This window comes from Lepidochelys olivacea, assembly GCF_965140295.1.
Source record: "Lepidochelys olivacea isolate rLepOli2 genome assembly, chromosome: 2".
Lineage (NCBI taxonomy): Eukaryota > Metazoa > Chordata > Testudines > Cheloniidae > Lepidochelys > Lepidochelys olivacea.
The window spans coordinates 207,994,215-208,134,964 of NC_140412.1; the positions used below are offsets into that span (position 1 = coordinate 207,994,215).

At 41.0% G+C, this 140,750-nt stretch overlaps 7 protein-coding genes and 2 long non-coding RNA genes across 19 annotated transcripts; 7 read left to right on the forward strand and 2 right to left on the reverse strand.

The window, feature by feature from the left end:
* Positions 1–4,275: 4,275 nt before the first annotated feature.
* On the forward strand, positions 4,276–8,811 carry HOXA7 (homeobox A7). Of its 2 annotated transcripts, XM_084618980.1 has the most exons (3): positions 4,276–4,498; positions 5,578–6,162; positions 7,096–8,811. In XM_084618980.1, exons 2-3 carry the CDS (start codon positions 5,787–5,789, stop codon positions 7,377–7,379), a joined length of 660 nt encoding a protein of 219 aa, XP_084475106.1. In that variant the 5' UTR covers positions 4,276–4,498; positions 5,578–5,786; the 3' UTR covers positions 7,380–8,811. The 2 variants fall into 2 exon arrangements, with proteins under 2 accessions (XP_084475106.1, XP_084475107.1); XM_084618981.1 differs by lacking the exon at positions 4,276–4,498 and having other exon boundaries at positions 5,507–6,162.
* Positions 8,812–8,892: 81 nt separating this feature from the next.
* On the forward strand, positions 8,893–16,182 carry HOXA6 (homeobox A6). Of its 2 annotated transcripts, none has more exons than XM_084618978.1 (3): positions 8,893–10,020; positions 14,445–14,700; positions 15,811–16,182. In XM_084618978.1, the coding sequence occupies exons 1-3, from the start codon at positions 9,829–9,831 to the stop codon at positions 16,068–16,070; spliced, it is 708 nt and encodes a 235-aa protein (XP_084475104.1). In that variant the 5' UTR covers positions 8,893–9,828; the 3' UTR covers positions 16,071–16,182. The 2 variants fall into 2 exon arrangements, with proteins under 2 accessions (XP_084475104.1, XP_084475105.1); XM_084618979.1 differs by lacking the exon at positions 8,893–10,020 and adding an exon at positions 10,639–10,737.
* HOXA3 (homeobox A3) lies at positions 9,882–52,961 on the forward strand. 7 transcript variants are annotated; one of them, XM_084618964.1, is made up of 6 exons: positions 9,885–10,020; positions 21,216–21,319; positions 34,831–35,014; positions 39,001–39,081; positions 50,087–50,684; positions 52,117–52,961. In XM_084618964.1, exons 5-6 carry the CDS (start codon positions 50,225–50,227, stop codon positions 52,884–52,886), a joined length of 1,230 nt encoding a protein of 409 aa, XP_084475090.1. In that variant the 5' UTR covers positions 9,885–10,020; positions 21,216–21,319; positions 34,831–35,014; positions 39,001–39,081; positions 50,087–50,224; the 3' UTR covers positions 52,887–52,961. The 7 variants fall into 7 exon arrangements, with proteins under 7 accessions (XP_084475088.1, XP_084475090.1, XP_084475087.1 ...); XM_084618961.1 differs by having other exon boundaries at positions 50,108–50,684; XM_084618962.1 differs by lacking the exon at positions 21,216–21,319 and having other exon boundaries at positions 9,882–10,020; positions 50,108–50,684.
* HOXA5 (homeobox A5) lies at positions 17,511–20,301 on the forward strand. The gene is made up of 2 exons (XM_084618976.1): positions 17,511–18,569; positions 19,340–20,301. The coding sequence occupies exons 1-2, from the start codon at positions 18,008–18,010 to the stop codon at positions 19,588–19,590; spliced, it is 813 nt and encodes a 270-aa protein (XP_084475102.1). The 5' UTR covers positions 17,511–18,007; the 3' UTR covers positions 19,591–20,301.
* HOXA4 (homeobox A4) lies at positions 31,329–34,740 on the forward strand. The gene is made up of 2 exons (XM_084618982.1): positions 31,329–31,898; positions 32,304–34,740. The coding sequence occupies exons 1-2, from the start codon at positions 31,346–31,348 to the stop codon at positions 32,630–32,632; spliced, it is 882 nt and encodes a 293-aa protein (XP_084475108.1). The 5' UTR covers positions 31,329–31,345; the 3' UTR covers positions 32,633–34,740.
* LOC311515721 lies at positions 44,105–47,102 on the reverse strand. Its single transcript, XR_014710208.1, has 2 exons — positions 46,962–47,102; positions 44,105–45,590 (listed from the first exon to the last, which is right to left on the reverse strand). It is a non-coding gene; the product is annotated as an uncharacterized lncRNA (long non-coding RNA).
* A 775-nt stretch (positions 52,962–53,736) lies between the features above and the next one.
* Positions 53,737–60,213, forward strand: HOXA2 (homeobox A2). Of its 3 annotated transcripts, none has more exons than XM_084618970.1 (3): positions 53,737–54,549; positions 57,254–58,495; positions 59,030–60,213. In XM_084618970.1, the coding sequence occupies exons 2-3, from the start codon at positions 58,114–58,116 to the stop codon at positions 59,767–59,769; spliced, it is 1,122 nt and encodes a 373-aa protein (XP_084475096.1). In that variant the 5' UTR covers positions 53,737–54,549; positions 57,254–58,113; the 3' UTR covers positions 59,770–60,213. The 3 variants fall into 3 exon arrangements, with proteins under 3 accessions (XP_084475096.1, XP_084475098.1, XP_084475097.1); XM_084618972.1 differs by having other exon boundaries at positions 53,737–54,179; XM_084618971.1 differs by lacking the exon at positions 53,737–54,549 and having other exon boundaries at positions 57,226–58,495.
* A 124-nt stretch (positions 60,214–60,337) lies between these two features.
* Positions 60,338–64,346, reverse strand: LOC311515722. Its single transcript, XR_014710209.1, has 2 exons — positions 64,143–64,346; positions 60,338–60,669 (listed from the first exon to the last, which is right to left on the reverse strand). It is a non-coding gene; the product is annotated as an uncharacterized lncRNA (long non-coding RNA).
* A 29-nt stretch (positions 64,347–64,375) lies between these two features.
* On the forward strand, positions 64,376–67,050 carry HOXA1 (homeobox A1). The gene is made up of 2 exons (XM_084618974.1): positions 64,376–65,225; positions 65,631–67,050. Exons 1-2 carry the CDS (start codon positions 64,586–64,588, stop codon positions 65,984–65,986), a joined length of 996 nt encoding a protein of 331 aa, XP_084475100.1. The 5' UTR covers positions 64,376–64,585; the 3' UTR covers positions 65,987–67,050.
* Positions 67,051–140,750: the final 73,700 nt, after the last annotated feature.

Sequence of the window (140,750 nt, forward strand, 5' to 3'; positions counted from 1 at the left end):
CAGGAAACCCTTGAAATATTATGGGGTGCATGCTTTGGACTTAACGTATTTTAATAAAGTTTTTTTTAAAAGAACGAGACCGAAATTGTCAAGACTTTTTAGAGGGACAACAATGTAAATAGATTACACATCTTAATTTTAGTTGGCACAGTAAATTACCCCATTATAAAATGGGCATAGCTGAACTGGCTGCAAAAGGTTTGAGAAACGCTCGCTTTGCCAATATATTATTTTTAAATCCCCTTCCATATGTAATGTAATGTGCAAAATATGTCATTTAAAAAGCTTTGCAATCCGTTATTTTTCTTCTTCTTTATTTGCATCTGCAAATTTTCCTCTGAAGTGGCTTATGACACCTAAAATAAGTACGTTGCATTTTACTATCTCTAAGGGGAAAAGTTTACAGACAAGAAATTATAGTATTATTTATAAGTCTACTTTGGTCGTTGTTTTAGTCCAACTGAGAAAATGTACCTCGCAACAGGCTAGTTCAGCAAAGCCAAATACATTAAAGAAGGTTTATTAAAGAAAGTTTATTTCAGGTGAAAGTTATTTTTTTCCAGCTGAGCAACAAAACCAAATAGCAAAGATTGTGAGCTAGCTAAAGTTATCCCTGCTGTAGGCCGACATCTTACCGCCAAGAGAAGGAATCTTCCAAAATACGATCCAGAATACACGTCTGCTCAAGACCAGGCAAACCATATTTGTAAATATGTAGAACAAATGCTTTGTGAGTGTATCATTTTAAAGGCAAAAGTAGCCAGAACATTTATAGTCACAATTCTTGGCAGAAGATGTTGCTAGGAAAATTCAGAGCCATACAGTGCAATAAAAGAAAATGACTGCTGTAACCGTTTATGGGGTGTAAAACGCTGCAGGGTTAAAGACAAAATTTAGGGCGCTCGCAAGAAGCTTACAGAAGTGCAAAAGTGTGGTAGGAAAATCTTTCAGCCTCACTTCTTCTTCTTCTTCTTCTTTTAAAGAAATCTCTGATAAGTTTTGATGGGTTATAATTAGTAAAGGGGAAATAGTTTTGTTGCACACTCACACAGAAAAAAAGACCCTAATTGATCCCTGTTCCAGTGTTTTGGGATGTTCGGGACGCCCTCTGTTGTTGCAGACAGAGGAAACTTCAAAGAATCAGCATTAAGAGTGTGTAATAAATGACGGGTCTGCAAACTGTCTGGAATTCGGCTCTTAATGGGTTTACAACTGTCCAGCCACAATTAAGATTTTCTACCAAAGCCTTTTCATTTGTTTTGTCTGGCTGTTTTAGATAAAACGGGGGTGCGGAAATAACTACCTTTTATTAGCTTTCCTCGTCTGAAATCTAAGCTGGAAGGCGAACGTTTATCTGTAATGTATTTGTGACCGGAACATTTTGTATAATTGCTACTTTTTGCCGGGCAGATTATTGAAGTATTCGCTGTCGGAGACGTAAACTGTTAGCAAACTGAAATGTTCTTGCATCATTTATTATTTGCAATGTCCTAAATAGAACAGCAGATGGCAGTATTATTCCATGAAAACATTTACAAACCCGCCATGAAGCATACTGCGAGATCACTTGAAAGCTCCTAAAATGTCGACTTTACAGGAGAATAACTGGATCGGAAACAACTGATCTGATGTTAACCAAGGTCAACAGTTCTTACTCTGGGCTTATTGTGAATGATGCATCATTGAAAAATAATATAGTTAGTATTAGGCTTGCTGTGTTGCCTATCTTAACCGCAGTAATTGAAAAGGTAAAGTTTCAGTCTCCGATTTTATCAGATGATTTATTTATTTTTAATTATCAAAGCATTAAAGCATTTCTAATTAGTTAACATAAACCTCTGACGCCTTTATACACTATTCAATTCCCTTTTCACCTTTCCTTTTTTCAAAAATATTAGACATTTTATCATTAACCCATTAATGTACAAGCAAAGTATTCCGATTTCATTCACGGCTCGTAAGAACTTTAATATTTAGGAGAAGCGGGGATTTAAAAAGTACGAACATAATGATTCGAATGTCATTTAGCTTTCTGTGAAGGGTGGAGGTGTTTTTCATACTCAAGTCCATAATGCGATTTCACAAGACGTGGGCTTTGTACGGGGAACGAACAAAGAGTCAAACTAATTCCCCAATGGAACTCTCCTTGCTGACCGTACAACCTAACCGCCTTCATTAAAGAAGAGGCAAGGTTGCAAACTTTAATTTGAACATTATTTACTGGCAACTGAAATTCTTCAACAGCTGTCTTTGATACAGATAAAACACTGCTTGGGTTCCTAGCAATTTCAACTCTGTGGGACCCGTTTAATTATATCATACTGACGCTAACAGTCTGAGGAGATGTGTCTTCAAATTAATTCTTAAATTCTCCATGCCTCTTCTTTTTGTTTCCCTGGTTAATTTTAGTATTTATCCGTTTTGGTTTTGTTGACTGCGTTGTTCCTCGCTAACTGCTTTCAGAGAGCAGTTTAGTGGAATTAGGTTATCTTTTGTCAAATCAGTCGTGGAAACGAGAGAAAAACTAACCGAAAGAAAAATAAAGAAAGGGACCCTCTACACATGATCGAAAATATTAGTTTTATATCTTTCAAGTTAAGGAAAACGAAGAAAATGAACCGCCCCCTAGGAGTCACCTTACTTAACTGGTTTTATATATTTCATTAATATTTATTTAAATTAAAGGCAATTTCTTGAAACCAATTCTCAGAATGAGCAAGGGATGTGAGGGTTATGTTATTTTTTCCGCATCACTTTCAGTATATTAGTATTTTTAGGGTAAAATATGATTGAAATAGAACAATCACTTTCTCAGGTTTCTAATAAGCCTATTCACATCGAATGTCTGCATAGATTCGTATTTTAAAATAATGATTTGATTATTTGTCTTGAGCAGTAAAATTATACTGAAATGAACATGTGCTTATGCATTTAAAAGTAAGTAATAATTTGGCGCGGTATGTCCCATTACCATATTGGATAAATTATAGTGGTAACATGTTTTGAAACAACAGAGTAGTGTCCAGGGTCACCGTTGCATCAGAATATTGCTTAACACACAACCGATAATCGTGCCGTGCTCCCAGGTTGCGTATAACTTCTGCGCACCATTTTATCACTACCTTTTCCATTCTGGGAAAAGCTCAGAATGTCATAAGACATAGTCCGGCTCTTTACTAGTAAAAAAGAAAAAAATTCTAAGGTCTTTTTAAAACATAGGATGATATTCTGATAGCTGAAAGCTTGCGATTTACTTGTCCAAGATTTTTTCTTGAATGTAATAATTCATTAAAGTGGAAAGTTGCAGTTTCAGAAATATGCTAAAGCACTATCCAGTGCTGTGTAGAATGCAGAAGATTGCCATGTTTTAGAGTCTATTCCAGAGGTAGTATTTTAAGGAGCCTTTTGTCGAATAGGTGCGGGGAAAGCACTTTCCTGGGACTCCTGGTGTGTCTTATTCAGTGCGAACTTCGTGTGAAATATTAATATTGTTTACAAGAGGTGACATTAGAAAGATGAAAGGAAAATAATCAAAGGTGGTGGTATCTATGTTTAATATCCTGATTACTTTTAAATATGTTTTAAGAAGCGAGACACACTTAAATGTTCTTTTTAAGGCTCCTCTATAAAATCCTGTCTTGCTTTATCAATACCCAAGTCTAGACATTGGTTATGTTTGCTGTTTCTTTCTTCTTGCATCTTGGTATGTTGTCACCAGAGGAGCAATTTATTGGTCTAATGCCGTCTAATTCAGCCTCTTTGATCTTCTTAGTAGTCTTCTTGGTTGCTTCACATTCGTTTAACTTCTTGGGCCTTTATTTCTTTCCAAAAAGTCTGTTGGGATTGTAATTCTTCGTTTTTTGTAACTAGCTGTAATGAGGAGTAAGATTTCTGAAACAAAATAAAGAGGAAGCTGTTTATTCAGATGCTGGCTTTAGATTGCTAATAGTAACCTGGTTTGTACATGTTTAGCTGTTGACAAATATCTAGAGGTAGTCACAACGTTTGCATACTCTTAACAACAAATATCTAAATGACTTCACTTTAGTCAATTTCACTTGTTTTTCTCCTTACCCTACGTGGGATTGTTGCAATATTCGCACGTAAACAGTCCTCAAGCGTTCTTTTTTCCTTAGGTTTTCAAAACGTGACCTCTAGGGTCCGTGCGAAATATCGCCAAGAACAATTTTAACTGGTGAGAAGTTCTTTGTACACAGGGCATTAAACTCTATAATTTAAAGGAGAATTTCCGGGGCAATTCCATTGTGCTTCTTCCAGTTTATGATGTGCAATATAGCAGGGCAGTAAAAGCTGTCTTTACCAGGACTCCCTGTCTGAGAGAAGGAAACCCATTTTATGATCCGTTTAAAGGAAGGGTACGGTGCAGCATCCTCAATGGAAAGTCATTCTTATTGTTGGAAAGCGGAGTGTTTAGAAAATGAGGAACGTTACCCGTGATCTAAATGTAACTTTGCTGTCTCCGTCTTCGGATGGTAAGGTAGGTACATTGAAAGGCAAAGAAGGCATTAAACAATTAGTTAAGATCTGAAGCCCTACATGTGTGACTCCAGGACTTATCGGTTTTTAAAAGGTGTTCAGACGAGAGGTGTCCTCTTTTTGCGGGAAAGTGGAATTATTCTGCTATTAGACGTAATGAATCCGTCAGGAATACAATCGTAACAATACAGATTTAGCAACGGAGTATTATAAATATAAAGCGTGATCGATATATTAATTCACCTTTGAAATCGGAAGAGATGAACTAAATTTCACACACGAGGTTCGGTAATATATGCGTGTCATCATTATAAGAGCCCAGGAGTATCAATATTCTTTCAGAATTGTTATCCAGCACTCGCTTCCTCCTTTGAGACATGCTGGTTTGCAAAAGAGTTAAAAGCGGATTTCTGGAGCAACCCCATCCTGATCCATCTTGCCGAAAGCGATTAGCAGAATGTAAAATCTCAATATCTCAACACATCTGTTAGAAAAGCAGGAAACGCAATATATACTTATTTTCACTGCAGAAAAATAATGCATGCGTGAGTAACAAAATTATTTAAACTTGTGTGTGTGTGTGTGTGTGTGTGAGAGAGAGAGAGAGAGAGAGAGAGAGAGAGATAGTTTCAGTTTACTGCGGAGTCTTTTTAATGTGCAAGATGTGCTTCCCCCCCAACACTAAATATTGATCAGCTGAGCACTGTAGCTTTTATTAAATGGAAAAGCCCCCTACGCATATTATAATATAGTCCAATGTTATGCGATCTCGACTTGGATTTAAAAAAAAAACAGAAAGAAGAAGAAAAAAGACAGAAAATGAGGAGTAAACTGAGAGGCAGGGAGCAATACGTGTGCAGCCATACCTAATCCGATACAGCTCTAGAATAGAGAGATCTGCATCGCACAACGTGCGGTTTAAGTTTCATAATAGAACCAAATAAAACTCTGTTTATTTTACTTACTATACTTTATAGGGATCTTACAAAATATCATCTACCATGTGGCACCCTTAACCAAAAGCTCCCTTGTCTTTAATTTGTTAGACATATATTTGATCCTCTTCCCCTTCCATTATAGGATACTGTGAGACACCCTGATCCATACCACCTGTGATGCAGGAGGAGATTGGAGGATGGGGTCATATGACTGGTCACGTGCTGGAGGCAGCTCAGTCCAAAAGAAAATGGGGTTTGGTGTAAATCTGGGGGTGTAATGTTATCATATATCACGCTACCTCGTAAAACCGACACTGAAGCCTACCGGACAACAAATCACAGGTCAAAATTATGAGTTCTTCGTATTATGTGAACGCTCTTTTTAGCAAATATACGACGGGGGCTTCTCTTTTCCAAAATGCAGAGCCTACTTCTTGCTCCTTTGCAACCAACTCTCAGAGAAGCGGCTATGGACCAGGGGCTAGTGCTTTCACCTCCTCCATGCCTGGCTTGTACAATGTGAACAGTACCATATATCAAAACCCGTTCTCTTCCGGATACAGCCTGGGCTCAGATGCCTACAACCTGCATTGTTCCTCTTTTGATCAGAACATTCCCGTTCTCTGCAATGATCTAACCAAATCCAGCTGTGAGAAAGCGGAGGAAAGCAACCTGCACAGCCAGGCTGAGGCTAATTTCCGGATATACCCCTGGATGAGGTCTTCAGGTATGGGGAATGGAGAGGGCAAAGCTATGGCAGCCAGGCAAATGTGTAGCCGAAATTACTGTCAGCACAGCCTTTATGGTTTTAATTATAGCAGAGGCGCCATTGCGTAGAAAGCCCATGGCATTGTATGTAAATGAGTATCATAAAACTTTTTATTGCTCAATTAATGGGTTCTATCCTCGTAAATTTATTTAAGTCAATTTGCTATGGAATTTTAGTATTGCGTTTATTTGTGCGGTTTGATATAGAAATATGGAGAGCTGGCTATGTACTCTGGGACCCCACACGGGTAAGTGTTCCCCACCCCCACCCCACCCCAACAAAATGTACAAAAATCATATGTGGTGGAAAACGCAGAGGAAAGAGAAAAAGAGGGGCGCTAAAGAAGGGAGGAGAGACTATTTCAGGGCGCAGGGGTGCTCTAGCTCACTGTTAGTGTGAAATGTGTCATCTGCCTTTCCTGGGGATCAGGGTCTGTACACATGTGTAAAAAGGAAAGGGACCCGGAAAATGTGAGCTCCGTTCTTGAGTCTAATGCTAGTATGTGTCTATAATCTGTTAAAAAGCCCCTGGAATGAATGAATAAATAAATAAATGGAAGTTCCAGACCCTGCTTTTCTTCTCTTTGTGAAACACTAAAGTCTGGAGGACGCTTGAGAAACAGAGCCGAGTGTAAAGTTCATCCTTTAGGAAGCAAAATGTTTTTTGTTTGTAATGTTTTCTTTCCACTTTGGTATATTTCAGAGAACTTTAATTTGCCATGTTGGAACTGGGCATGCTGTCTGAGAGAAATGCCTTTGTTAGGGGCGGAGGGAATAAAGGAAGAGGATTTACTCCAGTTGCTTGGATGGCTGTTTGTAAATTCCAACTTTCCATCGAACTGATTATTTTCAGGTTTCTGGCTAACTTCTGTGCCTGTTTGCCTGCTTTCAGGTCCAGATAGGAAGCGAGGTCGGCAGACGTACACCCGCTACCAGACCCTGGAGCTGGAGAAAGAATTCCACTTTAACCGCTATCTGACTCGCAGGCGGAGAATAGAGATCGCTCATGCTCTGTGCCTAACTGAAAGGCAGATCAAAATCTGGTTCCAAAACAGGAGGATGAAATGGAAGAAAGAACATAAAGAAGAGAGCTCCAGCACCCCAGCGACCAACGAGAACACGTCAGCAACAGCGTCTGTGGAGAAAGTGGAAGAAGAGGAGGAAGAAGACGAGTAAAGCTCCCATTTGATGAAGCAATCTCTAGTATTATGTATGCACGTGACAGTTGTAAAAGCTCTCGTTGAAAAGACTCACTGTTTTATTTTAAAAATTCTGTTCCCTTTCATGAACATCTTGAAACCGAGTATTTTCAAACATTAAAAGGTCCCCTGACTTGTCTTCCAGTCCCCACCTCCCCAAACCGCGCACATGTCCTGTCCAACCTATTTGGAATCTCTCATAAGATCATCCAAATAATTTTATTTTCGTTTGCCCAAACCTTGGTGTGTTTTGTATGGGTACATTTGCGTGAGAGAACTGCTACTTGCACATGCAGAAAAACGTTAATTTCCAGCATAACTACCTGACTCAATTAGTCCCAATCAGTTGTTAAGGGGTAAGTGCATTAGGGTCACATAAAAAACTACCTAATTTAGAATCAATAGTTCTGCACTTCCTGTTTCCTTTTATTTAAAAAGATCACAACAAACAGGCAATATTAAACAGGAAGTGAAAAAAAACCTGTAAAAATAATGAAACAGAAACCACTACATCCTACAACAATTATTTGTACTACCTATTTCCAGACTACCTATTTCTTGCTCCGCCTACCTATCTTCTAAGCTATACTGTATTTTATTAATCAAAAGAAGATAACATACTAATGTGAATTGCAGAATGCTTTTAGAAACTTAAGTGTAGTCCTTTGAAAAGCACGCATCAATGGCTTTGGTATATAATTTGGTACCGAAAACGCTGAATATATTTAAATTGAAAAATAATATATTTATTCCAAAGCAATTATAAATGAAACCATATGCTGCAATATATCTTTCTTCTCAATCCTTTACTATTCCGCGTGAAGAAGAAAACACATACTAATATTGTACAAAGCGCTTTAATATCTTCTGTTAGCTCCTACCTTTTGAAGTACATTGTTACAGGCCGTTTTGTTTTCTAGGCTCATCCTACTTAATATAGCGGAAAATGTTCTTTAAAAAGTGAATTAAGACGACCATGTTAGCACCTCTCAAAAATCTTTTTGTCCTGGTTTCAGAATGTGTTAATATGTAATACCGTGAATTTTCCTACAATAGCAAATACTGTATATTTAAACGAAATTTTTGTCATTTATATTGTCTTGAAATCATTTGTAAGATCAGGTCATAAACTGGGAAGTCTGTAATTAAATTGGTAACTTTGTAGCATGATGTATTGTTAAGAACTCTGTATAAATCCTTAATGAAAGTTTGGCTAAAGTTTATTCATAAATTGTATGTTACAATGTGTTTCGATGTGTTCATTGTGAACATTTGGATATGCCGTGTAAGTATTGGCAGTGGAGGAAAAAATGTATGTGAAGCTCTCTTTGGAAGTGATACCGTGTTCAAATATCTCCCACGATAAATGTGTTTTATGTTACACAGGAAATAAATATGCTTGTTGACAATGAATTGTGTTTCTTTATTAGGGAACAGTTCAAAAGAAGCATAAAATTTACACGGCCAAATAAAGAAATGAGATCAAACATATCATTTTTATCCGCAATCAAAACCAAAAATTCATAGGCGATGAATTGTTAGGAATCAGTCAATTTCTCTATCTAGATTTTTCACCTGAGTTGATAAATTAAGCAGAGATCATTCCTTAAACAAGACGCTCCTATGTGCTTCAGTGAAATCTTAAAATCACAGTAGACATGAAACCTAACTATATGCAGGCGGAAATCCGCGTTAGCAGAATGATATTTGATTATAGACGCAAACTGCACTGCAAAAGTTCAAAATGTTGAAGACAGGTGTGTGTCTGCGTGTCAGTCCTATTAGGGCAATAGAAAAAATGTAAAATCAAAACAAATAACCGAACCGAACCGCCTATACTTAAAAATATTCTCCCTGCCCATTATTACAACTGGTAAAGCAGATACCGTATTTTAATATGGAATTTAAAAAGATCATGCATGAAATTCTCTTTAGAGGGCAAGAAAAAAAATATACCTATAATAATACTTTCATCTGCAGAGTAGTTCCCTAGCTCTGCTGTGTTCAGTTGCTGGTAAATGTACTAATTGCAATTTTAATAAAATTAGAACAAACTCTAGGTCTTTTAAAACTCCAGGGCTGCCTCTCTGGTAAGATGGCGCCTCTCTAAGACCTGCCTCTTCTTAGTGATGAGGAAAAGGCCATAAATCCGTTGTTGTTTATGAAAATTTACAACTTTGCAATACAACTTTATGAGTTGCTCGGTTTTTCCATTGGTCGCTGTCGGTCATGTGGATGGTAACCGTGAACATGAACTTTTTTATAATTTCCCTTGCGAGAATAGAGCTGCATTCTTTTGCTCAGCTCTGTCCTGCTTCGGATCTCTCTGGCTTTCAATCCCCCATTTCATTTGTTCTTTGTAAGGCAATAGTGAACAAAGTGTATGGAGGTTCAGCATAAGCAGCCGCCTAGAACACAGATCCTGGATGGCAATTTCCAATTCCTCCGCTGGAAGGTGTGGCATATTGGATTCAAAGCACTGGAGTGGCAGATTTTCAACTTGCAACCTGGCTAATTTCCTGCTTCTTCTGGCACCAAAAGGAGGGCGATTCGTCTCCTGTGCAGCCAAAGCGACAGCTGTCAAAGTAGCAGGGGCTCCTGCGAGCCAGAACCTAAAGGTGAGAAACGTATGTAACACTACCATAAGCAGGGTAACATTATTTTAATACCCATATATACTTATATGGGACCGATATATATATATATATATAGAGAGAGAGAGAGACATGAATTGATACCAACTGAAGGATTACCAATAAAATATTTAGCTTATTTATATTTAACCAGTGCATACAAAAATTCAAGCGTTTGTTATTAGCAAGGCTGAGGTGTAATTTTAATAAAGGTATTTTTTAAAAGATTTGCTATCACATTCAGATTTGTATTATTATTATTTTGTAATTCAGATTTATAAAATCATACCGAGTTTCTTTGCCCAACAAAATGTATTCATTTTGTTTTCCAGCATTAGCAAATGCATTTGTGTTAATTGCAACTTAGATTTTTTTTTTTTTAAAAAATACACTTACAATTTCAGAAAGAGACCAATCGGCATAATATCTTCTCATTCCATAAAATTTCCAGGCGAGAGAAAGGATATTTCTGTAACAGCAGAATAGAGGAAATATGTGTATAGGTTGCTTTATCAAATGAATCATTGTATACAGTTTAACCGTGTCAAGTCATGTGTTGATCGGAGCTTGAACAATATTACAGACATTTTTCTAAATACGTAGTTTATGGATGAATGGCATCTAAGGCTCGACTTTAAGCAATCAATCCTACATCAGATCCTGAAATGAAGCTTTTTCGATGTCAATTGAAGAAAATAAGAGGTACTCTGTCAATTTAGTTATGATTTTGAAAAACTGGAACACGGTGTGTGTGTGTGTTGGGGGGGGGGGGGAAGAGGAAACAGATCTGGACCCGGACTATTTTAGTCAGGTATTGACATCATAAAGTGTCTTTCACCAAGCTGGCGTTGCTTCCTATATTTGTGTTCTGGAAACCGCGGCATTGGTTCAGGGTTCTGCTCCTGCAATATCTTGATATTCATTACAGTAATTAAGAATGAGCTGTGAGTACTTTAGATGTTAACACCGGTGTTGTTTGTGTTCTCCGGGCTGATAAAGAATTACATTTGCATTGCATTGCAGTATCTGCTTGACTGCAACTGCAGTGAGTGTCGGATTATTTATGGCGGAGCGAGAGACTCTCAGTGCTGCCACTGTGTGGTGGAAACAAGGCGATCCAAAGGCAGCAGCAAGTAAAAGGCTAATTGTCTGCAATCCTCTTGGAGAAATCCTAAAAATTCGGCCTACTTAGGGAAACCATTCAAACTCCACCACGCAAGGGCTATTTCTACGCCGGGGGGGGGGGGATTTTTGTTTTTTAAAAAAACTTTGATGTGTGTAGAATGTAAAATGTCCCAGTGTGACTTGGTTTGATGGGATAAGATTGAGGTTGCCCAGTGAGGTTACTATTAGGAGTTCAATCTAAACAATGGTTTGGATTGCAAGAACTGTTTGGACTATAGGCTATTAGTTAAAGGTTGTTTTCTATTGCGCCTCTGCACATGAGAAGGATTTGTGAGTGGATTTAGATGGTATGTAAAGGGGGGTGGGTTAAGCTCAAGAGGGTAACTGCCCTGCACCTGTACTCCAGCGTTGTTCGAGTGATGGAGTCTGTTGACAGAAAGAAAGAAAGAAAGAAAGAAAGAAAGAAAGAAAGAAAGAAAGAAAGAAAGAAAGAAAGAAAGAAAGAAAGAACAACCCGCGTCTTGTTTAAGCGCGAATCCCATTTTTTTCAACTGTGTGCTGACATTTTTCCATAATTAAGAAATTAATGGGAGGTGCAGGACTGCTTACTTTGTCGCAGTTGCAGAAGTGCAGTGGTGAGCTTTTCCATATTCACTTTTAGAAGATAAATGTTCATATAAAGCTGCCATTCAACCTATCTGGCTGGGAACGCTCACGGTAAAAGCTTTATGGTGGCAGGGTTTTTTTATTTTTGGTTTTTGAATGTAACTGAAACCACGATTGCCATGAAAATTGTTTCGCTGTTACTGCAACATACCCTAACCAAAACAAATGGGTATTTTCATTTATTTTGCGGTGTAGTGCGGCGGAAGCAACTGGGAAATGTTTTCATTTGTTATGCTGAGACATTAGAGATTTTGACTTTGTCTAGAACAAGAGCCGCCGATTAACATCCCTGGGCAAATCATTTTCCTCCCATCCCTTTAAAAAAAGATAATATCAATCTGAGACCGACATAATAAAACTTAAATATTTATAACCCGCTAATTTTTCGCGATGAATCCAGTGCGTCTTCAAAAAAAAGACCTCTGACCACAACTTTTTAAAAGAAGTAAGGGCGTTGGATTTTTGTATTCACCGAGTCTTAATTTTCATGGCACGTTTCCGGTCTAGCTTCTGCTGAAAAATTTCACATATTTAAAAACCTCATTTGTATTCAGAATTTCCCCCAGCACATCCGATGAAGTGAGCTGTAGCTCAGGAAAGCTTATGCTCAAATAAATTTGTTAGTCTCTACGGTGCCACAAGTCCTCTTGTTCTCCCTCCCCCCCACACACACACATAGTGCAAATTCTTCAGGGTAGGGATTCTTCTGAGTAGCTACACATAATGTTCAGCTGTTCCCTCGATGCATATAGTTTTAGTCTAGCAGATGTGTATATAGATTAAAGTCGGAGAAGAGAATGGGGGAAAAAATAAAAATGGAAGGTAATCAACATCTCAGTGTGAAAGTCCAACTGAGAACGTTAACAATACCAACTATTGTGGAGAGATGTTTTAACTCACTACTGTTTTATAGGTACCGTAATCATCCTCCGGAAATGAGACACGGAACCTTCCAACAACAACAAAACTCACGTTTCCAAAACTAGTTTAGGTGCTATAGGAAACAGAGTTAGTACAAACTCCAGCGGGTTTAAAAATCGGCTGTTCAGTCTGTTGTCATAGTCACGTATTATGAGTAAACAGGGCTTGGAATGAATAATCTCCTTGTTATTTTTAGGAACTGCTGGAGTCGGCTGAATTAAAAGCCTTTCTGTGCATTTCACCAGCACTTCTACTGCTTCTGCCCTGGGCCAAGACTTATATGTCCGCCAAGTTGAACAGTATACGTTAAGATGTTTGTTAAAACATCAGTGGGTAATTAAATGATTAGAAACAACAGCGAAACCGGTTTGCCTCTGCATACACGTTAGGATGGCTATTTTCATTAGGAATAATTCTACCACTACAGTGTTAAAATCGTCGTTTCAGATACAGCAAAATACCCTTTTCGAATGTAAAGAAAACAAACACGGGTAACTTTATCTGACTACATCTTGTCTGGGAGCTCTGGAAACCTGTTCCAACCTCTGCCAGTGACTCCTTTTGAAACACGTATCTAAATAAATAAATAAACCTAGGAGGCCACCATTTCCTGTCCGATCCATAATCTCCACTTTCATTATCTGAAGATTCCCCTCAATAAATGCACGAGATTCCCTTCAATAAACAACGGAGAATATGGCTCAATCCGAACACAAAGGCTGGATTCTGAACTGGGGCGAAGATGCTTGGTGCTCAAGCTCGGGAGGGAAATATTATTTGGGGGCTTTCAGTATATTTAGTTTAATAAAATCATTTTCTTTGCACTGTGTTAAGAAAACAGATATTTGTTTACAAAGTCGGCCAGCTCAGATGCCATCGCTGATTCATTCCCCTTCCACGGATTTTAATTGCTCCAAAGTTTTCAGTTCTAACGTCAATCATCCTCTACCTTTCCCATAGGAATATAGAAAGGACGGGGGTAGTCCAACCCCCCGGGGTGGGGAGCGAGGGGGAGGGGGGTTCGCCGTGTGATGATTTGCATATCTTCCAGAGTGAAGATCCTAACTTTGGAGAGCTGCCCCTTTTTCACCAGCTGCCACAGGGCACTGCCTCTGGGGCGCTAGCGGCCGCCGCTTGCCGCACTCTTTTAAGCTTTGCAGTTTGTTTGTTTTTTACAGTACCACTCCCTACCCATTCCCCTCCCCCCTAACATGTCCCACCTCCCACGTTCCCTTAGCCACGTTAAGGGTGGTGTGTGTGTGTGCGTGTTGCCATCCATCTGTCGGGTGTGCGAGCTCGGGGTTGTTTGTAACTTTGCTGGCTCGGTCGCTGCGGGTCCCAGGGGAGCGGGCTCCACGTTGCGCTCCCATTGGCCGCCGAGCCGTCAGCTGGTGCTATTTGCTGCTGTCGCTTTTGGCGCTCGGCCATCCAGAAACAAACCAGTTCGATGACTACTAATAGTTATAGCCAGATGTACTAATACACAACAAATCACAGTCCTGGAGAGGGGAGAGCAAATGAGTTCCTATTTTGTGAATCCCACTTTCCCTGGGAGCCTGCCTAATGGCCAGGACTCTTTCCTCGGGCAAATCCCCCTTTATCCAGCTGGCTATGATGCTCTGAGGCATTTCCCAGCTTCTTATGGGGCAACAAGCCTGCAGGACAAGACCTACACCTCACCTTGTTTTTACCAACAGTCCAACACGGTCATTGCTTGCAATCGGGCATCCTATGAGTATGGAGCCTCGTGTTTTTATTCTGAGAAGGACATAAGTAGCGCCTCTCCCTCCGGCAGTGGCAAGCAGAGGGGACACGGTGACTATCTGCACTTTTCTCCTGATCAACCATACAAATCCGACAGTGTGCAAAGCAAAATTTTAAATGAGGAAGGCAGCGACCGGAAGTACACGAGCCCTGTTTATCCCTGGATGCAGCGGATGAACTCCTGCGCTGGTAAGTCGTTTGAATGCAATAAAGAGAGAGAGTGAGAGAAAAGTTTCTTTGAGAAAGACTTTCAGAAAGGGCGTCCAAACTGTCGGAGAGCAATGACTCCTGCGAGGTAATGTGTAACACGAAACCTTTCCAGGTTATTCCAGCCCTGGCATATTGGCAGCCTTAAAGCAGTTTAGGAAAAATCTGCTCCAAACTTGGCTGACTTGGTGCAGTTCCTTAGTAATAACTGAAAAATAGGCATTCACAAATTACTAATAACCATCCCTCCCCGAAGAAACCTCTTCTTCGCTCCTTCAGTGTCAAAGACTGATGTAAGTAACATGCCCCCTGTACTGCCTACCCCCATTTATTTGTAGGACCCTCCCAAGCCCATTAGTATACAAATATTGGTTATTGAAAGCACGTTTTCGGACAATGTGTGCACATTTACAAATCACCTTGAATTTTGTCTCACATAAAGTGAAGTTTACACAACAGGACAGTTTGGGATGGGAGCAAATGGCACTTGTTTTGAATAAGCACATTGCCTTGTTTACTTCAACTGTTTCAAAAAATAAAATCTTCCGTCACCTTCCACCTAATTTTCTCTCAAAAGATGGGATTATGATTTATATTTATTTGAAAAGTTTAACTTTTAAAGACATTTTTTTATTTTGAAGAGCCCTTTTGCATTTGAGTGCACCATATTCAGGAGCAAATGCCAGGGGCTGTTCTAGGAACTTTAGTTGCTTCTGTGAGCTTTAACTATGACCATACTTAATTACAGTTCTGCTATAGTCATAGTAACTATGATAGTTGTATACATACTCACACATATTTGTATATCTCTCACACATACGTATATATAAACGTTTTAAATATTTCTCGTTCATTGGGTAAATGCTTGTCCCAATAAATATCTGTATATCAGAATTATACCTTCAAATATGATAATGATGCTCTTCTTCATTTAGAAATGTTTAATCAGGAAAACTTCTGAAAATCAGAGTAGACACACACCCCTGATGTGATTGTCTCTGCAAGAGGAGGCACAATGCAACTGACCATTATTTCTTAACTTGAGATCATTGGGCCTTGTTCAATGCCATAATTTTGTCTTTACTTTTACAGGTACAGTGTATGGAACACATGGGAGACGGGGGAGGCAAACTTACACCAGATACCAAACTCTAGAGTTAGAAAAGGAGTTTCATTTTAACAGATATTTAACCAGAAGACGACGGATTGAGATTGCAAACGCTCTCTGCCTTACTGAACGACAAATTAAAATATGGTTTCAAAACAGGCGAATGAAATGGAAAAAGGAAAACAAACTCCTACATTCCACACAGCCCAGCAGCGAAGAAACAGAGGAAAAGTCAGGGGAGTAGAATACTCCTGAATAAAAGTTACCAGGCCTTTTCCTTTTTAGCGTTTTTTTTTTCTTGTGTTCCTTCAGCTACTAAAATCCTATAGGTTTTTCACAGTCTGTTGACTCCCAAAGGCTTGATTAAAATATATACATTTGCAATCAACTGTGAATTTATTTTAAAATAGAAGTATTTGATTTAGAGCTATGTAGTGTATATGGTCACCTTTTCAAAGCCTAGATAACCTTGCTTAAAGTAATTCAGAAAAAAAAAACCAGATTATAATTATAAATGTTTTAAAGTGAGTATCGATGTCTGTATGAATGTCTCTGATACCACCGTATGGCTGTAGGCAACAGATAAGTGAGTAGATTTTTGTAATTGGAAACGTTCATATTGTGGAATGACGCCTGATTTAGAAAATCCTGATTTGATGTCTTTACTAACCCAGGCGTCTTGTTCTACTGTGTTTGGGATTTTAGGGCCTCTAGAAAAAAATGTTTTACACGTGTATACGAGATTTAATTAACACAGAGAAGGTAACGGCATTTTAAAAAAAGTCGATTTACAAATCCTGACTATTAACTTCCATTAAAATCGAGGACGAATCGCAGAGAGATTTTAAAATGCCCAGAGCTGATTCCTCTAAATTGAACAAAATCTGCGCTGGTATTAAAGAAAAAACTATGAGTTAAACTTTACAACGGGGAAATAAAAGGTTTTGAGGCGGGCAGATTTCTGCGGCTCCTGATGTGGCACTGATAGTAAAGAAGGTTTTCGCTGAGCAACGAGAGGGTTTTAATCATGCAGCAAGATTGTGGGAGTTTCAAAAAATTAAAAATCAATGGTCTGTCATGTTAAATCGTGCCTCTTTTTTCTATCTTTATTTGCTTTCGAAATTCCTAGCACAGAAGACTAAATAGATAATAGAAACTAGCTTCTAAAATTATTCCAAGTAGAGTTCTCTTTCACTGACTAAAATACTTGCAGTGAAAAATATTTACTAATAGATACGTATACGTATGTGTGAATATGTGTACAGTACGCACAAAGACCCCTTTATTCGGAAGGAAAAGCTATTTGGGTTACCGGTCTGAATAGTCCCAAATCGCGAAAATATTAATGTCAAATGACCGCCCCAACATTGTATTTATCTGAAAAAAAAGCCGCCGACCATAAAACTATATAGAATTTGACTCCACTTGGAAAACTACTATACAATATTTATTTTTAATGGGTACCTGCCATTTAAAATCGTCAGTACAGCTTTTCTTAAGCGACTGCAACACAGGACTGTAATTGTTGCCAGTGTGTGAGGATTTATATTTTTCAATAGGTTTAAATATGCATCACCCTAAAAAGAGGTCGAAGTTGTTTCTGTATTTAAAAATCTATAGCAGAACAGAAGAGGAAGGAATTAAAGAATAAAAGAAAGCTATTGAAAATAAAAGCAAATGTTTTCCTCAAACTCCTGTATTATTCCTGGTTTTGTGGTCTGCAGCCGATAGCCCGTTACAATTGGTACATACTAATGGAACTGTGAGAGAAATGCAATAATTTTGCTATAATGGGCTGTAACCTCGAGTCGACCCCAGCCCTGCGGACCCTGGCTGGAAGCGTGAAGATCTAACTAGTCTCCAGAGGGTGGCGCAAGAGTCCGACTGACAATCAGGAGCTGGAAGCGGGAGCGCGCCTTGGGCGCGCGCGCCAACCCTCCAGCATCCACCCAGCTCCCCCATTAGTGCACGAGTTTACCTCTAGAGGTCATCAGGCAGGATTTACGACTGGACAACAAAAGCACGTGATTTGAAGTCGTACCCCATATTTGGGTGCCTACGTAGGAGGGAACCAAGTACATGTCCCAGTCATTTCCATAATTCATCATAAATTGTGCAAGGGTGCTATAGACGCACAAAACGACCAAGAGCCACAAATCAAGCACACATATCAAAAAACAAATGAGCTCTTATTTTGTAAACTCATTTTGCGGTCGCTATCCAAATGGCCCGGACTACCAGTTACATAATTATGGAGATCATAGTTCCGTGAGCGAGCAATACAGGGATTCAGCGAGCATGCATTCCAGCAGGTACGGGTACGGCTACAATGGCATGGATCTCAGCGTTGGGCGCTCAGCTTCCAACCACTTTGGTGCCAATGAAAGATCTCGCAATTACCCAGCCACTACCACCTCTGCATCGACAGAGCCCAGGTATAACCAACCTGCAACGTCTTCACATTCGCCTCCACCTGACCCTCTGCCCTGTACCGCCGTGGCCACTTCGCCTGTCAGCGAGAGTCATCACGGGGTGAAAAACTCCATAGCTAACTCTACCAGCACTTCGTCCAATTCCAGCAGCAGCACTCACATAAGCAGAGAGGGGGTTGGCACGTCGTCTGGCACTGAGGATGACACCCCAGCAAGCAGCGACCAGGCAAGTGCCCAGAATGACCAAAGCACAGCTCAGCCTTCACAGCCCCAGATCTACCCCTGGATGCGAAAACTGCACATAAGTCATGGTAAAGCATACCCTGCTTTTCTTTAAAGAGGCTTTAATGTAAGATGCGTGGTGGCTGGGTGGATGAGAGTGTGTAGCCTGATCAGACCCCTGTGCTTGCACGGTGGGGAACGACAGTTTCGTAGGCACGTTAAAAATGTAAATGTAGCAACCCTAACTCAACAAAGTCTACACAACTCGGGGAGCAGAGCTATATCTGAAGTGGGAAAATGTGAATAGTGCTTGTTACGGTGTGTAATTTATTATGAGGACTGTCCAGTGGAACAGCGTAGCTAATATATATTTATAAAGAGTTTAGCAAAATAGTGAGAATGGGAGATTTCACTGGTAGGAAGTCAGAAAAAAAAAAAAAAACTAAGGGTGAGGACCGGGGGGTATGGGAAGGCTATGTGGTTGCCTTCTGCTCTATAATTAAAAACAACAAACAAAAAAACCTGCCATGCCCCTTCTCATTATGAAACAGGAATGATATTGTTAGTTACAAAGCATTCTAAAACTAAATCTTGTGACAGATCTGAATGTCCATGCTTTGCTTGCCTATCTCTGAAATCCCACCTAGCCTCAGATCCACAATGCACTCATCAGCTTAGCTCAGGATTTCTGTTGGTTTACTCTTCTAAAAATGTCTACAGAAAAGGTGGTACTTGTTGAGCATTTATCAAAAACAAAAACAGGACCAAGAATAACGGTACTACTGATGCTCTGGGCTGCTTTATAAAATACAGGAGCAGGTCGCTGGGAGAGACTAAATCATTCACTTTTCTGTTACAGACAACATAGGGGGACCAGAAGGAAAAAGGGCTCGGACTGCTTATACCCGATATCAGACCCTGGAGCTGGAAAAAGAATTTCACTTCAATAGATACCTGACCCGCAGAAGAAGGATTGAAATAGCACATGCTCTTTGCCTCTCAGAGAGACAAATAAAGATCTGGTTCCAAAACAGGAGAATGAAATGGAAAAAGGATAATAAGCTGAAAAGCATGAGCATGGCAGCTGCAGGAGGGGCTTTTCGTCCTTAAGAAATTGATCAATTAAAAAGTACTGAGCAGTATTAGTTGACCCTGCGCATAATGTCAGTACTAAGTTGACTTTCTAAAACTTCCTTGTGTTACTTCTGTGAAGAAACCTTGTTCTTGTCGCCCTAATTCATCTTTTAATCATGAGCCTGTTTCTTACCATTATATCGCGTGTATAAGTAGATCTGCTTCCCATACATTTCTTTGTCTTGAATGGCTTTGTCTTGAAAATTTAGATGTTTTAACTTATTTATATGAAGCGAGCTGTGTTACTTGAAGTAACTGTAAAAAAGAGAGAGAATTCCCCTCCTTTAGTACAAATGTTATGTGTTGCACTCAATTTGCTTAACTGTGCATGTGTGTTTAAGTGTTAATAACTGTATAGCTCCAAGCTGTTAAAATATTTTTATTCAAACTACCTATATAATTCTTGTGTAATTAATTCTGTTGTAGAGGTGAAATGATGAAATACAACTGAACTTGTCCTACGTGTAGTGAATAGTGAATCTGTGACGAAAACTGTGATTCCAAGCAGTATGTCCTTGCTGTGCCTTTGTATGACTCTTTGCACGAACTCCTAGAAGTGGCTCTTATTAAGCGCAGCATCAGTAATGTATGTTTTTTGTGAACAAAGTTACAAATATAGTCAAAGTCTGGCTGTTTGAGCAAACTGTGATCAGCTTTCTTTCTTTCTTTTTTTTTTTTTTGCTTTTTTTTTGTATTTGTTTTTTAAAAAAACTGACTGGAAACAAACAGACAAAAATAAATAAATAAACTTTCTATTGTAAGTTTTCGTGATCTGATTTTGAAGCTGTACTTCCTGATCTGGTGCTTTTTTTTTCTTAAATAGTGCAGATTTTTGTAATATTTTACCTGGATAGGACCTTATGCTACATTTTGCAAATGATACAAGTGCAATTATCCGACACCAATCCTTTTAATTGAAAGTTTGACCATAAGTTCCTCCTTAATGGTTTCTCGTTAGGTGGAAAGCTGCATTGCAGAACCACAATCAACACTCTCTGTGGGTGAATAAACTGGTAGCTGGTTGGTGATTGTTGAAAAACATGTGCTTTGTTAAAATACACTCCCAACCCCAGAGCGTGTTTACCTTGCTATATAATTACTCGTGAGGTTTAATTAAGCATATTTGCAGGACAGCCACATCAGAGATCTTTGCGTCCATAAACAACACCCTATAGCCACCTTCCCGCTTTTCACCCTTTACAGATATTTGTTTTTTCGCTACAATTAGTTTTCTATAAATGTAATGTTACTTACCCCATCAGAGCTTGAATGGTTAACTCTTCTGAGCTTCTAAGAGCAACTAGAGATTTGCACATTTACAGACTGGTTACACTGATGCCTTCCCTTAAAAGTTATAAAACAGTAAACTTTATAAGCCCCAGTTCCGGCTATATGACATTTGGGTGCCAAATGAATAGGGTTTTGTCTATGAATTAGATCGTAAAATCATCCATAGCACAGACAGATAGGCTCACTGGCTATAAAAAGTCACGTGGTGCCATTAAAGTAAGTTTTATGGTTTTGGGGAGTTGACATCCAACATTATATACCACATAACATATAATCTCGCTGACGCTGGACTTCATTTGACTCTTTTGCAGGCTACGTGTGCCTCCTGGTCATTCAAATTGTCAGTTTTAGGTACAGAAGTATCCAAATCACAAGTTCTCAGTATTCTATGAAAAATGGCTCCTTACAAGTCAAGGTAAGTTTTATGCACAAGTTCCTTAAAGTTTATTTGTACAGTGGCGAACTGGACTCTCTCTGGCTCGATCCTTTCAGGACTGTCACATTGAATACAAAAATGCAGAATAATCTAGTAAGGATACAGGTTGCGCTAAAAAGTTTTCCCCTCTCTGATTCTAAAGTTCAGCAGCTAGCTCGATATTTTAACAATCAAATCAAAGTAAACCACAACAAGCGTCTTTGGCAGAGATGGATTCTGAGGCCTAACTTTAATTACTTTGACTACTGCAAAAGATAATTACTTCCTTTGCTCCATAGACTTTCCAGTTTAGAAAGGTTTTGTTTAGCAAAGAGTAGATACTGCAGCGATTTTTTAAAAAGGGAATTACATGGATTGATATTATTTGAGAAGTGCCTTATAGAGGCATGGTAACTTGTAGGTGTGCCGATGTGGTAGTAATCTTTGGATTGGAAAATATTTTGCACACCAAAGCAAGCATTAAAATGGCATAGATTGAATGTTCCTGTTTAGGATTCCTCTTTACTGCTCTGTGTTGTATAGATAGCTATATTTATATGACTGTATCCATATGTGTATACGTGGTATGTGCGGGCACTCATAACCACTTACAACTTTGTTATACCTTTTTCCAGAGACAGTATACATTTTTTGTATTTCCGCTGTTTTTTTCTAAGGGAACACATTGACTGTAACTTGTAACGTTAATACAAGCTACTGCAAGTCACAATGCTGCAAATTATGAAATACAGACCAGGTTATAGACAATTGTAAATAACCCGTCTCTATATAGCTACAAATATTACTGGCTGGCAATTGTGAGGTAGGCCCCAGCTGCGTGTTTACTTCAACATTCTTTTTATTTAAGTAGACTATTCTCACCAGAGTGTGATTACTCAGCAGTAAACTTTATGGCCGGATTTAACTTTAGTCTTTGAATTTTCAGGGCTGAATGAAAGGGCGAAAGGAACTTTCACTTTCTCTCTGTCTCTCTCCTTCTTTGTAGAACTAGAGCCAGATCCTGAAAATCCTTACTCATAAGATCATTGCTTAGGTGAGTAGTCTCACTGAACCTATTAGGACTATTGGGGTGATGACTACTCAGTTGAGTAAAGGTTTGAAGGATTAGGCCCACAGGATTTAAATACAAATTTTGACAACTATCTAATCTATCTATCTATCTATCTATTTCATAACTAAGGTTTGGTCATTGTCGAGTACACCAGACTCAACAGAGTTCTTTAAAACTGCAGTGCAATGATATTGTTTTTCCTGACACGCCATAAATTCGAGATTAAAAAAGAACTGAGTTGTTTGTCACTAGATGATTTCTGGCTTTATTTTGTTAGATTCCTTTCTCTTTGAGTATTGTTAATTTTCTTAATATACGCTAGCTGAAACTATTATCAAAATGGCAGAAAGGTGTTAGAAGTTCAGGAGAATTATGAAGATTATTATTTGCACCTTTATAACATAATACCTCTGCAAGGTCTAAGAATGAAATAGAAAATTCATTCTAGCTTTTTTAAAAATTTTTCAAATAATCAAGCCTATACATTGATAAAACACTATCATATAGTCAAGGTTAACTCCTCGAGCTACTCCAAAAGATATGGTAGGTTTACAAACTTTTAATATTTTGAGTTAATTCCCAACATAAGATTAAAAAGTTTGAGATACTTTTGTGTTTTAGTATCTTTCTATGAACACTAAATAAAGTTATTTGCATATCATTGCTATAATAAAATAGAAAAAAGGTAGACTTTAAAAGTGCATTCTTTATTGCACTTTACAGCCAAAGTACAAACTAGAATAATTCCCATAACAAACAGCTGGCAGTTTCATGTTACACGAATATAACAGATTCAGTATCAGGAACACAGCAAAGTTATATTTCATAGTAATACATGTAATTATATGTCATAATACCCAGGCAGTGTTTAATGGGAAAAAATCAAACTTAGAGCTAGTTTCAAAGTTTTGACTTCTTTCATATCTTGGTTGTTTTCTGAATAAAAAGCCCTTATTTCTGCTATTTCATAGATTAAAACTAAAGATAATAGTTTGAATATCTTAGTTTCTTAGCTCCATTGTGAGAATTGGCACAAAGTTCAAGGCAAATATACTTAAATTCTATTTTAAGGGACCTTAATGTCATCTGAGCTTGTGAATTATCAGTGAAGGAAGTAAAATAATTTGCTACCAACGTGAACTTCTTTGAATTTTAGTTTCTCAAGCATGCTATATATAAGATACAGTGTGGATGTGTTTGGGTATTGTGAAAATATCCCAATATTTGCAGATATATAAACACACACATTGTGCAAGGAACTACGAGACACACTCTTGAGACACAAAATAAAGTTGATTGAAAAATTACTACAACTTTAAAGTATTTCTAGTCTTGAATCACCCTTTCAAAGTTATGACAGCTTGAATCCTCTTAAAACAGAATTGCATTAAGATTTTATAATCCAGACCGGAACGGAAAACTCAATACCTTCAAAACGCAAAACTCTAAAACCTTTCCCAGAACCTGTCTTCAGAGGGGAAGGGGCTGGTTCCTTCATAGAGAATGATTATTTGGAATCAAGATTTAGTTCTTTTCTGTGCATATTATTTTTCTATGGTATTTTTGGACTCAGTGCACCTGAGTTTGTTTTACAGAAATCATCGTAAGTGGTGGTCTACTTGGTATTAAAATATAATTTACTAACTCATTTGAAAGAAATACGTGAGTGTAGTGTGTCGTGTCCAAGCATAAGGCTAATTAAAGTTTAGGCAACCCGTTTGTGCATATACCTAGTAATTTATAAGTCTTAACTTTCACTAAACTATAAGTATAACATGTCTTGTGAAAGTCAAATAATTTTAGGTTGGTAGATTTGTCTGAGCCTTGCACAAGTAGTAATTATTAAACATAGCGAAATTACTATTCTCCCATTTCCTTACATTTAGTAAGGGTGTGTCTGTAGAAGGGTGAGAACACAAATGTTTTCTGTTTGCTCTATGGGAAATTGACTATAACAGATTCATATGGGCTGATCATAATTTTCGATTTCCAATCGTGCGTCCTGAAGGAATGTATTTTCCCCTCACAGCTAATACAGATATAATAAATTAAATACATAATTAAATAAACCTTCTGACCAAGCTAAGAAATCTCTTTCCCCCTTACCTTTTTCTCTCTTTTAAGCTTCAGATAGGCACAATTCAGTGTTAGAGTTTTTATGAACAGTACAAAGCTATGACTCCTACAGTAGCCTGCTTATATTTGAAAGTATTCTCCTTTATAAATGAAAGCATCCTCACTAATATTTCGGAGGAAAACAAACACTCATGAACCATCTTAGTCATATGTATATATAGCTGCATATGTACATATGACATGCAGAATGTGCAAGATTTGCAAAGGTTTCCTTTTATAGTGCACATACGGAATCTGTCCTATAGCCAAAAAATGTCTTTTCAATAATAATATTTGTTATGAAGGTTATTGGGTAATTATTGCAATTTTGTGAAACAGTCCTTGCTTGAGGTGAAGTCTGTCTCTGGATAACAAATGGCAGCCCTTGCAGTTCACTGCCAGGTTAAGTAAATGCAGAAAAGATAAATCTGCACACCCTAGGAATCACCAGCAGAGCTCGCTTTAGACCAAGTTCACAGTCAACTCGTTTGCCTAGACAAGGCTTCACAAACAATTAGAGTTTCTTTATTTTTAAATAAAGGCGAAATGACTAAGTGCTTATCAACATACAGCTACATCTTTCCCCCAGTGCTATACAGTACATTCTTTCCGACTCCATGTCCAGAACTTACCAGACTTTCACCTGCAATTGTAACCATATAGCGTCTTTCAGTTAATCTAGTCCCTCCAACGCTGGCGAAAGAGTTTGCAAACTGATTTAACAGCACTTTACAATCGTGAGAGATTTTTTAAAAAAATCCAGTTTTCTCAAAACAAACAAACAACAACAAAAACCCCAACAACAACACAAAAAAAACCCCCACACTTAAAAAGCAGGGGGGAAAACATCAGAACCATTGAAACAAACAGTCCAAGTCCCTTGCTCCTAAAAGAAGCTGCATAGCTTTTGTATATCTTTGTGGTTAGGGCGTTACAACTGCAGGTCAAAAAGTTGAGGGTCAAAAGTTTACGTTTTGCACCACTCTTAGTCATTCGCCCAGACAGAGTTTGATGTCAATGTTATAGTCGAGATCTTGACTATCAGCACAAAAGATAAAATAGCTTTGAGTTAAGCGTGTATCACAGTATGGACTCCAGGTGAACTCTAGTGGTTGAATGACCTCAATTACCAAGGAAAGGATAGAAAATTCCTCTTTTCAGGAGTAATACATGTTGTATTTCATTTTGAATTGTCAGCCACATTTGAGTCTGAATATCTCCGGCTCAGATGCACCAGGTAAACATGCATGTTACTCTGGAACACCAAAACGCGTTCCTAGCTGTATTCTTAAATATCCTGGTCAAGTAACAAAATGTTTCACACTCCTTAATATAATAATCTCCTTAAGAGGTTTAATGCAAAGACTTTTCACTTTTCAAAATGTCAAGAAGATAAGACATGTAATCCATCTATTAACATGTGTGGCGATCCTAGCAGCGTCTTCTTTTTACTATAATTTCTGTAGTAAGCACTAAACTGTACTTAAGAAGGACATATGGTAGGTTATATTTTTAGTCCGAGGGTGAAAATCTAAAATTCAGAATTATGGGGCGATTTGTGATACTAACAGAGATTATTCTGCAAAAAAACCTGACGGCGCTATACAGTTCCATAATTTCCAGGGCTATCAAAGCTTTCTGGAATTACTCTCAGACAGAAATTGATAGTTAAACAAGTATCCGTATTTTTAAGCTGAATTTCTTTGGGTAAAGAGCAGTTTCCAAATTGTTGAGAATTTTTCTTGTCTTTAAGACTGTGACAGTGTTGAAGATTTAGCTCTGAAGTTAATTAAGTATGTCAATAAAAAGCAACACACAGTATTACAAAAAGAAATTGGGAAGGTAATTATAAACCAAATACACAGTGTAGCACATAAATACAGGTCGAAATGATATTGAAGCAGTGCTTTGTTTAGGAGGGAAAGTTTATCCAAAATATTCAGATGTAAAAGGTCTGGGGAATGGGGGAGAGGTTATAATGAGGAAGTCAGCTGGGAAAAAGTACCTCATCTATATCCATGTTTAGCTGAATTAAGAACAAACAGGCATGGATTGTACGATATTCCTAGTTATCTGGATACAAATGAATTATTTGTCAGTGATACTGGTGGATCATTGCAGAAAGCAGGAGTTGTAAATAAATTGTGAGCTGTTTGATTTCAAATCATTGAGAGATATTATTGGAGATTATGCCTACACCGCTTGTATATGACAGCAGTGTGGAAATATATAAATATCATTACACACTGTGTACACATTGCTCATCAAATACTGATGTTGCCAACTTGTAATAAGATAATCAGATTGCATATTTTGGGTTAAAAAACGTTTCCCCCACTTGAGATATTATATATTACCTTGTACTGTTAGATCATTTGTTTGTTGAAAAAAGGAAAGTCTTGGTAGTAACCTGAAATATATAACCATTTATATATATATATTGTTAACAAATGGTGGGCAGATTGTTTCCAATAATAACAAGTCTTTGATACTCCCTGACCGAAAAGCTGTTACTATAACTAAATTACACAAAATAAAGGAACTGAAATCTAGTTTCTTACTTACCAAAACAATTATTTTGATGCAAATCCGTGTATTCAACATAATTGAAAATAAAAATATCAACGAGAATATTTTTAGAGTTCAACTGCAACGTCAATAAATATTGACTTATCTCAATTATTGTTTAAAAGATTCCTTTTTTAAAAGGGAAACAGAGCAGTTATTAATTTGAGATGAACGATTCCTTGCCTTTGTACGTTCATTCTTTGAATGCAGCACACACTGGTCTCTGGTGTAGAATGTCTGGTCAAAAGACCATTCATTTAAAATTCTAACACACATCACATTTTGTGTGTGTTTATTTAACCATGCCGGTATAGAGCAAGCAAATCACTCCAAACATCCAGTTGTTAGAACATATACAGTGCCAGTGAAGTAATCGCTTTATAAAATAATGAACTTGGGGGCAAAAATTCAACCATTGCCCCAATCTTGACTATTTAAAGCAACCGTTTAGCATGTTAGTTTCATAGCTAACAAATGTTAAACTGAGTAGCTGTCTTGTGGGCTTTATGATTCCCAGAGAAGAAAGAAGAGATACAGTTGATACATTCCATAACGTTTACATTTTCCCGCTATTTTTTTTTTTAATTTTCCCTTAGAAGTAGTGACCTGGGCAAAGCACCCTGCTATCTAAAAGACACTGTTATAGACCTTTTAGAAAAACTAAGTCCAAGGCCGAGGTGAACTTCAGGTCACCGCGTCTAACAAATATGAAAATGTCGGCTGGTGAAGGGCACGCCTTGTTGTTTAACAAAGACTGTCAATGTGTAAGATTAATAAGAAACAAAATGCACACGGTGTCACTTTTCGGTCACTTTGAAACTTGGGACAGGGTTGCATTCAAGAGGGAAAGCTGGGGCTAAATGTATTCAAAATGGTTCAAATCAGATTCAAGCCAGGCTGCTCGAGAGTCTTTCTCTCTGTCCACCCTCTCTGGTGTATGGACACGTTAAAAAGTGTACTTGAATTATTATTTTTTAAGTCTTGTTGTAAAACTATTTTATCCGCGCGCATGGAAGTCAGCAGATATGCTTGTATGTTTCACGAGAACTCTGTTAGACTGTTTGGGTAGGCATGAGATTGGAGCTTGTTGGTGCATGAAGATTAGATATCGCACTATCAACTTCGTTTCAGTGAATTCCCAATCGCGTCTATCGCAAGATTAAGCTGGTAAACTTCTGGTCATATGTTAATTGTTGAAGCGAGTGATATATGGTCTGATTTTTTAAATTAAAAATAAAGGTTTTTTGTTTTATTTTTGATTTGTTTGTTTGTTTGTTTTTAAAGCTGGGATGGTGCTACAAGTTGGGTAACGGGAAATATCCGAGGATGGTTCTGAGATTGTTTATTACATCCATAAATCTTGCAGTAAAATGTCGAAATGGCCGTGTGTAAGATAACACTTGGTGGTCTTGGCTGGGTTCTTGTTTATGATAACAAACCACAAAGACAAGGAACAGGCCTTTGGAGATCCTGCATAAGCACATCTTCACAGGCTGCTAGAACCACAGGAAAAACAGGCTTCATCTGAGCAGCTGAGGTCATCTTGTAGATTTACAATCGCGTGCAAAATTGTATTATTTTCTGTTTCACTGAGAAACACAGCTACACAGTAGAAAGAAGTACAGTTGAACAAGTATCCTTTGAAGTGTAATCACGGTAAATATTATTAATCAGAACCTGGGAAGCTCTCCGAATACAACACTCAGCATACAGAATAAGGTACCAGCTTTCTTTGTATTTTACTTGAGGTTTTGAAGTACGGTAGTTACTGCAGTATTCTGGACATGATAATTAAGGAGCTCCCTTATATTAGGAGGATAATATTTAGTGTAACCCAGTTTAAAGCAATTATGCGCGCCTAGGTATATTTGTATCTGTGTATGAATGTACAGCTGTGCGCCGAAAACAACGTACTGTTGGTCTCTAACAATCTCATCTTCTTGCCACACTGTACGGTTAGCTTTATTGTTTTAATAGATATTTGGATTTTGCAGAAAAATAGTCTCCAAACAATCTAGTCCTTCCTGTGTATACAACAATTTGTTGTGATGAATAGTTGTGGATGTTAGATGCGTATGGGGTTTGTGTAACCATATTTTCTTCTACATATAAAGTAAATAGAGAAAGGTATCTTTCACATCACTTAAAAAGTTGCACAGACGTTCAGTAGGAAATGAGTAAGTAAATGTGCTTTAACTCTGCAAATTAGACATTAGATATTAGCAAAAATGAGTAATTGTTTATGTAAGTATCACAGTATGTTGGAAATGTTCAAACATACACCAGATGATCTGCAATATATGTGTATTTATATGTGTATAATATAAATTAATGCAGTATACGTGTGTAAGTATCTAATTAGACCTAACATATATTAAATTATAATTTTATATTTATATACTGTTATCTATAAAACTGCAAAAGACAACAATCTGAATTCAAGCCATGATAGCTACTATGAGGAAAAAGATCTAAATTGTACCAAAATTTTAGCTTTCTATATTCAGTTAGATGCATTTTCCTATTCTCGAAGGTGAGACTATCCATTCAGGAACAATGCTCCTGAAGAGGCTGGGAAATATTTGTATTCGATTTTCTATAAACCAACCAACCAAAAAAAATATAAAATAAATTCTAAAAAGTTCAGTATTAACTCCAAACACACAACAGCAGATGGGATTAATAAGAAATTTATTATTTTAAAATAATAGTGTAATTAGTTTAACTATCAAATTTCAATTACCTACGGTCAGGCGGTTGCCTCTTTTCCTTCCTGAGCTGCAAATATTGTTAGCAGACTAATTTTTAGCAATTTAGAAGTCATAGAGTTTTTTCTGCATTCTAATTTCAGTATTGTAGGCTACTTTGTGAAAGATGTCAGTGAATTCTCCTATATTAAAAACCCCAACCCAAATCAAACCAAACCAAACCCAAAACAAACAAAAACCCGAATCGTAAATTTGTAGTTTGGGAAATGCTCTCACTCGGAAAGAAATATTCCCAGTTAGTCCTTTCATTTTATTGGAATTTCTTTCTTTCTTTCTTTCTTTCTTTCTTTCTTTCTTTCTTTCTTTCTTTCTTTCTTTCTTTCTTTCTTTCTTTCTTTCTTTCTTTCTTTCTTTCTCGTTAATGGCACATAGCACCACTAACTAATCTATTTGGCCCTTTCTCCCCTTTTATATCAACTTCCGAATCTAGTTATATGTTATCACACCTCTCAATCTACAAAGGGATAAAAAATTCTCAAATAACTAAATTATCATACAATAACAAAGTTTAAAAGCTCTGGGGACAGATCATAGAGAAACAAATACTGATTTGCAATTAGTTGGCCTCTATTTCACAGGATCTAGCAGTCTCATTTCCACCTTGATATATAATGTATGCTCAATCCTAAATCAAGTGATTTTGAAACGGAGAGTTGTACACTATTGTCATTGTATTTAATGTATTGTGCAATGTCAATTTCTTTTCCTGCATACTACATTTTAGTTTCTCGTTGATTTCTGATCCTCCCCCCATCTTTCCTCCCCTCTCCTTCTTCTTCTCCCTCCCTCCCCCCCAAAAAAAATGCTAGAGGAAAGACAATGTTTGTGCCCAGGACGAATGTGCGACTGGTAACGCCGAATTTAGGTCTCTCTCTCCGTTCCACAGGGAAGAGGGGGAAATAATTGGCCACAATAAGCAGCAATCACAGTAGCAAAGCTCAGACTCGCGTGGCTTTGAGCAAAATCTTGTTCTCCTGTTTTAAGAGTCCGAGGCCACCCGGGTGAGAGGTATCTGGTGTAACGGCGGGTTTAGGGGAGGTGGTTGGTGCCATGGATACTGGGATGCGCCTCGGGTTTCGCTCCCCTTTCTGGCTGCGCATGTTTTCACCACTGCTGGGACCTCTCTCCCCAAGTGGGTAGGAGACGCTTTGGGCTGCTGCTACGGCTGCCGCCCTGGGCTCCTCCGGCACTCACCATCTTTCCATTTCCTGATCCGGGGTCCGCAAACAGCGCAGCAATTGGCCCTGCCGGTCAGGTGGTGATGAGTGTGTGTGTGTGTGTGTGTGTTTGTGTGTGTGTTGTCTGCGCTCGGGTTGGGGGGGGGGGGGAGAGGCCCAAACTTTGGCAGCCGGCACTTGACAGCGGCGAGCGGAGGAGGGGGAGGGAGGGAGGGAGGGGGGGGAGGGAGGAAGGGCGGGGGAGGGGGGGAGGGGGCGGGGCCTCGGCGAGCCCAGAAAAACGACAACGCGAGAAAAATTAGTATTTTTGCACTTCAACAAATTAATGACCATGAGTTCGTTTTTGATAAACTCCAACTACATCGAGCCCAAATTCCCGCCCTGCGAGGAGTATTCGCAGCACAGCAGCGCCAGCAGCGCCTACCACCACCACCACCAGCAGCCGCCGCCGCCGCACCTGCCCCAGCACCCGGCGCACCCGGGCCAGTCTCTCCCCGACTACTACCCGCGGCCCAGCAGAGACCCTGGGTACCAGCCACCGCCGCCGCCTCCGCCTCCTCCCGAGGCGCTCTACCCCGCGCAGCCGCCCGGCTACCCCGAGGCGCCCTACAGCTACAGCAGCGCCCGCGCCAGCCCGGGCCGGGAGCAGCCACCCCCGGGGGCCTCCCCTCCTCCGCCACCGAAGGGGCACCGCGTCCAGCCCCAGCCCCTGCTCCAAAGCCACGTCCTGCAGCCCCCGCGCCACTGCGAAGCCGCCCCCGCCGCAGGGGCCGGGGCCAGCCCAGGGTGCCCCCTCCTGCCTGACAAGAGCCTGCCCGGCCTCAAAGGCAAAGAGCCCGTGGTGTACCCCTGGATGAAGAAGATCCATGTGAGCACTGGTGAGTGGGACTGCCGGGGAGGAGGGCGAGGGGGAGGAGGGGAGGACGCTGAAGGTGCTGCAGGTTGGGTTGGGTTTTTATGTGTGCGCGTTTCCTAATGCAAACGTGAGAAACCTTTTGTATCCGGGGTCCTTTATCGAGAGATTTACGAGACGCCAAACCGTTAGGGCAGTAATTATAGCCCCCATAAATTTAATTGCCCTGCCAGTGGCTCTGGGCCATGTGCCTTTGAAGCTTTTCTTCCACCCAAATGCCCATCACCATTTTTTATTGCGCTTCAATTGTTTCCTATTGTCAATAGCCTGTGAAACATTGTCTTGCAGTTATGTCTCTGATTTGAACCTGGTGTCAAGTTATTATATAATGATTCTGTTCAATTGCTTTTTTTTGTGTGTGTGTGTTCAGTCAATCCCAATTACACTGGAGGCGAACCCAAGCGGTCTCGAACTGCCTACACCAGACAACAAGTCTTAGAGCTGGAGAAGGAGTTCCACTTTAACCGTTACCTGACCAGGAGGCGACGCATTGAGATAGCACATACACTTTGTCTCTCGGAGCGCCAGGTCAAGATTTGGTTTCAGAACAGGAGGATGAAATGGAAGAAAGATCACAAACTGCCTAACACTAAGATGCGCTCCTCAAACCCCTCTACTGCTAGTCAGCAAGCCAAAGCACAGACACAGGGCCACCACCATCAACTCGATGGGTCAACACCCAACTCATCAGCCCTATAATTATTTTTATATTTGTTTTTTCAGTTGCCTATTTTTGTTGTTGACCATTTGGACCAAAACAACTGTACACAGAATCAGAAGAAACGTGCCCTGTACAGGGTACATGTTGAAACCAAAACCTGGACAAATTGTCAACATTGTACAGAGATAATGGTTCCATTCCCTTCATTCTTTTGTATTTATGAAAATATGCTGTACCTTCAGTGTGACAGAGTGCTGGATGCTGTAATGGATGAATTCTGTACCCAAGAAGGACTCTTTTGTACATAACACTTTAAAAATAAAATACAGTTAAAATAATAACTCGTGAGACACTTGTGTAAGACATTGACTTGAGTTGTGTTGTTTCGTGCAATGTTCGTGGATTTTCCAGTATATGCAGACAGAAGAAACCAAATTTTATGTCATGGAGAGTTTATGAAAACTGTCCCATTACAGTCTGACAGGCAATGTTTAATGTAACAAGAGTTATTTAATTGTTTTTAAGAGTAGCCACTGCGGTAGTTGTGATATAATCGTTCCCCCATGTCTCCTATTGCATTTATTTAAAAATATTAAAGGCTGTTGCTGTCTTCATATCTGGCACGTCTAACTGTTTCGGTTTGTGTACAATTTGTGAATTTTGGTGTGATGTATATATTGCCAATACTGGTAATAAAGAATACTCTGTACAAAAAAAATTAAAGGCTTCAAACACAAGTTCATGTAATGCTGTTTCCTAAACGTTATGCTTTGCTGATATAACTACAATTATTTAAAAATAACAGCTTATCACATTGTTTTAACTGTAATGAATCTTGTCAATACAGTTGTTTGCCTTCAAATTTAAAGAGATGCTGTTAGTTGCCTGCCTTCACAAAACATAGAGCCTGCTTGAACAAGTATATGTATTATTTATTGCCTAGATGAGCTGTGTCCTGTAGCAACCTTGCCAGAGGTTCAGTCTGTCTATTCATCTATATGTATATGGCTATTCCCACCCTATGCACAGAGAAATAGAGCTTTCACACTCAGTCAATGAACTGAAATGAACTAATTTACTGTAATAGAACTAAGACAGCTAACCATGATACACTTTAAAATATCTGGCCAGTCATTATTTATTCGTTCACTTGGTATTTATTGTGACTTGTCAATTCACTATGAAGAATTAAGGGGAACTGTATGGGTGACAAAAGTTTCTTTATTTCAAAGGCATCTATTTTTAAAAGTATTTGGTGTAAACAGAATTTAAATGAAATCTGGTACAACCCAGAGGTTTAATCTGGTAAATGTGTTCAGAATGATTCTGGAAAACAGTATTCAGGTGTTTCAAACTCATACTAACCTTCTCATTGTCAACGATGTTGAGAAATATACCAAAGGTGGAATTATTACAATAAAATGTATACCATTTATAAGGATTTTCATATCACTTTGTCGAGAGTATCATTGACATTGAAACCTATTAACTGAGCAGAAGAACTTGTAAGCGGAAACTCTATCACTGTTTTTCTGCCAGAAAAAGATTAAGGGCCACATTTTATTCGCCATACTCATGAAAGTATGTCCAGGTACTAAACTGGAGTCGACGAGTCTTCTCACGTGAGTAAGGCGAGAAAGATTTAGTTCCTTTATTTACATATATCACAATTCACTCAGTAAGAAAGCACGTTGGCACAACAATATTGTGAGCATCACTGCCTGTCCTAGGGACACATACCATTTCAATGAAAAATTTAACATGTCACTGGAAAAGTATATTCAGCATCAAAGCTATGGCAGTTGTAAATACATTTAGCAAACAGGGTTGTCTTCACATTGAACAACTAACCACCCTGAAAAGTATGTTTCCGTTACCATGCTGCTGTTTACTAAATCCTAAAACGTTTTCCATGTTAGCTGCCTCAATAAAAAAGAAACGGAATATATCTGAAGGTGGGGTAACTGCTGGTATCTCTCACTCTCTGCAACGTACAGCTCTTTGTTTTGTTTGTTGTGTGGAACATTTCCCTCCAATTTATTTTAAAACCAAATGAGCAGAAATTATCAAAAGCCCAAATCAAATATTTTAATTGAGAATAATTTATTACTGAAGACTATGCTTATAAACCTATTTTCCCTTCGTAAAACTACATGAAACCACGCGCTGAAAATAGCAATTTTACTGAGTATCATTAATCACCTCCTACAATAAATACTTCTTTGTAATTCAACAGCCGTTCTGAAAGGCATTCTCTTGGAAAAAGTCTGTGAAGACGCAAAGGATTTTCCTGGAAAAAAAAAAGTGGTCATGTGTAAAGACACAGCATCTTGGCTGTCTGCTAAAAAAATGTATACTGCCTTGTTGGAGAATCAGCCCCGGTCTGCAAAATATCACATGGCAGATTATCATCATTTAAGGTAAATTTTCATTTGTACCCCACCCCCTTTTTAAAGCTGCATAGTGTTTGATATGTGAGTGTTACTATGCTTCTCGTGTGATATAATCAGTGTTACAATCACTTAGAAAATTAAATCGCAGAGTTTAAACTCTGGCATTGTCCAGCCTTTGCTAGGGCAACCAGAAGAGTTCACTGAAAGGACAAATTTTCTATCCCATTAATTGTTTTTTTAGAGAAGCAGACTGACCCTTCAAACCCTTGACCTTTAAAGACAGTATCCTTTTAAATCCAGCTCTTGGACCTAAATGTCTCTCTTTGGCTTGCTGTCTCTCTCTCTCTCACACACATATTTATCTGCTCTCGCCACAAAGGAAAGCGGCACAAAATGCTAAAGGTGGAAGTTTGTCAATATTTCAAATAAAGACAAAATCAGGTCTGAGTCACTTTAATTGTCACAGTTAGAGCCAAGCCGTTAACCCCCGCCCCTTCCCACCAAGAAAAATGGTAGTTTTTCAAGGTCTCCCTTCCAGTTTCTACTTCAATCTCTGATATACCTGGTGTTTTATTACAAAAGGAACTCATCTGTGACAAGCAGCTCGCAGTATTTAATAACTATACCCATTCTCCATTGAACGTTTAGCCAGGGCTCTGACATTTTTTGGTATACTCTGAGCCCTATGGACTGCTTCTTGGGTTTTGTAAATGGGTGGGGGATGGGTGGGGGAGGAAGGAAGGTGGAGGTCTTGACAAGCTTGTCAGAGACTCCATCTTTCTTCTCCCCTTCCTAGCCCGAGCCTCCATTCCAAGCCAGAAGTCTGATCATGGGCCCGATCCTGAAATCCCTTACTCACGAGTCACGCCAAGAGCGCTTACTCGTTCCAGAAGACCCATTGAAACCAACAGACTACGGGTGCCAGAAAGCTTGGCAGCATCTCTGCGTTAGCATCTCTACTTTAAGACACTCCGTGATTTTATTCCATGACAGCCATTACATGAATCAACTTGAAGAGTAATAAACAAAAAGATTGGGGGTTCATTCTGTGATTTTTGGAAGCAGATATACCCGGATTTCTCTTTTGTATTCATTCTCCACCCTATTGCAGACTTTGTGAGATTGTTGAAAACAGTACTCCAATACATCTACAATTATATGTATCCTTTTAGATGTATTGCTGTTGTATGAGAAATATGATATCCGATACTATATCACTGATAGAACGCAGAGTATTGAGAGCTTGAGTCTTATTCTTGTTTTAACCCTAGTTACTGCACTAGAAGGTGTTACATTTACTCCATTGTAGACACCCTGGGACGGATTGTAACATAGTGCATACTACTTTACACCAATGTAATTCCATTGAGTTCACTAAAGTCACTAATGTAAGCAAGACCTGAATGAGGCCCACTGGTTCAAATGAATGCTTGGGTTAATATCTCTGAAGCCAAAGGAATTATGCCAGGCATTCATTTAGCCCACTAACTGTGTATTTCCTAAATACAGAAAGGAAACCTCTCCTTTAACTCTTTATTATACTTTCCCTCGAGATGTGCAAATGGCAGGGCAAAAGAATTCTTCACAGACCTCCTATACCACATGAATGTTGATAAACTGTGATGAACCAATTCTTTGTCAGTTTTAAAGGCATCAAAAGGGCAAATATACTTGGTATCAGTATTGTCATCATATTATCATGTGCAATAACTGTTAGAAGAGGGATGGACTATAATTATGCATGTTAACACAGTCTGCTGTAGACAATAAAAATCCGGAATCAAATGGCTAATTTAAGGTCTGTGGAACTGCCTGATCTTACAATAGCAGACAAGCACATGTTATTAATGTTCAAATGATCTCCCAAGAAACTGAAAAGCTGTCAAAAACAGAGATAATGGGACCTAAATAAGCAAAACAGAAACCCTGCACTAGTAGATAAAGGTGTTGCGTCTTTTCTTGTGTAGATATTGAAATTTTAATCTTTAAGGTCACGTGACTCATTAAATAATTAATGCAGATAGTCAGGAATGGATCTGTGGCCGTCAGGTCTCACTAGGAGTGATTCTCTCTGAAGTGAAACTCAACTTCCTATCTGAGTTTTTTAAAAAGCCCCGATTTGTCTTGAAAGAGTCTAAACTTCTTAAGAAAGCAGTAGGGACTATGTTGGTAAGTATTTAGTGTTTACTGTATTTATAGCTTGATGACTATAATTGTTTGTGCTAACTTTGTTGAAGTCTGCTGAGTATTTACTTAGCAAGTTTAATATTTAGAAATGTTAAATCTTTGTTTTAGCTGCTTTGTGGTCACATTATGGCTTTTGTGATTAAGTGTTACCGAGTCAAACACATTTGATAATGTTCTAATTCACACTGTGGAAGGCTGGATACCACAGTGCAGGAAGACTGCTTTGTTCAATTTCCCTGGCATTAATAAATCACCAGCTTCTAATGCAGGGCCAAAAAGCAATGGAAAGGCAGCAAGCATTGTAAAGGAAAAGTCATGGGCAAATTTCTCTATGACTCATTAGTCTGAACGATTTATGTACGAAGTTAAAGTGCCGCAATGAATATTAGAATTCGGGATAACAACAAATTAAAAAAAAAGTCATAGCGTTTGTAAAGTGCTTTATTGCTACTTAGCAACTCTTTCAAGAAGAAGTATAGTTTAAAGGACTGTGGCAGTATAAAATATCGTGGTGTAATTTAATAGCTTCAAAATAAATAGCAGAAAGTCGTTGGCACCATTTTCAGATGCACAGTCCATATTTTAAAGGAGGGGGGTAAATCCAATCAAGACATTCGGATCAATATTTATTGTAGTTGATAACATGATTATTGATTATGGATCAAAATGGTTAAAGAATGAGTTTTAACATCAAATAGAACCACTCCATGCCCTCACTGTATTTTTTGGAATGATGTGAATATCAGAGCTAAGAAAACAGCAGGCAACCGAATTCAAGCTGGAGATAGCTATCTGAAAAAATTAAGTTTCAATGTGTTTATATATTTTATCAGTGAGAGCTCCAAATTTATGAAAGGGAAATAAACAGCCCAGTAAGCTATTATTGCATAATTTTCTATAGACTGTAATTCTACACCAAATTTCAAATTATTATAGTAATTATGGAACTACTAAATTAGCAAAGCAAAATCTCTTCTCCAAAAGTTCTCCCAAGACAGACTTAATATTTTCCAAGGCTCGGATGACACCCTTCTAATAAATCGTGCTGGTTAACTATTAGCATTTACATTTACTGGCAATCTTAAGACACAATGCATAGGATTTTATTAAGAATAATGAATGCATGGGGTACGTTATTATATCTGATAAATACCTTAGTAAATGTAATCCAAAAATATTTGAAGAGTATGAATATTGGCTTCTTGGGGTCTGAATATTATAAGACCGACAAAAAATTACAATATCTAAGTGCTAAATGTTTCTGCTTCCTCTTCTTCTTTTTCCACAACAGCTTTTAGTAAAGAGTTGAAGGGTTCGATCCAGCTCTCATTGAAGTCAACGGCAGAACTCTCATAGAATTTAATGGGAATAGATTCGGGCTGGAATCCTTAAGTACTTGAATAAAAATCCTAGTATACCATGTCCTACATTTAAACTGGAACCACTTTCTTGATTTATTCAACAGAGAACATCGCTAGTTGTGTTTAATGTCTGCTGTTGATTAAATGATCCTAAGCAAAGGTTTCCCAGAGGAAAATAAAGCATACATTCATGTAACAAGAGTTTGGAATGACAATATTTCCAAACACTTGGAGACAGAAGGCATAGCAGTCTACCACAAAAGGCGTGTTCAGATACCAGTGTTCTTTATTGTTGTATAAAATAATCTTTTACACATTACACCAATCAATGGATTCCCTTCAGTAGTTTTATAGACATCCACGACTTTAGTCTTTTAAAAGAATTAAGCAAACCCAATATTTTTGTATGAATAAATATCTTCCTTTCTGATTCTCATTCAGGCTTTGCTTGTTGCTTATTTACAGAACTCCAGTGCACCGAAAAAGACGATTTACTGAGCGATAACAGCAGGAAACAATTCAGTCCACTGTTAGAAGTTTTAGGAGGTAAGGACTTCGGAAAATAAAATCTGTCGTGGGATAGTTTTGTGTAGAGTTCATATTTCCTAGTGCTTGCATATGTGGGGGAAAATGCTGTTACAATGAGATTTTTATTGTGATAAATATTTAACCGAGTTGGAATTTTCCGGATTGAATCCATTCATCTTCTATGGCTGGTGAATGCGAGTGTCTCGACAGACAAAGAAATATACGGAACAGAATTAATAGCAGTCCTCACAGAGGCATTTGAAACAGGAAAGATGCAAAGTAATTTAAAGAGTGAAAGAAGTTGGCAATTTCTTTGGCATTCTTAGTTCCGTCCAAAATCGAAGTCCCAAAGCAAGAGACAGGTAGTTGAAGCAATTTTAGTGTTGGGTGGCTTTCGTAGTTTTTTTGTTTGGTTCCCTTGAGTAGTTTTGCAATGACTCCTGTGTGATTTGGAATTAGGAACATAAAAATAAATGTTCTGATTTTAGAAACTCTGGCTTTTGCTTCAGAAAATACACCAGAGGAGCATCGGTTTTATGTGTTTTATATATTTTGGACTTCTCTGCATTGTGTGCATGTTTCTTTCATGATTCAATTGTTTTTTAAACAAATACATGTAATGCTCTTCATAGTGACAATATTATTTTGGCAATGGTAGCAGAGGATTATATAGAACTGTTTCAAATTCTTGCCAGATTTACCTGCTTATTTTTTTATGCTGATACATAATTAGTGTAGTTTACTACCTTTTAAAGGCTGCCATAAATTATAGGGCTACAAGGGCTGCTTGTGTTGATTTAATAGCCTGTTGAAATCCTTCCTACAAAGAGACACGGCAAATATCCATTCATTCCCATTTTAAGAAAAGGAAAAGAAAGCATTATTTAATAGAATAATAATTTTATCCCGCATGCCCCACATATATACCTTTGTCCAGAAATAATTGTGATTTGTAAATTAACCATATATTCACAAGTTCCACTCGATCTCAATAAAAATGTCTTTAAATAGGTTGTATCGTTTTTAAATGCATTCTTTCTTCTAACCTGAAAAGGAATTGTCAAAATTCAGTTGAACTAACTTCATCAGTAACAAACACATATGTATCGGTAAACAACTTTGCCCTGTCGATTTCAACTGGGAGAGAAGGGAAATAAAAAGTCTACCGGTATATCAAATAGTGTTTTCATTTCTTCATTCACATAAGGGGATAGTCTTACCTTTTAACTAGTGACATAAGCATAACAATGAAAGGTAGACAGAGAGCAAGAATATTTCAAAATCTACTTATGTAGCCACTTAAAAGGACTATTAATACTAATATTTGCATTCAAATCCGTCACAAAGGGACTCTCTTTATTAGCACACATTTTAAAACAGCTGTTTGTTGATATTGCTGCTTGGAATCTCAACGCAAAGCCATGTGCACAAAGCATAAAAAAATCAATAGTAAATCTTCTGAGAAAAGTAAGGTTTTCAGCTCTTAAAACAAACTTTTCAGGGCTCCACATCATGGAGGTAATAAAACAATGTTGAGTCTCCAGGAACAAAGCAATATGTTGGATGGCAAGGCAAATCAAACCTCTGCTACTTTCAAATCCATTTGAATTTGTGTTTGAAAACTCAGAATCTTGATACTTGACCAAAGAAAATGAATTCCAGAACCGGTGAGAGGGAATTATTTTCAGCTGCGGTCCAGGACCAGGTAAAGTTAGAAAGTCTCCCCATTCTTCTAAAGCACATCCTGAAGAAGTAATTCATACATCAAGAAGTTACTTTTCTTAATAATTAATTAGTTTATCCACGACATACAATATGTTAATTGTTAAACTGTAGTTTTAACATTAGCTTGATCATTAATACTAATAAAGATGTTCATAGAAATAGGTTTTTTAAGCCTATAGCCATAGCTAGCGTTAAGGCATTTAAGTTTAAGCTGTACCTCTGACTTATGATTGTGATTTATTGCTTTTGTAGTTTCTATTTGCTCAGGACTGCAAGTTCTAAAGCTATCTTTCTGCTTTTGACGCAAAGCAGTCGATAACTTTTTACAACAGATCCAAGGAAGACTTGCTGTGCTTTTTCAGCATCTGCTCCATTATCCATTAATTCCAGTTGCATTGTTGCAGAAGAACTTTTTTATGTGTTTCTTTTATGGAATCTAAAATCACTTTATTTAAAGTAGCCTTGAATCCATCCCTAGTAAATTTCACTCTTGGTTTAAATGTAGTACTCTGCTATACAGCTAAAAATAGCGTTAGAGTTCTGGAGTTGCATTTGCTATGTGTGTCTAAGATGCTATATTTTCCAGAATTTTTTAAATTCAAGGTTCTTAGTGAGGATAATATATAAATGTTCTACTGCTATCAAAGTCACTTCCATTAGAAAAATTGCAAATTCTTCTTCTGTTTTAATGTGACGCTGACTTTGTTGGAATGTCTACTAGTCTATACTATTACTGATGGGTTTAAATTCCAATAACCGTTTATGTTCCACTTTACAATCAAATCGAGATTATTATATACAGTTTGACCATAAAGTCTGTAGAAGATAACATTAATCTTTTTATACAATCTTATTATCGTCAATAAAGTATTGGTGAAGTGATAAAAGAATATAAAAAGTAAGCTAAAAGTTTTCTGTAAAAATGCTAGAGTGGGGAAAGGTTTGAGGCAAATGATATATTGTAAAATGCACAATGGTGGTAAGAAATTCAGAGTGTAAAAGTCACCACAGTGGCACAGTAGCACAATACAAGTGTGAAATATGTTATTTATCCCAACTATCTTTATAAGAGCTCTTTGAACTTGTGATTTCTTGTGTCTGTGGTCGGATTGTGTAAATACGAAAAACTAAGTCTTAGAGGGAAGACTTCATTCAGATTAGAAACTTGGTCATTTCTTAGGTTAACTCAGGGGACGTATATGAGGGCTGTTCCTTTTTTTCTGGACAGTTAGATCATTTTGTTTCTAAATTTTTCATCTTTAGAAGCCTATAATTTTGTGCATCACTCAAATAGTTGTATAGGAAATGCGTAAGCGCAGGTTTAACAGGAAGGTCCCAGAAGATTTTGCAAAATTCAGATCGTCCACTCTGAAGCCAGGCGCATTCTTCATAGGGTGTTACAACGACAAAAATCAACCACATTATTAGAGGAGATTCTTTTTGCCTTTGTCAGGTAATTGCAGGTCTTTTTAGTTTCTACAGCTGCCCTGTTGTAAAGTGTGGGTGTTAAGCAAGCGCTATACAATAGCAATATAGAGAAGCCTGTAGGGAAGACTGGTAATCAGAGTAGTCATTCGCAAAAAGAAAAGGAGTACTTGTGGCACCTTAGAGACTAACCAAGTCATTAAGGAGTTCCTTATTGAAATAATAGTATCAAGGTTTGACTTTATTATTGGATTGCAAAACACGCCATCATTAAGCATAGATCAGCGTGGCGGTTTTGTTTGGGAAATGCCAGTTAATTAGGTTTAGTATAAAAGTTCATTGTAATCACATAATATGAAAATAATTCCTCTTACCTTGCATGTGATTTTGTGTAAAGAAATATTAAGTGTGGGGGAAAAAATAATCTCCGGTTCCTGATTTTTTTCTTTAAATTCTTCTTAATGTATTTGGTTAAGGCTTTAAAAATCAGAGGACTGCGCTTAGAAACCTTGTTCCTTCAGTGATTCCCTATTTCAAATAAAAGGATTTAAGTTGACGTATGACCACGTGAGCACATAATACAGCGCATTATTGTGGCATTTGGAGTGGAGACCCGGGCTGGCTTCGTCTGTGATTACGCTTTTCCAGTTTCTGTTCAGAGCAAGCACTGCTTTCTATTATTTTTTCCCTCCCTCTCCCTTGCAAGAGCTTTCCATTTCGGTTGCAGCTTTCGTTCCTTATGGAAGGGTTATTGTCGAGCTGATAGGACGGAATGCTTCGTTAAAAAGGATGGATTTTATTTTAAGGTATTTCCGTTGATTGTTCATTTATGTGGTGAGTTATTGCTGGTGGAGGCAAAGGTCAGTAGAAAAGGCTTAAGGGTGTGCGTGGATCCGAATCAAGCTTCGTTTCTCCCTTTGTTTCAATTTGCTGCCGAAAATATTCAAGTCTCTCTTCGCAGCAAAGAAACCAGAGAGTTTCTTATTTCCCCCCCTAGAGATTCTGTTTTTCTTTTATAGGGATCTCCCTCCGTTAAATCTCTTTTAAAGCTACATTACTGTTGTCTTTTATGATCAAGTGGAGACTGGGAGGATCTTATTTTTCCTGAAATATATACATATCTGTGTATACAAGAGTATTTCAGGAGATTGAGAAACACCCCTGGAATGGAGTCGGGGTTCGATTTGTGGCTGTCGTTATTGTTGTTTTGTTTTCTGTGTGCTTCTTTTGCTGATTCCGGCTCCGAAAATCGATGAGTATGCAATTGTGCTGCCATTTTATTTATGATGCTTAGTGGTACTTTGTTTACCATGCGAGCAGGGCTGGATTAGCTCTCTACCGTATTGAGGTTAACAATTCCAATTGAGAAGGGATTGCCTTTGTTTCCTTAGTGAAACCAAACCTGGATTTAGCTAAGAATTATCTGGCTGTGAACAAATGTCCATCCACCGATTCTAACAATAAATCAGCCTCTGGAAATTTGTTTTACTCTGAATGGGGGATCTGGAAAGCGAGGGGGGGGGGAGGGGACAATCTCCTTTCTGTAAGGATTTACATGATCACTAAATTTCCTATCTCTACCACTATGTCATAACCTGCTCTATATAACTACATATATCCTGTAGAGTGATATGTACCTCAAATAACCCAAAAAATGAAGGGATTCTTTGTGTTCTACAAGGGGACAAATGTTATATAAAATTACATCCACCAGTGAGTTCCAGCTTTGGGAAAGGTCAGAGTGCTGAGTTTTGATTTATGTTTCCAGTGAGTTGGGGCAGCGTGCTCGCCTAGATGCGGCTGTGTCATTTTGTCCCAAATTACTGGGCAGTTGTAATTACTCAATTTATGAGCGGGTCATGGAAAAAATCGAACTATTAGAGACAAAACGTTCTTTACTGAAATACAAAGGCAGAGTTTAATTTAGAACGACTCCCTGCCATTTCTGCACGGTCCCAGAAAGCGGAAATGTAGAATTTGGGTTTAGCTGCCAACAGATACACTCTGAGCAGAACTGACCCAAAGAAATGCCAATTCCCCCACACATAATGAAGCATGTTCCTCTTTATTAGACATAGTGTTTTTCTTACGCAATTAAAGGAGGGGTATTTCATTCCCAACAGTGTGTTTAAAGCTAAAGCAGGTCAAACCATATTTTAAACGGGCCGAAACGCGTCGTGAAAATAAAATGTAAGCTTTAATTGCAGCCTTATTGCTTGTCATCGTTTCTGATGATTTACGACTCAGTTCTGGTGCATTTTTGACCCAGTTAAAACAATCATAAATAAAAAAAGTCCCAATATAAAACGTGGAAGACTAAGAACAGTTGTGTAGATGGATATTTCGAAAGCCTTTCTGCTTGTGTAAATAATCAGAGTGTTGAGTAAATACAAAATGAAGTGTCAATTGCGATTTTATGGTGTTCGATAACACAAACGGTAATGCAGATTAAACAGGCTTCTCGCCAATATTTGATAATGCACTCATTTTCTAAGGCAACTCACATCCTTGCTCATCTGTGTAATTACTTGGATGTACATTTTATCAGTAACTTCTTCAATTCTCTCCTTTCCCCGATTTGAATAGGTAGAATATTTTTTCCCCTAAAATATGCCGAAATTATAAATCCTTTATAATCTTAGGCGTTTCTGCCAGAACGGATCAAATCAAGATTTATATTAACTATTTTACACCGAGACTGACAACATTTCCGTGAGTGGAGAGAACTCCGATACAATGTAAACTCTCCAGAAATACACCACATTTCAAATCTCAAATATTTAACCAAAATATAGAGGAAATTCTTCCCTCAAATTAAACCCTTGCAGTCCCATTGGCTTCTGTGGGGTATTAGGGAAAGACGGAATTTCGGCCCTCTGTTAGTGAAAGATACATCTTTGTATAACATGCAGTGCAAATATGTGCATTATTATATGTTACATCAAATTCAAATCCAGTCATACAAAGAAAAATCACCTGCTCACCTTAAAATTACATCTTTGAGTAGCGAGAAAGACAGGACCTGTCTAGAGTTATTGCAAAGTAACTTTCTATTCTTATGCAGTAAAATGTATCAAGGAAAACTATATCGCAGAAACTCAATAAACCATTTAATTTCTTGAATTAAAATACCTTGACAATGCCCACGATTTAGAACAAAGAATCTTCCCCTTATTCCTCCCCCTTCCAAAACAAAATACATATTTCAGTCCAAACTTTAAACGCGCTAATATTAAAACATCAAATATTCCCGGAGTATCCTGAAGAGCTCCCCAAATCGTCACCGTTTCCTGAGTCCGGAGGTTTCCCCTCTTTGCTCTAGGAGGGTTCTGTAGGGATTCTGTAGGGGTTTCTTTGATTGCATCTTGCTATGTTAGCTGGAAACAGGGAGAAAGACAAATCAGCAGTTTCAGAAAAAAAGTGTGGGGTTGATTATTGACTAAAGAAGCTTTTCTTCAAATGCAACATTCAAGGGGCTGTTTGAAGCAAAATGCATACGAGTGAATTTTTGCCTCTTCTCCCCTCCTACGCTGCCCGACTTCCCCTTTCATGTTGTGCCATCGCAATATGCCATAAGGAGCAAGTGTTTTCTGTTTTAGTGCTCTGTTTACAGCTTTGGTGCATGAAGCCATAAATCTTGTATAGCCATAAATGACAAAAACCATTGGTATGCATAAGAGGCCACCCTGGCCTTATAGTGCTTTTTATTTGTCGTTTGCTTTGTTTTTGCTTTAAGGTGACACTGTGCTCCCTTGCGGTTTTAAGCATACTATTTATATTTTAACACCTTAATTAACGAAGAAACGACAAATTTACACCTTGTAATTATTCTAAATCGCCACTTAATGTGTTTCACCCAAACCGGCTCCTTTATGCGGGATTATAGTCTTAAACTTGATTCTAACTGTAATGTCCCCGAAAGGAATTCCATGGTTGTTGCTGACGCTTGTATATTTCTGTTGTCAAATTTGGGTTATTTTATTTTATTTTATTTTTTAAAAAAGCACTGAAGCTCAAAACATAAGCCCCTCAGATACACCTCAGCAATCTGTACAGATAGGTGTGCCAACACAGGCGTAGTGTGTGTGTCAAATGTTTGTGTGTGAATACGTGAAACTATACACACGCACATATGGGTGGATATCTCTATAGGTATATCTATGTGTATGTATGCGTAGATCCATATCTGCACATAGGTGAATATGTCAGTATGTGCATATATGTGTGGATATCTGCGTGGGTGTATGCGCATGTGTACATCTCTACTTGCGTGTGTGTATACTCACGCATGCATGTTTAATTACTAACTATAATTAGTTCATTTGCTCCACTAAAAGCATTGCCCAGAGCACAGATCTGATAGGAGTTGCTTGGATGAAAGACATAAACTACAGATTATTAATTGTTATTGTTATTGTTATTATTGCGAATATTACTGACTAGGTCTCCCATAACTTTCAGCATCGAGGAGCTCGTGTAGAGAATATTCCATATCTACCAAAAACCGATTCACACAAAAAACTGGTCAGAGTGACCCTTTGTGAGCGCCGTTTGTCTTCATTAGCATAATTTTCCTGGACTTTAGTGACGCCTCGGTGCGGGGGGAGCTTCACTCCTTCACTCCCCTTTCTCCTCTCACTCCTTCATTCCTTCTCTGCAACCCCCACCCTGCCCCGGACTTCCCGAGGCGGCTGCGTTTCCCCCCCCCACCAGGCGTCCTTTGCGTGTAATATTCATAAGAAACATACCCATTTTCTGTGGCACTACATGAGGGAAGCCCTGAGACTTGATAGCTCTTATCTTTGGGCCCCGCTTTCTGCCCTAGGGGCTGAGCAGGGAGAGGGAGGGGGTCCGAGCCGAACCAGCGAGTCCTGAGCAGTGAGCGCTCCTCCAGTCTTGGCTGGTGGGTTCCTTGTGCAGATGACTTGAGCCGGTGCCCATCCCGGAGCCGAAGGGACTTGGCTGGGGGAAAGTTCTGCTCCCTGGGTTGTGTGTCGCCGAGCCTCCAAAGAGCATGCTGGCTTCCGCCTCAGTCGTCAGAAGTTAAGGTAAGCAGGCCACAAATACGCTGCTATCAGTTGTGAATGGCGGAGTTTATGTCCCAGTGATTTATGACCATAGACTTAAATCTCGGTTCAAGAAGAGTTCACAAGCGGGAGCTTCCTCCCAGGCAGTGACTGATACCCTTACACTTCGCATGCAGGCAGTTTCTCCCTCTTCCCTGAACTTTTCTTTATCTGTCAGGAAATCTTTAGGGGCTGTCTGCTTTTCTCTCCTGGATCAGAGTTCGGGCTGGGGGGCGGGGGAGAGGGAAGGAGGTTGGAAGGAAGGGATTTTGTCAGATGTATCAGGGAGGGGGAAATAATGGAGAAATGGGGAACAAGTGAGGGACCTGCCCTAGTAAGGCAACTTTCCTCTGTGTCTTCTTTATCTTTCAGAGAGCTTGTTAAAGTGGCACTTGTTTAATGCACAAATATTGATCTTGTCGGTGGAAGGGCTACTCCAAGATTTTGGGGCCCAATTTTGCTTTCACTCCCATGCGACCCCAATGAAGTCAGTGGGGTCGCACGGGCATAACCGAGGACAGAGTCAGGCCCTTTGTCTTCAGCGTGTAAAAGAGAAACGTTTCTGCCAGCCCAGGCACCGGTTGTAGTGACAAACTTTTGTCCTCCCCTGGTTTTAGTATCTATGGCACTTACAAAAAAAGAGAAACGGCCACGTTGTACTCACAGCTTCCCAGTTTTCTATAACTTTGCAGAAGCTGGTGTCCAAAGTTGGACACCAAAACCTGAGTTGCTCTGTCTGCAAGTAGATTTACCAGAACCTACAATATTTCTCTCTCAAAATCAAGTTGCTTTTTGTTTTTGTTTTAGCTCCTTGCGGAGCTCTGGAAATATTCTCCACCAGACTTTCTACTCAGCATTATCCCCCTGGACATGTTAGTCAATGTAACAAACTTTAAAATGTCAAATATAAAGTGAAGCATTTTAAATGGGTGACCATGACGCTAAGATCACTATTATTTAATTCATGTATTGTTTTCCTGAGACTGGGAGTCCCATATCTCTGTGTGTTTCAAGGGAACTAAATGAAAACTACTTTAGGGCCTAAGAATTAGGCACAGTATATGGGGGCTGGGAGGAGAGAGAGAGAGAGTGTTGTGCTTTATAATTGAGGAACTGGAAATTAATATGTTTATATGTATATGCTTTACAGTATATGTGTTACAGATCTTGACCAACTTATTAGTTCAATAACATCCATGGGTCTCAATTAATAAAAAAAATCAAAGGGTAAGGCCTTTTGGGGGTTTATTAAAGTAACTAGTCTATAATAAAACAAAGGGACCATTTCTTTCTAAGTAACTTGTATCACTTGAAATACCTATATTTGTAATTATTGGTGGATTTTGTGTAACACTTTCTCCCCAAAGGCTCATGTGGTTTTAGGTGCCTTGGAAAAAAAATCAAACGACAGGAGACTGTAGAGCACTATTTTTGACCCGGTGTAGCTGTTTGTCAGCAACAGGGAGGTGGGTGGAGGTGGAGAAAAGGATTTTAATTATTGAAAATAATGTGTGTGTAAGAGTTCCTAGATTGGAGATAACATTCAGATCTCCTTTCCCATTATTGAGGACACATCTTTAACTGGTTATTCTCAGGCAGGTAAACAGCATGAGTTACAAAAAAGATTCACACGGGCTATAGGAGCATTTTATGGTTTGTGTGTCCATCCCCTCTCTCCAGCCAAATAACCCTCATACATCAAATTACATAGCAGTTTCAAAGACAGAACCTATTATCGTTAAGTTGGAAGGAAAGTTCAAGCCGTGGTCATGGAGATGAACGCTGGTTTTTCAGGTTCCTGGTGTTTTTTCCAATCCATCATGTTTTAACAGGTAGAATTTGGTAGTTTCCATGGAAAGAAGTAGCTCCAAAATAACTATAAAAAGTGTCCTGATTCCTTACGAACTTTTGATTATAATCGTCATTCCTAGAGAACAACATTCCATTTCTGGGATTCTTTTAAAAGTGAAAGACATGAGAGATGGAAATTCCAAACAGGCCGATTCTACCAGGCTCACTTAAGAGAAAACTCACAAGTGACAACTGGAGAGCAGTCCCCAAATTATTTACTTTGATGGCTTTGTAAAGCTGTTTGGCCCTGGTGGCTAAATCTGTGTCCCAGTTTAAATTCACTGCAATTAAAACTGATTTATGTGAATGGGGGGGGGGGGGAGGGAAGGGTATTAAATATCTAAAGTAGTCCCAAGTTAATCTGCAAGTACTGCTTCTTCCATTTAATGTGTGTCAGCTTGTATTGTTTTTGTCAAGTATTTTATAGACAAACAAAATATGCATTAGACTGCGTGCGTGTGGATCTTCTTGAATGGAAAGGCTTTGAATGTTTTTTTCTTTTCCACGTAATATATATTTTAAAAGTCTTATCCAAACTGTAACCACAATATAAATATTAAAAGTAAGATGGCAGTGGTTACGGTGAAGTATAGGAGAAAGGTTTATTACTCTCCGACAGCAGTGAAAGTGAATGAGAGAACTACTCCCCTAGTGTAACATACATTTTCCTTGATCACCCTTATCTGGAAGCATTGTATTTAAATAACCTCTCGTGTTCCTTGTGTGATAAATGATAAAACAATTCACGGTGTTATAAACCCTGGAAAACCTTTATCCTGGTACAGTAAACCACATATTTGTAGCTGCCAGTAAATTCAGGCAGCTTTTATATCGAAATTCTCTTAGCCTAAGGCCAAGTCATGCTGCTAAATATTGCTGACCACTTTTTCTTTTATGGCTTTCATGTCACTTAGCTATTGAAAGTAAGATGGATTTGTACTATTTCTTCACTCTAGTGTGCTTTCGCTACACCCTAGGTCTACCAGGAGAGGCCATTGGAGGAAGAACGTCACGTGACAGAGGGGTGCCAATGTTATTCTTTAAGGGTGTCAAGACCCTGTCAGTTTGTGAAATAAATATTGGGAAACAACGAAATGCAAAAAGCGACCTACTACGACAGCTCTGCAATCTATGGTGGCTACCCCTACCAAGGAGCAAATGGTTTCACTTATAATGCTAGTCAGCAGCAATATCCTCCATCTTCATCACTTGTGGAAACTGAATATCATCGACCTGCTTGCTCTTTACAGTCACCTGGCAGTTCTGTGTCCCACCATAAGACCAATGAAATCAATGAGAGTTGCATGAGGACCATCACTAGCCAACCCATTCAGCCCCCAGTTATTTCAGAGCAGCAACAGCCTCCAGCCCAGCAGGCAGCACCTCCACCTCCACCCTCTGTCTCACCACCTCAAAATGCCAGCAGCAATTCTGCCCCAGCTAACACTACCAAGAGCCCAGTTATTAACTCACCCACCATGTCCAAACAAATATTCCCATGGATGAAAGAGTCTCGACAAAATACAAAGCAGAAAAACAGCAGTTCCAGTTCAGGTATGAAATGTATTTACATTATAAGTGACTTACTTAGTCTGGCAGGCCAAATTGTGGGATCAAGTATTTGTAGTTTGTCCGAGATATGTCATCTTTTTAAAAAAATATTGTGGGAGTAATCTTATTTCAAATATAACTTTTTAACCATGTATCTTCTAGAAAGTATTTCAGAATGCTTTAAAGTGACTTTGGTAAAATGCTAAACTCAGCCTTGCAAATTATTTCTAAGTTATTTAGTTTCCAGGTGTTTCTATTTTGTAGTGTCTAAGGTTGATATAACATTTGCCTCTTAGTCTATAACATTCCATTCCACAGGTTATGTTCTTTCTTCTATTAAATCATGTCAACATCTAGAGGCCTAGACCTCTAGCCAGAGGCACATCCTGAATATTTTGTTGGCATAGTGCTATTAGAATAATAAGACAGTGACCTAGCTCTGCTGAATTGTAAATGGAATAAAATAGCTCATAATCATCTGCAGTCAGGATCAATGCTTTACTTATACTCAGTACCTATTCTTATTTTAGCAGACTGGCAAAGTTACAAGTCTGGTAAACAAAGATCAGTTATGAGTAAAATAAAGTTAGGTCCATAAAAATATTACTGGGGGATTATAGTATATATGGAAATTATTATTACACAAGTACACCTAAATCGATAACACAAACTTCTGTTCCCAGGCATTTTGTTTATATTTACCACTTCCTACATTTCCTGTGTACTGTGGAAATAGATTCCAAAACCTTGGCAAATATTTTCTTTCATGTATTTCTTATGGTTTGATAATGTTACCATTTAGAATGTTGTATGTCATGTATTATTTTATTCATAACAGCAATGTGTGTTTATATATATATGTATACATAGTACATATATGTTTATATTTATGTGTATATATGCATGTATATGTTTAGAATTATATTTTTGTTTGTACATATGGGACATGTGCACATGAGTGTGAGTGTGCATACAAACACACACACAGAGTTCATGTGGGTATGATGAGATTTTCAGACCATTCTGGGGGATTCCATTCTAAATCCTCTGGACTGCTTTAAGGAAACCAACAATAATATATAACATTTAATCAGACTTTTGCATTAAAGAGTTCATAAGACTCACTTTTAAAAAATCTTTTCTTCTTGTATAAGGATTATTTCAGGTAAACTACAATATTTGGTGCTGTGTTTATTGAGGCAGTTATAGTCATATAGTGACACTTCAAAGGTGAAGGAAAATAATGGTGAGCCTTTCAATGCTTTTAGCCTGGCATATTTTAGTTATAGAAAGAAATATGTATGTTTCACTAGGATATTTGTATACCAGAGAGCTGGGATCTACAGACACTAATCCTAGCCATGGCTTCTATTGTTTCTGGTTACTGTGTTCAGGTTCCACCATGTTGATTGTATTCTTTGTGTGATTTACATAGGTGAGAGCTGTGCTGGTGATAAAAGCCCTCCAGGGCAAGCCTCCTCTAAAAGAGCACGTACAGCTTATACAAGTGCCCAGCTGGTAGAACTGGAAAAGGAGTTCCACTTCAATAGATACCTCTGCAGGCCAAGAAGGGTAGAAATGGCTAATTTGCTCAATCTTACAGAAAGACAAATCAAAATATGGTTTCAGAACCGCAGAATGAAATATAAAAAGGATCAAAAGGGAAAGGGCATGATGACCTCTTCAGGAGGACAGTCCCCAAGCAGAAGTCCTGTGCCTCCAGCTCCTGGGGGGTATTTAAACTCTATGCATTCTTTAGTAAACAGTGTTCCCTATGAGCCCCAGTCTCCTCCATCATTTAACAAGCCTCATCAAAATGCCTATGGCATCCCTGCATCATATCCGGCTCCTCTCAATAATTGTCCGCCTCCTCAAAAGAGATACACGGGGACAGCAGCGGTTACTCCTGAATATGATACTCACCCTCTTCAAGGCAACAGTTATGGAAATCCACATATACAGGGAAGCCCCGTCTATGTGGGGGGCAACTATGTGGACACCATGACCAATTCTGGGCCTTCCATCTTTGGTCTAACTCATCTCCCTCATCCTTCCTCTGCCAACATGGACTACAGTGGGACTGGGCCAATGGGCAACAATCACCACCATGGACCTTGTGATCCACACCCAACATACACAGACCTTACTTCTCATCATCCTTCTCAGGGAAGAATTCAGGAAGCGCCCAAACTCACCCATCTGTAACAGACATGAGTTACTAAGTGGAATGAAGTCCCCAACTTTTTAAAAGTACTTCCCACCCTTCCCTCCCGTCTCCCTCTATTTTTGTTTTTGTTTTGTTTGGTTTGGTAAAGCGTTCTATAGTTTACGTGACGTAGCAATATTTGTTGCTTGAATTGCTCTATAGTTTCAATAGTGGATATTTATCTTCTTGAACTGTAGCCTTGTGTCTCGCTTTGGGAGTATACATAGGCTTTATACTTTACTTCTACACTTTTATCAAAACAGGGTATATGAACAAATTTTCTATAACAATAATTCTGAAATGTGAATTTGTTCGTACAAATTGATTGATTGATCCCACGGGGAAGCAATTTTTTATTGCACTTCTTTTAAATAGCGAGAAAGAAATCAAAGGCGCTTGAACAGGGGCTCCCTGGACAATTATTAATACGTGTTAAGTCTTTCAATGTGTGTATGCTGGTGAACATTCAGATTTATTTATATTTTTTTTAAAACATTGAATAATCTAAGTGTTTAAAATTTTATTTATCCCCATCTGTTCATATTTATATATATATATAAAATTCTGTACCATGAATATTCAGGAGGTATTTACCTGGCCGTATGTTAGATGGCATATTGGCATAAGTAGGAAATATCATTTGAAAGGAAACTATTACTCCTTTATTTAAAAATATAATAATGCAATAAAATCTGAAAAATTGATCACAAATTGAATAATTTATGCTTGTAACATCCAGCTAAATGGAAAATGTGTAAACCTGAAAAGACTAGATTTGTTTTGAAAGTTATACATTCCTTGCTGCTCACATTCTGACAAAAATAAAGTTTTTATTCTGAATAATAAAGAGTTAAGAAACGGTTATTTGTTCAAAAAGACCCAAACCATGTGATCACTAAGTGAACAGATATAGATACACACACACACACACACACACACACACACACACACAAATATCCGATACCCAACCCACGTAAACAGCCCCTTCTGTTTTCCTTATCAAGGTTTTAAAAATGCAGTGAATTGGCAAATCCCAATATGTCTTATGAGCTGTGACAATTTCAGCGTTGAAAATACCAAGGATGCAAACGATCCGCCTTTTGTGTCCATAACGCTAGGTGCTGAGCTGCCGGCATGCTTTACAGGCACTGCTATTGGGAGGATATTTTTGTCTGAATAATATTTATTTGGGTCAGAAACACAACCACGTTTATTTCGCAAACAGCACTGCTTCACATAAAGCTCGGGTGCCCGCGCCGAACAGAGTGATTCCTGAGACAGTGCTCGTAAGGGTAAGCTGGTCCTTGGTCTAGGGATGTTGGATTTCGCCATGTTGGGCTTTTTTTCCCCCCTGCAGGAACCCACTTCACCAACAGCCGTCCATATGGAAAAGGCTCTTCTCGCCTCTGCACTGGAGGGACCTTTGGAAAGCTTGGAGCTTTCTACTCCCACACTTTTCCTCCCAGGGTCAGAACAGACAATTCATCGCCTGTTACATTGTGCCGGGAGGAGGGGGAAATTAAATAAAGCAAAGAGAACTAAGAATAAAAATAAGATAATGCACATGGATATTTTGAAGGCACAAATTAAAAAAAATTAATAGTGAGAAATACAGTTCATCACCCCACTAGAGAAGAAACCCAGAATAAACCAGCTGTTCAGGTTTGTGTACACTTTTTGGAAGCAAAGCTTGTTGTTCAGGCTCATAAACAGGATTACAATGTAGTTCGGGATATTTTCTTCTCAATATGTTGCTTCCTATTCGGCTATGGTTTTAAAAAAAATGACCCGATTTATTATTTTTTTCATTTTTGTTAATCTGGTTTCCCACCCCACTTCACCTCCTCCCTTTTTTGGCCTTGGTGGGGGAGGGGAGACAAGTGGGCTCTAGCTTTTGGTTAAAAAACGCAATATTGCAAAATACTTACTCTCTGCATGGTTTTCGATAATAAATTAGCAAGGTATTCATATGCAAGGCTATTCCGATAGGAATCTGTATTAACTGGAATCCAGAGAAGCGAATCAACATACTAAAATAAGATTTTTATTTCATAATACTATGTGACCTTATTTTTAAAATTCAGACTATAAATCAGGAGGGACCTTAATAGATTCGGGTGAAATATACACATGTATGTATATAGACACATAAACGTATGCCATGTAGATATTAACCCATGCTGTTCAGTATCTGTGTCTTTTTAATGCACAGGAAAAATGTCGCCATTTTGGTCTCACTCTAAAATATTATTAATCGTGAGTCTTTATCTTGTTCTGAGAATCATCCTTGCTTGAAGTTTGTTGAAAATATTATAATGTATCCACGAATCTATATATATAAGTGTTCTGCAAAAAATATATATAACATTTCAGTCAAAGAAAACGATTTTGTATGTATTTATTTTGTATACATATATATGTATTTATACCTCAACTGATGAAGAGGTTGCCTAGAATCTGTCTGATATTTTTCATTGAATTATAATATATATTCAAAACTGACCTAGGATAGAACATTAATGAGAAGAGAAAGAAAGTATCTTTTGGCAATTGATAAATCCAGAAAGGATTATTTAGGAAATGTTTCTGTTTTATTTAAACAACTCTTGTTTTAGGCAGATTAAATAAAATCAAAGGAAATGTCAGAATCTATGAATTCTTCATGTGTTGCTTCTTTTAGCACAGATAATTAAATTTATAAAAATATTAGAAAGAATTTGGCTTTCCACTCCCCCCCCCCATTCCAAATACATATATGAGCGTAATTTCCCCTACTCTTTCCAGAAAAAATATATATCATACATCTAGTTTGTTTCCATTTTTAAATCTCTATACTGGATTTTTTTAAAAAAATCTATTGATTAACACATATTTACAAAGGCAGAGTAATAGATTTTTACAAGTATTTTGCAGTTCACTGTCCGAAGAGAAAAACCTTTTGTTCCAGGTGGTTTTTGTATTATACCGATCCACAAGAAAATAAATAGGATAAATAAATAAATAAATAAATGTGCAGAATACCTACACCCACACGGTTTTTACTTACAAAGGCTGGTTACACTCGAAATCTCCCTCTTTCTCTCCCTTTATTGTTTTTTTTCATCCTACTGTTAATTCCAATATTTTAAAGTAAAAATAACCCTCAGCACCAAGCCAACTAGAAACGTATATTCCCACAGTACTGAGAATAACCCTGTAGCAGTACATTTTAAAAGGAGCCCTTTTCCTTGTTTACTTGCGTTTCTTGCTCTCCTTCTTTGCTTGGTCACATTTGATCTTGGAAAGAGCAAGAAGGTTTAAATGTGTTCTTAAGGGCCAGTAGCTGTCAAACCTTTTGGCGGACAAGATTGATCACGCACAGGCATCACCAGAGCTTTGTTTGTAGTAAAAGCAAGAAAATTAAACCCCCAGCATTTTCCAACAGCATCTATATTTATAAGGCATCCCTTTTGAGGTATTAAATGACAAGTCTCGTTCTATATTTTATTTAAACAACCTAACAAAACAACCCCCCCTTTAAAATGCCCCAACCCCATTCCTCCTTTCCCAGCCTTTCCCAGATATACTTCATCTTGTGGATTTATTAGCTTCAGACCGAAGGGTTTTGGTCAGTCTTGGATAGAGTGGAGGTCTAATGATCAGTTTGTTATTTGAACCGCTTACAAAGATTCTGGCGATTCCTTTCAATGCAATTCCGAAACAGAGCAGCTATTGCCAGCGCGAGGCTGATTTGGCTTCCTTAGACTAAAAAAAAAAAAAAAAAAAGCACAACAATGATGTTTTTCATCTTGAATATAAAATGCTACACGAAACAGATATGGCCTGCGTGCTGTGGAAAAATAAAATTCAGGATGTCTTCATTGTGTTTTAATAATAATAACAACAATTAATAATAAATAGCCATTAGCATCATACTTTTACCACTCTTCTCGATTTGATTGGAAAGGTTGTTTCAAAGCCTCAGCGTTCAGTAGTTTAATAGCTTTGTAAGTTGTAAATCAAAACGATTGTAAACAAAGCAAATGCTTTTGGCTCATACACAGTCATTCAAGTTAGAATCCTTGCAGCATTTCCCCCCTGACGTATTAATATTTATATATATATCTGACACTACCTTGCAATATATTTCCCTGCAATTGAACATACTCACCAGACCCCGTCTACTACGGTTATTAAGTAAAACATGTCAGCAGAAGCGAGTGTAGTTTACAAACTAATGCACTAGATTGCTTAGAATATTTACAGTATATCTATATCTATATGGTAGAGATAGAGATAGATAGATATATTATAGTGCACTTCTGTGAAGTCAACTGCAGTGAAAAGTCATGACCATAAAGCTTTTTCTATGTTATTCTTCCCATAGGAGCAAGGCTGCTGCGGAAAATCCTGCTAAACAATGAGCTCAGAGATCGGCGGCCAATTGTTCTCCATACTGTACATACTCTCTCCCCCCAAAGCAAAAGTGGCATAGAGATGCCAATTCGGGAGCAGTAAACTAGCTTAGGGGGAAGTGCTATTCCCCGGGAAAAAAGCAGGACTCTCTGCCAGTAACTCCTGCCTGGGTGCAACTTCTTATGTGGCTGAGATGTGGGGGCCCCAGGTGTCAAAACTTTGAAGATTAATGGATTACTTTGTTAATGACTCAAAGCGTCAGATTGAGGTGCTTAAATGATTTGCGAGGTGCAAAGCGTTTTCCTGACAGTCCCAAACAATGAGATGAGTGTGCGGGAGGAGACGAGAGGGGCAGCAGTCTGCAGGACAAGCAACCACACACACACACACACACACACACACACACACACACAGATCATTTCAGATTAGGACGCAAAGCCGATAGATACAGATATATAATTTTCCCCCTAAAAAGTGTAAATAAAGCCTTTCTGGCCCCCAATGAGGCGTTCCTTCCCGACTTTTTTGGATCAATCAAACAGACAGTGGCTTCTTTTGATTAAAGCCCAAATTGTCATTGGGCAGAGGCAATCATGTGACAGCCAATTCGGTCCAATTTCAACCTTGTCTCCATGAATTCAATAGTTTAATAGTAGCACGGTCCCCATACGGCTGTAATCAGTGAATTAGAAAAAAAACACCCCACCAGCGATCTTCTATGATATATTTTTTTCTTCTCTCTCTCCTTTTTCCTGGGCCTTTCCCCCCTCCCCCGCAAAAACCCTCAATAAGAGGGAACTTTTTCTCCAAGGGGGCTGCGAGTTGAAGGCCATGAATTTCGAATTTGAGCGAGAGATTGGTTTTATCAATAGTCAGCCATCGCTTGCTGAGTGCCTGCCATCTTTCCCCCCTGTCGGTGATACATTTCAAAGTTCATCAATCAAGAACTCGACGCTTTCACACTCGACACTGATTCCTCCTCCTTTTGAGCAGACCATCCCCAGCCTGAACCCAGGCAGCCACCCTCGCCACACCAGCAGCAGCCGTCCCAAGCAGAGCCCCAATGTCAGCAGCAGCAGCCCGGTGCCAGCCGGCGCCCTGCAGCCTCCGGAATACCCCTGGATGAAAGAGAAAAAAGCCTCCAAGAAAACTACCCTCCCGCTTGCTTCGGCCTCAGCCTCAGCCACTGGACCAGCCTGCCTAAGCCACAAAGGTCAGTTAAAAAACTTTCCCCTAGAGCTAGCTCTTTTCCTTGGATTGTTACTTTCCCAACTTCACTGGAAATGGTTTGGAGGAGAAGGAGGAAATAATCTGGTGGGCTCCACAGTGTTATTAAAACCCCAAACTTTCCCTAACTTGTTTAATGTGGGATGATTTATCTGAGTTGGAGCTGACCTCCTCTTGTCTTGCTGTCCTAGAGTTAGGATATTTGACAGTAATGAAGAGTGATAGATTGCTCCTGCTCAGCTAAGCAGCTGATGCATTAATTATAAATTGTAGTATGGCTAATATAAAGTTTGCTCTGGTAGGTTTGGGAGCTAGATGCAATAATTTTATTGAGGTGGAAAGGGGTCCACAGTATCGGGAGCACAGGAGTGCAACACAATGGATCTACTGCAGCCAAGGGCGGCCATTTTGTTGCAGTTGATATTTTATGCTATATATATATACATATATTTTTCCCCCCTCTGAGGTGGAATGTGCTGGGATGCTAAAATTCAAACTGTGCATTTATCTGTTTTTACAGAGTCTCATGAAATCCCCGACAGTGGGAACGGTGGATCTAGGAGGCTGAGGACGGCTTATACCAACACCCAGCTTTTGGAGCTAGAAAAAGAATTTCATTTCAACAAGTATCTCTGTAGACCAAGGAGGGTTGAAATAGCAGCTTTGCTGGATTTGACTGAGAGACAAGTAAAAGTCTGGTTCCAGAACAGAAGGATGAAGCACAAGAGACAGACCCAGTGTAAGGAGAACCAAAACAGTGAGGGGAAATTTAAGAGTCTGGAGGACAGCGAGAAAGCAGAAGAGGAGGAGGAGAAATCGCTCTTTGAGCAAACCCTCAATAATGTCTCAGGCGCTCTTTTGGAAAGGGAAGGTTACACTTTTCAACAAAATGCACTATCTCAACAGCAGGCTCAGAATGTACACAATGGAGAGTCCCAAAGTTTCCCAGTTTCGCCTTTAACAAGCAATGAGAAAAATCTGAAACATTTTCAGCATCAGTCACCCACTGTTCAAAACTGCCTATCAACAATGGCCCAGAACTGTGCAGCTGGCCTGAACAATGACAGTCCTGAGGCCCTAGATGTCCCTTCTTTACAGGACTTTAACGTTTTCTCCACAGATTCCTGCCTACAGCTTTCAGATGCAGTTTCACCCAGTTTGCCAGGATCTCTGGACAGTCCTGTAGATATTTCTGCTGACAGTTTTGACTTTTTTACAGACACACTCACTACAATTGACTTGCAGCATCTGAATTATTGAGAAATTAAAGACGTCCTGTCGCCAAGGGTTATGGCTTGTTTCAAATTACTTCCTTTTATTTTTCTTTTCCTGGTCAGTATTTTCTGTTTTTTAATTCCCTTTACTGTGTTCCAGAGCCATTTTTACTGTTTCTTATGAAGTTTTAATTGTGTTCAGTTTAACCTAGCCACATTCTAGGTCCCTCTATGAAAGCAATATATGAGGCCTGTAAGAAAGTGATCATATAGAATTGTATCTTCACTTTCTTTTTATTTTTGTATTACATTAGGATGCGTTGTCATAAGTATTTTTGGTAGAATAAATTCTTGTTTGCTACAAGTAGCTTTCTTCTCTCTCTCTCTAGACTCAGACCATAAGTGGTATTTCCTCCCACCCCCCTCTCTTTATTTAACTTCAGAAATGAAATTAAGACATTCTGGTCACAATCTCTCTCCTGTTGGTAATTTAATATATTTATTAGAGAGAGAAAAATCACATTTAATTTTTTTATTGCAAAGGTTCTCATAAGTCAGGTCAAAGTACCCCCTGATTCTCACAAACAAAATAATAACTAAAAAGCCCACAGAGCTCACATAAAGATTTCTTCCTTTTAATGCACATAACAGGTTATTCTGTGTGTGAATACAAGTCTTGGGTTTTCTAAACTGTGACAAACACCATACATATGCATCTTAGCCGTTACAGACAAAATAGAATCTATTGTAAATGGGGAACGTGCCTGCTATAGAACCAGGCTCGTTACAGGGGTGGAAGGCTCTTTTAAAGCATCCTGTTTTTCTATAACTCAACGTTTAGGTGTCCAGCAAGTCGTTTTCTGAAACACTTCTTTAAAAATAAAAATGCTAACAAAGTACGCCTCGGATTAGCTCCCATGTGCTGAAAGGTCCCAAGAAAAGATATCTAAAAAAGAGAGGAAATAAAAAAAATGTTATTATCTAAAAATACATTTAGGATGGGCTTAAATTCTTAGTGCCATTCTTCAGGGGATTTCTGCGGGGTCCAATAACAAAGAAAGTCCCTTTCTTTTTAAACCAGTTTGCGGTGCCAAGGGTTGATCATTAAAACTGGAAGCTAATGGTTAATATGTTTAAATTTCAGTTGAACCACTTCAGCGGCCCACTGTCCAAAAATGTGTTACTTCCTCAATTACAGCAGTAAAAAAGCTCATTAAAAACTCCAGCTAAATTGGTAAGAATATTATTGATATTAATCACCCAGTTCAGAAGGTGAGCGTTTTTTACTCTGCTAAAATCAAGCAACAGATGCTAGCAGGCAGTTTTGCTGCCCACAGATCCTTGATTTTGAGTATTCCGGAATATATCTGAAACACAGTGAATGGATTCATTTGTCTCAAGTACTTTGTTTCCATTTCATTTGAGGTGTGTTATTTCTCTGAGCCGCAACACGTTGCGGAGCTGAGATGCGTGGGCAATAGCTGGAAGGGGTTGGATGCAATTCTTCCTACACTCATAAATCACACTCTTTCTATGAATGAGAATGTCATCAAAGAGATCAATGGCAGGAACACATGCACAAATAAAAATCCTCTTACGTATTTGCCGGAGCCGGGGATCCCCGTCTAAAACCATTAAGTTAGAAGGCGTTTAGTCATAATTCATTTTTATTGCTCGTTTAAAACAACAGATTGGCTAAGCTGCGGATGCCACAAAAACCTCGGGCCTGCTTCTTTTCTTTCGCTGCTTCAGCACTTTCGCTTTTGTAAGAGAGCAGTTTTCGTCGAGTATTTTAACGCCTGTTACAGGGTTCCAATGGGATTTAATTGTTAATATATGATTGGCTTTTAGATATTTATGTATGATGTATATACAAAGTGATGTCATAGCATCTTCTTAAATGAACAGAATTGTTTAGGAAAAGACCAGTAAAAGTCTCTCAAGATATATGTAAAAGCAATATCTGTAAATCTACCTGAGATAGAATTCCTCTAAGAAACTCACTGTAACCCCTAAATCTTGAGTGTGTGAGAGACACAGAGTATTGTTTGGGGAATGTTCCAAGAATGTGCATCAGGCGCCAGAAATGCTTCAAAGGCTTGAATTGCTGGAGATGCAAACTCGACTTTCTGCAAACCACGGTGGATCGAACCCACAAAGGAGGCAGGGTGGGGCTAGCGGAAAGATTTGACCGTTGAAATAGCACAGCTCTGAATTTTTGTGTGTATTTGCGACCGTGTCTGATGGCAACTTTTCTAGTTGGGGGGATGAAGAGGTATTTATCCCTGGTGTGTCCCCTTCCCATTATGTTGCACTGTGGCTCTGTAATGGCAGCAGCATTCGAGGCATTAGAAGAGAGACAATGTAACAAAAGACGCGGATTTCTTCAAAACAATGGTGCAGAAACGAAGGGAAACAATTTAAAGGAAGCAGAGGAGAGTAACAGAGGAGCTGTTATTTGGCAAAAATTACGGGTAAATATATAGAGAGGAATTATATGTGCAGATAGATTTGCAGATAGATTGATTTTAAATAGAGAGAAGTTTACTGTTCTTTTAGTAAACAATTCTGTTCTTTGAATATGATGGTATAACATCAACGATGTTTATAAATAAATTATACATATACGGTACAATAAATAGTTTTGTTAATCGTTAAAGCAGTGAAGAAAAAAAAACTGGAAAAAGCCATCTCTTTTATAGTTAACAGATACGCCAGCCTGTGTTAGCACCTGATTTGTACAGCGGTTATCACAACGGATTGACAAGAATTAAATAAGACAATATTGCAGCCAAAAAGGGTGAGCATCGTTCCATATATGCTTGCTGGACTTCCTCCCAGCCTCACTCATGAATTTTAAGAAATCCAATGTTTTCAAACGGCTATCTAGGCATGTTTGTAAAATGTAAATAGAAGGACAAATCTTTTTATGGATAAACTTAGGCGGGGGAACATATATTCGTTTTCCGGTGGCGTCAGAGCGGCTCTGGAGGTGAAATGGATACAAGGGTGGCCTAGTTGGAGCTTCGAACACTTCTGGTAACTTATCACTTGGAAGAGGATGTTGCACTTAGTATGTGTGGGTGGCTGGAGGGAGGGGGCTGGCGAGTCGAGGGGGAAATAGCCCTTTATATTTTAAAATACAAATAACAATCAATCGGGCATGGTGACAATGCAAAATCTGCCAAAGTCGAAGTGCATCTGCATAAATCCACACACAGTTCTCCAGGCTGAAAAAGACAAGAATAAAACTATTTGCGAAGTTAGGTGGATGGCTCCACAGGTTTGACTAGCTCTGTAACTGCCTGTATCTGTCTGAGCAGATAAGGTGAACGTGAAATCAAATGCCAAATACCAACTATCATCCATGCTGTTCTAACCATTGGTCCTATTTTCCTTGTCTGGAACAAGAGAAAGTTTTAGTAAACTCTGAGATAGATCACCCAGGGTGGGGGGGGGGCACCTCTGCCAGCAGCTATCTGGTTACTCTCCCCTCTACTCTCTGTATACTCTGTGGTGGAGTATACAGTGACAAAGAGAGCCACCAAGTGACAAAGAGAATTAATTAGAGTTAGGGACTGCAGTGGCCCTTCACCTCCTTTTCTCTCCCCCTCCCCCTTACCCCTGGGCATGTCATCCGGTGCTTGGGTGTGTTTATCGTTAGGAACTGTCCCTAGATCTCATGCATTGTGTGTGTGTGTTGTGTGTGTTGTGTGTGTGTCAGGCGCCGCGGGACCCCAGCAGATGGATTGCAGAACCTGGAAAAGCTTCCAGCCTGGCCCACGTTTGCAATCGTCATCCATTTTCCTGCCTCCCCCTCCCCCCCCCCCCCCCCCCGCAGCCCCGAAACCGACTGAGCTCACGTAACCCCTGGTTAGCTGGGCAGAGCCCCAGATAGGGGCCGAGGCAGCAGCGCTCCGGCCGCTCGGCGCCCCACGCCTGGGCTCGGTGGCAGAAGCCGGGCGAGCCCGCCTGCCCGCAGCACAATGGGGTTAAATTACAAAAGACCTCATTTCCATGCTAATAACATCGGCGCGATGGGGAAGGGGATGGACAAGCCCCTTTAACTCTTGGCTGGTCGAGAGCGGGGCTCTGCTGAGGCTCCCGGAAAGGGGAAACCGGTCTCCCCCACCCAGCCCCCCGCATGCCCCCAGCCCCGAAACGCTGCGCGGGGCTCCCTTCTGCACAGCCCGCTTGCCCGTCCAGCTGGGCCCCGCACAAGGACCGGCCAGCAGGAGGGCAGGGGCGACGGGCTGTCCTGACAGCACCAGCAGGAGTGCCGCACTCTCGAGCCATCCGTGAAGGAGATTCACCCCGGAGCGGTGCTGGTGGTGGCCCAAATCCTCCCAAGCGCGCTCCGGGGAAGGGAGCGGCCACCAACTGCTCTGCGAGCAGAAAGCCTGAGAGCGCCTGTCTTACCTGGGCTCCTCCAGCTGGGTCTCCGAGCCCTGTAATCCATGCCGCAGGAGCACCCCCCTCCACCCCCCTCCAGAGGCGCCTCCGCCTCAGCTGCTGCAGGCTGAGCGCCTGGGCTCACACTGTCTCTCTGGCCCCGGCTCTGAAGCCCCAATGAACTGGCTAAGGGGAAGGGGGAGGAGGACGGGGGGGGGGGGGGAGAGGAGGTGGTGGTAGATCCGCGTCACCTTGATGGAGGAGCGCTCGGAATTTAAATGCCACTGGAACGGTGATCCATCACCAACAGGAGCAGGGAAATTTTAGCAGGAGGCTCAGCCATTGGCTGCCGTCCTCACGTGTCCCCCTCTCACTGTACATTCATATCATTTTTCTCCTGGCCCCATGGAGGAAGTGAGAAAGTTGGCACGGTCACCCAGGACTCCGAAGACCCGGTCACTCGGTGATAAATGGACACGGCGAGGATGAGTTCCTTCCTCGATTACCCCATCCTCAGCGGAGAGTCCGGGGCATGCTCTTCCAGAGCCTATCCTCCCCCAGATCATGGGATTACAACTTTCCAGTCCTGTGCGGTCACTGCCAGTAACTGCAACGGGGATGATCGCTTTTTGGTTGGCAGGGGGGTCCAGATAAGTCCCCATCACCATCACCATCACCATCACCAGACCGGTACCTTCCAGCATCACAACAACCTGGGCATGTCCTACTCGCACTCTAGCTGTAGCTCGGGATATGGCACCCAGAACTTCACCGCGGGTTACAGTCACTACGCACTAAATCAGGAAGCAGAAGTAAGTGGAGGGTATCCCCCATGCACCCCGGCCGTTTACTCTGGAACTGTCTCATCTTCCATGGTCCAGCATCACCACCCCCACCAAGGTTATGCTGGGGGCACGGTGGGTCCCGCTCAGTACATTCACCCCTCATACGGACAAGAGCAGCAGAATCTGACTCTAGCGAGTTATAGTAATTCCTTATCCCCACTCCATGCCAGCCACCAAGAAGCTTGTCGCTCTCCTTCTGCAGAGACCTCGCCTCCAGCACAAACCTTTGACTGGATGAAAGTTAAAAGAAACCCGCCTAAAACAGGTTAGTCGTGATTTCAGAGCAGGGGGCTGTTTCTTTCCTCTTCCACTTTCTTTAATAAAACAAAACGAAACCAAACCCTTCTGCTTTCTGACCTAGAGTGTACAGGTGCCTTGTTGTTTATGGGTAAGGAGAGCTGAGACCACTGAGTATGGACAGGTTCATCCACCTGATATAATGGCAGTTCCATGCTGGGTTTTTATGTGGTAATATTTCTTGTAATTGGTAAACAACTTATCAAATTTCCTTTGATACACACTAGTGGCCGCCTTTATATTAGCACCTCACACTCCATCACTCACTGTCCCTCTTTTTAAGAAGTTCTTGTTCCATATCGTTTTACCTGTGTGCACATATTGATTATGTCACCTATATATCACTTATTGAACTTTTCATATACTTTTGCAGGGAAAGCTGGAGAGTACGGATACGTAGGTCAGCCCAACACCGTTAGAACCAATTTTACCACTAAGCAGCTCACAGAACTGGAGAAAGAATTCCATTTCAACAAGTACTTGACAAGGGCCAGGAGGGTGGAGATAGCTGCTTCACTGCAACTTAATGAAACACAGGTGAAAATCTGGTTCCAGAACCGTAGGATGAAGCAGAAGAAAAGAGAGAAAGAGGGGTTGCTACCCATTTCCCCTGCTACCCCGACAGGAAGTGAAGAAAAAACAGAGGAATCATCAGAAAAGTCCAGTTCATCCCCATGTACCCCTTCACCAGCTTCATCTACCTCAGACACTCTAACTACCTCAAATTGAAATATTTCTGGCCCCCACTGTTTTAGATAAAGGACTCCCACTCTAAAGCCACATCTTTAGCAAAGCTTTATTGATTTAAAGTATATTTTAATCTTTAGGTCATCTTTACATCAATCAACTTGTTTCAAGAGAATTTGGTTTTAGAAGGCTCCCCAGCTGTTTAGTCTATGCAGAACTAAACAATTTAGTGGTTTCCATAATCAGGTTTCTGATGATCACTTATTCAAAATTCATATTTTTTTAAATTCCTGCTATTTGCTACAGAAGATTTGTTGGCACAGTTAAAAGAGTTCTCAGTAGTTCTCAGTAGAATAAAATTGCAAGGACATTTCTATATTTTTCCTTACATAAAGACAGGATATATGGAGTACATAACCTCATGAAGAGATGCACTATTGAAAGTGTTTACACAAATTATAGAACTTTCATCCTTTAATTTAATGTATTCTTTTTCATGCGTATGAGTTTGCTGGTTGTAAATACTTTGTCCAAGAGATTTATCTTTTTACAGATTTTCTAGAAATGATGTTTAGATAATCAGATTAAATAGGGTAGGTGCAGTCTCAAAGGTGGAATCCCTTTTATATTGTTACAACTGATGATCATATCAGCTAAATTTGTTAATGCCAATCAGATACCTCAAATAATAGGCACCATTTCTTTTAATGAACTGGAAGGAAAAAGCTTCAATTGCACTAGGTTTTGTAAACTTTGCTTGGTGTGCTCCCACCCCACCTCCCCCCATCTGTGCTGGATTATATGGGACCTAAGGGTATATTATCCAAAAGACCTGACCTACTCCTATTTTCATATTAATCATTCCTTAGACTTGATGTCTTTTCAACCAAATCGTCAATGTGATGAATGGCCAACTGAATGTATATTTTATGTGATTCGTGTATAGAACTTTGCATGATGCACAGTGCTTTGATGTACTTAAGGTACACTGAGTTTTATCAGTTGTCATTTGTGAGCAAACCATCTTCCTGATTTTCTGTACAATCATTAAAGGTTCTGAGATTCTGTAAGTGATGAATCCAGAGCAGAATTTACGGGTCCTAAAATGTCTGTAATAAATATATTCCCGTTTCAGGTATACTTGGTTTGGGTACTTTTTTTTGTGCCGTTGTTAATCATACTTAGCTCAACATTTCAGTTTCTTCATTTTCACTGATGTGGCCTTTGATATGCTACTTAATAAAAAGTAATTTCTCCTAATCATTACTGTGCTGAGGTCAGAACTCTGCAGTTCCTTTCAACCGTGCCACATCGCACAAGCCAGAGTCCTTTTTCATGTTTCACCAATATTATCTTTAGATAGTATAAGAAAACTCCCCTCTCTGTTGCAGCACGAGGGAATTTATGAACTAGATCTATCTTTTGAAACACAAATCCTAGCACTTCCTGGTTCAAGTGCTAACCTTTTAACCTCCAACTGAACGCTGACATATCTATAAACAGAGCACTCTTCAAAAGCAGAAACTGTCTTCAGCCAGTCTTTCTTCACATCGTAGGCCAATAGTTAAGAGAGTCACATTTCATTATCGCTAGTATAAAGCTGACCCAAGACATGCAGCTCCATTCTCCCTCCTCTTTACATTGCCAGTGACGTCTTTAAGACGTTAACAACCCGACAGTTGGGTGCTTCTTCTTCATGGAGACGGAACTCTAATGCTATACATTTGCACCTTATTTCAAAGAGAATTTCACCTCCAGGTGATACACACAACTTGTTCTTGCCAAAAAGCCCAATAATCTACACCAATTGGATGCTTCCACTGTGCATAAAACAAGTTCTTTCAGGCAAATTTTAGGAAATCCTGAAATACTTCGATTCAAGTTAATACAGTTTGCAGATTAAAAGAAAGCTCCCCTCTCCCCCTCCCCCCTTTTATTGACTATTTCAGGGCTGAGTACAGACATGTTCAGCTAGACATGTGAGGTATAAAATTGATGCTAGCTTTTGAATTTCAGCCCAAACAAACAAGTAAGATCTTATTTCTCCCCTGCACATTTGCAGGCGAGTTTTACAAAGGCTGGGCTGCCCATAAAGCGGCTGACTCTGCTTGGAAGCTCCATAGAGCGTCAACGACAATTTCTTCACTTCAGTGTCAAAAAAGACAAGCCTTGATTTGCACGCGCGTCGGCCATATCAAGAGGACAGAGATCTGGACTAGCACAGGGCTGTCTCCAAAGGCCCCTGTGAACGCAGCAGAACTTCAAAGCAGGGGGAGATATTTCTTCCATTCCCCCGCCTGGTTTATACTTTACCTTTTGTTTATTAGTGTAAGGCCACAAAGTAAAACAGATGGCTCTCTTCCCGATCCTTTAATGTGTTAAAGTGCCATTTGCATGCCAATGAGGTGATTTCAATATCGAAAACTGCATCCAAACACGTTGGAATTTGGTTCTGCAACCTGGCTCCCCGGCGATGGCTTAATGGAACAGAAAGATAGCACGCGCTACACTAAATGCAGCAGTCCCTGCTTGTCACTGCCGAAATCTGCAGGCAGGCGCGTCATTTCCAAAGAGCGCTTCACCTTTCCTCAACGAAAACCTGGGTATCTTTTTGCTGCCCAAATAGATTGCATCAAGGGGACCTAACAGGTCGGGCTTCAAAGTCTTGTCTTGGGCTTCGCTACAACAAATCGTTAATAAAGAAAAATGGAATGAAAATCTGTAGACTTCCGACGCCTGATATTTGTAACTTAAAGTAAAGAGGACGACATAAAATCATGGTAATAATAAAAGCATGATTTAACATGACAAGGAGGTTCATTTTATTTTAAATCTCTTACAACGTTTGTTGTTTGTTTTTACTATAGTCTTTTTTTTTTAAGCATCCAAATGTCAAACGAAGTTTAGCATCTTTCTATAATACTGGCGTTCACCTTTAAAGTTTACTTTTAGAGGCTGTTGAGATGCTTTGGTGTTTTCCTCTGGGGCTATCAGATTGAAACAGATCAATATTTACTCAGTCTGAAAGGGTTGTTGAAAAGGCAGCTAACAACAAACTGCTTAGCTGCTCACCCCTGTTTAATCTCAGGTTCACCGAAAGTTCAAGCAGAAATGCATTCAGTGATGGGTCACTTTAGAATGAGTCCCAGTGGTTTATCTCAGGGCTCTGGTAAGGGCAACAATTACCGATTCAGCCTCTCTCTCTACGACAGCGGCAAATTTCCGATTATTCTTTTGCTAAGAGATGTTTACTAAAAGCTTAAAACATTTTCTTCTCTTTTGCGGAGAATTTGCTCCCCCCGCCGCCACCTTTCTGTTTCGCCCTCGCCGTCAATTATCGGTAATGTTGGTAAAACCACAAATACTGTAGCTATTAAAATAGATTGACATAGATTCTTAAAATAAACCCTTTAAAAGATATAATGAATTTTAAAAAGGTCTTTCAGAGACTATCTTTCAGGGAAAGCACTGCACAAGATTGAATGAGAGAACATTTTTGTTTCAATAATAGAATCGGGATCTTAATATCTATCTAGAGCTATCTATAGGGAAGCCTGCGGGAGGAATTTTCAGAACTAATTTAGACATTTATTTGTCTAAACCGTGTGTTTTCATTCTCTTCTGATCCACCATTCACCAAATAATAATAATAAAATAATAATAATAATAATAATAATAATAATAATAATAATAATACAGTCAAAAACATAGATCCAGGAGGAAAGTGGTGGCCTTTGCGGCTAATTGCAGCAACTCTTCTGAGGTCAAAGTTCACGTAATCACTGCATAAATGCATACTTAATTGGAATTTATTAGTCCTTTTCTAATGGCAGCTCACGTTTTGGACGTAGTCTTGAAAGCGTTTCCATGAGCATACTGGTTCTCAGGAATTATCGCTCATAAACTCGGGAAATTGACATGTTGGTTTCTTTTGAGATATACATTGTATAAATAATATATTTATATGACGAAACAGAAGCACAGCGTAAGTAATACTTATTCAGGAGCTAACGCTATGGCAGCGGAGGATAGATAGATAGATAGATAGATAGGTAGGTAGATAGATAGATAGATAGATAGATAGATAGATAGATAGATAGATAGATAGATAGATGTTAATCAGAGAATTTCATGATTTTGGTTTTAGAAAAAAAAGTATTCATAATATTTTTCGAAAATAGCTCTATTGTATTAATTTAGAAATTGGCTAGACATAGCCTAAGTACATTGATAAATAAATGAAGCGAATACAGCAATATTTAATGCATAATAATTGAATAAATAATAATATAATGTATCATAACATTAAGTCTTTCTTTCTTTCTTTCTTTCTTTCTTTCTTTCTTTCTTTCTTTCTTTCTTTCTTTCTTTCTTTCTTTCTTTCAAAAGCACACATTCAATATCTTTCCCGGCATGTTACTTAGCTGGTTTTCACTGTTTAGATTCCTCTTTTATGGCATATGTGCCATAAAATATTTCGGGCCATAGCGGGCTACTCTTCTTTCAAGCGCAGAACGCCTGTTATAGTCAAGGGAGCTTTTCAATAAAATAAACTAAAAATAAAGAGCCAAATCGATGTGCTTCTTTGTGCTTAAGAATTTCGGGACAAAACCGGTTTATTCTGATCACGTGAGTAGTCCTATTTGCCACGTAACTTTAAAGGGATTATCGGCATGAGTAATATGAACAGAATTTGGCCCGAATAAGGGATCTGCGCTATTTTTATAGGTTGGTAACATAGTTAAGCATTTACTACACATACTGTACATGGTGTTTCAATTATTATTTTACCAACTATCTTTGATCCCTTTTGGATTTCCTCGCAAGTGCATATCTAAATTTTGGAAAGGTAATCAGGATTATTGATTATTAGAAGTGTTCAGCTGGCAATCAACCTTTACCATAATAAAATCGAGATCCAAGGACATACCAGTTTCTTCGCAGGACTTCAGTTTAAAATATGAAATGAATACACTGAATAAAACTACCTAGCCAAAATTCAAGAAAAACAGCTTCCCGGACAGATGGTAAACAAACGACATGGAGGAAATCCGTATAGCTTTCTGTTTTACCGTTTGCATCCATATGATAGGTAGTGTGGTCCAATGGGAACCTTGGGTGCTACAGTTGTACCACGATTCGGGTGGAGATCTGAACACATTATGTTATCAGAACTCGAGACGTATGTCTTAAAACTTCCGTCGCCTTCTTTACTGTTGGGGCTTCCTTAGCAATCTGTAAAAAGAAAAGGAGGACTTGTGGCACCTTAGAGACTAACCAATTTATTTGAGCATAAGCTTTCGTGAGCTACAGCTCACTTCTGAATGCATCCGATGAAGTGAGCTGTAGCTCATGAAAGCTTATGCTCTAATAAATTGGTTAGTCTCTAAGGTGCCACAAGTACTCCTTTTCTTTTTGCGAATACAGACTAACACGGTTGCTATTTTGAAATTTAGCAATCTGTGTTGCCATTAGTTTAACTAGCTATGCTTTTCTTCACACATAGATTTTAAATTAAAACATATCCTGGGCTTCCATTTCCTGGACCATTTATTCCGAATAACCTGCACGAACAAAAAGCAGAACTTAATCACTGGAGTTTTTAAAAAATGAATAAAAGTTAAAAAAACCACACCCTGCTTTGAAGGAATACTTTGTGAGCATATTTTAAAAAGCTCATTGGAAAGTACAGCTGGCTTTAATTTGATCATACAAAATGACATGTATAACGAAATTTCGTTTTGTACAGTAATCACAATAATAACTAGCTGACTTAATGCTCTCAGGCGCTGGGCTGCAGCCATTGTAGTCAATGAGATTTTCACCTTTTACTTTAACTGGGACCGAATGGCGTGTTAACTCCAGATGTTTCATAAAAGGTAAAGTACTATGTTAAGGCGTGTTTTTAAAGTGTAATTCCATCCAATGTTTAAACATGTATACATCAATAAATGTAGCGTAGCCTTTGAGTTCCAACTATTCATATAATATATGTTGTTATTTAAAAATATTATTCAGATGAAGGCATGTTTTAAATCTATTTTTAATCATAGATTTAAATTGTTTTATTACAAGTTACTCTTTTATATACCCCGAGTGTTATTTTTTGTTGTGAGAATTCCAGCCAAGAACACGCCTTTACAAACATCAAAAACCATGAAGGTAGCGAAAAGTTTTTAATACCATACACTAAGCTGGTTTTCTTTCAAGTTTTTTCTTTCAAGTTTATTTGCTTACAGTCCCCCCTCCCCCCCCCTTTTTTTTGCTCTAAGTGTAATAAAACTTCACAAACCTAGAATGGTTGTAAACCTTTGCACACCTATGTAAACTTTCAGATTGGTTTATGGAGGTGCCCATTGTTTAATGTAAATATTACCCGGCCCATATTCTCAGATTCTACAAGGATTCTGCACGGAAAAAAAGTGAAAACGAGCAGCAGCCGAGCAAGATATGCAGGGTGGCGTCCGCAGTAAAAGATGACTGGAGCGGGTATGCAGCAAGGGCCCGATCGTGCGCCCATTAAAGCTAATGGAAAATTTCGATTACATTCAGTGGAAGCAGATTCGGAACCCTCGGACTCCAGCTGTTACTACGCAAAGTCTTGAGAAAACACAGACCCCCCTCTGCAGTGAGCTGCTCGATCATTGCCTAAAGGTGTTCTTGCCTGTGGGAAACTTTTGACAGTCTAGCTTTATAAAAAGAAAAGGAGTACTTGTGGCACCTTAGAGACTAGCATATTTATTTGAGCATAAGCTTTAGTGAGCTACAGCTCACTTCCGATGAAGTGAGCTGTAACTCAGGAAAGCTTATGCTCAAATAAATTGGTTAGTCTCTAAGGTGCCACAAGTACTCCTTTTCTTTTTGCGAATACAGACTAACAGGGCTGCTACTCTGAAATCTAGCTTTATAGTCACTCCTAGAGTAGACTCCTACTGCAGACACACGTTGCATTGATTTCATAGGGCCGAATCCTGCTGCCCTGACTCAGGGACCCAATGGAATTTCTGCCGGAGTGAAGACTACAGGCCTTGGCTCACAGTGATGGAGGAAAGTGCTCAGCCACACAGTCGCAGTAGCCACCATTTCAAAACAAAACGAATGAGGAAGCATCTTCTAAGTGGTTCATCATTTCAGTCTTCAGAGCGAAGCCGAAAGGAGCTAGAAAGACCCACCTAATGCAGAGAGGTTAAGTGTATCGTAGTCCCGGCTTTTTCTTTATATCTTTATAGGCCACTTTGTGATGACAATTAGAGGTCCTTTCTAAGCAGCTGTTTTCCCCAAGGCTCTGTGCCAATTGATCAAATTGGGGGGTGGGGAGGAGGTAGGGGAGTTATTTTAAAATGCAAGTCCATAGTCAAGAGCGAGCTGAAGCTAGGGCCCTGATCCTGCTATTTACATTAATCATGGGAGTTTCGCTATGAACTTCGGTGTGAGCAGGATCAGACCCTGGTATCTGAAGTTTAATGATCGACGCTCAAGAGGGGATAGAATTAAGGACAAGCCATACTATATGGATGATACTACTCAGATACTATGGTGATTAGGGCCATATGGGGGATAGGGGGAAACAGGGTTCACATCAGCGTCCATTGGTGGCTTCATGATTGGTGCATGATTGCTTTTCACCCAGAACCTCTGCTTTCTCCAAAATGATAGCTACAAAGCCCAGGCAGATTAATGGAGTATCCAAAGTGATCACTTCTGATCTCCTTTGTCTATTAATAAACCGATCACCCCAAACCGGATAACCCTCCTTTTCTCTCTGTCAACGCTGCTGAAGTCAACAATGTACACTGGAGAAGAGGGATTGGACATGCCATCAGGGTCCTACAAAGGGGCGGACCTTTTGGGGTTACTTGGTGACAGATGTTGACATTTACAGAGAACTTAGTAAACAGAAAATTGGACTGGACTTTTTCATAGCACATATGTTTTTCATCATCCCTCTTCCAGCTAATACCAAAGAAAGAAGCTTCCCTCTTCGGACTGATCATCTTCTCTCATCTTCAACAGTCATTCAGCTCTGGTGACATGGAATAAAGAGCAGAGAAAACACAAGGAAACCAGGTTCTTCTTAAACTGGAGGAAAGGATGGAGGGTGGGGGTTACCTCCTCCTGGACACCCACAGGCATCAAGTTGCAAACTACATTTGTGTAAATTCTGAAAAAATACTTCTGGAAAAATCACATTAAATAAATAGAATACATCAGGAAAGATTCTTAGAGAATTAATAAGATGCTTGACTCAAAAGATTTTCTGATGAAAAGGAATCTGGTTGTGGCTCCAGGAAGGGGATAATTTATAAGACTGGGGAGGGAATTCATACCTGGCTTTCACCGCAAGTCAGAAATATGAATGAGCCAAAGCTTTTCCTACAATGGAATCCTGACCTTTAATCAGGCTTATCTATTTTTAATAGGAATAAGATCCAGCCATAGTCTAGGATTAGTTTCTCAGCATAGTTGTAAAATACTCTTTCAGGCACAAGCAAAAATGGTGGGAAATTATTCTCTTCAGCCCTATTGGTTCATCTTGACAATGGTCCATCTTGAGAACAAATCCCAGCAGATTTGACCTGGAATGTCAAAAAACCCAGGGTTCATCCATGTATCTGGGGACAGATCCATTGTAAAATAAAATACACGGGTTAAGGCAGTGTTGAGTTCCTCATCCTGGTCATAGAAATGGGGTAAAAACTAATTGTAACCAGAACCCAAAGGTGGTCCTGTCTGAGATGCATGTCATAAAGTGTGCACATGTATTTCATTATACAGTAATCTTATCTTGGAGGGACATCACTTCAAGCAATGGAACATTAGCCTTTAAGGGCCTAATCCTGCTGCCATTGGCGTCTTGCTACTGACTTCAGTGGAAGCAGGATTAAATCCTAAATGTCTACAAAATGTGGCTATACTAATAAATGTATGGTCATTCTCAAAATACTCCTGTGTAGTCAAAGAGAAGTGATTCTGTTATAGATTCCAATAGACTTTAAAAAATAGCTTCTGTTTTGTATATTTTGGTATCTAACTGTCATATATTTGCTAAGTAAATATAGGACTCAGTAGAAGGTACAGTACAGTTGCATTGTTTGTATATACCTTCCTTCATGAGTAGTATCACAAGATGCTTTACAGAGAGAGTCAAGTTAATGGCAAGACAAAGGTTTAAAGATGCAATTTAAAGAAAGGAATTTGCCCTTAGTCATAATTCTCCGATTTGCAGTCCTGTAGTCCATAGGCAGGCCAACTCCCACTGGCAATGGGAAGCTGGCCAGTTTTGCAACAGTAGGCTCAAATCTGAGTGTGATCTACCGTGGTTGTAGGCACAATACAGAGATGTAATTGCATCTAAACCTTTTGGTCTGCGGTTAAATTGATATTAGCAAGATTTAAATCAATTTAACATCTACATGAAGGGACTGAACTTGTTTAGATTTAAAATCAATTTTAGTTAAAGGGGTGCAATTTTCTAGTATAGACAAGGTCTTAGGTATTGCATTATTCATCGCACTGCAGACCTATGTATGGAGACTCCTTGCCCCTTTTTGTGTTGATCTCCATTTCCAGAATTGTTGCCTGCTCTTACAGCACTGACTGAAATAAAAAAACAAATTACACACACACAATATTTAGCTAATAAATTACAAAACTACATGTATTGCCCCCAGGGTGTCTCATTTACCTGCAACAACCACTTCTGTATCTGAGCACATTGTTCAGGCTAATCTTAGCTGCAGTCTTAGTCTATGATCCTTTTCATTGCAACAGCAATAGGAGTAGGCCCCATAATAACCAGTCTTAACCAGGTTATAATTATAATCTATAATAGGGATCTATCTTGCAGTCCTTACTCATTGCAGGCAGCAGGAGTTTTGTATAAGAAAGAACTACAGGCCTGGACTCAGTAGTGACTATCTATTTTTCAGTGTGACATTTTACAAGAAGTTAAAATAATAGGTGAGAAGTAGTTACTATAAATGCAGCATTAAAAGCAACAGTGAACCCACGGTATAATTGATCTCTCTTTCTGTCTCTTTCTCTCTTACTTTATAAAACTAATGTACTCTAGCAATATGAAGCTACCTACTTTGCTAATAAATCTGCTGTTTCAAGCCAATGTTTCCTTTTACATGTAATTTATAGTTATATTGATTTTAAGCACTGACTCTATAGTCCTCTGGTGTTGTATTAAAAGATGAGTCCTAACTGAAAGACAAAATGATCTTTGGTTAAAGTGCATAATAGAATGTTTTGGTTGCAACAAAGCAGGTTTAATCTGATGAATGACAAAATGAAAAGCTTTGAACAATATTTTAAATGACAATTTTCAGTTAAAAAAAAAGTTGTTAATGAAGCCGTGGAAAGCTGGCTTGCAACGATCAGTCCAAAAGCAGATGTTCTTTTGCTTTCTTGTTGGTATTCTGGTTTTCAGGGTGTACAGTAAACATCTCAGTGAATACACAAGCATGTCCAAACATTTCAGCCTGTTCCTATATTTTTTTTGCCTTGAGGATATCTGCATATCTCACGGGGACTTCAATGGGAGCAGGATCAGGTCTAAAGCCATTCCATCTAGGAACAAAACAAATGTTTGCATGTGCTTGTGGGTGTAATCAGTGCTCCTTTGTGGGCTTTGCAAGTCAGAATGGGTGAAGGCTTCGCTCACTTTTCACCTGTAGTCTCTTATTTTCCTCAGACAGAGTGAAAAATCATCAATAGATTAATGGGAGATCTGAGACATACTGTATATTGTGTTTGAGTATATTCATGTTATATATTTAATGCCAATTAGATTAGGATGCTGTTAATTCATATGCTATCACTTTACAGGACTAAATAAAATGCTCAAGACCCCCCCAATTTAAACACCTTTGAAGATCACCTTAAATGGTAAAATGTATGAAACTTCCAATTTAAGTGTGCAGTGTAAATATCAGTTCTTCTTATGATTATGAGAACGTCATATATATGTTCTTGTTTTTAATACTTAAGACAGGCCCTTTTTTACACTTTCCAATATCCCTTTTGAAGGAGCAATGCCAAAACCAACAGACTCAAACTCTGCCCTCTATAGACTTTAAAATATACATTTATTTTTGTTTCTATGTATTCTCCAGAGAGAGGGATAAATATCAACCCTCCAAAAATTAGACCAGATGACACAAGCAAAATGAATAAAAGTAAACTGTGATTAGAAGCACATTAAGTAATCCAGACTTTATTGTACACTTATCATAGCAAGGAGTTTGTAAGAAAGAGGATTATTATTATCATGGTCAAAAATTTTCTCCCAGGCTCCCCATACTTTCTAATATCTGATATAAAGTTCTCCAGTAACTTTCAAAGAAAAAACTTCCTTTAATCACTAAAGGTCAAATCCTGCCAATCTTATTCAGTCAGAAGACCCATTGATTTCAGTGAGAAAACTGCCAGAGAAAGGACTGCAGAAGTTGGTGCACAGTTATTTATTTAAGAGACAGACACAATCTGAGCTCAGACAGAAAAAGGGAGAAAGGAACGAGGTCTACCAATGGCCATTTGATCCCAATGGCTGCTCAGTGTCCAAAGGAAGGCAACCTCCCCCAGCCTACCCTGGCAATATGATCAATTTAACTGGGCATATAAATAAGACTAACCATAATTAGTCACTGAATCCTTTTTGGTACTCTGAAATACTGCTGCTGTTGGAAACATTACCTTTTCTTGACTCATAGCTAGATGAATTCTGCCCATACCTCCCAAGCCAAGAATGGCAAATGTTATGATTGCCTTCTTAGGGGAAAGGAAATAAAGAGGCTCTCCTTATATATAACCTACACGTTTCTTTTTTTACATATATTGGCTTGTCCACATGTTCTCCAGCTGCCTCTCAGTATGAATAAATCCTCAGCCAACTCTGAGATAATCTTTTAGGGTATGTCTACACCACAGTTAAAAACCCACAACTGGCCCATGCCTGCTGACTTGGGCTCCTGGAGCTCAGGCTAAGGGCCTGTGTAACTGCAGTGTAGATGTTTGGACTTGGGATTGCAGAATGAACTCTGGGTGCAGCATGAGCAGCTTGCAGGGTCCTAGAGCCTGGGCTTTAGCCTGAGCCTGAATGTCTACACCGTAATTCAACAGCCTCTTAGCCTGAGCCATGTTGTGAACCTGAGTCAGCTGCCATAGGCCTGTTGTGGGTTTTTAATGACAGTGTAGACATACCCTTAGGCACTTGTTCACTTCGATAAGATTCACCAGTAGTGTCCTCTTCTCCAACCCTTATCAGCTTAAGTTCTCCAGACTATCATCATAGCTAAGACTATCCATTGCTTTTGATCAGTTTAGGATGCCTTCTCTGGAACTTATCTAGAATTTGAGATTGCTGGGAAGGCAAAGTGCTCAAACCAGGAAATAGTATTCCAAATGGGGCATCACTAGGGCCTTTTGCAACAATTTATTTTCCTTAGTCTTGTTTACAATTCCTTTTTAGATGCACCCTACTAGCCTTCTCAGGTGTAATGTAACAATGCTTTCCTATTTTGTCTATTATTAGCTTGAATCCTTTGAAACATTGTCTTATACACATGTGGTTTGTCTGTAACCCTGTGTGGCTAAAGATTGATTTTCTTTAAAAGATACCTTTTATCACTTGATGAGGTTGATAGAAAATGGAGGATTTTTTTGTTTTGGACACAAGAGCATAGGATTTTTTTTTAAACCCTGAACAAAGCAACACAAGAATTGTATGTTGTGGTTATGAATCAAGGAAGATGTGCATGCTTCCTTCCACTTCCCTGTTGGAATGCCCAGAATATTCATATTGGGAGCAGGACACTTCATTTTCTAGTACTTCTACCTACCTTTCCAGAATGGTATAGTTTTTAACTGGACATTGGTTCTGAGAACTGATAGCCATTAGGACAAGGCTAGAGTGTGCATTTCACTTCCTGTCACACTGGCTTACTATTTGTTTCATCTCATTCATTTCCCCCTTATCATTCATTGTAGAATTCACAGACTCAGACTTCTGCTCTAGGGGAGTCATAGAGGCTGGTAGTTTACCTTGTCAGAAAGGATTCTTCCAATGGTTGCCAATTTTCTTCCTCCTCTCCTCTTCCTCAGCATTGCCAGTAAGTGCTACCATCTGCTTGGGTGCCTAGGTTTGCATGCAGTGAATTAGGCCAGGATTTTTAAAAAGTCCAAGACTGTTTTGATGATTGGTCGGCCTAATGAAGATTGTCGTCTTTGCCTGGGGGTGGGGGTGGGGCTGGAGAACACAAAGTAAAAATGCAGGTGATTCATTGTTTTTGAGTGATCTGTTTGTTAAAAGAAGATTTTGCTGTTTAAAAACAGTGTTCACTCATTATGCAGCCACTCTTGTCTTCTGCTAGTCTCCACCTCCCTAATATTCTTAATCTTAGACAGAAAGATGTAATATATTGTAATGCTCCAACTGGTCTGAAGACACTATCAATTTTATATGTGATAGGTACATGCCAAAATCAGTGTAATTAACTGGAATGACAATCCTGTTAAATGTGTTCATGCCACTGCACTGGCGTGTAAATTTACAATTAAAGCCTGTCTTTCCTTTATACCACAGAGACTTGTGACAAACATTAAGAAGTTGTATAGGCCCATGGATCTGAAAGAGGCATTTATCACAATAAAAACACCAGGTGATACATTACCCAAGTTAAAATGTCTTTGCATAGAATTACTCTTTTTGCTGCATATTTTTGACTGAATAATAATTACCTTTCCACTTTGAAAGGATAGTTGCAAACTTTTAAAATCTTCTATATTTCCAAGACATATGAGAGCCATAATACTTTATGGGAAAAGTATTTAAAATAGCTCCTGTTTTATATAATATAGCAATTTGTATTTTAAACTAATGCTGGCTGCATTGGACTTTACACAAACATATATGAGGATAAGTTTTCAGTAGTTCTACAAATCATTTCCCTGGACTGCGTTTGGATGTTGTAACTACGTCTATACCGATCACTGGAAAGCATCAGCATAAGTAAGATGAAGGTGATTTAAAGTGCATTTGAGAATCAGGCAGTGAATTGACAGCCATCTTTAACCAGCATGACCCAGGAATGACCCTGAGCTCAGCTGGTTGTGAGATAGTTGGGTCTATTATGGGACAAAGGATCATATGTCTGACAGGATGCAGAGAACACATTACAAGATCACAGCTGAGTAACAGCGCAAGACATAATGTACATTTATTTGATGAACAATATAAGCAAATCTTGCCAAGAAAATTGAATGTTCACTTTTTTGTTTATTTCAAGTAGACCTCTTTTCTCCTCCTATTTCAAGAAATTCATATTTGTTAGCTTTTTCTGGTCTATGCCTAAAACATGTTATCATGATGGTAGAATTTATTAAGCAAGGTAAATTCATACTGATAAATTTATGAAACGTGCATACATCTTTTCATTTTGTTTCCTATTTGCCAAGTAGGCTTGACCAGTTATCTGCATCTAGTAAATGTACAATTTCTAATATCTTTGCCTAAAACCATGTACTTAATTTTGTCAAGCATGATGACTCTGAATGTCAGAATAAAGGTGGTATCTTGACACCAGCAATACTGATTGAAATAAGAATTACAGGCCCAATTGTGCGTATACTTAGGCATGTAATAACTTCACTCATTTGAGTGGTGCCAAGTAAATGTTTTTGGGTGGGTTTTTTTTTTAAATAGTTGTCCAGGAAGAAGTGGAACTCGTGTAACTTTGCATGTCAAACCTAATCTGCCCTTAGGATAATGCACTACCAGAATGATATCTGACATCACTAGTATATATAACTTGTTTCAACAACGGAAAACGGCGGATTATGAATGGGGGAAAGAGTGATCTCTATGATCCTGAATACTAATACTTAGCTCATATGTAAGATTTCAAGGTACTTTACAAAGCAAAGTAACAATCTTTGTCCTCATTTTACAGATGGGGAAACTGAGGCACAGAGAGGCAAAGTGGCTTGTCCAAGGTCACACAGCCTGCCAGTGGTGGAGCCAAGAATAGTACCCAGGTTTCCTGACTCCTAGTCCAGCCACTTAAACATGAACTGTGCTGTCTCTCTGCAGTGACTTTTTGAAAAAGGGAAGAGGAGTTATTGATGTTAACACTGATCCCAAAGGCACATCACAGCACAAAGAGAGGGCCTTAAAGAATAGCCTGAGCTGTTGACTTAATGTTGTCAATAGGACTCAGATCAAACAAAAGCTGTTTCTATCAGTCCCCCAACATTGCTGATCCAATGTCCTTTGAAATCAATGGAAAAATGCCAGTTGGCTTGGACTTTAGATCAGGCCCAACCAGTGTCAAAAGAAAGCATAGCTGATAATATAGTAATGGGTATTATCAGCTGTCCCATTAGTTGGGTTACAAGGTGGCGTGGTTTGAGAGATGGGCTGGAAAAACGGAAATGGAAACAGAGTGTTCTTCCAGGGGCAGGGCCACCTGTTGCTAGCTCTGGGGAAGAAGCCCTTCTGCGAGCCACTGCTCTAGCAGCCTTAAAGTTGGCTGGAATTTTTGACAATGCGGTCTCACCTCAACCCTTTGGATGCCCTTGATGCTACCATTTCAAATGTTGCCAAGAAGTCTAGCCAAAGCAAATAGGAGAAAAGAACAATGTAACTTGAATCTGCAGAATTAAATAAATAATTGTACTTCCTCCCCAAGCAGACTTTGTGGCTTGGTGAGCCTTAGAACCTAACCAGAATTTTATGAGATAGCCAGACTGAGCAAGGTTATTTTACCAACATAGTTTTCCGAGGTTCTGGGGTTTTACTCTGCTTTTCAGGGCCAGTGTATCCCAATGTTTAATCTAAGGCAAAATCTGGCTCACAGTGTTATATAGACAGCCCACTCTTTACAGAACTACTGTGTTTTGTGACCTCTTTTAATATATCACTGTTTTATATTTGATCTGATTGCATCCAAAAGGAAAGTGACAAGAAGTGATTCAGTATGACTTCGTTAACTTGGCTCACACTGTTAAATGGATGACCACGATTAGGAAGGCTCTGCTAAGGCAATGCTTCCATCATATTACCTATGGATAGTACCATAATCTTGCTATAACCTGCTGCAAAGATTTATGCACTCTGCTAACTTGCATACTACAACTGCTTTCTGTCTTCTAAATATTGACGTTTGTGCCAAAAACAACTTTATGCAACAGGAATTAATCTTCTGCTTGACTGATGTATCTTTACAGACCAGTTTGTCTTTAGGAAATAGAGCTCAAGAGAGTTTTATGATTTAGAAAAGTACTTTGGAAGTTGATCTAAAATATAGTCTGAGATAAGCAGGGGCATTGTTCAGGTGGCATGGGGGTTATATTTTGCCTTCCAGTTTTTTCCTAACAGTACCATCCATTTGTTGTCTGGACTTGTTTGAAATTTTAAAGAAATTGCCAGACTCTGTACCCTAAATCTTTTTGTGTGTGTGTGTATTACATTTTATATTGTAAATTATCTATAACATTATCCAAATGATTTTAATTCACTTGATTTTCTTTATCAAAAAAATCCTGCAGCACATCCTATTTATCAAAACCTTTATAGATGTTAGAAGATATTTTTCTCAGATAGAGCATCACATAGCCAGAGAAGCAAAGCACATCCCCCATTTGCTGTGAGATACTAAATTCACAATATTGCCAGATTATAGCGCTAAAGACAATAAATAATGAATTACAGAGTAGGGCGTTGAGTGGGTTAAAACACAGAACACTGGCTTGTCATTTCCAAGGTCCGTCCAAAATGTACTCATAAAATATAATGCATAAATTAATACATTTTGTAAAGTAACTACGTTACTAGACCTAAAAATGGACCTACAGTATTTTGGCTGTTGTCCTGTACTGAAGTTCAGACGTTAAGAATTCTAACTACAGATTTATTTTTTGTAAATCAATCAGTGTTACACGTGCAGAGAGAAAGATTCATACATTTCATAGATTATAAGGCCAGAAGGGATAATCTAGGTTGACGTCCAATATATCACAAGACGTAGGAATTAATTCTTCTTTGAACCAAAGCACATTCATTTTTAATATAAACAAAAACCTTAAACTACAGACAGTTTGGAGTACATGCAAAACCATTTTTGACCTGAATAAGTATGGTGCAATGTACCTACCATTTCTGTAAGAGCACCAATCTCAGATCTGATCCCAGGATGATCTGGAAGCTATTTACTTATCTTAACAACTTCTCTTTCTTATTTTTTAAATTAACACTGTCCCTGCCTCAGAGAGAATGAGAGAGACTCCCAATACATGATGATATGGTGTGGCATAAGGGTGAGATTTTCATAAGCACTCAGCTTTGGCCTAACTATACTCCCACTAGTCTTCAGGACTATCCAAACTCCAGGAAAGAGTTGTGGTTTAATGCAATAGTAATTCAGCCAGGTTACATATTCTGTATATAGTATAGTTGTATATTCTCATTCAGGCCAAATTCCCATTGACTTCAGTGGAATTTTTACCTGAAGGATGACATTAGTGCTGAGTCCTTAATAACATTTGGTGAAATTCATCTTTACACACCCCTACGCAAATTCTGAGTAATTGGGCTTTTAGCAGGATCTCCACTAGGGATGAAATTAATGACTCCACAATACAGGCAGTCTCCAGGACTGTGTCATAGCCCCTACACAGCTGCTCATCTAGCTCACTGGCTGAAATAGTGATGACTTCTGGGCCTCTCAGTCCACGTAATCACAAATTCTATGGCACTATCCTTGGTACATACCCCAAGCACTCTTAGGGCTTGATCCTGCACCCATTGAAATCAACAGTAAAGCTCACAATAACTTCCATGACAAGACCATGCACTTATACACTGGTTTACTTGCAAGAGTGTATGAAAACTTTGTCTACAACTCTGAGAGAGGGCTTAAGTGTGGAGGGCCGAGGGGAGGCATGTCATATCAATGGTGAATTTCACCATAAATTTAAGGTTTACATTTATTAGAGAAAAAGTCAGTGGAAAATGCTTCATATGTGTGATGTGGCCAAATTAACCCTGCATTAGAAACATTAGCATTCTTCATATCCTGAAATCCCATAGTTGATTTCTCAAACTTAATATGAAATTAACTAGTTTTTTACATTTAATTTGCCTGATTCCTTGATGTTCAAGAGGTCAAACAGGTACAAAGTGTTCTAGCTGCCTAAACTTTGTGGCACTCTGAAAAAAATGAATGAAAAATGTTCTAATGTTCATGCTAGATTATTTCACACGAAAGTGTTCAAAAATTTAAAATGCTGGAGCAAATTTTCTTCAAACTGGAACTGTTTTTCCTTATTCAATGTGGAAAGCTGAGAAAATTAAGCCAAGACTAAATGTTTAGCTTCATTTATTTCTGAGTTAGAGTGGTGTAAACATTTCATATGAGGAAAGTATATCTCTTTCATGCTCACTAATCTCAAAAACAGCTGGAAGGGTACAGCTCAAATTTTTATTAAAAAAAACAACTTTGGGGCTTAGACCAAATATAGAAAATTTTAATCCAATAGGAATGTATTTTAAAAAGTATGAGCAAATGAAAAAGGCAGATATTGCAACTGGAAACTGAAATTCAGCATTAACTGTAGAATTCATTATTCATAGAGATATACAGTACATATCTATTTACTTACTTCATATGCAATACACAATAAATGAACTTGTGTTCATATTCCAATATTAAAAACAGCATCTGTGCATTGGTGTGTTCATAATGGCATGCACATAACTCAGGCATTTGTAATGTACAGTTTTGAATGGTAGCAATAATCACTTTACAAGAAAGAAAGAAAGAAAGAAATTACATAGTTGGAATCCCTAATCTGGTCATAGTTGTAGCTCAAAAACACATATTTTTAAATGCCTGAGATACTGTGCATCTGATTATAAATAAACAATTGCACAGATGCTATTTCCAGGTAATGTATGTCTATATCAGTTTATTTACTGTATCATATTCAGCAAATTAATGTATTTTGAGCTGCAAGAATGATTGGTGTGTGAAAAGAAGTATGAATTGCGGTTAGAAACATTAAATTATGAATTTAAATATTGTGTGACAAAAGCCATCAAGACAGGTAAATTTTAGATTTAATATTAAGGTCCTGGGGGCAGGGACCACCTTTTTCTGCTTTGTTTGTACAGCACCTAGCACAACGGGTTCCTGGTCCTCATGCCTACTAATAATGCTCTGGTCCATGACTAGTACATGGCTACTAGGTGCTATCACCATACAAATAAATAATAATAATAACCTTCTAAGTTTTGCTTTGATGGCTTAAGATAGTTCCAATGGGCAAAAACTCACACCAGAACCTATACAGTGCCATATACTGCTCTTTATCTGCAGTGAAATTTTCACTGATATCAATGAGAGCTGTTCACATGAATCAAGGCCTAGAACTGGTCATATTTTGGGCAAAGTTGGCAATATCTGTTCAGATGAAACCTGATACTATATAATATGAAAGGTGTCACCTCTTCTCCTGGAGGTAGATAACAGTGTGGATACATCTGCTCTATGAAGGAGTAGAAAACTGACATTTTAAATTCTGTCAGAATTGAAATATTGGATGTAATATCTTATCCTTTAGAATAAAAACATTACTTTGCAACTTTTGTAATGCCTTTCAGGCTAGGTTCTCAAAGTGTTTTGTGAACCTTAATTAATTAAGTCTTATAACATCTTTGTGAGAGAGAAAAGTATTATAACGGAATCATAGAAATGTAGGGCTGGAAGGGACCTTGAGAGGTCATCTAGTCCAGTGGTTCTCAACCTTTCCAGACTACTGTATCCCTTTCTTGCGTACCCTCAAGTTTCACCTCCCTTAAAAACTACTTGCTTACAAAATCAGACATAAAAATACAGAAGTGTCACAGCACACTATGACTGAAAAATTGTTTACGTTCTCATTTTTACCATATAATTATAAAGTAAATCATGACCCCCAGGCTGAGAAACACTGATATAGTATATAGAGCAGTATAACCAAGTTATTGTCTGTATGACATTTTAGTTTGAACTGACTTTGCTAGTGCTTTTCATGTAGCCTGTTGCAAAATGAGGCAAATATCTAGATGAGTTGATGCATCCTCTGGAAGATCTCTGCGCACTCCCAAGGGTACATGTACCCTTGGCTGAGAACCACTGATCTAGTGCAACCCCTTGGTCTGAGGTAGGACCAACTATACCAAGACCATTACTGGTAGCTGAGACTTGACCAGTGCCTACTAGAACAGGACAGGTGCTTCCAGTGGCTTACATATGACACTCTTGATAATATACGCCAAAATGATATTTGTCTTTTTCACAATTACATCACATTTTTGACTCATATTCAATTTGTGATCCACTATAACCCACAGATCCTTTTCTGAAATCTACTGCCTAGCTAGATATTACTCATTTTGTAGTTGTGCATTTGATTTTTCCTTCATAAGTGTAGTAATTTGCACTTGTCTTTATTGAATTTCGTCTTGTTGAATTCAGAAAAATCCCCCAATTTGTCAAAGACATTTTGAATTCTAATCCTGTCTTCCTTCTCAGCTTGGTGTCATCTACAAATTTTATAAGCATACCCTTCACTCCATTATCCAAATAATTAATGGAAATATTGAAAAGTACGAGATCCAGGTAAGACTCTCGAGGGACCCCACTAAATACCTGTTCCCAGTTTGACAGCGAACCACTGATAACTACTTTTTGACTATGGTCTTTCAATCCAGTTATGCACGCACCTTATAGTAAATTCATCAAGACCACATTTCTCTAGTTTGCTTGTGAAAATGTCAATTGAGGCTGTGTCAAAAGCCTTCCTAAAATCAAGATATACAATGTTTACAGCTTCTTCCTTATCCACTAGGCCAATAACTATGTCAAAGAAGGAAATTTGATTGGTTTGGCATGATTTGTTTTTGGCACATACCTATTGGCTAATCCCTAGAATCCTATGTTCTCTAGATGCTTACAAATTGATAGTTTAATAATTTGTTCCAGTATCATTTCAGGTATGGAAGTTAGGGTGACTGGTCTATAATTCCCCAGGTCTTGCTTGTTTTCCTTTTTAAAGATAAGTAATATATTTGTCCTTTTCCTGTCCTCTGGGACTTCAACCATTCTACATGAGTTCTCCAAGACAATCACTAACGGTTCTGAGATTGCTTCAGCTAGTTCCTTAAGCACCCTAGGGTGAATTTCATAGACCCTACTGACTTGAATACATCTAAGGGTATGTCTACACTGGCAGAATTACACTGCCAACAGTTACATCACTACTCAGAGAGCGCTGAAGGGAAACCGCTCTTGTGTGTTCACATCAGCTGCCTGCGCAATAGTGTGTTCACATTTGCGGCACTTGCATCGGTATTCGGAGAGGTGCACTCTGGGTGGCTATCCTACAAAGCACCTCTTTCTCTTCTGCCACTAAGAGTTGTGGGAAGGCAGAGGGGGCACGGAGCACCCTGGGTCCTGTCCCAATGCCCCATGATGCATTGCTTCGCATCCCAGCAATCCCTGTGATTCCATCTGCATTTGGCACCATCTTTCAGCTGTTTGTGTACTGCGCGCCCTGCCTCTTTGGTCTGCAGGAACGGATCCCGCACTGTTGACCAGTATACTGCTCACACTAACACATCACAAGTGGCAGTGGAGTTATTCCTTAAACTGCAAAGCCAAGAGGAGTTTGATATTGATCTCTCCACATGTAGTAGCTACAATATGAGATCGCTTGTGATTGCTTGTGATTGATTCATGGAGGTGCTGACCACAGCGGGACACAGCTTTTGGGCTTGGGAAACAAGCACTGAGTGGTGGGATCACATCGTCATGCACGTCTGGGATGACAAGCAGTGGCTGCAGAACTTTCGAATGAGGAAAGTCACATTCACGGCAATGTGTGATGAGCTCACCCCAGCTGTCTACCCATGCTGGTAGCATCGGAGCAAGGACACGAGAATGAGAGCTGCCCTGTTGTTGGAGAAGCATGTGGCGATTGCACTGTGGAAGCTGGCTACTCCAGGCTGCTACTGATTGGTCACTAACCAGTTTGGCGTGGGAAGGTCGACCATTGGACTCATGTTGACGGAAGTGTGCAGGGCCATTAATTGCATCCTGCTCCAAAAGACCGTGACTCTGGGCAAAGTGCTTGACATTGTGGATGGCTTTGCACAAATGGGCTTCCCTAACTGCAGAGGGGCGATAGATGGCATACATATTCCAATTCTGGCACCAGACCACCTAGCAACCAAGTACATTAATCAGAAGGGGTATTTCGCTATGTTTCTCCAGGCGCAGTGCTTGTAATGCTAGGAATTGATTGTGATTGGTGCAGACAATTTACTATGAAGGTGTAAGAAAATTGCCTGTTGCTTTGTAGGGCTCTGTTTGCTTTCAGTTAAAGGAATAAAGATTGCTTTCAAACCAAAACAATTCTTTTATTAAAAAACAACAACCGAAGGAAAGAGACAAACAAAAAAAACACAACAGCACTGTGGGGGATGGGGAAGCGAGGCTGCCAGAGGAGGTGGGGTCCCAGGACGGTTAAAGATTTGTGTATGTCCAGGTATCATATGCAACCTTGTCCTTTGGAGTACAGTGCATTACTCAAAATGGTGAGTAATCGCAGGGGCAGGGGAAATCAGCGTTCCAGGACCGTACTGTACACTTGACATGTGACTCTTGGGGAGAGCCAGCAGTGTAGGGGTGGCCTGATAATCATTCCTGTCCCCACATTTTCCACAGGCTGTGTTTATTATGGAAGATATCTTGCTGCTGAGGGTGAGCAGGGAACCAAGGGAGGGTCTTCTCCAAGACTGTGGCTTCCTCCCTGGCCCTCATGCGGCTTGCCTGTGTGCAGCAATGATCCCCCCCCCCACCCAGTGATGGCAGAATGGTACCATTAATGGGGCAAGAAACAAAGCAGCTCTGCCAAAGAACCTGTGGCAGTGGATTGCCCAGTATCTCCATGAGAGTTTCATGGAGATCTCTGAGGCAGATTCCCCTGAAGTGAGAGAGTCAATCAACACCCTGTTCCGCTGCTCAGACTAGGCATATGGTGGTATGTGCATCATACAGACAGAAGCCTGCTTTCTGCAACCCTCTTGCCCACAACAACTTGCTTCAGTGATTCCCCAAATCAAAGCCACTTACCAGGGGCCTCCTTTCCTGTTTGTGCTTTGCCAGGCTCCAACCGCTGTGACTGGCTAGCCTCCTCCAAGATAGAGAAGAGCTGCTGGCTGCATGCTTCTCTGAAAAACAAGTCGTCCTCTGTCACGGGGTCCCCATATCCCTCCACATCCTTGTCCAAGATTTCCTCCTCCTGGCTCAGTCCACTCTCGACTGGCATGCAAGCCACCAAAGCATCCACAGTGGCTTTTGCAGTGGAGGTGGGGTCACCACCGAGTATCGCATCCAGCTCTTTGTTGAACAGGCAGCTTGTGGGCGCAGCACTGGAGCAGCGGTTTGCCTCCTGTGCCTTGTGGTAGACATTCCGTAGCTCCTTCACTTTGACCCTGCACTGCAGTGTGTCCCAGTCATGGCCCCTTTCTGTCACGCATCATGAAATCTGTCCGTAGGTATCATAATTCCTACGGCTGTAGCGCAGCTGGGACTGCACAGCCTCCTCTCCCCAAATGCTGATGAGGTCCAGCAGCTCGGCATTGCTCCAAGCGGGGGATCGCCTGGTGCGTGGAGCAGGCATGGCCACCTGGAAAGATGCGCTGAGACCACTGCACGTGTCACTGAGCAAACAGGAAGGGGACTTTCAAAATTCACAAGGAATTTAAGGGGTGGGGCTCACAGTTGGTCACCTGATGGCAGGGCAGTAGAGTTCAAACCAATGACCAGAGGGGTGAGAACAGGCATTGTGGGACACCTCCTGGAGGCCAATCGCAGGGCTGTAATTGACCAGGGTGTCTACACTGGCACCAGGGCACTGTAGCCCCAGTGGAGAAATCTCTGCATCTCTCATCAGGGTGGTTTTTTTACAGCACTGCAACTGCAAAGTTTCTGTGCACAAAGTGGCTTGGCGGTGTGTACACCTCAGGAGTTACAGCGCAGAAAGCGGCTTTACTGCAAGAAACTTGCCAGTGTAGACAAGGCATCACTTATCTAAATATTCTTTAACTTCTTTCTCTAGTTTGGCTTGTGTTCCTTCTCCTTTGTTGTTAATATTAATTGTGTTAAGTATTTGGTCACAGTTTACAAGTTTAATGATGACAAAAGCAAAATAGACATTAAACGCCTCAGACTTCTTGATATCATCCATTATTAGCTTTCCTTCTTCACTAAGTAGAGGACTACACTTTCTTTTGTTTTCTCTTACTCCTAATGTATTTATAGAACATCTTCTTATTGCCTTTTATGTCCCTTGCTAGATGTAACTCATTCTGTGCCTTAGCCTTGCTGATTTTGTCCTTACATGCTTGTGCTATTTTTTTGTACTAATCTTTAACAATTTATCCATATTTTCATTTTTTGTAGGATTCCTTTTTGATTTTCAAATAATTAAAAAGCTCCGGATAGTGTCATTTTGACATCTTACTATTCTTCCTATCTTTCCTTCACATTGGGATAGTGCTATTGCACCTTTAATATTGTCTCCTTGAGAAACTGCCAGCTCTCTTGAACTCTTTTTTCCCTTTGATTTTCTTCCTGTGGGACTTTACCTACCAGATCTCTAAATTTGTTAATTTCTGTTTTTTTTTAAAGTGAATTGTCCTTATTCTGCTGCTCTCACTCCTTCATTTCCTTAGAATCATAACATCTATCATTTCATGGTCACTTTCATCTAAATTGCCTTCAGCCTTCAGATTCACAACCAATTCTTCCTTGTTAGGACATTTTGTTTTTTGATGTATTACTTTTCCAACAGATATCTGGGTAGCTAAAGTTCCCCATTAATACCAGGTTTTGTGTTTTGGATATTTCTGTTATTTGTTCTTTAAATGCCTTATCCACCTCCTCCTTCTAATTTGGCGATCTATAGTAGACCCCTACCATGACATCACTCCTATTTTAATCTCCTTTATAATATACATTTCACACTTGGATAGTCACAGCACACATGGGTAGGTTAAGTCTTCAAAGGTGCAGATGCACCTGACCACCTGATTTAGGGCACACGAATACCTGTGTGTGTGTGTAAGCTGAGCTTTGCACAGTTGTATGCAAATGTGTTTACTCAAGACCTAGCTTGCAAGGCCAAAATGAACTCATGTCTGAGGTTGCACTTGCCTAAGCTGGCCATATGAAAAAGTGCACATGCGTTGTTGAAGATCTGTATCTAAGGGGCAGATCTAGCCCCCTGTATTGGGCTCATAGAGTTTTGTTGCTAAAACAGTGTCAATTTCACTATGCAGGCATTTAGACGGGGGGGGACTGGAGGTTGCGGCTATGCAGCCGGTGTGCAACCCCACAGAGTTCAGCTCCTTGTGAGTTTTCTGGCCTGCACTGCAAGGAAAAAGGGAGACAGCAGGCATGGAGTGTGGGACCGCTGTCTGTTGCTGAGCAGATACCCTGTTTCTCATCCCCCGCACATTCCACACAGTGGTGTGAGGGACAGAGATATAAGGCCCCCCGTGTAGATTACTTTAGCCACTGGCAACTTCATGGCATCCTCTCATTCAACTCTTACCTCTCGCCCGCAGCCTTTGCCCATTCCCGTGCACCTACCAAATGCCTAGCTTCACTATCCAGGCCAGTTACCAGGTCCAGGATTTTAGCTGAAGTGATTGTCCAAGATCACATAGTGAATCAGTGGCATATCCCACAGGTGCAGATAACTGTAACAAAACTTGCAAAGAGGCTTGGCTTGATTCACCACTGCAGGTGCAGGAGCGTGCAACTTTGAACCCCTGCATCTCCTCCCACCAGATTCCATCAGTGGAAAGCAGCTTTAATTTACAGTAGAGGCTGTTCATGATATGTGCTGTGCTGATTGAGTACATTTCCTGAATGCACTGGCCACATATCCTCCCCTTCCCACTTTGGGTATGTCTACTCTGCAGAGGAGAGCATGCTTTCCAGTGTGAACAGACAGACATGCGCTAGCTCTGCTTAAGCTAAGGTGTTAAAAATAGCAGTGTGGATGCAATGGCCTGGGCAGCAGCTCGGGCTCGCCACCCGAATAAGTACCCAGATGGGTCAGACAGGTTTGTGCTCAGGTGGCTAGCTTAAGCTGCTGCCCATGCTGCTGTAGCCACACTGCTATTTTTAGCAGCCCAGCTTGAGCACAGCTAGCATTTGTCTGTCTACCCAGGCTGGGAAGCACCTCCCCAGCAGTTGTGTAGCCATACCCTTTCTGGGAGCCACAGATTGGCTTTGTGCCTCCGGGTGAAGCTGGAAGCACCTTGTGGTGCTGTGCCCTCACTCCGCCCCGGACTTTCTAGCGGACGTTCTGTCACCAGCGCAGCCCGAGTTCCTGTGGTGAGGCAGTGAAACAAGTTTCCCAAGCTGCTCTAATCATGTATACATTCAAATCTAGAAACGTGGAGATACTTGCCCTTATATTTTATGCTGGTTCAGTTTTACCTTTTTAGGGAATAATCAGCAGTATCTGAATTCATTATATATTAGCCAGAATTGCCTCTCTTTTCGAAAAGAAGTTTTTGCTGGGAAAATGACTTTGTCTGTGTTCACCGTATTTGATTAAACATATATCTAGATGTAAGACAAATAACCGAATGAGTCAGTTGTACGTTGAGAAAGCTTTAGCTACCTCATGTAAAAATGAGCAGCACCATAGCCATGTACTCTCTGGTGCTGCATTCTGTTTGATATTTTATTTACCGTAAGATTAGGCAAACAATTTTCTACCTGCTACTGCCTAATATCTTCTGATGATTTAGGATCCAATCCCACAAACACAGGGGGCTACTGGACCGTGTAAAACTAGGCACATGTGAGGGGTTGCAGGCCCAACTGTGAAAATTCATCTCACAGCAGAGGACTCCTGGAGGCCTTTGGTAGCAGCTGAGCCCAGCTGTGGGGCAGTGTGATTGCAAGAGAGGAGCACAAGCTGAGCAGCCACTCCTGGGTGTCTTTGCACTTTCAGGGAAGATCTTCACTGGCTATGAATAGACTGTTAGAGGGAGCATCAGGGAGGGCTTGGAAGGGGCCATTACACTGATAACTATGCAGATCCCGCGACAAGGAACCTTTTCATAGGAAGATTAGAGGGGGCGGAAAATCCTTGCACAGACTAGAATAGGAGCCTCTGAAGCCCCGGACTATCTGCTCACGGCTTGTCTATTCTATTCCTCTGTGACCCGTGGTGCTTGGGGCAACCCTCACTGGGAATCCCAAGGTCAAGGCAGGCTGCAAAAGGGAGAGCAGATACTCCCAAGACTGGTGAGTAACCTTGAAGTTAAACTCCCTAACTGGTCATAGACTGTGCTTCTGATCCCCCTCACTGGTTATCAAGAAGCAAAAAAGAAATCACATATCCCCCTTATTGCATTTAAGTTCTCTGGCTCCCAACCAGCACCTAGGACCAGTACAGTGAAAAGTTATTTAAAAAACTCTGCTCACATATACAAACTGTTCTTCTGACCCCAAAGGGTCAGCTACATTACCAAGTCAGTATAGGTTTGGATCTTAGCCAAAATACCACGCTGCCAGACAATCCTTTAGTGTCTAAAACTAAAGGTTTATTATAAAGAAAAAAGAACAAGAAGAGAGATGTTAAATGGTAAAATATTCACATACATACAAAGATTCAAAGTCCATATATCCAGTTCCTAGCAGTTTTGGTGACTTTGCTGGCTTGAAAGTCCCTCTGGAACACATCCACTGCTTGGATGGGTCATTCAGTCCTTTGTTCAGCGCTTCAGTTTGTAGCAAAGTTCCTCCGAGGTAAGAAGCAGGACTGAAGACAAAATGGAGTAGATGCAGCTGCCTTTTATAGTCTTTTGCCATGTGGCCTGTACTTCTTTTGTTTCAAACACAAGTTGACCAGCACATGGCTTGAAAGCCTTAGAGTTCTGTCCATAGGCATGTCCCTGAATGCCTTGCTGAGTCAAAAGGTGTATCTGCCTTCTCTCAATGGGTCAGTTGTATAGATGATGATCCTTAATGGGCTACCAAGCAGGCTAGGCAGTGCTGATGCCAAACTGCCTGGGGGTGTCACCCAGAAGCATGGCACAAGTTTGAAATACAGACATACATATATATCTATAACTTATAATACAAAGGTGATACAAACACATAAATGAGATTATCATCTCTGGAAAATTATAACATTTTTGCATATACCTTATATGGCCTGTCTGGCACAACTCATTGCAATTTTACAATATTGATATTCATAATATCCTCAAGTGTCCCCCAGATTCCATACAGCATCACATCCTCCACTCCCACAGGATTCCCTGCAGAAAGCCCATTTACTCAGTCCTGGTACAGCAAGGGCTGCATGTCATCATTAATGCAGAACTGTAGGCCTTTTAAAAGAAAATGTATGATGTTTAATTTATGCCCTGACCCTGCAATCAGCTTGGCACGAGTGGACATCTGAGGCCATGTCAAGCCCCATTGAAGTAAATAAAACTCTAGCCTTGTGATGCTCATTGCTGGTTCAAGGCCTTGGACAGCTTTCATAGTTGGATATGCTGCTTACTCAATACATGAACAGACAGCGTTGCCTAGTGCTTAGGTCAGTGGCTTGGAAGACAGGAACTCAAGGTTCTGTTATTGACATGGCTACAGCTCTGCTGTGTAACCTTGGATAAGTCATTTCATTGCTTTATATCTCAGTTTCTCCATTTGTAAAATGGGGATAATTATCTTTACCTTTGCAAAGTACTTTGAGATCTATGTGGTATTGAAGAGCTAGGTATTATTATTGGTAAGCGAATAAGTGCTTTAACTAAAATGAAATATAAATAATTGCTTAAATACAGGTTGTATGGGACATCAGTGTTTCTGAAGGAGCTGTTCCAGATTTTAGGTAAATAATACAGATTTTAAGCAAATGCATAGATTAAGAAAACCTGTCTACCTACCTATTTTTCTGGATACCATATCTAGGAAAATGATTGAAAAGCAAACAATGTACTTAAGTATAAAAAAGCCTGTGTAAATGAAAGCCTATCTGTATTTTATTCAGTTGTGATTAAAGGTATTGTCGGTTAGGAGGAGAATATGATGCAACACTTGTTTCATTGGCACAAGGTCTGGGTAAACTCTTACTCTGTTTTAAAAGCCACCTGTTATGACAGCTCTGTATGTCGAAATGACGAAAGAAAATTATGAAGGAAATTCAGAGGCACTGCTTTGAGAGAGGAAGGATGAGTTAACCTGGCACTTGGGAGACCTGGGTTCAGTTCCAGGTGTGATCTTCAGCAAGTTACTCATGTTATATCTACACTGCAGCTGGGAGCAAGCCTCCCAGTGCAGGTTGACAGATCTGTGCTAGTTTGCTTAAGATAGCAGTGTGGGTGTTGCAGCTGCAGCAGAGACTCAGGCTAGCCACCTAGGCTGAGACCCAGGTGGTTGGGTGGGCTTGAGCGCCCAAGCTGCCACCTGAGCCACGATGTCCATGCTGCTATTTTTAGTGTGCTAGCTCAAGACCTACTAGTGTGAGTATGTCGACATGGACTAAGAGTCTTGCTCCTAGTTGCAGTGTAAATATACTCCTTAAAGGTGCTGAGGTGCCCATCTACCACTTCAGATGTCTAAGCACCAATTAGGTGCCACCAACATTTTCAAAGGAGCCATTCAGCTGTCACATAACTCCTCAGGTGCCTAAGTTCCCAGTTCATCTAAGTTTCTGCTGGTAGGCATTCACTAAGTCACCCATGAACTGAAGCTGCCCCACAGCTAATGATCTGCTTATAGGCCTAGCTCAAGCTGATGTCCTGGAAGCCCCAAAGTGGGATTCTCAAACTAGACTGGGTAATGCCTATCTTGCCAGTGGGTCCAGATTCCATAGGCATGCTCTGAGCACACCTAGCACCTATTAACTGCTAGCCCCTGAATAAGGAGGGCCAGATGCAGGCCACTGGTGGGGGCGGGGGGCACCAGAGTGCCACACAAGAGACAGGGAATTGTAGGGTGACTGTGAGAGAGGTATTGAGTGTGAACAAGAGACAGAGGGAGAGACGGTTTTGGCTGCTAGTGAATGGACTAGCTAAGTGGCTGACCTGGCTCAGGTGCCTAATTCCAGAACAGCTGAATCACTGTTGATTGTTTATATACATTCAGTTATTTGTTCCAAGGATCTTTTGTTTTTGTTTTTTTACTTAATTGAATTAGAAGGAAGTGAAGCAGGGCTGATTGCTAAGGCAATCAAAGCTTATTTAGTGAAACATGATTACTGCAATGAATATTTGAGTATGAACTTTGTAGGTATATGCAGTGATGGTGCTAACATCATGGTCAGGATAAGAGTGGACTAGTTTAACCAATGACTACTCTAATCTCATCAAATCTCTGTCTATGTCACAGAGCTGAATTTAGCATTGGGGTTACCATCAAAAAAATTGGAAGAATAAATCACTTCAAAATTTTCATGGTCAAGGTACACTCATTCTACAGCCAATCTCCCAAAAATCAATGGGAACTTAGTGCTTGTGACTCTGAACTTGGTGTACAACTTAACAAGATTGGAACAATTCTGTCAGTACGTCAGGTGGCTTCTTGTTTTAGAGTGGTATCAGCTGTGTGGAAAAATTATGCAGCTCTTCACATGCATTTCAAATATGCCTCTGAAAATCAGTCATGTGATGCCAAAACCCAAGAGACTTTCTAGGGGCTTGCTAAGTCATTGGCTTCTGAAGAGGTTGTTTTAAATTGCAGACTTTTGATGGATTCTCTAGAGGAGGTAACTAAAGTGTTGGAACACTTACAAAGAGATCATGTCATCTTAGCTCGAGCGTGGCCGGTGATCAATAGGACTGTTTGGGCAATAGACAAAATGAAACAAGAAGCTCTCCCATTATACTGGAAACACAGTAAGCTGTTTCTGAACAGATTTTCAAGTCAATACCACTGTTGACAAGTGCTTCTGCAACCAGCCTGCAATCAACCAAAAACAGTTTCTCCAAAGCTACTGGTCATGAGAGGAGAAATGTTGCTAACTGTAGTTCCAGAGCATATAGGGACTTCAGGTCTGAGAGCAAGGCATGATGGGAAGGAGAGCCAGGAGCTATAAGAAGCATCTCTTCCCACAGAACAGAAAGAGCTGTAGAAGAATTAGCATCTTTGTGGCTCTCTCCGCTGAAAGATAACAAGTTAAAGAACCCTGTAGAGAAGAAGTATTTGGTGGCCCTGAGGAAAAGACCTTTTGAATTTATTTATCAGTGGAACATTGCTTGACCGTCCCGATTGGTGCTGGAAACCCAGAGTGGAAGGTGGTGACTCAGAACAAAGTGAAGGAAACAGTCTTGGGCAAAGAGGCAAATGTGGACTTGAGGCCCAGAGTGGGCACTGACTTATTTCTTAGTTCAAAGAAAAGGAGTACTTGTGGCACCTTAGAGACTAACAAATTTATTTGAGCATAAGTTTTCGTGAGCTGCATCCGATGAAGTGAGCTGTAGCTCACAAAAGCTTATGCTCAAATAAATTTGTTAGTCTCTGAGGCGCCACAAGTCCTCCTTTTCTTTTTGCGAATACAGACTAACACGGCTGCTATTCTGAAACCGGTCATTATTTCTTAGTGGAACCCAAATCAAAACTTCTGAAGGAAGGCATAGGCTCCCTTCACATGCCTTCCCCCTTTCTTTCCTCTCCTTGCACCATGCCCACGTGGGAGCCGAATGCAGACCACCAGTGAAGAAGCAAAGAATGAGGTGGGCTTTGCCTTGATTGACATCTTTGCTGGGTTCTTGTTGCCCTGAAAGGGTAGAATTTTGGCTTAACCAGAAGGCTGAGCTACCCAAAGAACAAGGGAGATAGAGGCAGCTGTTGGCTTTGCCTTGATTTCAAATGCTCATAAATTATCTCAAAATTTCTTTTGGGGCTGAAAGCTTCCATGCTTGGTATCAATTCAGAGGTGATGTTTTCTCTTCTGAAAATGTGAGGAAAATTCTTTTGAGTTTTGAAGAAAAAAAGTTTTGAGCAATAGAAGAGTGAGAAAATTTAACCTTTTCATATTCAGACAGTAACTCAGAAATAGCTGAGCAAAAAGAACTCTGAACTTGTCCTTTGGCAATTCCTCTGTGAGGACTAGCTTCCAAGTTAAAGGCTCAAACCCACAATCCCTTTACAGGACTCCTACTAACCACGGAGGGCTTTGGAGGGTCAGATCCTCACTTTAGAAAAATATATAGCTTTATAACTGACTGAGAAACAGCTTCTGCACATGCCCATGACCTTACATATAAGATGGACAAAACTGTATATTCACCCTGTTTGTCCTGACCATCCTCCACAGGACCATGTGTCCTAGCATCCCAGACTGACGCTAGGACAATTTACATAAGGGAAACTGTAACTGGTTTACTAAAACACATTCATTTTCACAGTTAACTGCATTGTGCATATCTCTTATTTTTGTTTACTAGTTAAAGCACTAGATTTTTGTTAACTGGATTATGCACTTAATGTGTTCATCTATGCCCTTAAAAATGAATTCCACAAAGGGATCTATACTGGCTTAATTAAATGAAAGGTTTGCAGCTAATTTTATTGTTGTAGTTCACACTTACCATATTTTGGAAATTTTCCTTATTTTAAAATGTGCTGAGATCTGTTTTTTATTATTGTTATTTATTTGCGCTGGAACTCTTTGACAGGCAAGTAACATAGCTAAATTCAGACTATTTGGGATGACAATATTTACCCTTCTTTGGGTATGTCTACACTACGAAATTAGGTCGAATTTATAGAAGTCGGTTTTTTAGAAATCGGTTTTATATATTCGAGTGTGTGTGTCCCCACAGAAAATGCTCTGAGTGCATTAAGTGAATTAACTCGGCGGAGTGCTTCCACAGTACCGAGGCTAGAGTCGACTTCCGGAGCGTTGCACTGTGGGTAGCTATCCCACAGTTCCCGCAGTCTCCGCTGCCCATTGGAATTCTGGGTTGAAATCCCAATGCCTGATGGGGCTAAAACATTGCCACGGGTGGTTCTGGGTACATATCGTCAGGCCCCCGTTCCCTCCCTCCCTCCGTGAAAGCAAGGGCAGATAATCATTTCGCGCCTTTTTTCCTGAGTTACCTGTGCAGACGCCATACCACGGCAAGCGTGGAGCCCGCTCAGCTCACTGTCACCGTATGTCTCCTGGGTGCTGGCAGACACAGTACTGCATTGCTACACAGTAGCAGCAACCCATTGCCTTCTGGCAGCAGACGGTGCAATATGACAGGTAGCTGTCATCGTCATGTCCGAGGTGCTCCTGGCCGCGTCGGCCTGGAGCGCCTGGGCAGACATGGGTGCAGGGACTAAATTTGGAGTGACTTGACCAGGTCATTCTCTTTAGTCCTGCAGTCAGTCCTATTGAACCATCTTATGGTGAGCAGGCAGGCGATACGGATTGCTAGCAGTCCTATTGCATCATCTTCTGCCGGGCAGGCAAGAGATGAGGATGGCTAGCGTACCATCTTCTGCCGAGCAGCCATGAGATGTGGATGGCATGCAGTCCTTCTGCACCGTCTGCTGCCAGCCAAAGATGTAAAGGATAGATGGAGTGTATCAAAACAACAAATAGACCAGATTTGTTTTGTACTCATTTGCTTTCCCCCCTCCCCATCTAGGGGACTCATTCCTCTAGGTCACACTGCAGTCACTCACAGGGAAGGTGCAGCGAGGTAAATCTGGCCACGTATCAATCAGACGCCAGACTAACCTTCTCGTTCCAATAAGAACAATAACTTAGATGCACCATTTCTTATTGGAGCCCTCCATGAAGTCCTGCCTGAAATACTCCTTGATGTAAAGCCACCCCCTTTGTTGATTTTAGCTCCCTGAAGCCAACCCTGTAAGCCGTGTCGTCAGTCGCCCCTCCCTCCGTCAGAGCAACGGCAGACAATCGTTCCGCGCCTTTTTTCTGAGCAGACGCCATACCAAGGCAAGCATGGAGGCCGCTCAGCTCACTTTGGCAATTAGGAGCACATTAAACACCACACGCATTATCCAGCAGTATATGCAGCACCAGAATCTGGCAGAGCGATACCGGGTGAGGAGGCAACGTCAGCACAGTCGCGTGAGTGATCAGGACATGGACACAGATTTCTCTGAAAGCATGGGCCCTGCCAATGCATGCATCATGGTGCTAATGGGGCAGGTTCATGCTGTGGAACGCCAATTCTGGGCTCGGGAAACAAGCACAGACTGGTGGGACCGCATAGTGTTGCAGGTCTGGGACGATTCCCAGTGGCTGCGAAACTTTCGCATGCGTAAGGGCACTTTCATGGAACTTTGTGACTTGCTTTCCCCTGCCCTGAGGTGCATGAATACCAAGATGAGAGCAGCCCTCACAGTTGAGAAGCGAGTGGCGATAGCCCTGTGGAAGCTAGCAACGCCAGACAGCTACCGATCAGTTGGGAATCAATTTGGAGTGGGCAAATCTACTGTTGGGACTGCTGTGATGCAAGTAGCCCACGCAATCAAAGATCTGCTGATATCAAGGGTAGTGACCCGGGGAAATGTTCAGGTCATAGTGGATGGCATTGCTGCAATGGGTTTTCTCCCTAACTGTGATGGGGCCATAGACAGAACCCATATCCCTGTCTTGGTACCGGAGCACCAAGCCGGCGAGTACATAAACCGCAAGGGGTACTTTTCGATAGTGCTGCAAGCTCTGGTGGATCACAAGGGACATTTCACCAACATCAACGTGGGATGGCCGGGAAAGGTACATGACGCTCGCATCTTCAGGAACTCCAGTCTGTTTCAAAAGCTGCAGGAAGGGACTTTATTCCCAGACCAGAAAATAACTGTTGGGGATGTTGAAATGCCTATAGTTATCCTTGGGGACCCAGCCTATCCCTTAATGCCATGGCTCATGAAGCCGTACACAGGCAGCCTGGACAGTAGTCAGGAGCTGTTCAACTACAGGCTGAGCAAGTGCAGGGTGGTAGAATGTGCATTTGGACGTTTAAAGGTGCGCTGGAGCAGTTTACTGCCTCGATTAGACCTCAGCGAAACCAATATTCCCACTGTTATTACTGCTTGCTGTGTGCTCCACAATATCTGTGAGAGTAAGGGGGAGACATTTATGGCAGGGTGGGAGGTTGAGGCAAATCGCCTGGCTGCTGGTTACGTGCAGCCAGACACCAGGACGGTTAGAAGAGCACAGGAGGGCGCGGTACGCATCAGAGAAGCTTTGAAAACCAGTTTCATGACTGGCCAGGCTACGGTGTGAAAGTTCTGTTTGTTTCTCCTTGATGAAACCCCGCGCCCCTTGGTTAACTCTACTTCCCTGCAAGCTAACCACCCGCCCCTCCTCCCTTTAATCATTGCTTGCAGAGGCAATAAAGTCATTGTTGCTTCACATTCACGCATTCTTTATTCATTCATCACACAAATAGGGGGATAACTACCAAGGTAGCCCAGGAGGGGTGGTGGAGGAGGGAAGGAAAATGCCACACAGCACTTTAAAAGTTTACAACTTTAAAATTTATTGAATGCCAGCCTTCTGTTTTTTGGGCAATCCTCTGTGGTGGAGTGGCTGGTTGGCCGGAGGCCCCCCCACCGCATTCTTGGGCGTCTGGGTGTGGAGGCTATGGAACTTGGAGAGGAGGGCGGTTGTTTACACAGGGGCTGTAGTGGCAGTCTGTGCTCCAGCTGCCTTTGCTGCAGCTCATCCATACACTGGAGCATACCGGTTTGATCCTCCAGCAGCCTCAGCATTGAATCTTGCCTCCTCTCATCACGCTGAGCTTCAGCCCTGTCTTCAGCCCACCACTTACTCTCTTCAGCCCGCCACTTACTCTCTTCAGCCCGCCACCTCTCCTCCCGGTCATTTTGTGCTTTCCTGCACTCTGACATATTTGCCTCCACGCATTCGTCTGTGCTCTGTCAGTGTGGGAGGTCAGCATGAGCTCAGAGAACATTTCATCACGAGTGCATTTTTTTTTCTTTCTAATCTTCACTAGCCTCTGGGAAGGAGAAGATCCTGTGATCATTGAAACACATGCAGCTGGTGGAGAAAAAAAAAGGGACAGCGGTATTTAAAAAGACACATTTTATAAAAGAGTGGCTACAGTCTTTCAGGGTAAACCTTGCTGTTAACATTACATACATAGCATATGTGCTTTCGTTACAAGGTCGCATTTTGCCTCCCCCTACCGCGTGGCTACCCCCTCAACCCTCCCCTCTCCCCGTGGCTAACAGCGGGGAACATTTCTGTTCAGCCGCAGGTAAACAGCCCAGCAGGAACGGGCTCCTCTGAGTGTCCCCTGAAGAAAAGCACCCTGTTTCAACCAGGTGACCATGAATGATATCTCACTCTCCTGAGGATAACACAGAGAGATAAAGAATGGACGTTGTTTGAACGCCAGCAAACATACACTGCAATGCTTTGTTGTACAATGATTCCTGAGTACGTGTTACTGGCCTGGAGTGGTAAAGTGTCCTACCATGGAGGACGCAATAAGGCTGCCCTCCCCAGAAACCTTTTGCAAAGGCTTTGGGAGTACATCCAGGAGAGCCGCGAATGCCAGGGCAAAGTAATCCTTTCACATGCTTGCTTTTAAACCATGTATAGTATTTTAAAAGGTACACTCACCGGAGGTCCCTTCTCCACCTGCCGGGTCCAGGAGGCAGCCTTTGGTGGGTTCAGGGGGTACTGGCTCCAGGTCCAGGGTGAGAAACAGTTCCTGGCTGTCGGGAAAACCGGTTTCTCCGCTTGCTTCCTGTGAGCTATCTACAACCTCCTCCTCCTCATCATCATCATCTTCTTCGTCCCCAAAACCTACTTCCGTGTTGCCTCCATCTCCATTGAAGGAGTCAAACAACACGGCTGGGGTACTGGTGGCTGAACCCCCTACAATGGTATGCAGCTTATCATAGAAGCGGCATGTTTGGGGCTCTGACCCGGAGCGGCCATTCGCCCCTCTGGTTTTCTGGTAGGCTTGCCTCAGCTCCTTAAGTTTCATTTGGCACTGCTTCGGATCCCTGTTATGGCCTCTGTCCTTCATGCCCTGGGAGATTTTGACAAAGGTTTTGGCATTTCGAAAACTGGAACGGAGTTCTGATAGCATGGATTCCTCTCCCCATACAGCGATCAGATCCCGTACCTCCCGTTCAGTCCATGCTGGAGCTCTTTTGCGATTCTGGGACTCCATCATGGTCACCTCTGCTGATGAGCTCTGCATGGTCACCTGCAGCTTGCCACGCTGGCCAAACAGGAAATGAGATTCAAAAGTTCGCGGTTCTTTTCCTGTCTACCTGGCCAGTGCATCTGAGTTGAGAGTGCTGTCCAGAGCGGTCACAATGGAGCACTCTGGGATAGCTCCCGGAGGCCAATACCGTCGAATTGTGTCCACAGTACCCCAAATTTGACCCGGCAAGGTCAATTTAAGCCCTAATCCACTTGTCGGGGTGGAGTACGGAAATCAATTTTAAGAGCCCTTTAAGTCGAAATAAAGGGCTTCGTCGTGTGGACGGGTGCAGGTTTACATCGATTTAACGCTGCTAAATTTGACCTAAAGTCCTAGTGTAGACCAGGGCTTAGTTAATCACAGAGAGTTTTCAGATTTAAAGCACTATATATTTGATGCTGCTCAGTAATATGATGAAAAATAAAAGTCCCATAAAATCTCTGATGCCATGAAATAATATCAACGGGAATATGTAATGAAAACCACAATAATGGGTACCACAAAATCAAGACTTATGTAATGTTCACTAAAGATCTTATTTCAGCTGTGCTCAGAGCTGAATTCTGTTCAATGGTTTTGTCTTAATAATGAGAGCACACATTTCATGCTGGCAAACAGCAATAATCCCTATTGAGAGTAATATGCCCATTGTTGTCATAATGGATCTCCATCCACACATTTAACAGCTTGAAGGTACACACTTCAGGCACTATAACTCACAGTAATTAATCTTTATTACATCATTACTGCTCTGTACTCATGAAAAGCAGAACCATGTAAGAATTTATCATTGATATTAATGAACATGTCAGCTCAGCTAAACTTGAAGTTGAACTTTATTTTGAAAATGAAGACACACTAACTACTCTGAGCAAACAATGAGTCAGTGAAGTCAGTTGTACATTGTAACTGTCTAGTCTATTATAGTATTAGGTATCTATGTGTTATCCTTACCTGATGAGTTAGGTCTTTCAGATTTAGGATTCACTAAGTTACTAATGAGACTATAAGATCTGTCCATCATGGTGATCTCTTGAGGTCTTGGAGTGTTATTACAGTCTTCAGCAAAGTATCTTTGCACTAATATTATCATTTTAGATGTCATGGTTAACCAGCGTCTTAATTAGATTTCATGTCTAATATCTCTAATGACAACGATATGAAATGGCTTATGTCATAAATATAAAGGGAAGGGTAAACCCCTTTGAAATCCTTCCTGGACAGGGGAAAGCTCTTCTCACCTGTAAAGGGTTAAGAAGCTAAAGGTAACCTCGCTGGCACCTGAGCAAAATGACCAAAGAGGAGACAAGATACTTTCAAAAGCTGGGAGGAGGGAGAGAAACAAAGGGTCTGTGTGTCTGTCTATATGCTGGTTTCTGCCAGGGATAGATCAGGAATGGAGTCTTAGAACTTTTAGTAAGTAATCTAGCTAGGTATGTGTTAGATTATGATTTCTTTAAATGGCGGAGAAAAGAATTGTGCTGAATAGAATAACTATTTCTGTCTGTGTATCTTTTTTGTAACTTAAGGTTTTGCCTAGAGGGGTTCTCTATGTTTTTGAATCTAATTACCCTGTAAGATATCTACCATCCTGATTTTACAGGGGGGATTTCTTTATTTCTATTTACCTCTATTTTTATTAAAAGTCTTCTTGTAAGAAAACTGAATGCGTTTTCATTGTTCTCAGATCCAAGGGTTTGGGTCTGTGGTCACCTATGCAAATTGGTGAGGCTTTTTATCCAACATTTCCCAGGAAAGGGGGGGGTGCAAGTGTTGGGAGGATTGTTCATTGATCTTAAGATCCAAGGGTCTGGGTCTGTAGTCACCTAGGCAAATTGGTGAGGCTTTTTACCAAACCTTGTCCAGGAAGTGGGGTGCAAGGTTTTGGGAAGTATTTTGGGGGGAAAGACGCGTCCAAACAGCTCTTCCCCAGTAACCAGTATTAGTTTGGTGGTGGTAGCGGCCAATCCAAGGACGACGGGTGGAATATTTTGTACCTTGGGGAAGTTTTGACCTAAGCTGGTAAAGATAAGCTTAGGAGGTTTTTCATGCAGGTCCCCACATCTGTACCCTAGAGTTCAGAGTAGGGGAGGAAACTTGACAGCTTATTAGTGTAATATAGTGTGCAATTGTGCCACAGAAGCACGAGCCCTCACTAGGAGTGACGTGGACCTGCATTGCCCCACTGAAGGTCTAGGAGACACTGAAAGATTAGAGGGCTCTGTCTATCTAATCTAAGAAGGCATTCATCACTAGTGTGGTGAGCTATGTGTCCAGGAGTCCAGCAGAATCTGGAGGCTTTGCATTGCCCTCCCTCCTCTGGGCTGAGATTGTCAATTGATGGCGAGGTTAGAGTATTACAAAATACACTGTCTTTTCTGGATCAGGTTTGAGCCCTCTCTCCTCCTCTACCTGCTCATCTCTTCTAGGAAGAGAGACACCTTGATGATGGGGCAAGTTACACTGATAGAGAAGGATGTATTGTTGCATGTTGTCTATATACTGATGACATGGAGAGAACTGAAGATGCCATTAATTCAAATCAGTCACACAGAGATGTAAATGAGGAGGAGACTATGCATGAGAGTAGGTTCTCATCTTGACCCAGTAAGGCCAGTGTGATGGGAATGAATGGATTCAGCACAGTACTGCACCATTCACTTCTTCTAGGTTTCTTAGCATGTCATCAATGGCATGCTGAAAGATCTGACAATATGATCGTGGGCATTTTTTTTTGTCCATAGCTAGCAGGGCTATCTCTATTCTATATCCTAATCCAGGGGTAGTCAATAGGTGGACTGTAGGCCAAATCCAGACTGCCAGATGCTTTTGAAAGGACCCCAAAATCTTTTTATTTACTTATCACTATTGTTATTTTTTATTATTATTTTCTCTGGAATCTAGACCTTGACTATATCTTGATCAAGAAATTTGGACCTTGACAAAAAATAATTGACTACCCCTGTTCTAATCTGAACTGATGGTAACAGGATCCAGGATATTGGCAGAATGCAGATGTTGCTGATGCTTGGATGCCACTCTCATCCCAAAGACACTGCAGAGAAAAGGGATGCTAGAACTTGAGTAGTTAGTGACTTTGTTGGCTTCTTTAAAATTGGCCATTCTTTAAGGTAGCTGATATTGATAAGTTCTATCATCATGGGGGCGTGGTAAGCTACATTAGCCTTCACTAGCAAAGACCAGAGATCAGTTTCACAAGTGATGGATCAAAGAGGGCTAAATCATCTATGAATGACTTGCTTTTATGTGATTTCACATCTGTTGGTTACTCCATCTTGGTGTGAATCCTTTAAAAACCAGTTCCATTAAGATTTCACTAAAGACAGATATTGCAGCTGTAATGGATAATAGAAATGCTACTCAATCAAATTATGTATAAAGAATACAAAGTATTGTGTAAAATGATCCTGTGACAGCTCTCTGCAGTTGGACGTAGATAAAGACAGAGATGGTTAGCTCTACTAGCTTAAATGAAGCTACGCTGGTGGACCCCAAGTGAGGCATTTCTTTCAGGTTGAGTTGGGCACATAAAACTGCACAAATATTAATTCAAATTGTGAAATGAATTGCTTAGGCCATGTTTGTGCTCCTTCTGTTGTCACTTTCAATGGGCATTCTAGTGATCCAGTCTGCTGGCACAACTGTTTGTGACAAGCAAACTTCAGTATTTGTGTGGGAATTGCTTTCAGGTTTATCCAGTCAGGGAACAGAAATCTGCCCAGTCACAACAGAACTGCATGATCTGAACACAGAAGATTCACAGCTAGGCAAGAGAATAGAAAAGCTGAAAAGAGATTCACTGAACGAGTGTGAACAACAAATAGATTTGAGGAAATTTATTTAATGGTAGATATTCTGGGGCTTAATTTGTCAAATTATTCCGTGAAAATTAATTCATCTCTATTAAATCAAGTGTTGGGTCATGTAAAATGTGTCTAATGAACTTCTGGAAACTGCACACAGGATTTGTTTGACAGATTCTCTGTAATTCAGAAAGAAAACACAATGAAATACAAGTAATAACATTCTGGGCCCAAAGTAACATTCCCCCACTTCTTACAATTTTTTTTATGTCTTTGTCTCAGTCCTGGGATGTATCTATGACACAAGCCACAGCATTTTAAGGTGGCACTGTTCATCTGTTCATTTTCAGAGGGCTGGACAGTGTACAACAAAGGCTCATCACACAGTTTGAGGTGCAGGTTACACTTAAAGAGCCAAACTTTTTGATATTGTAACTTCTTTGACTTCACACACTCAGAGTTTACTAACATAGTTAAATTAGGAATTAATTCCCATGTGTTTAAATTACATCAGAATAACACACAGTGACCTTTTATTCTTTTTTCAGAAAATGTGGCACATATCACATTGTGCTCCCAGTTCAAAGAAACAGCACTTCCTTTTTAAAATAAAATGGTCGAAATTGGTAATTTACCGGCATGTGGCAAGTAATTTTCAGCTCTCCCTGCTGTGAATGAAGCCAACAGCTTCATGTCTTAAATCAGGTTTTTATTTAAATAGGTTTCACTGTGCTACAATAGACAAAATAGGCAACTCATTCTCTAGTAATAAGCTACATTGTCAGCTTGTCATAATTTCTCAAAATGATGAACCATATTATGAGCCCATAACATGCGGTATGAAAAACTGGTGTATACTGACAAAATATGAACCTTTCTTGGGTCTGTACCTCTATATTGCCTCTTAAAACTGTGTTGCCACATTGAAAATGGGAGACTGTAGAGCCAGCTGCTTCTCTCTCATAATACTTATGCAGCACTTTACAAACATCATCTAATTAATCTTCACAACCCGCCAATGAGGCAGGTAAATTTAATCTTTGTCTATAGAGGTAAATGATCATTTCTCCCTTACATCAGAGCTCCAGCTGGTGGGGGGCTGGCAGGAAGGAGCAATGTAGCACTGGCCAGTCCTGGCATTAGGTAGAGCCACCAAAGAGCTGCTCTAACTTACATGTCATAACACAATTCTGCCATGCCCTCAGCTCACCGCTGCCATGCCTCCTCCCTCTCCTGGTACATCCAAGGTGATAAAGATATGGGATTATTAAGGGGTTGTGGAACAGAAAAAACAGCTCTGCTGCATCACTGGCTTTTAGAAGCAGAGAGCTCCGCCTGCTACAAGGAGAAATATCTGGCTATTTCCAGCCAGAATCCACCCACTTTGTGCTGCTTGCCTGGAGCAGATTAGGAAATACGGCCAAGAAGTTAAATGACTTGCACCAGGTCAGTGAACTCAAGACCTGAACTACTGAAGCTAGTTTTGTGTTCTAGCACATACGTTTTGTTCTCTGGATCACAAAGAAGCCATGCCTGTTCTGACCTTGAGTTGAATTTGTGATGAATCCATTAGGACAGCAGTCCATTAGCTCACAAAATACTAGGACCAGATCCAAAGGTTTTTTACAAGTTCCAGAATGAATTACCAACACTGCAGTGGGGTCAAGATCAGGATCTTACTAGCTTTCTACGGGTATCTGTTCAATGGCACCACCTTGGGTTCTATCCTTCTTCCATCAATGACTCTCCAAGTTGAAAGATATCTACATCATTAAAAGCATGAAACAATATTCTTGTTTTACCATCTCAAATATCTCTGTTTTAAAAAATGAATTGTAGCTAATAACTGAAGGATGTAATTAGACATTTCTAGGCACCAGATGACCTTTACTCAATAACATGTCTCATCATGTTTTATTGTTTAACTACATGCTGAAGTTTCTTAAGATAATTGAACGGCAGGCATTCGCTAGTACAGTACGTGCATAGAGGAGCAAATAGCCTAACAAGCATGGTCAGGTACTGTACACATCTTAGCTACTCATTTTGCTCAAGGCAGGTAACTTACGCTACACCCAATGGCTAATTCTCTTCAGACCAGGTACATACAAAACTGGAATGTTAATAGGATCTACTGCAAAGTCTTAGGGGGACAGTGGTGATACTTTTTGCTAAACTATTTAATTCTGCCAGCTTTGTAGACAAAATCTTAAACCATTTAAACTGAAATGCATCGTTGGAGGGAATGGGAAAGTGGTCATGTTTTGACACATAAATCAGACATTCACATGTCTAAGCGGCTTACAGATTTTTAATTTATTTTCTTCTGTTGAGATTAAATGAACTAGCACACTTTTAAAAATGTTTGAAGGGATGCTCAAAATCTCATTTTGTACTTCATTTGCTAACGATAAAATATAGTTTATTTTAAAAAATAATGAGTAAACATTCTGAGTCTTGGGGAGAAAAAACTGCCATTAAAGGTATGGAGATTTGGGAGAGTGCTTTGGAGCTGTAGAGACCCTCTGCCCTATATTGGTTTAGCCATCCTTCCCCTGAATATTGCTATGGAACCCCTGTGGAGAACTGGGCAAATTCTGCATAGATTCTAGTTCAATTTTCATAAGCATGCCCTCTGATCAGGGCTCAAATCTCTGTTTGGGATGGGCAGATTAATTTTCCCAGACTTTGAACTCACTCAAACATCGGGGTCTTGAATTTTTGACTTGAATATTATTAGGTTCATGTTCATCAGAAGGCAGACTTTTTTTTAAAGGGGGAGAAGAAAGGGTGCTAAGGGAAGGGGGAAATGCAATGAGAAAATAGAGTGAAAAATGGACAGAATATGGGCAGAGGTTAAAAAAAAGCAGTGAAATGAAGAGCAGGGAGATGAGTGTGGGGAAGGAATGTTATTGAAGAAACAGACACCTATGGGAAATACCTAGGCTACGCTAACCTAACTTTTTTTTGGCAGGGGGGTGTCTTTTGACTCCAATACATGGTATAAACTTCCCTTTAGCTACAAACATGTTTGTCAAAGAGATGGAAAGCACAGACAGTGAATGAAAAAGACAGGTATATTTGTAAAACAAAGGGGAGAGAAAAGAGTGGGAAACAGAGTTACAGGAAAGTGAGAGAGTTAAGAGCACAGAGAGTTGGGATAGGAGAAAAATAAAGAGGAATGAGAGAGACAATAGAACAAATAAACATGGGGGAAGGAAGGAGGAAAAACAAAAACAAAAATGGAAGGAAAACAGCAATGGCAGAGCCAAAAGGAAGGGCTACATCAATACCATGGTATTCTTGGACAGACACAAATAAGAGGCGAGGCCTCAGGAAGAACAAAATCTAGCCTTTCTGACACCAGGTGAGTCTTTAAAAAAGAATCTGTAGAAGAGAGAGGTGAGGGTGGTTAGGTTGATGTGCCGTGACCTCTGCTTATCATGCTGACCATAATTGCCTCACTGTTATTTTTGTGCTCCACGCCCTCTTTCTCTGTTGCGTCCACCTGCTCTCTCTCATTGTACAGTTGGGTTGTAAACTCTTTGGGGGAGAGGCCCCTCTTTGTTATATTTTTACGGTGCACAATGAACGTGGGCCTGTAGGCACTACCACCATACAAATAACAGAGGTGAAGAGAGGGCAGCACCTGCTTCCAGTTCGCTTCAGTTTTTCAAAATACATTAGACAGAAGGCTCTTCTAGTCCCCTTCCCACTTCGCTCAGCTTTGGGACTTAAGGAAATAAGCCACAAATTCTTTTTTTCATCTTCTCTCTCCAACCCCCATTTTTTTCTCAACAGTCAGTGACAGGCGATGTTCTGTGCTACTATAGTACGAAATCCCAGAGAGCAGAATTCTGAGTAAGTTGCCACGTCAGGGCCTATCCGTAGCTCCTTGCTCCTTGCGTAGCCATTGGGTCTTAAATGATCTTAGCCTCTTTTTATTCCTCACTTTCAAAAGTGGGCCTGCTGCCAAAATTAATAGACCCCGGAAGTGGAAAAAGTTTCTAATATAGCGATATGTACTGCATTATTTCACATCTGAAGCGCTGGAGGGCCACTTTTTTGGCTACCTCTGACTTTGTCATGGAGAGAGATGGAAAATTACTGTCTTTGCCAATACACCTTTAATATACATTAGTATGGTTTACAGTAATTACCCAGGAGTGAGGACAGATTGACAGCTACTGTACTATGTGAGCTGCCCAAAGCAGTTAATACAGAAGCTAGACAGTGTGACAGATAGATGTGAAATAAGCAGAAAGCCATTATCCCAAGGTAAAGTTATTTCAACACATTACTAACGCCTACACATTATTTGGAAGAGAAACAAAAAAACATTTGTTCGACAGATCTTTTGACTGCCTTCTAAACCTTTAAGTGAAGCTCTGACACATTATCAACCAGAGAAAGAAAAGATCCATCTTTGTACTCTGGATGAATGTCAAATGAGAAACTCCAGTAGAAGATTAAAGTCTTTTAACATAAAAAAGAGAGAGATCAACTGAAATGCGCGTTATCTAGCCATTCTAAAAATAAACATTTTTAGTTAACTCCACACCAGTCAAGCTGATTGATAGATTTCACAATATAGTGTGCAGTTTGGAATCGTGGATGATGTAAAAAGTTTTATCCAAAGGTCTGTAATATGAGCTGGGCTTGCATTTTTTTTTGTGGGAGGGAGTGAGGGGGAAGAGGGAGTCCTGCAAAACAACTCTTTCACTCACAGCTTGAGAGTGAAAGCTACTCTGCTCCACCATCATCCTACTGTTCCTGATGGTTTTGGGATGGGCTGGCAAGATGGTCCTTTGAATTACACTCAGATTTTATTGGCCCTTTTTATAGAAAGTAGTGTTGGAGTCTTGGGATCTCTGTGGTCTTTTGCTGCAAGAAAATCTCTGCTTGAGCTGGAATCACTGAAGAGTTGCAAACAGTTAAATGAGGATGCTAGATCAGGAACTCGATGCATTTGGTGCTGTAGAGACCCATAGTAAGAGAAGAATTTACAGTCTAAGTAGATGAAAGGTGGAAAGGGAAATGGAGGCATAGAGAGGTGAAGGTCCCACACACAACAGCAGCTCACTGGTAGAGCTGGCGACAGAAGCTAGGTCTTCTGACTCCTGGGCCAGTGCCCCATCCTTTGGATTGCAAAAGGTTTTGAAGGGACATTTGTCCAAATACATTGGTAGTCTGCAGTTGTATGCATTCTGGTGAATTTTAGCCCTTTACGAACACTTAGTCCCTCTGTGAGAAGGTAAGGACCAATATCCCGATTCTAAAGATAGGGAAAAAAACACAGGCACAAAAGTTAAGTGACTTGACCAGGGCCATGGAAAGAGTTCATGTTAGATCTATTATTAGAATGCAGAAGTTGCTTGGTTGCTTCCAGTTCCATACCATGGTGATGGGCACAGACTAGAAACCTAGATCAATACATAGTCATTCAGACAACACTGCTTCTCAAGCTATGTGGTTGCCCTATTTTTGGCCAGAGGTCACAGGAATTGTTCAGAAGAGGATCTGGCTCAGCTTCTGGGAGGGAGCTGGCAGCAGCCCTAGTTCTACAAGGGGTAGCCTGAGTAGCACTGGCCCCCAACTGTACATTTAACTGCAAACCTCCCAGAAACCAGGGGACACACGGCCATTCTTTTCAGACTCCAAAGGCCAGCCTGAGCTGGACAGACCATGAATAAACTGTGTGACATTTAGGAAAATGCAGTAATGTACTTTCAACCTATGTGCCCTGATTACATTTTCAAGGATATCTTTGAAAGGAAAGGCTAGCAAGCTACTTCAAAAAAAGAGAACTTAGATTATTCCTCACACATCTGTCTCCCTCTAATTGGCAGGGAGGTGGGATATCCTATGAGTTTTGTGGGTCTCTGACGCCCCTGTGGGATTATAGGTCACATGTCCATGTATAAAAGGCAACACCCACCAGAAACAAATATTATTGTTCTCTTAGTGATACAGCATCTATAATATATAAAAAACTAGCATGTCATAACTATATTGCTATACATTATAGTAGAATCTAGTTGCAGCCTGCTATTGCTAAGGGTGCATAATGGCTTCTGTTTTAACTCCCTGTTTTCAGTCCCTTTTAGCCCTGGTCTACACTAGGACTTTAGGTTGAATTTAGCAGTGTTAAATCGATGTAAACCTGCACCCGTCCACACGATGAAGCCCTTTATTTCGACTTAAAGGGCTCTTAAAATCGATTTCCTTACTCCACCCCTGACAAGTGGATTAGCGCTTAAATCGGCCTTGCTGGGTCGAATCTGGGGTACTGTGGACACAATTCGACGGTATTGGCCTCCGGGAGCTATCCCAGAGTGCTCCATTGTGACCGCTCTGGACAGCACTCTCAACTCAGATGCACTGGCCAGGTAGACAGGAAAAGAACCGTGAACTTTTGAATCTCATTTCCTGTTTGGCCAGCGTGGCAAGCTGCAGGTGACCATGCAGAGCTCATCAGCACAGGTGACCATGATGGAGTCCCAGAATCGCAAAAGAGCTCCAGCATGGACTGAATGGGAGGTACGGGATCTGATCGCTGTATGGGGAGAGGAATCCGTGCTATCAGAACTCCGTTCCAGTTTTCGAAATGCCAAAACCTTTGTCAAAATCTCCCAGGGCATGAAGGACAGAGGCCATAACAGGGACCCAAATCAGTGCCGCGTGAAACTTAAGGAGCTGAGGCAAGCCTACCAGAAAACCAGAGAGGCGAACGGCCTCTCTGGGTCAGAGCCCCAAACATGCCACTTCTATGATGAGCTGCATGCCATTTTAGGTGGTTCAGCCACCAGTACTCCAGCCGTGTTGTTTGACTCCTTCAGTGGAGATGGAGGCAACACGGAAGCAGGTTTTGGGGATGAAGAAGATGATGATGATGATGAGGTTGTAGATAGCTTACAGGAAGCAAGCGGAGAAACCGGTTTTCCCGACAGCCAGGAACTGTTTCTCACCCTGGACCTGGAGCCAGTACCCCCCGAACCCACCCAAGGCTGCCTCCTGGACCCGGCAGGCGGAGAAGGGACCCCTGGTGAGTTTACCTTTTAAAATACTATACATGGTTTAAAAGCAAGCATGTGAAAGGTACCACTCCTGGTACCTACCTTGGTAGTTATCCCCCTATTTGTGTGATGAATGAATAAAGAATGCGTGAATGTGAAGCAACAATGACTTTATTGCCTCTGCAAGCAATGATTAAAGGGAGGAGGGGAGGGTGGTTAGCTTGCAGGGAAGTAGAGTGAACCAAGGGGCGGGGGGTTTCATCAAGGAGAAACAAACAGAACTTTCACACCGTAGCCTGGCCAGTCATGAAACTGGTTTTCAAAGCTTCTCTGATGCGTACCGCGCCCTCCTGTGCTCTTCTAACCACCCTGGTGTCTGTCTGCGTGTAACCAGCAGCCAGGCGATTTGCCTCAACCTCCCACCCTGCCATAAATGTCTCCCCCTTACTCTCACAGATATTGTGGAGCACACAGCAAGCAGTAATAACAGTGGGAATATTGGTTTCGCTGAGGTCTAAGCGAGTCAGTAAACTGCGCCAGCGCGTCTTTAAACATCCAAATGCACATTCTACCACCATTCTGCACTTGCTCAGCCTGTAGTTGAACAGCTCCTGACTACTGTCCAGGCTGCCTGTGTACGGCTTCATGAGCCATGGCATTAAGGGGTAGGCTGGGTCCCCAAGGATAACTATAGGCATTTCAACATCCCCAACAGTTATTTTCTGGTCTGGGAATAGAGTCCCTTCCTGAAGCTTTTGAAACAGACCAGAGTTCCTGAAGATGCGAGCGTCATGTACCTTTCCTGGTCATCCCACGTTGATGTTGGTGAAACGTCCCTTGTGATCCACCAGAGCTCGCAGCACTATTGAAAAGTACCCCTTGCGGTTTATGTACTCGCCGGCTTGGTGCTCTGGTGCCAAGATAGGAATATGGGTTCTGTCTATGGCCCCATCACAGTTAGGGAATCCCATTGCAGCAATGCCATCCACTATGACCTGCACATTTCCCCGGGTCACTACCCTTGATATCAGCAGATCTTTGATTGCGTGGGCTACTTGCATCACAGCAGCCCCAACAGTAGATTTGCCCACTCCAAATTGATTCCCGACTGACCGGTAGCTGTCTGGTGTTGCTAGCTTCCACAGGGCTATCGCCACTCGCTTCTCAACTGTGAGGGCTGCTCTCATCTTGGTATTCATGCGCTTCAGGGCAGGGGAAAGCAAGTCACAAAGTTCCATGAAAGTGCCCTTACGCATGCGAAAGTTTCGCAGCCACTGGGAATCGTCCCAGACCTGCAACACTATGCGGTCCCACCAGTCTGTGCTTGTTTCCCGAGCCCAGAATCGGCGTTCCACAGCATGAACCTGCCCCATTAGCACCATGATGCATGCATTGGCAGAGCCCATGCTTTCAGAGAAATCTGTGTCCATGTCCTGATCACTCACGTGACCGCGCTGACGTTGCCTCCTCACCCGGTATCGCTCTGCCAGGTTCTGGTGCTGCATATACTGCTGGATAATGCGTGTGGTGTTTAATGTGCTCCTAATTGCCAAAGTGAGCTGAGCGGCCTCCATGCTTGCCTTGGTATGGCGTCCGCACAGAAAAAAGGTGCAGAACGATTGTCTGCCGTTGCTCTGATGGAGGGAGGGGCGACTGATGACACGGCTTACAGGGTTGGCTTCAGGGAGCTAAAATCAACAAAGGGGGTGGCTTTACATCAAGGAGTATTTCAGGCAGGACTTCACAGAGGGTTCCAATAAGAAATAGTGCACCTAAGTTATTGTTCTTATTGGAACAATGAGGTTAGTCTGGCCTCTGATTGATACATGACTAGATTTACCTTGCTGCACCTTCTCTGTGAGTGACTGCAGTGTGACCTAGAGGAATGAGTCCCCTAGACAGGGGAGGGGGGGAAGCAAATGAGTACAAAACAAATCTGGTCCATTTCTTGTTTTGATCCACTCCATCTATCTTTTACATCTTTGGCTGCAGCAGACGGTGCAGAAGGATTGCAAGCCATCCACATCTCATGGCTGCTCGGCAGAAGACGGTGCCATACGACTGCTAGCGATCCTCATCTCTTGCCTGCCCAGCAGAAGATGGTGCAATATGACTGCTATCCATCCCCATCTCTTGCCTGCCTGGCAGAAGATGGTACAGTACGACTGTTAGCAATCCATATTGCCTGCCTGCTCACCATAAGACGGTTCAATAGGACTGACTGCAGGACTAAAGAAAATGACCTGGTCAAGTCACTCCAAACTTAGTCCCTGCGCCCATGTCTGTCCAGGCGCTCCCGGCCGACGTGGCCAGGAGTACCTCGGACATGACGATGACGGCTACCAGTCATATTGCACCATCTGCTGCCAGAAGGCAATGGGTTACTGCTACTGTGTAGCAATGCAGTACCGTGTCTGCCAGCACCCAGGAGACATACTGTGACGGTTACCTGAGCGGGCTCCATGCTTGCCGTGGTATGGCGTCTGCACAGGTAACTCAGGAAAAAAGGCGCGAAATGATTATCTGCCCTTGCTTTCACGGAGGGAGGGAGGGAACGGGGGCCTGACGATACGTACCCAGAACCACCCGCGACAATGTTTTAGCCCCATCAGGCATTGGGATCTCAACCCAGAATTCCAATGGGCAGCGGAGACTGCGGGAACTGTGGGATAGCTACCCACAGTGCAACACTCCGGAAGTCGACTCTAGCCTCGGTACTGTGGAAGCACTCCGCCGAGTTAATGCACTTAATGCACTTAGAGCATTTTCTGTGGGGACACACACACTCGAATATATAAAACCGATTTCTAAAAAACCGACTTCTATAAATTCGACCTGATTTCGTAGTGTAGACATACGCTTAGTGTTCTGAAACTCTCACCTTCCTGGTACTGGGAGCCCCTCTCCTATATGTTATAGGAGCACCACTCTTGCAAATCACCTATAATGCACAATAGAATGGCTTCCTGCTGCAAAGCACCAAAGATGTGTGGGTATTCTCAGGTTATTAAACTTACATACACTACTTTCAGTTCTCTGGAAACCATCAGACTTCCAAGTCCTGGAGACTGGAACCCCATTATCCTCTTTTTTTATTCTTCCTCAAAACAAAACAAAAACTAGGAAGTTACATCCAAAAAACCTACATTACAATAATGTTAATCTTGCTAACGGCTGCCACATGCTTTCCCAGCATAAATCATCACCAGTATAAATCACAAGGTTTCTGGTATCCTTCAAGTATTTGCTGCTCTTAATATTAATAAAACACTGAAGTACTTCAAAAAAGTATCCCTGCCCATCTTCTGCATATGGTATCTCAAGGGAACGTGGATCTGAGCAGGAGAGAGAGCCAGCCTTAAAAGAGACATTTATGGTTCTGGCAAGCATCACTGGATCACAAAAAAAGCCTTTGATTCTTGTGAGGTTTTAAAAAATACACATCTTATGACTGCATAATTTCTGCCTAGGTAAAGTAATGCTGGCTCTCGCCCATTACTGCACACTACCTTTTACAGCAGGTAACTTTTAATCTATGTTATTTCCATAGGGAGGGGGATAATATCGGGTAGGTCTACACTGCAATAGGAAACCTGCCTGGGTCAACTGACCTGTGGGATTCTCATGCAGTCTTAGAGCCTGGGCTCCAGCCTGAGCCTGAATGTCTCAACTACAATATTTAGACCTGCAGCCTGAGCCCTGTAAGTCCAAGTCGGCTGACCTGGGCTAGTCATGGCCGTGCTACAGTGTAGACACACCTTAAAGGCCTGCAAACCTGCTGGGTTTGTCGTATTGTGCATGTCCAATTTTTACTGTAGCCCACTGGGTGCACTGTTTGACTAACATGCTGTTTCAGAAAAGCACAACCTCTCAGGGGCAGCTAGATCTCCCTCCAGTCAGCTGTACAGGATGGTAGGGGAACACTCACATTTGCTTATCTATGGTTGAACAGCATAAGTTACTCAGCTGCTTCTTAACTGGGTCTCTGCTGATCCACCACTCAGGCATCTGTGTTGTGCAGCTGAGATTCTGAGATTCATTGGCCGAATAGTAGACTGTTGTGCTATACCTGGTATAGAAGGCAGCATTAGATATACCTGGCCCATTAAGCAGTAGTGAAGTGGTTAAGCAAGCTTGTACAATGAGGACTGACCTTCTGACAGCATTGCAGGCGTGGATAAGGCAGGTTATCCATAATGTATAGGCTTTTCTAAAATTTCAGCTTTTGTTGGAAAAGCTAAGCCAATTCATCTAAATAAAGAAAGGAATTAGGTAAGTGGCTATAAATATACTGCTTTCCCTCCCTTAAATATGAATAGCAATTCCTGATTTCCTTAATCTCTGGACCTTGCAGAGTGATCTCTGGGACTGATTACTCTATTTGAGATAAAAAGAAAAGGAGGACTTGTGGCACCTTAGAGACTAACCCATTTATTTGAGCATACGCTTTCGTGAGCTACAGCTCACCTCATCGGATGCATACTGTGGAAAATACAGAAGATGTTTTTATACACACAAACCATGAAAAAATAGGTGTTTTCTAAGGTTTTCTACAAACTTTTGTAGTGATAAACACCCATTTTTTCATGGTTTGTGTGTATAAAAACATCTTCTGTATTTTCCACAGTATGCATCCGATGAAGTGAGCTGTCACTCAAGAAAGTGTATGCTCAAATAAATGGGTTCGTCTCTAAGGTGCCACAAGTACTCCTTTTCTTTTTGCGAATACAGACTAACACGGCTGCTACTCTGAAACCGGTCTATCTGAGATGGTGCTCCACCCACTGATGCTGCCAGTGGATTGCAGGCTCTAGTGCATGCCAGGGTAAGCATGCATTATCTTGTGAAAGCAAAGCCAGACCCCTACACAGGAACATATCCAACACTATTTTCTTAGCCGTGCTCCAGCAGTCTGCTTCATAGCTGCCAACAGCCTGTGCAATACTGATTGATTCTGCTAGCAGTGATGTGGTTTTTGGGATCACAGAGGTTACTGGCTGGGCAGATATGGAGGACTGGCAGGCTGAACTTTCAGTAAGGGAAATTAGTTCTTCCTCTCTGCCAGTTTAAACATTAGTATGTTCAGTGTGGGAAGCAGAAGGGCATGTCCAGCAACCAATGTCCACTATGCTCGGCTACAAGGCCAGCAGAGCAATCTGTAGGCTGGGTTCCCATGGTCTATGAGGCAAAAAAACGTGCTGCAGTTTCTTGGAAGTGGCACTTCTGTCATTGAGATCTGGGGGTGAAATCCTGGCCCCACTGATTGAATTTTGCCATTGATTTTAATGGGGCCAAAATTTCTCCTTGGGTGCACAGGCCTCTTCTTCCAGATTATGCTTATGAAGCTTGCTTAGGTGCGCTATGTGAAAGTTTGCCCATAAGAGAGTTTTTTGGGGGTCAAGTTATGTGAAAGATGAGACGAGAGGATTTCAGATTAATTCCTATCTTACCCTGAAGGGCATTCTATACATGACTTCCAAAACACGGTGCCCAGGGTTTGAATAACAGCCCACTTATCAGCACTACTTAATACAGCCAGTACTAGCTGTCGCAAGAGCAGCCAGCGCCCTGATGAGTCACGCCTCCTCCAGAACAATGAGAAACACTCGACTCTGGTCCAGGGAGGATTATTACTGCATATTCTGTTTTTCTTGATTTTGTTTATCCAACTGTATTAAATACATAAATATGCCCAACTACCCCTCAGACCTTGCCTCATATTGCATTTGCCCCCTGCTCTGATTACCCATCTGCTTGCCTTCTCCCAGGCATCCACAGCATATGGCATGGCCATCTAGTTTCTGTCTGCAAGGATCCTTCTCATCCTTCAAATTCCTTCTAAAAATAAAAATACCGACTTCTTCTGTGCTGCTGACAAACTGCATGAAAATGAAATGGATACGATTAACAAAACCATCGGGAAGCGTGCATAGCAAAGCTGAGTAACAATGGCATCCCATTGCTGTGAGCCTCATCCTTCCTTGCCCAATCCCCCTGTTGTCGACTGTCTTGGGAGCATGGCAGGTCTCCAGCCACCCTGTACATAGGCTGCAGTTAGCAACAGGCATGAGAGGGGATTACATGCTGCTCCTTTTTGGAGTTGCAGTGAGGCGCACTAGAGGTCATGTCTCATATCCCAACCCTGAGCAGTTTGTGTCACCAGCATGAGTCCATAAGGCCAGCACCCTGTGCTTCCTCACCACCAGAATTTAAGGACTAGATTTTTGTCCTTCTATGTGAATAAATTTGCCAAGATCCCTGAGCACTTTGGATGAATTGTGCTAGATAAATGTCACTTAACGATATTTAGCAGGATAATGATACAGCACGTTTTTGAAGTCTGATTTCCACTAGGTATAACTACTCAGTCACCCAGATAGTCACCCAAAGCCTGAGGTCTTTACTCAGGCCTGATTTACACTTAAAACGTATACTGGCACAACTTTGCGAGTCAGGGGTGTGAAAAAAATCACACCCCCTCATAACATGACAATTCCAACAACAACCTGAGCGTAGGCTCAGCTATGCCATCAGAAGAGGGCTTCCATTGGCATAACTAATGTCCTTTTGGGATGGTGTTCCTAGGCCAGTAGAAAAACTCCTTCTGTTGGCATCTGCTGCATCCGCACTATGCTGGCATAAGCTCTGTAGCGCAGACATAGCCTCAGTTTCTACTTAGCTACATTCCCAGTGATTTAAATGAGCATGTGAGCTGAAACCAAGCTGAAACATTAGATTCTGGCTTGTTATTGACAACTGGACCGAAGAGAATCACACCTAAAATCTATTTTAGGGTTGGCCAGGGTTAATACAAAGTATATTTCTCTTTGAATATGTCCTGTGGGTGTTTTTAGAAAGGTGAAACTGGTGATAACAAGAAAAGATTAGTTTAGGTCCTGATCCTGCAAAATCTCAGTACAGATGTACTCCTGGGCCTGAGCAGTGCCACAGGGGCTGTGCTTGGTCACAGGAGTGCTTGGGGGTCTGCTTGGTCACAGGAGTCCACCGATGAATGGGGGACTCCTTGCACAATAGAGGCCATAGTCTTCAAGGCTTGTTAAGTGAACGTTGAAAGGAGATACTATGAGAAAAGTGATCAGCAAGTAGAGTTCCTTCTAACTTCTCTCTTCATCACGCTCTCCGTAGCAGCCTGAATCTTCAACTTCCCCAGCACATACCACCATCCCACAATTCACAATTGCCATGTGCATGACATCTGCCAGGGTTATTTAGTGAAGAGAGACGATGTAAGTAGTTTTCTGATGTTAATCACCACAACTACCACAGATATGCTTCACATGTTTGCGGGCAGATCCGAACAAGTGGGATTTTAATCAGAGCTGGAGTACGCCTCTCCAAAATGAGTTTTATTTAGTCAAACTGGAGGTGTTTTACTTTCAGTCCATGAAAATGCCACAAAAGAAACCTTGATTGAATATACTGTAACTGCCAAAATTTGCACTGTACTGATGTATTGGATTTTTGAAACATATTGATAGAGCAGAACAGTTGCTCCAAAAGCAATATGCAGAAAGCTGAAATCCATACATGTAGTTTCAAAGTATACCGTACTTGCACATCATACAAGCTAGAGTTAATATTTCCTTTTACATCACACTATTATATAGTATAAGAGATAGAGTAATAGGCATTTACAAAGCAGTAGAGCTGACTGGTTTTGTTTTTTAAAAACACAGAACATCAAAATAGTTTCCATCGGGCAGGGTGACATTATTGAAATCATTATTGAAAAGTTTTGTTTGAACAAAAACCTGGTTTACAGTCAGGTGTCTAAATTAAAAAGAAAATCATGACAATTTTTGAAACGGTGGGTCAGTTTTGAACCCTGTGTCACAGAAACCACTCTGAATTATTTATTTTTCAGAGTTTGGAACAGCTCTGCAGGATAGGGCCAGATCCTCTTCTGGGGCAAACTGACTTTAGTGACCAGTTCACACCAGCTGAGGATCTGTTCCTTGCTGTCTTTAGAATAGATCAAACTGCTTGCTCCTCAAAACTAACGACCCATTGGTTGCTTGGGTCATCATTAGTCACACAGTCTTCCTTTGTGTATTAGAGCCATAGCATTTCTCTAATCTCTCAGTGAAATCATTTGTAATTTCATCCACACAAACCTTATGAATTTGAATGAGAATTTAAAATTCTGGTATTAAACCTCTATAAATATCCACTGTAAGAAGATCTATTTATTGCAACCAAACTTACATTCTTCAAAGAATGGATTTAAAATAAGTGTCTTAACTCTGACTTGTTTGCACAAGAAATCACATGCAAACACAGACCCACATTTTATTTTGAACTACCAGCGCTAGACTTTTCCCCCCACTCCCTGCAAGGCATATTGAGATACCACTGCTGAGTGTTGCTTACTCTGTCTGCTAAACCCTCTGCAAAGAACACGCTGGAAATCCCATCAGTGTGTCAAGACTGATGTTATTGATGTAGATGGGGGAGACTTCTAATTCCAACCCCTGCTGCTCCTTTAGAAACCCAGTGGATTGTTAACATGGTGAGAAAGAGTTCATGAACCCTGCTCTGTATGAATGCAAAATATCTGGAACATTGATATGGAAGTGGAGATTCTCTTGCCTTTGTTTCTATTCATGTTCCTTTAAATAATATTTTAATGATTAAAGGCTAGGCTTTGCCCTCCGATACACCCATTGACTTCAGTGGGGTTGCTCAAATGTTACTGAGGGCAGAACTCTGCCCTACATTTTTTAAAATGAAATTAAAAGTATTTGTCTCTTTCTAATTCTTGGTCTTTTAAATTGAAACCTTCCCCCCCCCCCATAATGTACTATACATTCCTAAAATGCAGATGGACACACTGTGCAGGTGCTCAGGATGGCGGGACCTTGATCCCACCCTTACACACCCCAAATAAAGCCCAGATACAACCACAGTCTTCGTGCTAAGGCCAGGGTGCAAATCACCCCAACAGGTGACAAGTGGGAAAGACGTGAGACCATAGTCCCAAAACTCCTTCCATCTGGTCTGCAGAGCAGGCCAGAACACTGGAGGAAGCAACTTGCACTTTCTGAAGAGATGTTGCAGCAGCATGTATATTCCCCCTCTGTGCCAGCTTGCTCAGCTCCCCTAGAGAGGGCCCCTGGGATGGGACCCCTCTGCGTCTCTTCCAACAAGAGCCAGTGCCTAACTAGTACAGTGTGACCCAGGGTGAATGTCGGGGGGGTCTAAAGTTGTAACTTACACGAGAAAGTGCTGGAGGAAGGTGTAAGCTAAAACTGGCTGGAGCCTACTTATCTCCCACTTCCAACAGGTTCCTTTCTAGCCACAACCTTCTCTTCTGTAAGCAATGACAACTTGGACTCCTAATCAATGGGCCAAATTCAAAGAGAGGTGTATTTTAGACTCTCACCCACTTACTGATGTGTATGTGATTTAACTTGCTTACTTAGGGAGCTAGAAGAACTATGACACTTTAGAATCACCTCTCTTTTGAATCCTTTAGTAATCTTTAGTGTACAGTAGTCACTAGAGTAGAATTCAATCATTTAAAATTATGAGAGGTCATAACTGATAAAATGTGCATCTATTCCTCATGCATGATTAAGAGACCATCTTGAAAAAGCAATAATTGCATGAGGTTTCTAGTTAGTTTGCTTAGTGTAATTGTGTGCATCTTGTGTGGGAAACCAGTTGTTCTTAACTTTTAGAACTTTAATTCTGCTCTCTTTCACTTGGACCTTGCTTACTGAAAAATCAGCCACTGAATAGCTTTAAAAAGGCAACATGGAGCTCACTCATTGAGAAGAGAGGGCCCCATGGCTCTGAGGAGCCTCCTCCTTTCTTTATTCCCCCAAACCCAAATTACAATTAGAAAGATAAAGAATTCTCCTACTTTGACAATTGGGGAAAGATCTCTCCAGCTGCAGTATAGAAATAGATGCCATGGTGATGGTGCCTAAGGGAGCATCTCCTTCTTTCTCCAATCCACTACAGTGATGCAAGAAATAGCTTCCCTATCCCCGTCCCTAGGTAACGATCCTTGGGCCGGATTCTCCCCTGTGTCTGAACTCTTCTAAGGCTGTGCTGACCCCAGAGTAAATTAGAGCAGTCTGTGGGCTATTCTCAGCTAAATCACTGGCATATAATCCCTTAGGCATCATATAATAGCTACAGATCTGTGCAGCAGAGCTCTGATGTGCCTCCTTTCTCTACTGCCCCCTGTAGCTAGGGGGTGGGAAGGTTCAGATAAAAGGTTTCAGTCTGGGCCAATGCTTAAAGAGAGTGATTTCAGAAACAATGGTCAATGTAAAATGATATAATATTTTCTGTTAGTGTGACAATAACAAATTAAAGAGGTGCATTGAGAGCTGATAAGGCAAGTGTTCCGGTCTGATTGCAGACACAGTAATTTTTTAAAATCAGCAGCAGAATAGCAGAGCTCACATTTCAGAATCAAAATGTGACCAAACACATCTGTGAAGTATTTGGCCAGATGAATGCATAGCAATATTGCTATTTCTATCTAGTTACACCTAACAATGGTTTGTAACAGTCTTTTTTTTTTAACCTGGTTTTCAACAAACACCTACCTTTCAATGATGCACTGTCTGTCAATGTAAACTTAATTGTAGAACATGGAAAATGAACACATTTTAACATTTCCAAACACCTTTAAACTGCCTACAGTCTGCCATCTGACATATAACATTACACTGCCTCTGCCTTTAGTGGTCATGTTGCTTTTCCTAAAGAGCATTGGATAGGATGCTGATTCTGGGTCCTGCTGTACCAAGTGAATTTAGAATAGGGTGACCAGACAGGAAGTGTGAAAAATCAGGACAGGGGATGGGGGGTAATATGCACCTGTATAAGAAAAAGCCCCAAATATCGGGACTGTCCCTATAAAATAAGGACTTCTGGTTAATTAAGGATGTCCTAATTAAGGATGACCTGAGAGGACAGTGAGTCCCATTCACTGATGGCCATATTGATCTGGAGATAATGGCTTAGAGCAATGTGTATTGGTGGTAGGATAGTCTGCTGAGATGGTGATAACTATTCCTGATACCTTTGTGATGGTCTGATCCCCCCCCCCCTTTGTGCTGTCTAGCAGTGAACCCCTTCGGCAATGGGTAACATAGTTTAAAGTTCAGTTCTGGGTCAACTGGTACAACTGACACTTATACATTCTTCTCTGAAATGCCTTTCTTCAACACTTTTTAGTACTAAAGAGGCTTTTCCACTAAGAAGCTGGAACTTTAACAATGCCAAAAGAAGGCAACCATTTAGCAATGAGCTATATTAATATTGTGTGCTGAATTCTGCCCTTGGATGCACTAATTTGTGGCTTCCATTGATGTGATCGTGGAGAACTTAAACTCCTTTTCAACCAATGTACTTCAAGCAAGCCATCTGAGAAGTCCTTCTTTTTTACATTGCTCTCTTTTATCTTACATATAATTTGGAAATAAAGTAGCAAGTGAACTACATGGGCAAATCATGAAGTCGTTACTCAGGACCTTCTTGTAGCCAACCCTTGTGAAGAGATGGATTGTGTCTGCTAGTGGGACAATGCCATGGAAATTCCATTGGGGGAATGCAGCTCCACATAGTCCTCAGTACAAGTCAAAAAGCAAATCCTGCCTTCTATTCTTTCTCAGTCCTAACTCAGGCAAAATTTCCACTGAGGTCAATGAATTATTACTACTATTATTATTCATTGGCATGATCCTTAAGAATGTGACAAATTCACCTTCATTTGCATGACAGCAGTGCCTTGCACTTTTCGTTGGTTTTGGTACAAGTTTGTGTGCAGACCAGCTTTTAAGGGTAGGTGGGCTTCGACGATGATTGGCGCAAACTGATCTCTCTCTTACATAGGGGCTATGTACCAATCAGAGGGATGGGGAGGCTTAATTAATGAATTTTGCCATACAACTGGAACTCAATAAACAATTCAGTCCAAGATGTATGAGCCAGAATAGAATTAAGCTCACTCTCCCAGGATTCTAGAGTGGCTCCTAAACTTGCCAAGGTGTGTTCTCCTGTGTCTAATAACAAGAATTGTGCTGATTAAGAGCTTGGGCTCTTCAGTGCCACCTGGTTCGTCATCACTGTCCTCTTCACCCCATTCAAGCCTTGAGATCTTGGAACATGAACTCTTTTTTTCACTTGTTCTTCAGTTCTCCCCTGTTACCATACGTGCCCCCACCTGTCATCATTTTCCCCATTCCCCAAAGACTTGTGCAGATTACTTTCAGATCATTATACAATTAATATTCAGGATGGGGATTCGTGGGGAAAGAATATGAAGCAATAAAACTGATGCATGAATAAAAGATTTTTAAAATTATTTTAGCTGTTTTATTAACTTAATAGCAATTATTGTAGCAGTTTCATTTATCATTGAGAAACAGATGCAATGCTTTGGAACTTTAAAACTTTATTATACAGGGTTTTTTTGTTCATCAGTAATTCTCATGAAAGTGCTTCCTTTAATTGTCAAGACTGGTGTTAGAAAAAAGGGATTTCCTTCAAAACAACAAATATTAGAAGTGGTTTAAATCTACATATAGTCACAACATATAAGCATGCACTCTGTGGTGTTACAAATGGCTGTCACTCATGCTTCAGTCCAGTGGAATTACTGGTGAAACTATGACCAGCAAAATTGGTTGTGAACCAAAATTCGATAATGGCAAAGTTAATTACCTGTTTGCAAGAGTATAAACTTACAGTATGATCAATATGTAAATTCTGACCTTCAATGGTCTTTTTAGCCTTCTTTTAAGCCTTTAGTCTTGCAAAGATTAACTTAACTGCCTAGAACTTCATAAAAGGAAGTTACCAGGGTATAATGGTGAATTTCGTTTTCTCAGAATTTTTCTAAATACAAGTAGGACACACTGCATAAATATTTAAAATCAGCCAAAATGTATGTATCTGATTATCACTACTTATGGTTAATTCTTATTAGCAAAAATATTAATAGAGAATTCTCATTCTTATTCTCTAATTATATATTTTCTCATATAATTTATCTTGCTAACTGCATTGACACTGATTCTACAACTTTTCTGTGCATAAAACTCCTCTTTGAAGGCAATGGGAGGTCTGTGCAGGGAGTGGCTGCAGAATCAGGGCCTTTGTTAGATTTATGGACCCTGATCCTTGACTCTAGCCAGGGCTACTTGGTGCAACTCAAGAGGTGTTGTGCAGAGCTGGCTTTAAACAACCTTTTGAGCTCCTGTAATCTTTATATTGGGCTGAACTAGTCCTCGAGGGCAAGTTAGAGTAGCCTTTCTTACAGCAATTGACAGTGGCCCCAAGGGAATATGCTTCCTTCCAGCTGGGAAGCCTCCTCTTTATCAGGCCACCCTACCTATACTAACCACAAGAGAGCCATCATGATTGTTCCTGTGCCATCTCAGGAAATCCTGTAGGGTGACCAGATGTCCCAATTTTATAGGGACAGTCCCGATATTTGGGGCTTTGTCTTATTACCCCCCACCCCCATCCTGATTTTTCACACTTGCTGTGTAGTCACTCTAAAATCCCATAGTGGGCGTGATCCTTCTGTGGCTGGCTAAGCTGTTTTTAGAGCAGCCCTAATGTAGGGGAGAATTACTAATTCACTATTTTTAGTAATTGCTGGCCATATTTGTCTCTCAGCCTGTGTTAAGATGTCAGTCCTACTGATGTCAAACAGAGTTACACGGGCATGAAACAAGGGCAGTTTAGACTATCAGCTTTTGGAGACATGTGGCCTTCATAATTTACCTCCAAATCTGGCCTTGGGATGAATGTTGTTTGAGAGAATGATTAGCAGAACACAACCAACTGTTGTACTGTCATTCTCAGAGAAGGAAGTTCTTCCCATCCCATTCATCTTCAGAACAGAATCCGTGTGCTCTGGTGGTTTTGTGTGTTATGTTAATGGATGCTTTTCCAGTAGGGAATTGCTAGTAGTTAGAAAGGAAAGGTGAGAAAGCACTGTATCTGGCATAAAGTATACCCAGTTGTATAATATAAGGCTGTATTTTTCTTGAGGAGTTGTGGTGACACTGTAAACCACAGGACTGAAGCAAAGGGTGTTTTGATTGAATGACTTGTAGAGTAACATCTGGATTCCTGATCATTTAGTAGTAAATTCCTGACTTGGTTTTATAATGATCCCTGGAATTTCACCTCAAAGATTAAGTTCTCTTCATTGTTCCCTAGTGGAACTTTAAGTTTTCTCCATTGTTGCTCTTCTAAGAAACAAGTCTCTGACATGAAATTCTGGGGGCCATCATGTGCATATTTAAAACAACAAAGCCAACAGTATTATGGCAAACATAGGATCCAAGAGGTGAATCAGAAAGTGAAGTATCATCAGGCCTCTGAATCCTAACATCTCTCCGTCATCAGGAGACCCTGGATTTTGGTAACTGGAAGTTCTGGAACACTTTTATGGTGCTACATGTATGGTGTTTGTTCTGATTTTTAAAAGGAGAATGTTTTGCATGTATGGATTTTATACCAGAGATTTTTTGAGGATTTCCCTATTTTGTTTTTGCTCTTTTCTTATCTTTCTCCATGCCCTTTTCGGCCTTTTTGGTGAAAAAGACACCTATCAATGAATCCAAGTGGTCATTCATGGAGACAATCTAGCACTGATGGGAAAGATTCTAACCACAGCTCCTTGAAAATTCTCCCTCTGGTCTTGACATTCTACCATTTCTAGTCCTATCATCAGGTCTGATTTATTCTCTCTCCCCCTGGGAATGTGTGGATGGATCTTAGAAGACAATTAGTTCTGCTCCATGAGAGGTTTTCATCCACTGTGCCTGGTCCTCTTGGGGAACAGCAGCCAGTGGTAAAACTGCTATATGAAAACTAGTGCATATTTAGTAAAAGTTTAGCAACCTTTTCAAATACTAAACAAGGCTTGTCCAGAAAGGCAATTCTGAATTCCCTTACATGCTCTGGTGTTCTATTTGCTTCTGGAAGCAGACCTCCTGCTCTGCATAAGAGGTCAGTTAGCATGAACTAATGTTACAGCAGCTAGTGTGTGGGCAGGACATGACTGGTTATCTAGGAGAAAAATTAGCAGAGCTAGTTGAAAAAAATTTAACTTCAAAATTGTGAATATTTTTGGGAAAAACCTAAATTAAACTTTCAAAACCACTGAAAACTAGCAATACTTCTAGCATTCCACTGAGCCTTCCTTTCTTCTCCTTGGAAGAGATTGCTGGAAGATCAAGAACTCAGCTCCCCTAAAGATCAAGCCATTTTCATTTAGGCAGCTAAATATAGATGCAGGAGTCTACCTAGCCATGCAGAAACAGGGTGCTGGGACAATTTTTATAGTGGAGAGTGCTGAGAGCCATTGAACTAAACTGTGAACCCTGTAAACCCACTTCAGGCCAGGGGGTGCAGCAGCACCCCTTGTTCCAGCACCAGCCAATATGTGTTTCTTTTGGTATACATTTTCCAGTACACTTCAGAACAAACAAAAATTAAGTCAAATATTGAGGTTTTCACTGACCTCTTACTTAGGCAGAACACCCAGTGAATTCAAAGGCATTTTTGCTTCAATAAGTACTGAGTAGAAACTGCCAAAGATCCTTAGGATTTGGCCCACTGTAGTTATATCTTATTTTTGGTGTCCTTTGCAGCTGATTCTCATCTTATCTAAGGAATTTCATGGAAGCAGCAAAACTGCTGCAGTTCCTTTAAAAACAACGAATCATTCATTTTGTCCACTGGAGGCCAAACTACAGTTCCTAACCCTTCTTATGGAATTTCTGCCAATCTCCTTTCATTGTGCAATACACATTTAATTTTAAATGGCCTGTTAGAACTAGATTTCTATCTTATGTTACAACCACTTCCTACGTTATAATTAGTATTATTCATGAGTTGACACTTTTGCTTTATGTTCTATATAATTATTTGCTGGTTTTCTGTCTTCTATAGGCACAAGAACGTTAAGACTTAATGTAATTACTGAAGAGAACAAAGCTCCTATAATTTACTTTAGTGTTAGCAATCATTTCAGGAATGACTAAAGTGTTGTACAACATTAGAATATTATACACACCACAGAAGGTCAATCCATAAGAATATTGACAGCTCACTTTAGAGCCTTGCTTCCAAAGGTGCTCTTTAGAAACCTGGCCTAATCCTTGCATGGTACTGAGCACCCTCCGCATTGATGTGAATGGGAGTTAAAAGGAGCTAAGCATTTCAATAAGTCACTCTGTCCCCTGCCGAATTGGATCTTGTATTTGTCTGTCTATACATAATGATAGTGCAAGATTATCAACACGGTTTGAAATGGAAGAATGATTGCCAGAACATGTGCCTTACAGTATTTTCTGCACACTGATACCAGAAAACACAGGCAGTGCCACAAACACTCAGCACCATTTTATAAACAGATATATTGTTTGGTATGTTTTAAATCTAACACTGAAACAGAAAATGGGGTCGAAACCTTCACGGTGCATGCAACAACTGAACCTAGTGAGAATGATGTGGTCACTGAAATCTAAAAGTCAGGAAGGTTTCGATTTTCGGGCTACCCTATAATTTGTGCACCATAAATGTAGACTGAACTCGTTAGGGACTTTGTAATGACAGTGCTGTCTATAACAGTATCATCAAGCAAGACATTGGCATAAATCATTGGCACTTTGCAAAGTGTCACTTCTGTCAACCTCCCAGTGATGTGATCTTTAGTCTTTCAAATCTATAGACTGGCATTTGGATCAGTTAAGCATCTTACATCCTGTCTTGCATATTAAAGCTGCTTTAGCCAATATCTAGATGCTCAAGTAATGCCTGCTTAAAAATATTTTTAAACAATTTGCATAATATAATCCTACTAATTTAAGGCTTTTCTTTAGGGCATAACTGTACAGTTTGTCCTTGTATGATGAATTTGAAATGAGCTCAATCAATAAAAAAACCTTGCTCTTAAATTAAGAAACTCTGTAAAATGACTAAACACATGGTAATCAAAATCAGATACTAAATAATCAGTAAAAATAATACTTTATAATGAAAACTAAAGTTTTCAATCTAAAGTACTTAAGAATATAAACCTTTTTACAGTAATCAGGGTTCTGTGCCTTGAAGTAAAAATAGAATAAATAAAATAAATATAGAAGAACTTTACATGACTAAATGGACTCTTCTGAGGGAAGAAATAACCTTCCTAGAAAGTGAGCAAGGAGGTTCCTTTTCCTTTTCCTAAAGAACCTGAACACTGGGACTTGGCAGAATGGGTGCTCTGATGTATTATATTCAAATCTTATTGGATTAAGAGCCTAGTTGCTACAGTGATGGGTGCATTAGGAATACATAGATAGACCTGCAGTGGTTTCATAGCCTTTGGAAGTGCTTGGAGAATTTTGAGGAGTATTCAATATTGCCATTTAATTGTCTTTTTCTAGTCTCCTCATTCAAACTATCATACCATTAGGAGGTTCTATATAAGTGTTTGGTTATGTGTTTTGCTGAAGTATGAATCTATCAGTAGCAGGCACTTCACAAACCCATCCTATAGCCTGTGAAAGAGCCAAACTTTACTCTAAATTGAATAGCACACATCACCATGCAATTCAAGAGAGACTGCATATACACATGCAAATGTAATGAAAGGAACAAAATTAGCCTTGGCAGAAGCAGGAGTGACTCCACAGAAGTCAATGGAGTTATAGTTACACATACTTACACAAAGGGCTGAACTTGGTCCCCAGTATTGCTGGATCGTGGACTATGCAACTGTGCAGTACCTCTGCAACTTGTTTCCCAGTACCATGCATCTTGGAGTAGATGCTAGATATGTTTCATATATGTAAAGGAATCAGTTAGAAAACTAGTGAACTTGGTGATTTAATGTTAAAGCTCTTCAACCTGAGAAGTTGAATTTTCAGCAAAATTTACATATACTCTGGAAGATATCTCTTACAATAGGAATAACTCTAATATATTCATCATGGCTTTGCAAAATTCTACACAAGTGCTTTCCTGGAGTGAGTAACTTTACTGGCAGATGAGTGAAATGAATAATCATTTTTATTCGTGTTACCATAGCACCCAGGACTGCTGATCCGTGACTATGTGTTGCACAAACATAGAACAAAATAACATTAGTTTCTTCATTATCATCATAGTACAGATGACTGGGTAGAATTTCTACTGGGATGGCAAGTTTTCATGACAATTTTGCAACATAAATAAAAACAAATGTTGCATCATGTAATAATAAGTCAGCTATATTGCTTTCTTCTTTGACAAGGGTAACAAGTTCATGACTCAACCAGTCTTTGTGTCCAAAAAGTCTTGAAGACAAATGACTAACTTCAGATTTGATAACAGATGCACTCTGCTGAAGTCAATGAATTTGAACCTGCTAATGCCCGGTTTGATTTTTTTGGCACGAAGGGTACCATATAAATGCTAGAAATGTTAAATTTCCCTGATGATACCAAACCTTCAGGCTTGTTTCTGGAAATACCAATGTTCAGTGGGAGGAGGAATCTAACTTGAATATTTTAAATCATAAATGAAAGAGTGAATGAATGATTTCATATTGAAAAGACTTGTAGACATTTTAGAATCAACTTGGAGACAGAATGAGAGATTCATCCATCATCCTCCTGAATGACTTTGCAAACTCTAAGGAGAAACTTTCCTTCCGCTATTGCTATTTAAAGGTAACATTCATAAAATATCTCCTTAGAAATTTCTTTTCTGCTTAAATTGTACAACAGAGAGATCATGATTTCTTGAGAGGAGCAGAAAAGGAAAACTGGAGGAGTGTTTGAAGTATTTTTTTGTTTTTGTTTGTTTGAAGGAAGATCAAAAATATTCGTTTATGTACACATCACTTTTTCTTACTCTGAGTTGGCTGTGATGAGCATATGTGTATATAAGGGAGTGAAAGGGAAGAAACACAAGAGAGTTTTATCAAATGTTTTGCTAATTGTTGGAAACATAGGGTGAAATAATGGCCCTACTGAAATAAATGGGAGTCTTGCCACTGACTTCAGTGGGATCAGGATTTCACCCAAGGTATACTGGTCAGAATAAGAAATGTAATTCTGCAAACCACACTGCATGTAGGGGTCAGATTGGAAGGGGGCAAGAGGTAAGACTCAAGCTTCATTCACAGTCCCAGGGTTGCTGGAGATGTTTCTGCTAAAAGGGCTAGTGGTGAAAGAGTAAACAATGTCTCTCTCATTAGGCGTCAGTGTTAACATTTCACTGCAGTGACTGGCTTTCAAAGTACAATATTGGGGGTTGATGTCAATGGAGCACTGTCTTCGCTGATGCTCCAAGTGTAGGACTGGGGTGTTCTTTACTAGGGGCCTGATCCTGCAAAGTGATAAAGACCTCAGCTCCCACTTAAGTTAATGAGCCATATTCTGTTCATTTACACCACATAAATCCTGTGCAATTCCACTGAAATCAGTGAATTTGCACCAGTGGAAAGCCAGTGTAAATGGGAACAGAACTGAGGTGCTCAGCACTTCCCAGGAAGTGTTCTGCGCTGCACCTTGCAGGATGGATTCCTGGCAGAGTGTCAGCTGGGAAAACAAGGTTAAGTGGGTCCCCACTTCCTGCCTAGTTTAAAGTCTGTCTCTCAAGCTCTACCAGTTTTGATCACAGGAGATTTTTGTTCCCCTTCTGTTTAAGTAGACATAGCTTAACCCAAATACTATCCTCACCAGGGCCGGTGCAAGGATGTTTTGCACCCTAGGCGAAACTTCCACCTTGCACCTCCCCTCCGCCCTGAGGCACCCCCTTGCAGCAGCTCCCCGCCGCCCCCCCCCTGCCCTGAGGCATCCCCCCTGTGGCAGCTCCCCACCCCCCACCCTGAGGCTCCCCACTGCCCCCTCTCCCCTCGGGGAGATGTGTGGCAACTCCTCCCCTCCCCTCGGCCCGGGGAGCCGTGTGGCAACTCCCTGCCCCAGCTCACCTCTGCTCTGCCTCCTTCCCGAGCACGCCACCACCGCCGCTTCTCCCGCCTCCCAGGCTTGCGGCACCAATCAGGTGTTTGGCACGCAAGCCTGGGAGGGAGAGAAGCAGAGCGGGGTGGCGCGCTCAGAGGAGGAGGCGGAGCAGAGGTGAGCTGGGGTGGGGAGCAGTTCCCCCGTGTGCAACTCCCCACACCCCCCGTTACTTGCTGCAGGAGGCCCTCCCTGCACCCCTCTGCCCCAGCTCACCTCTGCTCCACCACCTCCCCGGAGCGCGCTTTGGGCCGCCCCCAACCACTTGGTGCCCTAGGCGACCGCCTAGTTTGCCTAGTGGTTGCACCAGCCCTGATCCTCACACATGCCACCTGACTGCTCTCTGAATCCTAAACACTCCATTCCTCATTACTGGAGGTCCTGCTATTTGTTCTGCTCTTCTCATTTCTTCTCTTGGACTTTTTAGCTACATTTAAAGGTTCACCAAGAAGATCACCTACACGGGCCACACCTTCAATCCCTTCCCCAGAGACATTCTTGATGCTATGGAGTCCTCCTTCACAGTTGTTCCCTCATGGACAACATTTTAATAAGCATTTCTCTGGGGCACGAAGGGAATTCAGGGGAGATTGGCAGCATAGGCACTTCCAGGTGCAGTGTGGGCTTCCTTCCATGCTGGGCCATCCCTGCCCTCAATCCACTTCTCTTCATTCCCTCTCTTCAAGAGCCTAGCACTATCAGAAATACTAGCTAAGACACGAGTGTCTGACCTTCAAAAGATTTGTACACTCACCTCCCCTTGTGCAGCAGTGCAGGGCCAGGCACAACATATCCCATAGGAACAGTCTGTGTTGCTTTAGGACCTAATCCATTTTTCTTCCCCCTCCTGTTACACCTTTTAAAATACCTGCTGGAAAACTGTTACAAAACCAAAGCCAGGACTATTCCTTTCCTGTCTGTAACTCTTGTTAAACTGCTAAGGAAACTTAACTCCCCTTCTCTCAGAAAGCTGTTGACAAATTTCAGGCACTGGTCATACGAAGTGTGACAACTTCCTTATATACCCAATCTTGGTTAACAGCAGCAGGAGCTCATACAGTTACACTTTGATTATAATTAAGGATTAGAACAACTTTGCCATTTGGGCATTGGGTTTCAGTACCACAATTTCAGAAGTATTTTTAACTGCCACCGATTGAAGAGAAGTCAAAAGTGGGCGCAGCTTTACTTCATAACACTCCATTCCTAACAGATGTCAGGAAATGTTCCAAAAAGCACTAAAGTTGGTAGATTTACATGTAACAAAACTGTCTCACTAGATGACTTTTCTATATACATAGAAATATACATACATATACATATGTACATAGAATCTCAGGGCTAGATTGTGTCTTTAGAAGTAGCCCCAGGAGGCATTGTACCTCAGAGTCACAACTCTCTACCTCTCTCTCTTTCTCCACTCTGCCCCCCCATTTGTCTCTTGTTGTGGAGTGGTAGGTAAGCTTCAGCATCCTTTGAAACCTATTTTGACTTTGCCCCCTTCTTATTCCTCGCTATTCCTTCTGCACTCACTAGCTCTCCGGGGGAATATTTGGAGAGCAGAGGCTGAGTTCTGACCAGGGCCCAAAGTGTGGGTAGGCCAAGCAAGGAGTTGGGAAATCCCCCATTTCTCTACTCATCTGAGTAAGACAAAGGCACCGTGTATCCCTGAGCTGGGAGACTGAAGGAGTTTAAATGCAATTATATAGCTGCAGGCAGTAAATGTTAAGAGCGAAGCTACTAGGATAGTTGACTGCATTGCAGTATGTGCTGCCTCACCCTTTGATTATAGTGCCCACACAGTTACAAATACTCTTAATGGTTTGGATTTTCGAATGGGCCAAAGAGACTGAGGCATCCAGTTACCATGGACTTTCAGCTGGAGCTGGGTGCCTAACGTGGGCATGCCTCTTCAAAAACATCAGCTACTATTTTAAAAATGTGCCTGAATTCTGTTTCTTGTTCTAATAAGAGATGCCATGGCTTTATTTATGATTAGGACATGGGAGCATATGTCTATATGGCAGAGGTAGGCAAACTACGGCCCGTGGGCCACATCCGGCCCGCGGGACTGTCCTGTTCGGCCCCTGAGCTCCCGGCCAGGGAGGCTAGCTCCAAGCCCCTCCCCTGCTGTCCCCCTTCCCCTGCAGCCTCAGTGCATCGTGCCACCAGTACTCTGGCCCGCCGCTCCTGCTGGGGAGTGCAGCGGTGGAGTGTCTGGCTCTGGCCGGGTGGCGGGGCTGTGAGCTCCTGCTGCTCTGAGCAGCATGGTAAGGGGGGTTTGATAAAGGACAGGGAGTCCCGGGGGGCAGTCAGGGGATAGGGAGCAGAGGGCAGTTGGATGGGGTGGAGGTTCTTGGGGGGGCAGTCAGGGGACGGGGAACGGGGGGGGGTTGGATAGGCATGGGAATCCCAGCGGGGGGGGGCTGTCAGGGGACGGGGGTGTGGATAGGGGCCGGGGCAGTCAGGGGACAGGGAGAAGGGGTGGTTGGATAGGCATGGGAGCCCCGGGGGTGCCTGTCTGGGGCCGGGGGTGTGGATAGGGGTCAGGGCAGTCAGGGGACAAGAAGCAGGGGATGTTGGATAGGGGGTGTTAGGGGCTGTTAGGGGAGCTGTTAGGGGCCGGGGTCCCAGGAAGGGGCAGTCAGAGACAAGGAGCGTTGGATGGGTTGGGGGTTCTGATGGGGGTGGGAAGTGGGAGGAGGCGGACACGGGGCGGGGTCCAGGCTGTTTGGGGAGGCACAGACTTCCCTACCTGGCCCTCCATACAGTTTCGCAACGCCGATGTGGCCTTCAGGCCAAAAAGTTTGCCCACCCCTGCTATATGCGCTAGGGCAGACACTGTCTGATCACTCTGCTAAATACCCAAGGAAGCTAATTCAAGGAAAGGGTAGTACCAGTATTTCCTTATTCAATCTCTTGCCATTTCTGTCACTATCAATTTATAGCTTCTCAACACATATTTCCTAAGATCAGTAACACACAAGAACTTTGCCTCTTATCATGAGATGAGTTTTACATCAGGTATTGTTTGTATGTTCTACCCCTCTCATACCCTTTGTTTGTCTTGTCAATATAGACTATAAGCTCTTCAGGGCAAGGACCATCTCTTAGAGTGTGTGTTTATTATACAACACCGAGCATAACAGGGTCCTGATATTGGTTGACTACTGGGTGCTATTGTAACACAATTAATTAACATTTAACTTGAATTTTTACCAGTAATTATGTAAGCAAATCAAGTTACTACTAGGTCATTTTCAAGTCATTACGTATAAAAAATGAGAGACAAGGTGGGTGAGGTAATATCTTTTATTGGTCCAACTTCTGTTGGGGAGAGAGACAAGCTTTCGAGCTTACAGAGAGTTCTTCAGATCTGGGGGTATGTCTACACTACAGAATAAGGTCGAATTTATAGAAGTCGGTTTTTTAGAAATCGTTTTTATATATTCGAGTGTGTGTGTCCCCACAGAAAATGCTCTAAGTGCATTAAGTGCATTAACTCGGTGGAGCGCTTCCACAGTACCGAGGCTAGAGTCGACTTCCGGAGCGTTGCACTGTGGGTAGCTATCCCACAGTTCCCGCAGTCTCCGCCGCCCATTGGAATTTGGGTTGAGATCCCAATGCCTGATGGGGCTAAAACATTGCCACGGGTGGTTCTGGGTACATATCGTCAGGCCCCCGTTCCCTCCCTCCCTCCGTGAAAGCAAGGGCAGACAATCATTTCGCGCCTTTTTTCCTGAGTTACCTGTGCAGACGCCATACCACTGCAAGCATGGAGCCCGCTCAGGTAACCGTCACCCTATGTCTCCTGGCAGACGCGGTACGGCATTGCTACACAGTAGCAGCAACCCCTTGCCTTGTGGCAGCAGACGGTACAGTACGACTGGTAGCCGTCATCGTCATGTCCGAGGTGCTCCTGGCCACGTCGGCTGGGAGCGCGTGGGCAGACAGGGGTGCAGGGACTAAATTTGCAGTGACTTGACCAGGTCATTCTCTTTAGTCCTGCAGTCAGTCCTATTGAATCGCGGGCAGGCAATACGGACTGCTAGCAGTCGTACTGTACCATCTTCTGCCAGGCAGGCAAGAGATGAAGATGGCTAGCAGTCGTACTGTACCATCTTCTGCTGAGCAGCCATGAGATGTGGATGGCATAGAGTCCTTCTGCACCGTCTGCTGCCAGCCAAAGATGTAAAAGATAGATGGAGTGGCTCAGAGCAAGAAATAGACCAGATTTGTTTTGTACTCATTTGCCTCCTCCCCTGTCTAGGGGACTCATTCCTCTAGATCACACTGCAGTCACTCACAGAGAAGGTGCAGCGAGGTAAATCTAGCCATGTATCAATCAGAGGCCAGGCTAACCTCCTTGTTCCAATAAGAACGATAACTTAGGTGCACCATTTCTTATTGGAACCCTCCGTGCAGTCCTGCCTGAAATACTCCTTGATGTACAGGCACCCCCTTTGTTGATTTTAGCTCCCTGAAGCCAACCCTGTAAGCCGTGTCGTCAGTCGCCCCTCCCTCCGTCAGAGCAACGGCAGACAATCGTTCCGCGCCTTTTTTCTGTGCGGACGCCATACCAAGGCAAGCATGGAGGCCGCTCAGCTCACTTTGGCAATTAGGAGCACATTAAACACCACACGCATTATCCAGCAGTATATGCAGCACCAGAACCTGGCAAAGCGATACCGGGCGAGGAGGCGACGTCAGCGCGGTCACGTGAGTGATCAGGACATGGACACAGATTTCTCTGAAAGCATGGGCCCTGCCAATGCATGCATCATGGTGCTAATGGGGCAGGTTCATGCTGTGGAACGCCGATTCTGGGCTCGGGAAACAAGCACAGACTGGTGGGACCGCATAGTGTTGCAGGTCTGGGACGATTCCCAGTGGCTGCGAAACTTTCGCATGCGTAAGGGCACTTTCATGGAACTTTGTGACTTGCTTTCCCCTGCCCTGAGGCGCATGAATACCAAGATGAGAGCAGCCCTCACAGTTGAGAAGCGAGTGGCGATAGCCCTGTGGAAGCTTGCAACGCCAGACAGCTACCTGTCAGTTGGGAATCAATTTGGAGTGGGCAAATCTACTGTGGGGGCTGCTGTGATGCAAGTAGCTCACACAATCAAAGATCTGCTGATATCAAGGGTAGTGACCGTGGGAAACGTGCAGGTCATAGTGGATGGCTTTGCTGCAATGGGATTCCCTAACTGTGGTGGGGCCATAGACGGAACCCATATCCCTATCTTGGCACAGGAGCACCAAGCCGCCGAGTACATAAACCGCAAGGGGTACTTTTCGATAGTGCTGCAAGCTCTGGTGGATCACAAGGGACGTTTCACCAACATCAACGTGGGATGGCCGGGAAAGGTGCATGATGCTCGCATCTTCAGGAACTCTGGTCTGTTTCAAAAGCTGCAGGAAGGGACTTTATTCCCAGACCAGAAAATAACTGTTGGGGATGTTGAAATGCCTATATGTATCCTTGGGGACCCAGCCTACCCCTTAATGCCATGGCTCATGAAGCCGTACACAGGCAGCCTGGACAGTAGTCAGGAGCTGTTCAACTACAGGCTGAGCAAGTGCAGAATGGAGGTAGAATGTGCATTTGGACGTTTAAAGGCGCGCTGGTGCAGTTTACTGACTCGCTTAGACCTCAGCGAAACCAATATTCCCACTGTTATTACTGCTTGCTGTGTGCTCCACAATATCTGTGAGAGTAAGGGGGAGACGTTTATGGCAGGGTAGGAGGTTGAGGCAAATCGCCTGGCTGCTGGTTACGCGCAGCCAGACACCAGGGCGGTTAGAAGAGCACAGGAGGGCGCGGTACGCATCAGAAAAGCTTTGAAAACCAGTTTCATGACTGGCCAGGCTACGGTGTGAAAGTTCTGTTTGTTTCTCCTTGATGAAACCCCCCGCCCCTTGGTTCACTCTACTTCCCTGTAAGCTAACCACCCGCCCCTCCTCCCTTTAATCATTGCTTGCAGAGGCAATAAAATCATTGTTGCTTCACATTCACGCATTCTTTATTCATTCATCACACAAATAGGGGGATGACTACCAAGGTAGCCCAGGAGGGGTGGTGGAGGAGGGAAGGAAAATGCCACACAGCACTTTAAGCACAGCACTTTAAAAGTTTACAACTTTAAAATTTATTGAATGACAGCCTTCTTTTTTTTGGGCAATCCTCTGTGGTGGAGTGGCTGGTTGGCCGGAGGCCCCCCCACCGCGTTCTTGGGCGTCTGGGTGTGGAGGCTATGGAACTTGGGGAGGAGGGCGGTTGGTTACAGAGGGGCAGTAGTGGCAGTCTGTGCTCCAGCTGCCTTTGCTGCAGCTCAACCATACACTGGAGCATACTGGTTTGGTCCTGCAGCAGCCTCAGCATTGAATCCTGCCTCCTCTCATCACGCTGCTGCCACATTTGAGCTTCAGCTCTGTCTTCAGCCCGCCACTTACTCTCTTCAGCCCGCCACTTACTCTCTTCAGCCCGCCACCTCTCCTCCCGGTCATTTTGTGCTTTCCTGCACTCTGACATTATTTGCCTCCACGCATTCGTCTGTGCTCTGTCAGTGTGGGAGGACAGCATGAGCTCGGAGAACATTTCATCGCGAGTGCGTTTTTTTTTCTTTCTAAGCTTCACTAGCTTCTGGGAAGGAGAAGATCCTGTGATCATTGAAACAC

Coding starts and splice junctions, on each gene's coding strand:
- HOXA7 (XM_084618980.1), top strand. CDS start 5,787: ATGAGTTCTTCGTATTATGTGAACGCTCTTTTTAGCAAATATACGACG. Junction 6,163..7,095: donor CCCCTGGATGAGGTCTTCAG/GTATGGGGAATG, acceptor GCCTGCTTTCAG/GTCCAGATAGGAAGCGAGGT.
- HOXA3 (XM_084618962.1), top strand. CDS start 50,225: ATGCAAAAAGCGACCTACTACGACAGCTCTGCAATCTATGGTGGCTAC. Junction 50,685..52,116: donor AAACAGCAGTTCCAGTTCAG/GTATGAAATGTA, acceptor TGATTTACATAG/GTGAGAGCTGTGCTGGTGAT.
- HOXA2 (XM_084618970.1), top strand. CDS start 58,114: ATGAATTTCGAATTTGAGCGAGAGATTGGTTTTATCAATAGTCAGCCA. Junction 58,496..59,029: donor AGCCTGCCTAAGCCACAAAG/GTCAGTTAAAAA, acceptor CTGTTTTTACAG/AGTCTCATGAAATCCCCGAC.
- HOXA4 (XM_084618982.1), top strand. CDS start 31,346: ATGACCATGAGTTCGTTTTTGATAAACTCCAACTACATCGAGCCCAAA. Junction 31,899..32,303: donor GAAGATCCATGTGAGCACTG/GTGAGTGGGACT, acceptor GTGTGTGTTCAG/TCAATCCCAATTACACTGGA.
- HOXA1 (XM_084618974.1), top strand. CDS start 64,586: ATGGACACGGCGAGGATGAGTTCCTTCCTCGATTACCCCATCCTCAGC. Junction 65,226..65,630: donor AAGAAACCCGCCTAAAACAG/GTTAGTCGTGAT, acceptor ATACTTTTGCAG/GGAAAGCTGGAGAGTACGGA.
- HOXA6 (XM_084618978.1), top strand. CDS start 9,829: ATGGCAATTTCCAATTCCTCCGCTGGAAGGTGTGGCATATTGGATTCA. Junction 10,021..14,444: donor CTGCGAGCCAGAACCTAAAG/GTGAGAAACGTA, acceptor TTTTACCAACAG/TCCAACACGGTCATTGCTTG. Junction 14,701..15,810: donor GCGGATGAACTCCTGCGCTG/GTAAGTCGTTTG, acceptor TTACTTTTACAG/GTACAGTGTATGGAACACAT.
- HOXA5 (XM_084618976.1), top strand. CDS start 18,008: ATGAGCTCTTATTTTGTAAACTCATTTTGCGGTCGCTATCCAAATGGC. Junction 18,570..19,339: donor AAAACTGCACATAAGTCATG/GTAAAGCATACC, acceptor TTTCTGTTACAG/ACAACATAGGGGGACCAGAA.